General features: G+C 40.6%; 7 protein-coding genes across 13 annotated transcripts; 4 read left to right on the plus strand and 3 right to left on the minus strand.

Moving 5' to 3' along the window:
- Positions 1 to 3,779: 3,779 nt before the first annotated feature.
- On the plus strand, positions 3,780 to 16,061 carry LOC109979904 (neural cell adhesion molecule L1-like). Its single transcript, XM_065961665.1, has 18 exons — positions 3,780 to 3,920; positions 7,633 to 7,803; positions 8,940 to 9,054; positions 9,407 to 9,591; positions 9,779 to 9,910; positions 9,995 to 10,141; positions 10,233 to 10,344; positions 10,696 to 10,856; positions 10,950 to 11,109; positions 11,347 to 11,471; positions 12,089 to 12,286; positions 12,374 to 12,444; positions 12,536 to 12,761; positions 12,875 to 12,990; positions 13,403 to 13,619; positions 13,889 to 14,011; positions 14,294 to 14,470; positions 14,566 to 16,061. The coding sequence occupies exons 3-18, from the start codon at positions 8,972 to 8,974 to the stop codon at positions 14,676 to 14,678; spliced, it is 2,346 nt and encodes a 781-aa protein (XP_065817737.1). The 5' UTR covers positions 3,780 to 3,920; positions 7,633 to 7,803; positions 8,940 to 8,971; the 3' UTR covers positions 14,679 to 16,061.
- Positions 16,062 to 19,420: 3,359 nt separating this feature from the next.
- On the plus strand, positions 19,421 to 25,840 carry zgc:158263 (ceramide kinase family protein). The gene is made up of 13 exons (XM_020648308.3): positions 19,421 to 19,797; positions 21,049 to 21,144; positions 21,380 to 21,517; positions 21,617 to 21,745; positions 21,879 to 21,942; positions 22,054 to 22,199; positions 22,302 to 22,376; positions 22,515 to 22,667; positions 23,370 to 23,475; positions 23,975 to 24,078; positions 24,772 to 24,968; positions 25,058 to 25,362; positions 25,506 to 25,840. The coding sequence occupies exons 1-13, from the start codon at positions 19,674 to 19,676 to the stop codon at positions 25,624 to 25,626; spliced, it is 1,758 nt and encodes a 585-aa protein (XP_020503964.2). The 5' UTR covers positions 19,421 to 19,673; the 3' UTR covers positions 25,627 to 25,840.
- A 126-nt stretch (positions 25,841 to 25,966) lies between these two features.
- Positions 25,967 to 32,429, minus strand: LOC109994787 (glucose-6-phosphate 1-dehydrogenase). Of its 3 annotated transcripts, none has more exons than XM_065961572.1 (13): positions 31,873 to 32,276; positions 31,137 to 31,174; positions 30,939 to 31,047; positions 30,638 to 30,855; positions 30,391 to 30,549; positions 29,538 to 29,663; positions 29,360 to 29,453; positions 29,054 to 29,240; positions 28,703 to 28,938; positions 28,263 to 28,339; positions 28,078 to 28,170; positions 27,913 to 27,978; positions 25,967 to 26,772 (listed from the first exon to the last, which is right to left on the minus strand). In XM_065961572.1, exons 1-13 carry the CDS (start codon positions 31,999 to 32,001, stop codon positions 26,760 to 26,762), a joined length of 1,545 nt encoding a protein of 514 aa, XP_065817644.1. In that variant the 5' UTR covers positions 32,002 to 32,276; the 3' UTR covers positions 25,967 to 26,759. The 3 variants fall into 3 exon arrangements, with proteins under 3 accessions (XP_065817644.1, XP_020503917.1, XP_020503916.1); XM_020648261.3 differs by lacking the exon at positions 25,967 to 26,772 and adding an exon at positions 32,303 to 32,429 and having other exon boundaries at positions 27,796 to 27,978; positions 31,873 to 32,047; XM_020648260.3 differs by lacking the exon at positions 25,967 to 26,772 and having other exon boundaries at positions 27,796 to 27,978; positions 31,873 to 32,274.
- A 1,178-nt stretch (positions 32,430 to 33,607) lies between these two features.
- On the minus strand, positions 33,608 to 40,808 carry galnt6 (UDP-N-acetyl-alpha-D-galactosamine:polypeptide N-acetylgalactosaminyltransferase 6 (GalNAc-T6)). 4 transcript variants are annotated; one of them, XM_020648315.3, is made up of 11 exons: positions 40,595 to 40,808; positions 38,793 to 39,301; positions 38,132 to 38,304; positions 36,617 to 36,766; positions 35,964 to 36,198; positions 35,759 to 35,876; positions 35,449 to 35,649; positions 35,139 to 35,270; positions 34,931 to 35,032; positions 34,663 to 34,821; positions 33,608 to 34,318 (listed from the first exon to the last, which is right to left on the minus strand). In XM_020648315.3, the coding sequence occupies exons 2-11, from the start codon at positions 39,272 to 39,274 to the stop codon at positions 34,205 to 34,207; spliced, it is 1,866 nt and encodes a 621-aa protein (XP_020503971.2). In that variant the 5' UTR covers positions 39,275 to 39,301; positions 40,595 to 40,808; the 3' UTR covers positions 33,608 to 34,204. The 4 variants fall into 4 exon arrangements, with proteins under 4 accessions (XP_020503971.2, XP_020503969.2, XP_020503970.2 ...); XM_020648313.3 differs by having other exon boundaries at positions 38,793 to 39,304; XM_020648314.3 differs by lacking the exon at positions 40,595 to 40,808 and adding an exon at positions 39,417 to 39,561 and having other exon boundaries at positions 38,793 to 39,304.
- An 843-nt stretch (positions 40,809 to 41,651) lies between these two features.
- LOC109994796 (adenylate cyclase type 6-like) lies at positions 41,652 to 76,148 on the minus strand. Its single transcript, XM_020648278.3, has 24 exons — positions 75,807 to 76,148; positions 73,433 to 73,627; positions 72,404 to 73,310; positions 56,874 to 57,023; positions 56,348 to 56,469; positions 53,529 to 53,640; positions 53,135 to 53,262; positions 52,792 to 52,950; positions 52,556 to 52,697; positions 52,253 to 52,381; positions 50,289 to 50,317; positions 49,829 to 49,976; positions 49,626 to 49,723; positions 49,398 to 49,485; positions 49,145 to 49,261; positions 47,175 to 47,321; positions 46,871 to 47,049; positions 46,635 to 46,661; positions 46,517 to 46,546; positions 46,273 to 46,405; positions 45,278 to 45,541; positions 44,910 to 45,114; positions 44,691 to 44,815; positions 41,652 to 43,614 (listed from the first exon to the last, which is right to left on the minus strand). The coding sequence occupies exons 3-24, from the start codon at positions 73,307 to 73,309 to the stop codon at positions 43,486 to 43,488; spliced, it is 3,567 nt and encodes a 1,188-aa protein (XP_020503934.2). The 5' UTR covers position 73,310; positions 73,433 to 73,627; positions 75,807 to 76,148; the 3' UTR covers positions 41,652 to 43,485.
- A 3,852-nt stretch (positions 76,149 to 80,000) lies between these two features.
- Positions 80,001 to 103,613, plus strand: cacnb3b (calcium channel, voltage-dependent, beta 3b). Of its 2 annotated transcripts, none has more exons than XM_020648296.3 (14): positions 80,001 to 80,256; positions 94,040 to 94,159; positions 94,379 to 94,501; positions 94,592 to 94,713; positions 94,935 to 94,987; positions 95,254 to 95,273; positions 95,526 to 95,606; positions 98,688 to 98,746; positions 98,955 to 99,055; positions 99,226 to 99,377; positions 99,734 to 99,829; positions 99,930 to 100,100; positions 100,195 to 100,245; positions 100,332 to 103,613. In XM_020648296.3, the coding sequence occupies exons 1-13, from the start codon at positions 80,218 to 80,220 to the stop codon at positions 100,222 to 100,224; spliced, it is 1,167 nt and encodes a 388-aa protein (XP_020503952.1). In that variant the 5' UTR covers positions 80,001 to 80,217; the 3' UTR covers positions 100,225 to 100,245; positions 100,332 to 103,613. The 2 variants fall into 2 exon arrangements, with proteins under 2 accessions (XP_020503952.1, XP_065817621.1); XM_065961549.1 differs by lacking the exon at positions 80,001 to 80,256 and adding an exon at positions 89,425 to 89,547.
- A 3,612-nt stretch (positions 103,614 to 107,225) lies between these two features.
- rnd1b (Rho family GTPase 1b) lies at positions 107,226 to 118,060 on the plus strand. The gene is made up of 5 exons (XM_020648307.3): positions 107,226 to 107,490; positions 107,985 to 108,072; positions 114,358 to 114,467; positions 114,665 to 114,799; positions 115,094 to 118,060. The coding sequence occupies exons 1-5, from the start codon at positions 107,371 to 107,373 to the stop codon at positions 115,337 to 115,339; spliced, it is 699 nt and encodes a 232-aa protein (XP_020503963.1). The 5' UTR covers positions 107,226 to 107,370; the 3' UTR covers positions 115,340 to 118,060.
- Positions 118,061 to 126,139: the final 8,079 nt, after the last annotated feature.

Below are 126,139 nucleotides of genomic sequence, written 5' to 3' on the forward strand. Positions count from 1 at the left end.
TTTTCCTGGTGCTACAGCAGATGACGTCACTCAAGTGGGCGCTCCATTCATATGGCCCGGGACCAATCCCGTGCAGCCTATCTACTTTTTATTTACAGGATTTTTTTGATTCATTGAAAGATGGTTGACTTTGAGGACACTGGTTACCATTTGTTTAACTCTTAACCTGCCTGTAGTGTTCTCACAAGATTTATTTTTTCTCACAAGATTTATTTATTTTTCACTCAAACTGACACCTATTTAAAACAGAATTACATTGTAAAGCAAATTCAGGACAAGCATTATTAATGTTTAATATTGAACTTTTTTTATTGAATGCACTTAATATTCAAAATGTAGTCATCAGTGGCAGAATGAAGGCAGCATGTCATCTTCTTCCAGGAACCACAGAAAAAGGCTTTCACCTTTTTCTTTATTGTCTTCTTCTTTTTTTCCTGGACAGCACAGTCCTGTTTTTCAGATGTGTCCACCTCCTCTTGCTGCAGAACTTCCAGCTCATCAACAATGTAGACAACAACATGACTTGTTAGGTCGACCAGGGATGTTTCCATAGAAAGATCAGTTTTTTATATTAGCCATGTCTTCATCAACAGACCCAATTGGTGAAGCCTCCCTCTCCGCAGGGTTTTCCTTTTCAAACTCTTCTGTGGCAGTGACTTGTAGAGAAGCCTCCCTCTAATCCAATAGTGGATTATTCAAATACTTTGAGGTCCCTGACCCAGGGATTCATCTTTCTCATGGACAATCAAGTCCTTCTGCTGCATTTCCATAACTTTATCGTCAAAAACCATGGTCTATATGGTATCCTCAGTCACATTACAGTCTGCTTCTCTTGGTCAATATGCTGAATGGCAGAGTCCTGAACCAGGTGCTCATTTTCCTCAGAGTCCTCCTGTTTCGGCAACTCACATGATGGTGTCTGGATCGACCAGTGAGTGTCTGTGTCCCTTCTCACATCTGGCTTTGTGGTCATCTCTTCATTCAAAGAGACTTGTGGAAAACCCTCCCTCCACAAGTTCCTTCTCCAGTGATATTTCCTCACTCATCCAGGATTTTCGTCTGTGTCAGCAGCCAGGTCTTCCATGTGTCTGACACTTTAACAATCAGGGACTTGATCCTGTTGTTTCACATGCATAAACTGCCTCAGCAACATTTTCTGAAACAGAGATTGAGCACAGTGTTTGAACCAGCTCATACAGACCAAATATTAAACAGTATGGCATGAATAAAAGCATTGCATCTTGATTTTTTACATTAATTTATTTCTGCTTGGTATGTATGGGTGGGATATGTATGTATATATGTGTTGTGTGTGTGTTTGTATGTATGCTGGCTGCTGGAACTCCTAAATTTCCCTGCTGGGATGAATAAAGTATATCTTATCTTATCTTATCTTATCTTATGTTGCTCTTCATCGGAGAAGAGGGACGGTTTAAATTATTGGTGTTTCTCAAATGTGAAGTGGGTGTCCATTTTTAAGAAACAAGTCGAGTTTAAACCAACAGGAAATACATGTAATACAAGGACAGGTTTTTGTTTTTTTCCCTCCCTGAGATTACACAGCCTAGAATACTTTGTGGCGATAGGGGGAGCCAGACTCTTGACTGGGGTTCTGACTTCTTCAGGGTGTGCATGATGTATGTTATTATTGTGTGGTCCATGTTATTATGGTCATGGGTTGTATAAATAAATGAAATGAATGAATAACATTGAATACATTATGGGCTTAGGTATCCGATTCAAAAGCTTTAGGTTTAAAACATTGCATTTTATAACTTACAGTTCATAGCTTATGAGTTCCCCAGTTACAAGTCTTGAAGTCTAGCAGAAAGTGAACAGTCAATACTATTTAATACCCCCAGAATCAAAGCAGTCTTGAATCGAACTATAGATTGGTTAGAGTGCATGTCCATGAAAGGTCTTCCTTTCTGTCTCTTTTATTCTGAGTTTGCCTGCATGGTTAAGATTTAAATATATCCAAACTGGCCTCATCAATCATTATTCCCATGTTGTCTGCTCTGGTGGCAGCTTTTGTCTGCATGCCTGGCATCGATGTGAGCACCAATGGCAGATGGGGGTGCTGGCACACTCAAGTTGCAAAAGCACAAAGAAACTACAGCAGCACTGTAGGAATGGACGTTTCTGACTGGACATTGAACAGCCCCAGTTACCTGAATAGTTCTGACTTTAAGGATCAGGTGATGAAGGAATATGTGTCTCCCAGCCTGACCTTTCACTTCCTATGTTTTCTGTTATTTCAGGAACAAATCAAAACCCTACTTAATACCAGTGTTTACATATTTTTGGAGGGGTCAGTATCAACCAATCTAAATCAGTGTCAGTATCTTTTATTCATTTAAATAACCTAAGTTGCAGGACCTACGAGTCTTCCAGTTGTTTGGTAATAAACCAACTGATATAGGTATATAAATCCCAAATATTCCTGTTAATGGCACTAAATATTAAAAAAAGGGAAAAAAGGTCATAATCTGACGATGTGATGCTGCACATGTTGCGATTTTTTTAAAAGTCAGGAATAAAGTTAAGGCTCTTGTATTGATATACTAACAGGCATACATCAGATATGTATTGGTAATCTGTTTTTAGTCGTTCTCTATCGTTGTTTTTGTTTAAATGTTATTATTGTTTTGTTTTTTGTAAATGACATGATCTCCTCAGGTTTCACTGAAAAAGGTAGAAATAAATGTGGGGATGAAAAGACATAATTTCTCCCAAAATAGAGGGGCAACAGACTACACGCAGCATTTGGAAAAGCTCAGAGATTCAAATTTTAACAGGGAGTGTGGATTTAAGAGGAGTAATTGTTTAGAGGATCTAAGGGATTTTAGAGTGGAATAGGGACTTAGGAGTTTAAAAAATGTAAACTGGTGCCAGTCCATGCAGTGCTTTAAAAGCAATTAAAAGAAGAATCAGGTTATTATTACTGGATTGTAGTTGAGCTGGAAGGGAAATGAGGCACATTTACTGACATATGAATCCACAGCACTCAAGATGCAAACAGATCAAAGCAAGTCCAATAAAATCCAGTGATTTCCCTCTACACGTGTGGTGGATCACAATCACCCAGCCAGACTGCATTATTCAGCCCTTAATTACCCTGAAATCAGTGAATCTCTGCATCTCAACACCCCCCCCCACCATGTCTAAGATAAGAGGCGGCAGTTATTCCTGACACATTTTTATTCACCAGCATTACGTAACTTTCATCCCAGTCATGCCTTTGATTAGACCATAATGAACTACAGCCCAGTCAAGTCTTAGTGGCTGAATGAATTAAAAGAGCTTATGAAAGTTGAGCCCAGTGGAGCGCAGAGAATATTAACAAAAGAACTCAAACCGTCATAATTTCACCTTTGTAGTCTGTTTGGTGCAGAATGAGAGAAGAAGAAATGCTTGAGGGCCAAAGGCCATGTGGTCTAATGTAGTCTATAGGATGCATCATTATGCTTAGCACTGCATGGCTGAATACAAGCAGGAAGACCTACTAATCCACACTGTATGCAGTGGGAGGAAGAAGAGGACAGAGAGAATAGGTAGAGGGCAGGAAGGAGGGGCATACAATAAAGGAATGGTCAGAATCCACAGCGGAGTAAGGTGTGAGAGAGAAAGAGAGAGACAGACAGAGAGAGGGGAGGGAGGGAACAGAGGAGGAGAGAAGGAGGCAGGCAGTGAAGAGGGGTGATGTCACCTCTAACAGGCAACCAATGAGAGTCTGGGAGGGAGAGAGAGAGCTCGGCCGAAGGAGGGTGTGTTTTTCTATCACTGCAGCATCAGCAGAGAAGAGAGGTGCACAATCAATTTCAGAGAGAAGAGTAGGAAAAGGCGAAGGTAGATAAGGAAGAGAGAGGAGGGGAAAAGACACCAGGATTTGCCAGAAGAAAAAAAGCATCCCTGTGAAGGTAAGAGGATTTTTTATTTTGGCTCAAAGGAACAGCTTTTCCGTTAAACAGAATTAGAGCTCGTGGGGAGATTAATTAGCCTGTTAGGTGGAGGTGGCTTGTTATGAAATCACACCTTTGCCTCATCTTCCACTGACATTAAAAGATGACTGTCTGGTTTAAGTAAATCTATTGAACCGCTCCTTGATTAACAGTTTCTGGCAATGTATCTGTTTTCCAGCAGATCTTGTGTTTATAAAAACTATAATTTAGCAGCTATTTTAATGGACTTAGTTTGCAAAAAAAATGGTGATTAGACAAATGTTAAAACTCTTATTTTATTTCAACGATTGTGAATGTTGTGTTGAACTCTTCATACTGTAGCACAATCAACTATAAAGCAAGCACATTTTGAGGTATTACAAACAGGTTTCATGGATAACCTGTTGGAATTGATTACTCTTGGATATCTCGACTTCTTCATTTTTCTGTATTCATCTTGCAGATGGAAGAATCCTTGCATTGCATGCAACAGGGTCTCCTATGATATTCATATTAGATGTACAGCAGTGCCGTGCACCACATGCTGATCAATTTATGGGTTAGATCAAAATAATACTCTGACGTTGTTTATTGTTTTATTTGTGCCTTTTAAAAGAGCTATTTTAGATTTTTACATCAAATCATTTATGTCACTCTTATTTTTTTTATATCCTGCTAAATCTAGTGAACTGTAATTTAATCGTTAAACTATCGATTTATGGCAAATTTGTACTGATAGCCCTTCACGATTTCTTTTAAAATGTGATTTTTTTTTAATGCAACTATTCTTCAATCTGGTCCTTCACCGTCCATTTGTATATTTTTCTGCCAACCGAGGCTAATTACCCACACAAAGTATTTGCTTAATATTAAAATGAGTTTCTCTCTGCACTTTCCCCTCCCCCAGCTATTAGCTCTGTGGCTTAATGTTAACAACTGCCCATGATTGCATGGGCATTTGCTGCTGTGATTTTCATTGATGAGGAAGATGAAACTCAGCTGTATGGTGAACAGCACAGCAGAGCAGACTACAATTTTCTAGTCTACCAATCTTATCTCCTGCGGCTGCTGTGCGTCTCTTTAGTGAGGGCAATGATGAAGCTGAGTAACCTGAAACTACAGACCTTGGAGGGTAGAGGTGTAGGAAGGAGGTGTTCATGGGTTACTTTTAATATGACAGCTGTCGTTTTCTATCGGAGAGGTATCCTTGAATGACTTCTTTCCCTGATTACGGACTCTATCCACTATCATATCCCTACAATAAAAGCACAAAAAGCCCCCAAAAAAATCTTTAAAAAAAGGAAAAAAAAGAAAAGTATTTTACTTGACCTACAAGGGGGGCGGGCCGTCCCCCTAATATAATGGTAGGGGAAACACTGATTATGAAATCTCTACTTTTTAGGACAAGAGACAATGGATTTCGCAATACCAGTTTCTTATGTGCACTGATAATATCATCAGGTCTAACGGAAACATTTCTCCGTGTCATAACCTACAGAACAACTCAACAGCAGCAACAAAAACGGCAGCCTTGAAAAAGTTGATTCCACATTTTAAACAAAAGAAATAATGACTTAGGTTCACCTTAACAGAGGATAACTATAGGCCTACTACAGGACTGCATTAGACTGAGGTATTTTTCAACTAACGTCACCACACACAAAATATTTTTTTAACAGCGGCAACACAAACTGCAGCCTTGAAAAAGTTGAGTCCACAATTTGATTTTTTTTTAACATAATAATAATGATTTACTTTTAAATGAACTACTGCATTTGACTGAATCGTTTTAAACTAACCACACACACACACACACACACACACACACACACACACACACACACACACACACACACACACACACACACAAAAAGTGTTTCGTTGAATGATGCTTCTCTTATTTTCAGCGTGTCTTCTTTTCGTTATCGTTGCATGGTCTGGAAAACAAATAATAAAAGTCTACAAGCTTTTATAAATGGCCAAGAATAACATTAATTAAACAATGATGACAATTCCCATAATGGGAATAGCCTGAATAATAATTATATTAATTACCTGGGCAGATTCTTGTTAAGGAATATCTGCATATTCACGTTGTCGGGAAGAAGCAGAGAGCGTTGCTTGGACACCAGTAGCGGAGAAAACTCTCTCTGACGGCACCGAAGTAGCCGGAATGCTCAGAAACTTTTTGGCAAGCCTGGACATTAAGGGATATTGCTGTTCATTGGTTTTCCAGCATGCAAGGGGTCGGTCTGTGTCCAGTTGACATGCAGGGAGGGAGAGATACCTCTCGAACTCTGACTCGGGGTTCTCCTCTTCCTCATATCTCCTCATCCTGCTCTTCTTCTCCTCGACTTGCCCTTTCCTTGTCCTTTTCATCTTCAAAAACCGCCTCCATGTGGGTCTTTGCCGCAGCTCGCATGTCAGGTGACAGAAACCTGAGCTTCTTGTGTCGGGGGGTCGAGGACTGCAGCCACAACAGCAGGCTTTGATGCAGTCATAGTGACCCACGGGAGGAACCTTTTGGCCTGTGATTCTCGCACAGTGTTCACGAAAGTCGCGACTTTTTCATTACCACCTGATGGCTGCAAATGTTCATTCATCAGGCCGCACACCATTGGGTAGACCACTGAAAGTGAGACCGCCTCCTCCCCGCGGGTCGCTGTTGTGGCCATAGCCAGTGCTTTCAGGACAGGATCCATCTCCTCCATGAGTCTCCAGTAGTCATCTTTTAACTCGAGGTTGCGCGCACCCGCAGGTTTGGTGACAGAGCGGTTATTGAATTCCATCGGGTCTTGCAGCACTGTATAAGTGCATGCTCTTTGACGCACATCTGCTTTTGCTTCACAGCGAGTGCTTGCGTAGCAGTTGTGCTGTGATGAAAATGCGCAACCAGCTTGCTGCACGCTCCGATCATGCGCTCCAGGATCTGGACAGCCTTGAACCCATCATTAATAGCCAGTTGGAGCGTGTGCGCAAAAGCAACAGACCTACTCCCAATCACAGGCTTGGTTGGCCTTTACGATATTTGCCGCGTTATCATGGACGCACACGCTCTCCCTGTCCACTGACATTCCACTCCGCCACAACCGTTTCCAACTCCATCTGTAGATTTTCTGCTGTGTGCCTCTCCTGCATATTTTGTGTGGCCAATACATGGGCCTGCATTTGCCACTCCTGGTCTATGGTGGGGGATTGTATTGTTAACTGATCATTGGTGTGTTAACTCCATGCCTCGGTCTGTGAAGAGGTTTGACCACATGGCACAGGGTAATTTTTCTCCCATTCTGACACATGGCCCCGCTCCCTCTCTCTTCTCCTCTTGTCCTCCCCTCACACTCCTTTCTCTTTTATCTTTCAGAGAGAAGACTAGCAGGAAACAGCGGAAAAAAAAGGAAAAGGGGGGAAGGACAGGAGGGTCCAAATATAATATAATTTTAAAAAGTCTTTAGTACTCCTTTGTGCAGTCTTTTCTTGCCCCTGTTCTCTCTGTCTCTTTTTTAGAAATCATTTTTCTTCTCCTCTCATCCTATTGTATCTCTACGCCTCCCTCCAATGTTCCCCTCTCTACTTTATTCTGCTGCTAAGCTGCTCTTCTCTCTCCTTTGTTTCTCTTTTTTTCCACTGCTACTGTCTGTAATCATTGCCTCTCTTCTTCTCCGTCTCATTTCCTCTCTCCCACTCTCAACAGGGCTACACCATATCCAGCTTAGTGAGCGGGTGGTGGTGGGAAAGGATGGCAACTTGTACTTTGCCTATTTGACAACAGAAGACAGCAGGCAGGACTACACCTGCAATGTCCAGTACCTGGCAACGCGCACCATTCTGGCAAAGGAACCCATTACTCTCACTGTCAACCCCTGTAAGTGTAGCTTAATTACTCTCCAAACTGATTTAACTGGGCCTGAAATTAATCTTTAGACTTAGCCCATCACTCTTTATTGTGCTAAAATCTCAATTAAAAGTCCTCTAGGTCAATCCCCCCCCCCCCCCCCTTTACAGCATCAGATGCAAAACAAAACAGAAGATTACAAGCTATTTAATCATTTACCGTATATATATAAACACATATCACATAATAAGTAAAGGTCAAAGAAGAGTATCCTGCTTCTATAAGACTCACTTAGATAACAAAAGATATTTTTAGTTCTATTCCTCTTCAGCATGTAGATATTTTGTGATTTTGCGATAAATGCCCATCAGATTTCTACTGCCAGTTTATCAGTGGTGCTCAGGGCACTGATAAAATAGACTTACTGTTTCAAGCACATTTATTTCTTCATAGAAACACTTGACAGAAGTCGCATAGAACATTTTCAAGGCACAATTTCCTGGTTTGAAATAGTTTGAATTAACAATTGAAGGGTATGTAGCTACAATGACACAACAAGTTTAGCATATCAACACATTCAAAATGACAACCACTTTGGAATCTGTCGTACTTACTTTATGAGTAAAATACAGCATAGTTTTGATGAAATTAGCACACAGAAAATGATAAGTCACCTCCCCTTCATGTGGTGGCATGTTGCTGACCAAAGCAGTGATGTGTCCAGTAGATAGTCCCACAGGCGGCAGGAGGTCCATCACCTCCTCAGCCCAGCAGTAATGAGATGCAGCTCACACTGAGATGTGGCTGCCAGCATCTGTGGCCCAACTAGAGGTCAGAGAGATGAGCACATGTTAACATGGGACCTCTGTGTGTGTGTAGGAAATCTGTAAGTCGATGTGTTGTTAGAAAGGTGAAATCATCTCCACACGAATCCACACCCTGCATCTGCATGTGTGTGCCTGTGTGTGTGTGTGTGTGTGTGTGTGTGTGTGTGTGTGTGTGTGTGTGTGTGTGCGTGTGTGTGTGTGTGCGTGTGTGTGTGTGTGTGTGCGTGTGTGTGTATGTGTGTGTGTCTCTCTAAAGTGGCTGCTGTGTCAGCAGCACATTACCAATGCATATGTATGAATCTTTCTTTTTACTCTTTATGTTTCCGCCTCTTCCTCCAGCCAACTCTGTGCTGCGGAACAGGAGGCCGCACATGATGAGACCTACTGGAAGTCAAAGCGTTTACCATGCTCTCAGGGGCCAGACAGTGGAGCTTGAGTGCATCGTCCAAGGCCTGTGAGTGTGTGTCTGTGTGTGTTTTGGTGTTTTTCTGCCCCAATCAATCACTATGATCGAGCAACTCCTTCTAATCAATCTTACCTGCCTCCTATCCATCACTCTTTCCTCTTCCTACCTCCTTACTCTCTGTTCTTTCCATCATATATCTTTATTTCCCCTTCTCCAAACGCTGCTTTCTTAATTTCATTTATTTGTTCTCTTTTCACCCTTAATGTTTTTTCCTTTCTTGGCTTCTTAATTTTGCATTAAAACAACATTCCCCATTTATTTTTCTCCTCTCTCTTATCCATTCATCCCTACCACTGTTGCATCCCTTTATCCTCATCCTACTATCCCTCCTCCTCTTCAGACCAACTCCAAAAGTGTCATGGCTGAGGAAGGACGGCGAGCTATCTGAATCCCGCACCGTAAAAGACATGCACGATCGCCGCCTTCGCTTCAGTAACATCTCTGAGAGTGATGGGGGCGAGTACCAGTGCATAGCTGAGAACTCCCAAGGGAAAGTCACACACACTTACATTGTGACTGTGGAAGGTACATCACACACACTGATGCATTGATAGATTTCAGATTTATGCAAGCATTTTACATGTAGGGTGTGACCTACCAATCTCAACCATTAAGTCTCAATTAGTCTTGTGCAAAGGTTGGAATTTGTGTCCCTTTAAAATGTGATGCTCCCCTTCCAATGATCGTAATAAATATATTATGTCCCTTGTAGCGGCTCCCTACTGGACTAAGGAGCCTGTCAGTCAGCTGTATGCCCCAGGTGAGACTGTCAGATTAGACTGCCAGGCAGATGGCATCCCCTCTCCTATCATCAGCTGGACCAACAATGGGAACCCTCTCTCAGGTCAGTGTGTAGATCCACCTCAAAATCCATATCTCAACACAAGGCATCAAACACTAAGCATCTGACGGTTGTTTTTTTAAACAGCAACCAACAAGGACTCCCGACTTACCCTGACAAACAGTGGGTCTCTAATCCTAAAGGACGTCAACTTTGGAGACACTGCCATTTACCAGTGCCGGGCCTCCAACAAGCATGGGACCATCATCACTAACACAAACATCTATGTCATTGGTGAGTGTTTATTTTTGTACATGTAACATATTCAACTGATTGGGTTTTTTACTTCTGTGTGTTTCATTTCTCTTTATGTTTGTTGTTTCAGAGCTGCCTCCCCAGATCCTAACTGAGGATGGGAATGCATACACATTTACAGAAGGCCAGAAGGCTTTACTGGAGTGTGACACCTTTGGCTCTCCTAAACCTAAAGTCATTTGGTAAGGCACGAAAACACCTCGCTCTCTTCCATTGTGTTCTGTTGCATTGTATTGCATATTCTAATATGATGTCTGGTGGATTTTCATCTTGACAGATTTCAAAGAGGGGAAACTGCGTAGGTAGTTTTTCATCTGCATAAATTAACAGTCAAGTGCTGTTGCATCTGGGCTGTGATTGTGAATTTGATTAATGTGGACTGTATCCAACTACGCTTTGTTCTGTCTGGCGAAATAGGCAATTTAACTGTTGAATTCATCAGCACCTGCAAAGGCTGAAAAAAGCTTTATTGTTCTCACTCTGCTTTCCAAGTTTTTAATATGTGTCTTTGTGTGCATATGTGTCTTTTCCAGGGAGAGCAGCAGCACCTCCTCCCTTCTGGCAGATCCCAGAGTTAACCCGCTCGCTAATGGCGGGCTTGAGATCATGAATGTCACTCACAACGATGAGGGCATGTACACCTGCTCTGTACAAAACACCAACTTGTCCATCAGTGTCATGCTAGAAGTGCTCAGTAAGTGAAACACTGTGTACCTTAGCAGCTGATGTGTTTGTACTTAATGCACCTTGTACTCAGCATTGTGTGTCTCCTTCCCTTCTTCTCCAGACAGGACAGTGATTATTACACCTCCACAGGATCTGAGATTGCAACCTGGAAAAACCGCAATCTTCACCTGTGTTTCCCTTGTTGATATAAAACTGGACCCTCCACTAATTCAGTGGAGAAATAATGAACAGAAGCTCTTTCAGTCCCACAGTGATGAAAAGTAAGACCTAATTCTGGCCATAAAATGTTGTTGTTGTCATTTTATGCTGAAGCTTCAAACCAAACCAGGAGCAGTATTTACAGATGAGCTTTAGCAAGGTAACCTTTCTGTAACACATCTTTCATATTTGTTTTCCCCTCGTCAAAAAACAACAACAAATAAATAAGTTTTTTATGTTGACAAATAAAAATGAGGATGAGGTAAATGTGTTAATAAAAATGAAAGATATATCCCTAGATACACATTTGATGGACCAGACCTGATAATAGCAAATGTGGGGCCAGATGATGAGGCTGTGTATACATGTCAGGTCATCACTAAACTGGACATGGCTAAAGCCAGCAGCACCCTCACTTTGTGTGGTAAGATTATAGCACTTACATGTGACCACATACCAGCATGTGTCTTAGACTAAACCTACCACCAGCCATAAAGGCAAAATTTGTATTTACATTTTTGAATATACATTAGTTTAACTTGTCACTTAGATACTTGCAGTTAGAATAAAGTACTAATGAATGTATGTTAATGAGTTACATTTAATTCTATGATGTCAAAAAACATCTGGCAAAGGGACTGCCGATAAAAATGAGTCCTTTAGCCAATTTGGGTAAATTTACATCCGTCTGAATAATGATAAATGTTCACTGTCCCTTATAAATAAAATAAATAAATAAAGTAAAAATGAAAATATTGTTTTCTCCTGCTGTGAGCCACATGTGCTGCAAAGTGAAGATGTGTTCTGACACAGACACAAATCATTATGTCTTACTCTAATACTCAGAGCAACAAGCCCATATCGTTAATCTCCCTCTAGTACAGTGAAAGACAGTTCTGTTTCATTACTTGGACAGGATTATTATTATTTAATCTGCAACATCAGACTTTTGAAAAGCTCACAGTGTCTCACTCTGACTTGACTGTTTATTATTTTTCCTCTTGCATCGCTATAATTCTACTCATTCTTCTCTCTCTGCAGAGTATTTGGTTGAGTTTGAGGATCAGGATTTGAAGGACAGGGGCTGGGAAGAGCTCAAGAGAGTAAGTGGTAACAAGGAGCGTGCCAGCCTCCCTCTGTGGCCCTACATGTCCTACCGTTTCCAGGTCATTGCCATCAATGATGTGGGCCAGAGCGACCCAAGCAAGCCTTCAGAAATCCACAACACAGCTGCTGAAGGTTAGAATCAATGTTTCTGAACTACAAGTTTTTGTTCTCAAAGTGAACCCAAAATTACACAACACTAAACTTTTGTTCCAAAATCAGCTCCAGACGATAACCCTGAAGACGTCAGGAGTGAGTCCACAGACCCAGACACTCTGGTCATCTCATGGAAGGTACATCTTCTCCCAAAAAACTGAAGCAGAGTCAAAAGAATATCTTTAAAAAGAGTTTCTTCCTTATTGGATGCTGTCTCTGTCACTGCAGGAAATGGACAAACGTAACTTTAATGGACCTGACTTCAAGTATAGGGTATTGTGGAGGCGAGTGGTAGGCAGCGGGCCAACCTGGAACACCAACTATACAACTGCATCCCCTTTCACGGTCAATGATATTGGCAACTTTTCAGCCTTTGATATCAAAGTGCAGGCTGTAAATGGCAAAGGGGAGGGACCTGAACCTGACCCTGTCATTGGGTACTCAGGAGAGGATGGTAAAATATTTTCTTAATCTGTGTTTTAACGATATCCTTTTTTCTTCATGGGGGACATTTGGACTTGATATTTTTTCTCAGCTACCCCTCACCTGTCTGTCATTGTCCCTCAGTTCCACTGGAGGCTCCAATGGATGTGGGTGTTAAATTGCTGAACAGCACAACCATTACAGTGGCCTGGGCAGCAGTAGACAGAGAGACGGTCAGAGGACACCTTCTGGGATACAAGGTACTGATCCTGTATCTCCTCTGTTGTTTTCCTGACATGTTCAGTGCCTGTGCTCATAAATAATACATACTTTGGGTTTACAGCAAAGGCAGCCAGATCTGAGCTTGGCAGGGCTTCAGAGTTCTCTTTAGTTTCAAGGTTGTGAAGAAAAGAGCCTTTTTTTATTTTAGAGGATCTAACCTTCAAAATGTATCATAATCTTGTCGCAGTGCCTCCTTTCTCTCTTGTGGGTCTTTGTTGCATTCAACAGCCAAGTCCAACTTTTTCCTTTTCAAACTGCTTTAAGAGAGAAAGTATGAATATATCCCACAATATAGTCTTGATTTAAAAAGTGTATGAAATGTTCTATTAATGACTCTGAAAGTAATGAAATCCTTGTTAATAATTTCTCTGACTTCTCTGAAAAATCCAGATCTACTTGAACAGAATCGGTTCAGGGGGGCACCACCGAGGCCGGAGGTCCCATTCGCTAGAGAGCACCATGGTGGTGGAGACCGGAGCCAATGAGGAGAAGAGGGTAATCAGTGATCTCAGACCATACTCCCACTATGCTCTGGTTGTCACTGTATTTAACAGCAAGGGCGAGGGACCCCCCTCTGAGACGCTGCCCTTCAAGACTCCTGAAGGAGGTGAGAATAAAAAAGGAAGAACAGCTAATATGGGGGGAGTTGAGGAGAGGCAAAAATGAAGCAAGATGGGAGGATGGGAGGGATGGAGGTTGGGTTAAAATAGATGAAAGGACAGAGTATGACTGAGTGGAGTGAAGAAAAGATCAAAATGAGGCAAGGACGAATATTGACAAGCAGGCAGCTGCTGTGGGAATAGAGGTGACAGTTGATCTAAGTGGAATAATGCCTTAATAATGATTTTTCATGGTTTGTGTTTGTATTGCTGCTAGTTCCTGGTTCTCCAACAACCTTCATCCTGGACAGTCAATCAGAAACAGAAATTACCCTCCATTGGACGCCTCCTAGCCAGCCGAACGGCGTCCTCATCGGATATCTACTGCAATACCAGCAGGGTGAGCATAGTTTACATCCTTATACCAAAAGAAAAACATTACAAGACCTATCTAAAATTTTCAGTGAACTTGAGTTTTTAGATGTGGAATCTCAGTAAAAAACATCAATACTGAAAATGAACCCACACAATACATTTCCAATTAGATCAAGAACAACAGAGAAATGTCAAAAGCCTCCTAATTAAGCTCATCAGTCAGTCACACGTAACAATGTGTCACCCATGATGATGTATATAGGATCAAGAAGTGATTGAGTGTTTTGTTGTGATTTTCTGCGGTCAGTTGTAGCGAGTGATGACAGCCCCATGCAGGTAGAGACCATAGACGACCCCAAAGTGACCCATCTCACCCTGAGGGGCCTGGATCGCCACAGCCACTACCGCTTCTACCTTAGGGGGCGCACGTCTGCAGGGGACGGGGAGCCCCTAATGAGGGAGGGTGCCACGACGCTGGATGGAGGTACAAACTGCATTCACACCATTCTTTACCAACAGACACCGAGTTCCAGCTGTACTGGTTTAAGAATTAAAATCCTCTTTTTGAATGTCTTGCAGGACCTCCTGCCATCATCAGCCTGTCTGTGGGGGAGAACTCAGTAAACCTCAGCTGGGTGGCCAAGAAAAGGCACAGGAATGTTAAAATGTTAAAAAAAAAAGGGTATAATTAACATATAAGTGCATGTAGGGCTGTGTATCTTCACTGGTCTCATGATTCAATTACGATTATCCTGTCTACTATTGGATTCGATCCGCAGTACACTACTCCTGCACCTCCACAGGCCCATCTCCTCCATAATTGATAAGGCTGAGATATAGCTTGGCATTTGCAAAGAGGAGGCACATGAAATGATACAGCCATTCTTTTTGGTTTTTATGATCACTCTGTGATGCATTTTTCATCACCTCGGCTGTAGCTTCCAAGGTAACCTTCATCATTAACTTGGCATGCTGGGCTCAGGTAGACACTGAGATTTGGTTGTGGTTTCCAGCAAATCCTCATCAGACCTTGAGCAGGATGCAGCTAAATTAGGTGTTAGCTTTTTTTAATTTTATTTACTGGACAATTGATATTTTAGATAAGCCTGTATGTGTTTGCTCTGCATTACTAGTAATACAAAAAGAGCTTGTGTAGAAGTGCTTTTTACATTTTTCATTCTGTGATTGACATCCCGAAAAAGCTTCAGGGCTACAACTGTTCCTTTGAATGTGACTGTGTTAACAAACAAAGGTGTTAACATCGCTGAATAATTTCCTTCCTCTGTCATAAAAATGGTTTACTTTTTGAAAAACAGAGATGGTGCCACTTTTTCTCCACATTTCTACCGCAGAAGGCGCCATGACATCATCAAACATAACATCCTCTTACATCCTTAACATCCTACCATTTCGTAGGGGAAGGATTTCACCACTAGCCCTTGCAGCTCTGTTTGAAGGGGTTCAGTGGAGGGGTAGGGCTAAGTGGTAGGGCTAAGGGGTGAAATGGGACTGAGCCCATGTCTCAGAACTAAGGTAAGTGAGAACACTCACACATCACTTGCATTTTTGCACAAGGGTCCCCGAATTAATTAATCTGGGTTTTTACCATAAGCCACAAATGCATTGCATCTGATGTAGTCAATGATCATTGATCTAGCTTATATTTATCTTTATTTTTGACTACTTTCAAATTTGTACTTTTTGAGAAATACATTGTCAAAGTCCATAATAAAGCACTATAATGAGTCTTTTGTTCTGACTGTCCAATGCAATGTTTTAAATTGCCTTTTGTGCTGTGTTTTTCTTAGTTGAAACCAGTCAGCGTTAGAAATGTAAAAAAAACAAGGATTATCAGGCAACTTGTGAGTAAAATATCCTCTGTCACTTTCAGGGATCCATTTGGACGATGTGATGGAGGCACTTGTCTTCTGCGAACACAGGTTGGAAAAGACGATTAGAAGCTGGATAGCATAACAATGTAATTCATACAAATACATTTGTGGCAGTCATTTAAAATTGTTTCAAAAAATAAAGTTTGTTCGATAATATATAAATAAAGCTAACAATTTAAATTGTCTGATTGTCCAGTCCATCCTTCAGCTACACAGAGCAAAACTGCTTCATACAAGATAAGAGGAAATCATACTTATATTTGCTGTTAAAAAAAAGAGACAAATTTAGAACATTGAGAAGGACTCCACAATGGGTACTCCATACAATACAAATAATTTAAACTTTTTCTAATTCACCTCTGGGCTGTCATCCACTGAGGAGGATTCAGAGCGGTCTGAGGATGACAGGGTCTTGCATCTGCTGGCATCCAGCAGGGACACAATGCTGGCAGAGTCAAAGTCTTGGACGCTTTCCGTATCTTCAGCAGTCGCTTCATTTTTTTGGGAATAGAGGAACTCACAGCTAGATGAGTCTGAGTCTGTGTTATTTATTGTACCTGCTGGGATCACGTCTGGTGAATCCTCAGGCAGAGGAACAGAGCTTTCTGAATCTAAACCCAAGGATTGTTGGGATTCAGCAATCGGTGCATCTGTTCTTATATCCTGGGGGCTCGTTTGGGTGCAAAGACTCTGCAAATAAGCCCCCACCATAAACAACAAAGTTTAATGTGTGATGTAATGTGTGTCATCATTTAAAATCATGTATTTATTCATTCCTTACATTTTGACAGGTTTAAAAAATGAAACATACCAGAGCTGTAACATGCAAATCTTTAACCGGGAAAAAATGTAATACTAAATTATGAACAAACAATGGAAACAAGTCATTTTTGATTACCTGTTTATGTTGAAGATAAACATTTTTAAGTCTTATCCTGTTGTTTGGTGTATTGGGGATCCTTAAATCGTTGCACACATTTCCCCAGAAAGCCTCTTCTCCATATGCGTTTTCTTAGGTGAGCGGGACATTGGCCTCGTCTTTTAGCCCCTGGATACTTGCAAGAATCTCTTCTAAAGTTTTTAAACATTTTCTGGACTATGGAATCAAGAAAAACAAATAGTCATTATTATGTTCTTGTTAGACTTTTTTTTTTAACATATCAAGTATTAAAATAGCACTCACCTTCCCAAATGTTGAGAAAGAAAACAATCTGTGAACAAAGTGAATCAGTAAATCAAAAAGAATGCTTAAAAAATGAAATTCTTCATGTTACATTTTGTGAACGAAATGCTGAAGCCTAGTTCCAGTGAATGCAATATTCTTCAGTTGGCCGAAAATAGTCAAAGTATTAACAACATGGTCCAGAAATGATTAGTGAAATTGTGATACTGATAGGCCAAGAAACCTTCATCCACTTAAACACAGACAAAGCGTCAAAGAGATCAAAGAGTCAGACACGTACCTACACAAAGAATCATAAACCTAGAAGGTATACATTAATAAAGGGCTAATAATAAACAGCTAGGGTGAGGATTGAGACCATCAACTTTGACATGATTCAAATCAAACTCATCCATAGCAGACACTTTAGTGCATGCACTGGCCAAACAGAATTCCCACAAGTCGAGTAAAAGTTCAAACAACAATAGGCTACATAAGATTATTATGGGCTTATCATTGGGTCAGTGAGTTATGTGACAGCTCACTGGACTTGTTGCAGGAATGCACAGCAGTGCATGAGAACTTTGTTGAAAAAGTTCAATGCCATAAAGCCTAAATAAACAACTTGGATTTATTTTTTATTTTTTATTTTTACATCTTTTCTCGACTCGCGCGGGATGCAGGCATATCAGCCGCAGATGACAACTTCAAAATGTCCTGCTGGTTTTACGTGTAGGACAATAAAGACAGACACAGCATGCATTTGATGACCAGGATAGTTTCCCCTGATCATGTGTCTCATTATTTTCCTTTGATGAATGCAATGGCTTCCCTAAATTTCGGAGCAAGCCTATGAGTTAAATTTGGCATTCACTTTAGCACCCGCAATGGAGGCCCTATCTTCACACTTAGCTAAATACATTGTAACATGTCTTTCAAAGATATGTAGTATACTGGAAACATTTCATTAATATGTTATGTTGCCTCTATAGGATACAAAAAGACAAGAAATATGTCAGCATTGGTTTTTGAAAAGTGAAAAAAGGGTAAGCGTCATCTGCTACTCTGTTGAACATTTACATCAACTATTTAGAATAAACATACCCTTGACGATTTGTCATCATTGATTCCACATTGGTCTCTGAAAAAACCCGGTAGCCTATATGCAAATATTCTACAAACTTGTTGAGAAAATAACTCTCGGCTTCGGCGCAAATCAGCTCCTCAACGCGTCAACAAGGAGAGGACGAGGCGGGTTTATGACTTTAACGCTTTCTGATTGTCAAGGTTAAAATAAGTGTAAAAACAAACTCACACACTCAAAAGCTAAACAGAACATATAGGGTAAAACTGATGTCTATTTAGAAGTTTAATTATTGTTAAAATATAAAATCGTTATAATCAATACACATTGTAACGTTGTGGGTTATGATGGCAAATAATAAGTTAAAGGACATGTATTCATGAAGTTAAAGGTAGGCCTATGTAAATGTGTAGAACAATTTTTGATGAATTAACAGTTTTTTGAAAAGGGCCTCAGGGTTTGAGAAAATAACAGGCTATTGTTGGCTATTGTGCTGTATTATCTCAGAAAGTACACAGTACAATTATCTGAATGTACTTATGGAAGATTTTGTTTTTATACAACATCAAAGTCAGAAAAATAAGACTCAACAATATGACATATAATGGACTTTGAAAGTGGATTTCTCAAAAAGTACACAGTAAAAGTATTTCGTAGTACAGGTGCATGTAGTCTAAGAAGTACTAAATCCAACCATATCAGAACCATGGTGTACTTATGTAAGAAAATATATATAATTCAAGAAAACTGTTGTTTTTTTTAAAATTGTGAACACCTTATTTTGAAAAACGGAAGTTACCGCAGACTCGCAGAATTATTCTCACACTAACTTCCCCGACCTCCGAAGCTATTCCCTTGGAGCATTTACCATAAAGATCAGAATACGTGGGCACTTCAAATTTAGGGGCGGCTCACTTCACTTCATGTAAAAGCGAGGAGCGGCTGGCTTGACCGCAGTAAAGTTTGTTGGGTTACAGATAGATCCTAGTTTCCTTTTTAACTGATGCTTCCTTTTACTTTCTTAAAATGTACTTTTGTAACAAACAAGTGAATCTTCGTTATCTGTCATGAGTGTATTATAATACAAGTCTGCGTTTAAAGGGCTGACAAATATCAAATATTCGCAGTGTTTGTAGGCAAATAACAAATGAGTGTGAAATACTTCTTTAAATTGGAAAGGGATTTGTGTTGCTATAGTAATTGACGCACATACGCTTCAGGTAAACTCTTGGTATCCAATCCGCAGAGAAGCATGCAAATGAGGCAGGTGTCAACAGGGAGGGACCGAACAGGAAACATTATTTAGAATAAAAGCCCGTGTGCCAGGCGCTGACTTCAACATGTCACTGGAATAATGCTCTGAAAAACAAATCTGTTCTTCAGGTTCACTCAGGGGAAGATGGAACATTTCACAAGTAAGATAAGGACCCCGGGTTGTTGACTGATGGTGAGATCAGATTGCCAGCCTGCTTCAACTTCTCTGAAGATGTAAAAGTTCTTAGTGTAATATGTGATCCTGTGAGTTTTCTGAGAAACGAGAAGAGATACAATGGAGACAAACCTGAGGCTGGAGTCAAGTCTGTGGGTCGATAATAAAAGATACCGGGCTGTCCTGACAGGCTGGCATTTCAACTGGACCGAGTTAGATAAGAAGAATCACGACAAGAAAACAAGTAAGTGTCTGGTTACTGTCCTACACATTAGCCAAATTGCATAAAATACTCATGGCAGGGATCATTTACATTGCTTTGCGTTCAGTCAGCTTGTTTACGTGTTTAAATATCAGAAAAGACAATCACGCATGAACAGAGGGAAATGTTGTCTTCAATCAACGCCACAGTCTCTTTCCTATATCTCGATGTATAAATAATAGACTTCTATCAACAAGATGATACGTTCTTAACCAGTAGGTCAAAACGCCTTAAACTACAATATTTATGTTGGCTACATGTAGGCTTACTGTAAGTTTGGCCTGATAAAGGGAGAGAGCCTTTTAATTGAGCATACTGCTGGCAGAGAACACGAAGAACAAGTCAAACATGAAACACAACTCTCTGAGACAGTTTACTGAAAACACAGACAGAGATCTCACCCACTGGCACAAAGTTATAATGAAGGTTTTGTCTTTATACACAACAACAACAAAAAAGGGCCTTACAACTGTACTCATTTAGAAACCCTGACAATATCATCGCCAAGAAAATGAAATATGTGTTGTATTACACAGGCTTTGTATCACAAATCTCCTCCAGGTATCACAAATCTCCTCCAGGCAGTATCTGTATCTGTAAATCTGTCATTATTAGACGTTCTTTGACATTTTGAACTATCATTAACAGGTGTAATATGGGTAATATGGGCTATAATTTATTGGTGCCAGTGAGTCAGAATTAAAAACAATAATTCAAAACACCCATTTTGACTTGTCCAAGCGCAGTGTTATAGAGAAATAAGCAGCCAAAAGGTATTCTGCTGTCATGTTATTTAACAAGTGTTTACTGGCGTCACATGTTGAAACCAACTGAGAGCTGAGGCGTTGCAGCTATTTGACTAATTTAATATCTATGAAATTTTAGATACATAAGATACACAAGAGGAAAGTCTATAAATGTTTTTTTTTTCCATTGTATGCAAAGAAGCATGTGCACTGAAGTTAGATAGATAGATGGATGGATGGATGGATAGATAGATACTTTATTGATCCCGAGGGAAATTCAAAGCATCCAGTAGCAGGTTACAAAGACGTACATGACATGAAACATTTGTTACAAATTAACCACAAAACCGACGCCCCCCCCTTCCATACATGTATATTAACCCGAAAAGAAAGATTTAAAGATACCCCTAGATGAATCAAACTTAAACCTGTGTAATTAAAAATAGACTTATAAGTTGGTGTTGTGTGTGTCTGTGTGTGATCAAAGTTTCAGTACCTGTGGCGGAGGTGGTTGGAGTGGAGGAGGGCCGGGTGGAGATCCTGCCCCAGAAGTCAGTTGAGGACACAGACAAAGACTTCACTGGTTGGTTCTCTTGTTAGACTCTCTGGTATCACAAACCCAAAGCCACAGTCAGACTTAAGTAAATGATAGCACAATTTGAGGCAGTGCTTATCTTTGCACTTGAATTCAAAGGAGAGGAGAATATGAATAATTGACATACGAGTGAGCCACACAGTAGCCTTACCTTTTAGGAAAACATGATCCTGTTCACTCCTACATTGTTTATGTTGTGGTTCTATCCATCCTTCAACTGCAGTTTTCTACGTGAAGCGTAGCAGCGGTGGGGGCTCTTATGGGTTGCATTGGAGACTGGGAAAGACCCAGTTCAGCTGCTTGAGTCGAGTCCTCAGAGACCAGTGGACGAAACACCTAAGAGCTGCTCTCAAAACTCACAGTAAGGATGGACGATTAGACAAGGTGTTACGCTAAAAAATATAGATCCCTTATCTTGATGATTGTACAATTAATAATGTATATTATTTTCATCTTTTAGGTCCTTTGCGCCCACACAGGCTGTTGGTGTTTATCAACCCTTTTGGAGGGAAGAAGAAAGGAAGAGAGATCTACCACTCTTTAGTTTCCCCTCTGTTTGAGCTGGCTGGTATCAGCTCTCATGTAATAGGTAAAGAGCAATGAACTTTACACAACTGCATTCATCATTTTTGAGAAAAGCTTTCGAGAAACTGTATGTCTCAAAGATGACCTTTGACTTTATTTAAAAGTCATTTATTTTCTTTATGGTATCATTTGATTAGTGACTGAACGGGCAAATCAAGCTAGAGACCACCTCCTGAAGAAAGACCTGACAGGCTTTGACGGGTGAGAGCTGTTGGCACCATAGTGCAAACACTGTGGTATGAGAGCATTGTCACAGATAAGCCTGCTGGGAGGTGCTCGCCTGACAGAAACTCTTGTGTGTGTTTACAACAGTGTGGTGTGTGTGGGTGGGGATGGTATGTTCAGCGAAATACTCCACGGTTTGATTGGGCGGACACAACAAGAGGCAGGCCTTTGTGAGAATGATCCCACTGTCACTCTGCATCCATGTCCGCTGCATATTGGCATCATTCCTGCAGGTAATGATGATGTTATGATTTTTATAATACAACTGATAGTATTTCTTAGAGAGCAGTGACAGAAACACAAACACTCACATCCTGCTGTACTGTGTTCACTAGGTTCTACAGACTGTGTGTGTTTTGCCACAGTGGGCGTAATCGATCCTGTTACTTCAGCTTTGCACATTATCATTGGTGAGGAACAATTTTCACTCTTTCAATCACCAAGTTTTTAAATCAACATCACAAGTCCCTGGCACAATTTTGTCAATTTAAGCACCAGTTCATTTTGCATGGCTTTTTTTTTTTTTAATTTCCCACCAAACCTTGCAGGTGATTCTCAGCCCCTGGATGTGTCTTCGGTCCATCAAGCTTCTGCACTTGTGCGCTACTCTGTGTCTCTTTTGGGCTATGGCTTCTATGGGGACGTACTGGCTGAGAGTGAAAAACATCGCTGGATGGGACCTCTCCGATACGACTACTCGGGTATGAGTGAGGCTTTGATATAACAGAAACCGAAATGACTGCAGTAGATGCTTTCAGACTAATGCTCAGTTTGAAGTTTGAATGCTTTTTAAAACTGTCACATATCTTATGTTAAAACATGGACGTCGCTAATTGGTTTCAAAAGTGAGGCCAAAGCAGAAGCAACATGCCTCCTCTTAATGGCTAGCAGGGGGCGACTGTAGTTGCAAAGACAAGTTTGATTGTATAAAACCAGTTGAGAATATGAGCCGTCTTATCAGAATGTCTTTTACTATATAGAAAGAAAAACCTTATAAGTTACCCTTTAGTCATTAACTGCAAGTCTTCTTCAATGCAGCATTATGTTCATTGGGTAAAATATTTTTCTGTTCAAAGTAAAACTGACAATAAAGCAGGGGATTCTTTAGGGCGTGGCAACGATATAAACGTGTCAACCATCATAGGGATGTCCCTCTTGTGTCGCTACTGACTCCAAAAACACCTAAGTAGCAATGTTTGAAATACTGAACTCATGGCTTCAAAACAGTTATTCACACAACCAACGTGTGTCCAGTTCTTTTATACAGTTTATGCTCATAGCCCAACGAGGCTCGTTAGTGAAAAAAAAAAACATGTCCCTACATGTATTGTTCTTCTAAACTGCTGTTTAAACCTCTATACTGTTGTGAATCATCAGCTCATGTAACTGTTCTCTTTGTGTAGGTACAGTGGTTTACCTGAGCAACAGAAGCTATGGGGGCATAGTTCAGTATCTACCAGCAGACCCGGTGCTCTCCAGTCCCAGAGACAGAACACGCTGCCTTGCAGGGTAAAACACCAATTATTAACATTGAGATTATAATTTTCCTGCATCACAGATATGAGTTAAGATCTTCATTCATGTCCTCGTCCTTGTCTAAACTACCGAAGTATAACAGAAGTCTAACCTTTTGAACATGAAACCGTTTTGATCACAAAGAGAGAAAGTGTCCTCCGGGTAGCATCATTATTTTTTTAAGCAGTGGTGAAATGGTTCAAATTCGCTGTTTGAGACACTGCAACTGCTACCAAGTGCAGAGGGGACTCAGGTGTTGGGTGCCTCTTAAGGAGGGTATAAACAAGGGCATAAGGACACTTGATCTCGATGAAAGGTGAGGTCCTTTTGGAGTTAAGAAAGCCTTGCTCTTTGTCTGAGACTGAGGCTGCCTCTGGCTGTCAGCTAAAGGGTTTATGATGCTCTTATGAATGCAGACTAACTTGTTATTTTACAGAATTCCAATCAGAGTGAAAATTCTTTGTTTTGCATGTGTGTGTGTTTGTATGTTCAGATGCAGTGTGTGCTCAAGAAGCACAGAACGACTTTTCCCCCACTCTTCAGACTCAAGCTCCCTGCACAGCTCTCACTACAGCCACTTCAATAATGACTCTGAAGGTAACAGCATGAAGTCATCCATTCATGCTTCATATGTATTTTAGCTCATTTAGCCGTATGCCTTAAATAGCCATATTGGCTTGTAACTCTTGTGAATAAAGATACATCTTATTGCAAACTCGTTTTTCGGTTGCACCATATAACTTTTTCTTAATTGGATTGTTTTATTTGCATTCTTGATAGAAGACAAGTAAGTCGACATCATCCAGTATTTGATAAAGAAAAAAGCCAATTGTTGAAAACATGGAGAGATTGGCATCAATTAACATCTCACGACCCTTAAGATATACTATGCATGGTGTAATAACTGCTTTTAGTTCAGCTGTGTCTTTATCTAAAGCACACTGCAGCTCTCTCCAGCTTAAGCCTTTCAATAAGTATGTTTAAAACTCATTCACTTGCAGAGTCTTAAATTTAGATAATAGATCACGATTAGTATACACCATTTTGGTGTATTTAAGTCGAAGCATAAAAATGTATGGCTTAAGGAAGCAATCACAGAATGTAAACACAAACCAATGTTTGAACAATAACCCAAACTAGTTAAGCCAGTTTTGAAATAGGATTTGGCAGTAAAGTTTGCATAAGGGGCTGCTTGATAAACAGCAGCATGGTACTCAAAGAATCATTGATGATTGTAGAAGAAATGAAACATAGAAATGAAACATTCTTTCTCTGTTTCTGTCGCTCCAGGTGACTGGGTAAGTGTGGAGGGAAGGTTCAGGTGTGTGTCTCTCACTTGTATGTCAAGCTCTTGTCCCAAGAGTCCCTTGGGCCTCTCGCCCTCAGCTCACCTTGCAGATGGAACAGGTGACCTCATCCTGGTCTGGGACACCCACCCACTGGGATTCCTCAAGTACCTCTACAGGCACACAAGCTCACAGGACCAGGTAAGGGTAATATTTTGCATCAATTCAATGCTGCTGCTGTAGCACATTGCAACTCTTACTGACTCAATCTCTCTCCTGCTTTGTTTTAGTTTGACCTGCCATTTGTTGAGGTTCACCGAGTTAAGGCAGTCCGTTTCTCTCTTCCCCCTGGCAAAGAGGAGGAGTCATTTGATGAGATTGGAGGACAGAATGATGTGGTTGATGATGAAGAGACAGGCTACATTGAGACTGCAAGCAGGACTGGATCCCAGCAGCACCTGGCAGATGCAGATTTGACAAAGAGGCAAAAAACAGCAAACCCATTTTTGTGCTGTACAGCCTGCAGCAAAGCTCCAGCTGTGTCAGTGTGGAATTGTGACGGAGAAATTCTGCCTTTCACTGAGATCCTCTGCAGGTGAGAGACAGTACAACCATCCATGCTGTGTTTAGGGTAATCTCTGCGGTACTGTTAAAAAGCTTTTTCATGTATCAACAGAAAAAAACTGGTTACTTCTTCACTGAAATGTAATAACATAAAATAAATAAACTTCTTCTCAGGATTCATGGCCAGTTGGTGCGTCTATATGCGAGGGGTATTGAAGACGGAGCAGCCATGCAGGACTACGTTGAAGAAAATGACAAGCATGAAAGGATATCTTACATCAACAGCCTCACATAAATGTTCAAGAAAGTTTGAAAAGAGGCATTTGGAATGTTTGAAAGGAGAGGCTACTTTGTGAAGGAGATTAGCAAGGTTTGTAGTCTCTAATAGCCAAAAAGATCCAAATATTTTTGGAACTTTAACAAGTTTTCTCATCACAGCTAAATCTATTTATTCTTAAAAGAATGTTTGTTTGTTAGAAAAAAAACTGCTCAATAAAAAAGCACAATTAAAAAACTAAATGACAGTGTTGTGCAGTTTGTTTTTCACTTGAGCATCCAGAAATTAAAACGTTGTGTAAAATCATCACAAGTTAAAACTCAAAATGCAACCTGCTAGAAAAAAGGAGACTGGCATATGGCGATGTATGCTTTATTGTTGCAACTTTTTTTTCCAGTGGCATATCCAAACTCAATTTGATGGTGATTTTGCATTTTAGATAAAGATGCACCAATTGTAAAAAAGTAGGGCAGACGTTGAAAATAACAATGTTGCCAACGGCTGACTCTGAAACCGATGTTTATTTCATCACTTCTTTGTAATTGTTTGCCTTTTTTTAATTCAGCTAAGGAATGTTATGTATTCAAATTGACTTTAATGGTCACCTCTTTCAACATGTCACTGTAACATGTCTTACAAACTGTATACTGCTCTTTCACAGGGACAGAGTCATCCTCCCACACTGCAGACATTGTATTTCACATTTAACCATGAAAACAAATCAGAGTTGACAGATAACTTCTTCTGTCCAATAAAAAAAAAACCTCTTTACTGAATCAGCAGTAAGGGAAACTGACTAAGGCCTATGCTTCACAGCTGGTATGGATCACTTACTGATGGGTTCATGCCACATCATTTGCTTATGGGCTGATGTCTGTCATCAGGGCAGATATCAGCAAATACCAATGTTCAAAAAATACATCCTGAATTTAAATATATATCCATTGTTTTTTTGTGGATGCATTGCTTCCTTACTAATAGACTGCATACTGTAAATGTTAATTACGCAACAGATGATAAAACAAACTAAACAGTCCGAGGGAAAAGTCATTTTAACACGCTCTTCTTTGCTGCTCATCACATTGCACTCTTGGCAGGATTGGGATATTGGGTAGAAATATTGTTTGAATTTGTTGACTGGAGGCCGCAACTTAAGAAAAGCACCTGGTGAAGAAAGACATAGGTAACATCAGCAGTTAAAGGAAATCTGACTAAACTAAATCTTTACTAAAAGTAAACATTTTCATGTATTGAGAGAAATGAACCATTCCAAATGATAGCGACATAAATATACAGTTGATAAATGGTAAAACTTTGCAATAAAGTACACACATTTTGCATAGTTAGTGGGAAACGATTGGGAAACAAACCATTAGGTCACCACTAAGTAATCACTAAGTAATGGGTAGATATGGTACACATGTTTTGCATCGTTAGTGGGAAAAGAATGGGGAACAAACTACTAGGTTACCACTAAGTAACCACTAAGTAATGGGTAGATAGTGAGTACTTCTTCATCACATGTTCTAGAGTAGCTAATGATTAGTTAGTGGGAAATGAATGGGGAACTAACTAGGTAACCATTAGTTAACAGGTAGATATGGTACACATATTTTGCATAGTGGGATGTGATGTGATGAGGAAGTACTCACTATCTGCCCATTACCTAGTGGTTAGTTTCCCAATTGTTTCCCACTAACTATGCAAAATATTTGTACCTTACTGTAAAGTGTTACCTGATAAACCAGTATAGCTTAAAACACCTACCTAGCAGCCATTCTTAGCAAATGAGGCACATTCAAACGTTTCTCCTTTGTCACCAACTGTTATTAAGGGAGTCACCTAATCTTACAAACCAGACCAACAAGCCTGTATGGTGTGGAAATGTTTCTTTCAGTGTTGTCATATTTTAGTGATGACGGTAATAACAGAGAACAGGTTTATGTTTGTGACATTCAAACAATCTTGTGTATACAGGTTTTCAGGTGTTAGCAGGTGGTGTTAAAAAGGGGGGGGGGAAGGGAGTGAGAAGAGTGAAAGATTTGTTTTTAAATTTCAAATCTTCAGGTGAACACTTAAATCAAGCAGCGAGTCATTTAATCTCCACTTGTAGGTTTTGATTTGTTTGTTTTTTTAAACAGTGGTGTTTTAACATGCAGACAAAATCATTCAATGACACAGCTGAAAAAAAGTATGCAGTAAACTTTATTTTTTGTAAACTTGCCAACAATAGCGTGTGTTTGTGTGTTCATGTGCACGTTAGTGTGAGATAGAAGGTATCACATTTTGTGGGGATGCACCCACTTGTATGTCCCCTCATAGCGGAATCCCACCCTCTTCACAAGGTCGTCTGCTTCGTTTGGACCCCGACTGTGGACACAACAAAGAGAAGGCAGGAGAGACAATGAAAATGAAGATGTGCATCATGATTTCATGTTTTTTTTTATCTTTTGAAAACAGGTTTTTTACCTTCCATAGGTGTAAGGGATGGGATTCTTCTTCTCTTCCTCTATTTGGTGCAGAAGTGGGGTGAAGATCCTCCAGGCCTCCCGCAGCTCATCACTGGAACAGACAAAGGAGAAGCTGAGGTGAACAAATAAACATTGATACAAAACACCTAGAATACTAAAGTAAGGGTAAACGGGACAACTAACCTGCGCACAAAGTGCATCTGATTTCCACAGAAGACATCCAGAATCAGTCGCTCATAAGCATCTGGGAGCTTCACATTCTAAAGGATGATGTTAAGAAACTGTAAAAACCTGCTCATGTCTGATCCAGAAATCTTTACCCATATTAAAATGGACGGTCTTTATTTTATAATGGATATAATAGGTAGGGTATTCTATTCTATTCTATATTGGACTGTAGAATTTATCGATTAGGTTGCCAACTTTAGATGTTTTTTTACAAACTGCATTTACCCTTTTCATTACATCGCTTTATTTATTCTTTTTGATAACTTTTTATGTCATAGATTTTCAACACTATCAAATGTCAACTTAAAATCAATAGATGACATGTTAAAAGTTAAAAAACACAAACTGCTGCAATTTGCAGAACAGATTCTTTGAGTAACGTGAGCCTGCAGCACCTTGTATCTGCTCTTGTATGTGAGGTCAAGCTCAGTCTCTTCCGGGCTGAAGTAAACCCCCGGCCTCTTGGTCATCATCTTCAGGTAGATTGCTTCGTCTGGCTGCACCCGCACCACCAGCTCGTTTCTCTGGCAGCGCTCGTTAAAGATGTCTCCTGGCACGTCGGTGAACTGCAAACGCACTTCTGCCTTTCGCTCGTTCAGAGCTTTACCACAGCGGAGGATGAAAGGAACCCCTGGAGAAAAAAATGGCAGATGTAGGCAGTGACAATAAATAGTAATGAAAAAAATAATGAAGAATGTCATGATATGTGAAGGAGAAATAAACATAAAAATGTAATTCTGCCCCACCATCCCATCTTTCATTCTGGACATAGAGCACTGCGGTGGCAAATGTTGGTGTGCAGGAGCCTTCCGGTACAGTGGGATCATCAAGGTATCCCAACTTGGAGTGGCCTTCCCCATTTGGGTCCCTCACATACTGACCGAGCACCACATCCGACACAGCAACAGGAGCTATATTCTTCAACACCTTCACCTACAGCACATCAATAATTACAAGATAACAGCAGTTTATTGGCATGGACCCACCTTTAATTCTAGACAAAATAAGTAGGTAGATGTTCACTATTCTAACCCCAAAGTCGAAGATGTTACCTTTTCATCCCTCACATCATCTGGGCTGGTGGAGGCAGGCTTCTCCATGGCAACCAAACAGAGCATCTGCAGGAGATGGTTCTGCATGACATCCCTACATCAATGGAAAAAAACACCATTAAGGCCAAACAAAAGCCTTGTGTAAAAGTGACATTTAATTCAGTGATTTGTCTCTCACCTTATGATGCCAAAGTCATCAAAGTATCCTCCTCGGCCCTGCGTGCCAAAAGGCTCCTTGAAGGTGAGGACCACACATGCAACGCTGTTCCTGTTCCATATGGGTCCAAAGATGCGATTTCCAAACCTGGAAGTGAGAGAATAAAACAAGTTAAACTAAAACCAGGACCACAGAAGCCAGAGATCCAAATTTTTAAGCAATGCTGTTGGAGAAATGCTGCTGTACTGAATATCAGCATGTCTGTGATGATCTACACTTGGCCTGTATCTTCCCTGCTTTAAACAAATCCAAGCTGCAGTGTGGTCCAGTATTCAGGACAATATTGTGTGGTATATTGTGTGATATTGCTTTTATACAACAGTTTTCCAAGCATCGTATAAAAGTCTACAACAAAACGTAACAAAAGAAAATTAGTTTGTTCATTAAATGATTAATCTTCTCCGCCAATCAGTTAGTCTTTCAACTTGACGGGAACTAGACTATTGTCCTATAGCAACAAATAAACAGTTCCCTCTGTTTGTACTAATTTGTGTGTGTCAACAAATGAATGCAGACCAGCTTCTTTATTTTGTATTTTACATTATTTACAGATATACACATTTAACTGTATGTTTTATTTACCATCTCGCTATTGAAACAGGAGTCTATTGACAGCTGCTTTGGCTATCATACCCTTAATTGTTTAATGTAGAACAGTCTGCTACAAAGTGTGTTCAGAACACCGACAGCAGAGGGATTCATATGGTTAAGTCCCAGTGGTGTTGTCCTCTATATCAACATCCATGGCATGCTACCTGTCCAATCAGATTATTTGGTAAGAACTAATTGTTGCCTTTTCTATGGATCTTGTTACCTGAGTACCATGAGGTTCTGGACCATCTCTTTACCCAGGTAGTGGTCTATGCGGTAGATTTGGTCCTCCACAAACAGGGCGGACAGGTGGGCTGACAGCTCCTGTGAGCTCTGGAGGTCCCGGCCAAAGGGTTTCTCAACAATCACCCTGTTCCAGCCTCTGTTTTTGAACATAGCTGATTAGAGTCACATGATCGAACAGCAAGTACAATACTTCTTCTGTGAACTCGAGAGAACAACAAACTGACTTGCGACCCATGCAGTGGGCTCTGATGTTTGTGCTGACATGGTGGTAGACAGTGGGGGGCAGAGCCAGGTAGAAGAGCCTGTTGGCATCCACTCCCCCTGGCAGAGATGACAGATGAACCTCAAGCTGCGCGAAGGAGCTGTTGTCGTCATACCGGCCTCTGAGGTATGAGTTCTTACTAAAGAAGGCTGAGAGGCTCTCGGTCTCTTCATCAGTGACCTGAGGGAAATGTTAGAAAATTATTCCTGAAAACACCTCCCAAACAATAAGTCATCTTATGTCACAGAACCAATTTGTTCTACTTTCAGATGAGGCAGACATGCTGTCTTGATGTCTTCAATGGTCAGGTTAGATCGAGCAAAACCCACAAAGTAGGTGTCATCTGGGAGGAGCCCATCTCTGAATAACCACCTATAGAGGAGACAATTAGTCAGCAGTAATACCAAGTGACTAAACAACTTTAGAGTAATGACTCAGACATAACTTGGTGTTTTACTCACCATAAAGTTGGATAGATCTTCTTTTTAGCAAGATCCCCCTGTGCAAACAATACAAATCAAATAGAGATATGATCAGTAACTTCATCTGATAATTCCTTTCGCTGCCATGAATCAATCAAGAGTCCAAAGAGCACTGGACTTTAAAAACAAGTGGTCACAGCCGAGTAGAGTGAGTAGGTCTGTTGAGTAATGTGAGAACTTTGAACACAGGACTCTGAGACTTAGAGTAATGTTAAAAAGTAACTTGATTTAGCATACAAATAGATTTTGCGACTTGTGCTGGGATTGAGGGAAAGAAGAATAACAGCCTCACACAGTATGTGTATGCTCCAAAATGATCCCCTTCTTTCAATGTGAGGTAAAGGAAAAAGTAGATGCAGCACATTTCAGACAACACGGAATTCCCATTATGTTTAACACACTGCAATATCCCCCAGTGAGTTGTTGCCCTGTGGGTTTTTTTGGGAACTCTGTTGGGATCCTGTCACATTGAAGTCCGTTTTAAACATTCAACTTTGCTGGTAGTACTTTTATGCAGATGGTAATGAGATTGATTGACTTGAACTTAGCAAACAGGATAGTTAATATCTTTACTCTACTAACTTGACATGTAGAACGGATCAAATATTACTACAAATCTTCAATTCTGTTGGAGATAAGTGTTATCACTTATAATTTTAGACATAGGAAACTGTTATTCATGCCATGCTGTGTGCTTTTCATAGGCTGTACTCACAGAGGCTCCGAGGATGATGAATATGTGTGTGCTGGATTGGCTGGACTGCCGCTCTCCATAGAGCTCCCTCCTGAGCTGTCCAAAAACCTCAGAACGACTCAGAGGCTCAGTGCTCATCTTCTGGTCCATTTGGTCTCACTCTGTCCCTCTTGTTGACACTCTCATTTCCCTATTTCTAGTACACACAGTATTGTGAAATGTCAACAGTCATCCTTGCCTTGCAAAAATGCCTAAGCAAGTTTATACTGCCACCTATTGTTCCAAAGAACAAACACATTCAATTCAATGCTTCCTCATGCTTTGTAACAACCTCCAGTCCAGCATGTTAGATTTACAGGGCGACTCCAGGCTTTAAATTAAATCTGCGCATTCCACCTGCAGATTAGGTTTGGCAACTTAGGAGAAATCCTGCTCATTCACTTTTACTCACATTTCAGGTCGGCACAGACAGGGCTGAAAGTAAGTACTTGGCAGGAATGTGTCCTTCTCCTAAACCACTCCTTTAACAAAGGTTGCGCAAACATTTACATAGTTCCTTCAATCTGAGCAAGACGTGTGGCTTTTTGCAGAGTGAGAAAGTGCTTATCAGCACATTAACCCTGGCAGTGCAATTTGCAGAAGTTATAAAAATGTCAGTGTTTCGAATGTTTTAATATCTGTAGCATCAGTAAGCACAGCGTCTACAGTCTAAGTCAGGGGTGCCCAACCTTTTTTGAACCAAGATCTACTTTTAAAGTTACCAGTCTGCCGAGATCTACCAGTCCACATAGTGAGCCATAGCCTTTACCAACAGCCTACAAACGCATTTAATACTCACACAACAAACAGAAAATAATAAGAGTTCTGTAAAAAATAATGCAATATCGACATACTTTTTTTAAACTCTTATTTTAGGGTAGGCTACAATTTAATATCAAGTTTGTATTTATATCACATATGTTTTCCCCTTAATTTAGTTTACAACAAACAACTTTAATCTGTGTGGAGATGTTCACAGACTACAGCAGGCTGCTGTGAGATGATGTTGCTTTTGTTAAATTAGCTGCAGACACGGTGAGAGTGAACGGAGTAAAGTCCAACCGACTGTTTGACCGGGTCACGTGTGTTCCCGCCTCGGTCCGTACGGATCACGGATCAACTGTGTGCTGTAGCACTAAAAGTAAAAAGTAAAAAGGTTCGCGTGGTGGCTGGCGCTCCAGAGCAAGTGTGTGTGTGTGTGTGTGTGTGTGTGTGTGCGTGTGCGTTTGCGTTGTATGTTGGTGTGTCTCAGCGTGCCCCGCGATGCTCACAGTCATGACAGCAGAGAGGAGCAGAGAAAAGTAGCTGCAGCTTCATCAAATGCGCTTAATACTCGTAGCATAGTTTCTATACATGACTTTTTGGTAAAACAAAACCCCCCCGGTTTTACCTGCACGTCATTGCGCATGCCTGCACTCTCTCTTGCGCTCGCTCTCTCATGCACGCAGCAATTTCATGAATAAATGAAAAATTAAATACAAACAGGTCGGAAGTATACTTGGCTCCCCAAACAGGTATCGTGTGTGGGAAAAACTGCAATGAGATGAAATTGAAATCACTTTTCTATTTTACAATTGTATTTTATATTGACTAAACATCTCGCGATCGACTGTTTGGGCACCCCTGGTCTAAGTTAATCATTCTTTCAGGATGTTGTACACTAGGTAAATCAGTACACACCTTTACTTAATTAAATAAGACACACACAGTACACACGTAGACCAGAATGATTTAATCAGGACCAAAAATCTAAGCACATGGTGCAAACTGATATGTATCAGTGTTTAATACAAAAGCCAGTCAATTCTGATTCCCTCTTAATACATACTGTGTTAAGAAATTACTTCAATTTTATAAATTATCATGTCTTCCACAAAGTATTATTAAAATAACTATTTCACATCATGTCACATTTCAGCATGTCAGACAAAAACAGTCACAGTCAAACAGCATTTTATGTAAGCCGGAGTGTCAATTCCCTGAATTAAGATCATTGCAAGCAGAAAGTGATCCACCATCAAGCTGTCCCTCCTGGGTGTTAAATAAACAAGCCGCCTGTTAGTCCCCAAAACACCATTAAATGTCTTCTCCCCAGTTTACTTCATGAAAAAATATAAAACAATTTAAGGCCAACCCAAGCGTCTTCGATAGATGTGACTGTCTTCTCTCTGTCCTTCGTCTTCATCTGTCCACTCAGCATAGACCATCAACCTGAGCTCCACAGTATGACGCCGCCTGGATCAATGCTGTGTCAGCCCTGCAGAGCAGAGTCTGAGGAAGGTGCATTAGGTGCCACAGGTCACCTGATTAGAGGTCAACTTAAGCTCCAGTGCTGGTAGAGGTTAGCCGCGTCACAGTTGTCCATTTGGATCTGGCCTCCTTTAAGTTGTAAACATTTTCCACTACTGGGATTCTTAAGAAGATTTTCCTGCAAAGTAGGATAAGACAAAAAGTCAATTAACACACACACCTGAATATAAACAAACAGAATAACACTTCCTCTAATTATCTAACAGCTCAATACTAAACAAAAACATTTTATGTTTTTGAGCAAAAGCGCTTGCACTGCTGTCCTTACTGCAAAAAGCTGGTTAGCTTAGCTTAGGATATGGACCAGGAGCAGAGACAATAGCTCACCATTTCCTGTCCTATAATATATAGCAAAGATATATAATAATGTTAATTTTCTCGACTCACAACAAAGTAAAGAGAAGCATAATTCCCCCAAAAGTTCTTAATTTTACATTCAGTCCAGCTTGTAGTGCTCCTCACCTCTGTAAACATGAACTCCTGTTCTGGTGACAAACTGGTGCCCTTCCCTTTCCGTTTGCAGAGCTCGATCTTGACCTGCTCAGGATAGGGTGATGCATGAAGACACAACTGCTTGCCAATATTATGACGTAGCTCCTTATGAGACGTGTACTCAAAGTACTAGAAAAAGAAAAAAAAAATCATCCAATCAGAAATTCTGACAATGTCAAAGAACGTGATATAAGCATCATTTTTTAAATTCCATATGTGTAAGTCATGGTTAGTGTACCTGGTTGCCTCCCATGTTGTGACACTGATACATGATCACAGGTTTACCTCCCTGGTTGTCGCCTCCTACATCCAGACATGTATTAGATCCTGCGTTTCTCAGCTTTACCAAAGACAGACACGACACATCATTAAAATACATCCGCAGTCATGTGAGGGGAGTAATATCTTTCTTTTTCTACATTTAGACAAAGGGAAATGTGACTCACTGCTCCATGTTGCACTGGGTTTAAATCTGGTATGTAGGCTTCTGGGTAGATATTCTGCAAGTACCAGGTGAAGTTCTTGCACTTAAGCCTCTCCCTCAGATTCAGACGATCAGAGATGTCGCCATACTTTTGCTAAAAGAATGGATGATCTGTATTTAAAACTATGAACAATACCTCACATGATGATTATATAAACGTGTTGCAGTGAGGGAGGCAAACTGCTGCCAAAGATTCAGTGGGAATGCAGTGATAAAAGTCAATGCATTCAACATCTGATCATGAGCACTCCCCGTCAGCGGGTCACACTGACCATTTGGGCCATGGTTTCAGCATTCTTGTGGCGGCGATAATAAATTTTCTTGTAGTCATCCATCCAGACCTCAGCCAGGCGAACCAGGTTGCGAGTGATGACCTCTACGCCATTGGGGAAGGTATGGGGGCTCTTGGTGCGGAAAACATGTCCGACCACAGAACATGGGAGGATCTCGAGCTGACCCCCACACTGCCACACCTGCAAAACACATTTAAAACATGGAGAAATGAAGGCTCTAACTTCCTAATGACAAGAAGATTTATAAGATAATAGGTGGAGCTTAGGGAGCATAGATAAAGAGACAAACCCTGAAAGACATCTCCAGATTTTCACCACCCCAGATCTCCATCTTGTCATCATAAGTTCCAATGTGCTCAAAGTACTTCTTTGAGATCGAGAAGAGACCGCCAGCAAAAGTAGGTGTTCTGAAATAATCACAGCCAGAAAAAAAAAAAAATCCATGATGTGATTCATGATGTTCTCATAGGCATAATCAAAAAGATCTCTCTTACTTTACAGGGTAAGTTTCATCCTTGCGCAGCTTCCCTGCATCTTCAGGGATTGGCTCCCAGCCGAAGGTGAGGCTCCAGTCAAAGTTGCCACGGTTGTAAGCGCGGCTAGTGGCGACAGGCTTGTGGAAGTTAAAACTGTTGAGGTCAATGGAGGTAATTTCAGGACTAACCACAGCAGTGGGCTCCTCAACAATGCGGACTAACAGAGGTTCAAGCCAACCGTGGAAACACTCACCTACACAGGGACAGAGATCAGATGTTGACACTTAAGTTAACTTAACTTCACACTGCAAGCCTTAATGCTCAATTCTGATTTTATTGCTCAGATCAGATTTTTTTTTTGGGCTGTTCAAATTGCTTATGAAATGCGACATGTTTCACATTCCTGTGGGAATACAAATCTGATTTTAAAATAACAGACTCAATGTGATATGTGCTGTTCAAACAGTCAAAAAAAACAGATCTGAGAACAGATTCAGGTGACACTGGTTTTGGATGCAGTGTTAACACAGCCTTAGTCTGGGGCAACGCATGGCCTCATGAATAAGTTGGTTTTACATCAAAATTAGCTGAAATTATTATTTGGTCCTTTTTGAGACACACAGGTACTTCAAATTGTAATTGTGTATTTGTCGGTGTATTTGTTTTCTTACAGTGTGCATCCAGAAAGGTTAGCACCTCGCCCTGAGCAATACTGGCACCCAGCAATCTGGCAGTGATGAGACCCTTCCTCTGGGGCTGCCTCACTACCTTCACAATCTTCAGCTGACGCACATATTCCTCCAACGGGTCCTTGAGGTGGTCTGAAGAAGTTTAAACAACATAATTCAATTTTGCTCATTCTTAATTTAAAACATGTTTGAATAAAAATGTTGCCTTAGGTGAGCTGTGGTGGTTTGAGGTCTTACAGTGTTGTATCATGTAAGAGTGTAATCAGGATACACCATGACATCTATCAATCTACAACAACGCACACACTCAACGCCTGATATGGTCAGAGATACAAAAGACCAACAATAGTGACCTGTTAAAAACTTGTTTTCTGACTGTCATTTTAAAGCAGAAGCTTGCTTGCCCATTGAAGAAAAAAGAGAAGGATATTCATGTTTATAACTATGACGCTACTAAGATAAGAAACAGCAACGAGGTTGCTCGTAAAACTAGGTCACACTTCCTTTCAACATGCTTTTGACCTCATGCTGTACATTTGTGACAAGTTTCAGTCTTAAAGAATCCACCAACTTTAAATGTTATAAAAGCTTGTTCCTGTGGTTGCAAAAAAAGGAAGTTTGGGTTTAGTGGCCCATGTAAATATAGCGGAGGCAAAAAGCAAGAAATACTTAATTATGTAGCTGCTGTACAGCGATACAGACATTAGAAATGTTACCACACATCAAAGTTGAACTGTTTGCATAGTAAAACAAGTTCCTATGCAAAATATAACGAAGCTGCACATTTACTTCAAAGATAAAATCACTGTAGTTTGCATTTCACCTGAGGACAACCATACCTGCCTATAGTAAGAGACACATTATTACTATTACTGTTATTTTATGTGTCACTGCACACCACACCCAAGTGTCTTTTGCAGTTTCAAAGACCCAACATGCCTTTTACTTCACTTATTTGTGTGCAAGCTACTTTGAATGCAAAAGTATCATCATTCTAAGATATCTTATTAAGGCTCAGGGTTAACAGGGAATGTCGTGCGTGAAATTTAAGTTAATATATCACTTATATTACTTAAGTGCAGACATGATTTGTGATGTACTTCCCTGTAAAAGTCCAACCAGTGCTTTTTGGTGATTATCTAGTTCATGTTGAAAAAGTTATCTTACTCTGCTTTTTTAAAATGTTTTTTTTTTCACAACACTTTACTAGTTTATAACTAGAACATGTGCTCATACTTTTCATTATTTATCTGCTTGTCAGTACAACATGAAGAGATTAGATTTTGTGTTTTTAGCACATCAAAAATCATTTTCAAAAACAAGTACAGAAAAATATGAATTAATTTATCAAATTTGGTTTGCATTTCTGCTATTCCTCACAAATTAATCTCCAATAGTTAGGCATAGGCTACGACAGACATATCTACCTACTTTACTGATCTGTGAAATATTTAATTACATTTATATGTTTTTTTATTAGTGTTTATAATTTCACACCTGCAACACTGGCATCATCGACCATGATGATCTCTTTGAGAAGGAAAGCAGGGGATGTGTGCAGGACGCTGTATACAGTCCTGAGGAGGGTGGACCAAGCCTCATTGTGGAAGACAATAATAACACTGGTGGTCGGCAGTGGAGGACAGCGAGGAAACTTCCTGTTTACACACCTGAAAATGTTAAAAAAGCAAACGTGATGAAACACAGGTGGTCTTGTGGAAACATGTCTAAAAGACCTCTCCTGATACTCATGTTCCGCAAATAAAAATTAACAATAGCAAATTGTGCAAACAGCTCAAAACAAACAGCTTATTTAAAAAAAGCCCCATGAAAACAGATTGGTCAAAGCCTTAAAGCCTGTGACATGGACAACATTAATAGTCAATTAAAGTTTTTACAACAACACAGATAGAGCCTTAGTCTCAAAAATCAAAGATATGGAAATGTGCAAAGTGCTGTGTCCAATAAATATTTGGGGTAATCTTTCAGATTTTGAATCAGTGATTTTCCACGAGTCACTGATTCCATTCCCTTCAATCCATTCAGAGCATGACCCCCGGCTGAGTCGTAGGGTATCAGCTGGCCTGACGTGTACATATCAGCACACTTGTGGTAAAACAGTGATAAGTCTAAGAATAATTTCGGAATGTTTGCTTACTCTGGAGGCCTTGTGTCATCCCCTAGACTGCGGCTGAGCGATATGCGGTCGCTGGCAAACTGGTTGAAACAGTGCCGTGTCATTCCCTCGGCTTTTTCCTTCTCCTCCTCTGGAGACATATGGCTTTTAGGAAATCCCTTCCCATCAGCCCCAGGGGCGTTGGGGTCCTGGGGTGGTCTCTCCAGGTGAGGTCGAAGCTCAGACTGGGTGAAGAATCCAGCAGGGCAGTTGACGTCCTCGGTGGGCTGGGACTCCACTGGTTGAGGCTCAGGAGCTCCGATCTGGAACCCAATGTTGTTCACAGCATCTCGCACCATGACCATCACCTTGTCCCTCTTGACAACAAGCTCCTGAAACCAGGGGTCGCCAGTCGGTGAAGGGCCGACATCCCTCTGGAGAACAACGACGGCCACCATGAAGAGAGTCCCCGCAAGGAGCACCAGCTTCAGAGGGGACATTCGTCGACGTAAAAACCAACGCATGATCCAGAGTAAGTGTTTTTCTCAAAGCTGCTGAAAACAGAAAATAAAACTACTTAATCCACTTTGGCTGTCTGCAAATGTTTGTTCATTTTACATGAGGGTTTCAAGCAATCTCTGAAGAACACTTTTATCAAATCCTTACCCCCAGTCACAAAAATAAAATCCTGTTTGTGTGTCTCTGCAAGTGTCATAGCAGCAGGTACTCAAGCCAACTTAGCTCCTCCCTCCCCGTCTCTTTAGGAAACAGTCCCATAGGGTTGGAGATAACAGGATGAGGTTGTGCAAAAACACACCACACCTTTAAGTAAACACCTGAGTTCACCTGCTCTGGCCAGTCCTCCAGGACCCACGTGGCAACAGGTGCACTGTGACACGACAGGTTCAACCTGCATCTCCCACACAGGTTAATAATTGACACACACGCACCACCCTGTATCCACACCTGCTTTATACACACCTCACACAAATGAGCATCTGTTAATGGAATGGGAGTTTGCATTGTGGAGTCTGACACGTCAACCAGTGTTAGGCATTATTAAGCGGCTGTTTCCTGCTATGTGAAACAGGATATTCTAGTAATGTGGGACATCTGCATGTCCCTAGGTGATCACTGTTCAGTACGAGACTCACTCTTACTTGGTCATAATTAATTCACCCTATTCTCAAGCCAGCCTCCTTCATTATTGATTCAACAGGACACTCTTTTTTGTGTTTCAGAACACAGAACAAGTTTTCTCTAAAGGATAACCAGTTAGTCCAGTTTGTCATTGTAAGCTATGACAGAAAAGGAGGTGGAAAAATATCTAACCAGGCAACTTAAAAACTATGTAAATCTTATTGACTCATAGATTTGAAATTATCTGATATTAGAAAGAGTAGGCTACTGTCAAGATCTGCTCTATTTTAACTAATTTATAAATAAATACTTATAAATAAATGTGACGTCATTGCCAAAATACTTAAGCCTAATGTTCCATATTGCCTTTAGTAAAATATATAGGACAAGCGGCGTTTCATAAACAGACTTGATATTTACAAATGATATTTACAGCTCAAAGTAACTTGACGTAGACACATTCTACCATAAAAAGAAATCATGATATAAACTCGTTCAGCGAGACGATTTACAGCAGAAAAACGAAAGAGGAAGAGCTGACTTTTTGTCATTCAGCGTGTGGTCTCATTCAAAGTCGAAACAACACATGCAAATGTCACTTTTTTCGCGGATGAATAAAACCGGCCAGTCTCTAACACGACAGAGGGAATCTACTAAAACTTAATATTAAAAAGGCCTTTATGACTCCAAAAGCTGCCACTTACCTTTACACTGACGAGAAGTTGACGCTTACACCTGTTCCGGTTGTTGTGATATTCTTTTTATGTGTGAAAAGTTCCCCAGTGAGCACAGTGCGGTTTATCTAGTTGATTGAAGTTGATAGACTGGAGATTGTAACAATACAGAAGACAGCAGTTCCGTTGCCTCCCGGCTTTTTGCTTTGAAACGTACAGGTGTCATTGGTTGAAATGATTAGCTGGAGTCCCCTGCTGGTCGCGCGTGCACCCAGAGTTTTCTCAAGAAGTACGTTAAAACCATAAAACAGAGCACGAGTATTTGATTGTCATACAGTACGGAATAAATGAACAATATATGTTTGAAAACTGATTTTTTTTTTTTTTATAAACTAGCAAGAAAACGAAACAATAATAAAAAAAAAAATCGAATAAAAAATAGATATAAATTCGGGTAATATTATTAGATATTGTAGGCCTGCTAAGATCTCGCTACTGCTAAAGAATGAGCAAAAGTAGTCAATGATAGGCTATATAAACACCTGAGTAGTTGTTTTTTTAAGTTACAGTTTAAGGAAACATTAGGCTTACCCAGTAAGTGCTTTTTCATCAGGGATTAGAAGGAATTTATGTCGCTTAATTAATGTTCAGCATAGAGTGCTGTTAGTGAACATAGCCATTACCTCAACAGAAATTAATTATGAATGAGCAAGCAATTAAATACTCTCGTGTATAAGCGTCTTGTAACTGTATACTGTTTTATTCTGAAAGGGAGAAGGAGGCGTGTCTCAGCTTACTGTCACAGGGAGAAATCTTGGTTGCGGGCTGCTGATTGACATGCATGCTAAATTAAATCCTGACTAAAAATGCACCTTTAAAAGGGCTAGAGGGTTTGTAAAAAAAACCATAGACCATTCCTACAACAGCAATACTCCTTTTTTCCTTTAACATGTATCACTGTCAATACACGTTTATAAGAGCAAATTAAGGAAAGGTGGCGGTCTGTAGCTCCTTGGAAAAATCGTCTACATCAATCATGATATGTGAGAGAATTATGGCAGAGGAATAATAAACCAAATAAACGCAATCAGTGCAAAATGGCCATTTATTAATTTCTGATCAAAAGGGGAATGAATCAACAATTGCGCTTACTACGACATTTTAAAGTAAAATGCAACAGTGTTAAGTTGAACCTTCACTTTAATTAAGGAAGGAAAGGGATAAGTAAAAGTGAGCATTGTTTTTCTACAGCCCAGAGAGGCTGCCTTTTAGCCTCATACAGAAAAGTTAGCAGATCAACACCCGGTGTAAAACCAATCTCGTTATAAAAACACCTTCACTTTTCATCAAATATGATGTCCAATCAATTTGGCCACAAGTAAAACAATAAAACTCTGTATTCAGTACCAAAGGCAATTTATAGAATGGGTTTCTTCAGTAGTAGCTTCATTGTGGACAAAAGTATATATTGTTACATTCATGTGGTTATTGTTTTGAACTCTTACTTTGGGAGTTACAAACCTCCATGTGCCACACACAACCATAAAGGATCAAATACTGTTGTGTAAAGATGTGAATATTGGTCCAGAAAGTATGGGGACCTTAGAACTGCATAATCTCAAGGCAATATGTGTGAGCTGAAGGAGAATCCTACTACCAGAAACCAGTTTACGTCCACACGTTGTAACATAATCCAAAATATTCATTTCAAAGGCTAACGCATCTTTAGGTTGGAATGAATTTTTTTCAAAATTACAGTCCATCAAAGGCGCTGTAGATATAATTCTCTTCATTTTGACACAAGAAATCAGGAATGGTCACACAACTCTGAAGAAATAATATAAAACATGCTTTGCAGCAACCGGTTTGGCAAGAAAGCATTGTCGTACAGTATCATAAAAACCTCACAGTGAAAAGTTACAGTTCACGTAACCAGATGCTAATATTTATCTATGAGGGGGTATCCTTATAGATACAGATCAGCATCTGGCTACATGTGTACACACCCACACACACACACAATCAGAAACACACACCCAAACACCCATACAAACAGTCTACTAGCACACACATTTAGAAAACATGTCATAACAGTTAAACAATCTCTCTTCAGTACCGTGATTCTAATGCAACATACCTTCCTTCATTTCATACTTCTTGTTTATGGCTGGAACCAAAAACAACATTATAGGGAGCAGGTGATCACTCGTACATTTCAGTGAACCACAAACAACCTCACGCCTGGCATGTGTCTAATCACAGGCTGGAAGAAACAAAAAAAAAAGGCCCTGATAAGAAACAAGACACTCCAAGCCAAGGTTATTTGAGGGTTTTCTACCTGCGTATGTGTGCATGTGCCTGTGTTCTCCTTCATAAGTTCACAAAAATAAAAAGTGTTCATAACTATCACCGACAGTGATATTGCCGTGGCCTTTATTGTAAAAGATGAATAAATTACTTAAGGACACTGTACTTTGAACAGAATCACTGGTGTTTGTATCATATCAAACATTTGTTCTTTGGTCATTTTCTCTCATGTTGTCCTTGCATATTTTCTTATAAGTAACGCGTTTTGCTGATATATAGATTTTTTTTGTACAAGGTCATAGCAAAAATCCATCTGCACAAAAATAAATAAAGACTCCAGAGGAAATACTTGTACTATTGCTCATAAACACAAGCATAGCCACTTCTGTTCTAAGGCAACTGGGCTTCATGATCTCTTGAGCAGCTTGGGAAAAAGCCTTCACAACGTTACATGTGACATCATACACATGGGCCCAGCTCGTGTTGGCTGGCCTGTCTCCTCCTCTCCCACTTTACTGTGCTGCGGCGCTCAAAGTCGGGCTGACCACTCAGTGTCTATGCAGTCTCTGTCTTGTCAGTACAATGGGAGTCGCACTGCGGTCGACCTCTGGGTGTTAACTGCCCGGGGGGCCGCTGGTGAGGAAGTAAGTGGTCATCTCCCCCTTCCCCTTCACCTTGACAACACCTCGACAGTCGAGCTGGTATCCATTGTTGACCAGCACGTGGTATAAGTCTGTGGTCACCTAAGACAGAACAAGGACATTTGAAACCAAGGATGTCAGATACTCAACCCTTAACAAGAAACACACTCAGTCCCAGTCTGACGGGTTTCACAATCTCCCTGAATGGAAATTGAAAGATACAAAACATAAAAAGTTTATAATGTAGTCAATTTTGTAAAAACTTGAGCAAAAAAAAAATCATCTTACCTACCAAGTGCTCAAAAATCAACCATAGAAAGAAAGTTAATTTAATTTACTTTAAGTAATTTATCAAGCACTGTTGCTATATTTGAAGCTTAATTTTTATGACAATTTCCTGCCTTCATGTGTTCTCTATTATGATTCTATATTAAACATATGTGGGGTTTGATTAGTTAGTCAAATAACATTCAATTATAAATCGATTGGTGCAGCATTATATACTGTGCATTGTAGTGTAATTTTATTTGCAGTGTTTCTGACTGGCCAACAGATGGCAGCATTGTACTGTGATCTGAAAACAGACAACTTCTGGATTTGATTTAGGGTAAAAAATGTCACAACAACTCTGAGCTCAGTTGGTGTTCTTCTCACAAGTGTTACCATCCATGAGAAGAGATGATGAATAAGACTGTGGAAATCGTGTCCTTAACTGACCAAACTGACTGTGATTAAAATGTTTCCCTTTTAAAGATGAGAACAGCCTGTTCAATCCTGACATGCATTCTTGCCTCAAAGGCACTCCTGCAGAGCAGATGTCGAAAACCCAAAATACCCTAGCTGAAGGACTGTGCAGCCATGATACCTTCTTACATGGCAAAGGAAAAAATGACTCAGCCTCTTTCAGAAAAAAAAAACAAAAAAAAAACAGTCCTTCAAAATGTGCATGCATTAGGGTGATACACATCTCTGAGTTTGATGCAGAGAAGATAGCAAGAATGCACTTGAGCAGATTTAAGTAGTATTACTTATCTCAAACACACTTGACATTTCTAAGTACGTTTCTGTATTTGTTTGTTTTATAAATTGGCTGAATATGTTATCTTAAGCAACTAAATTCGCTCTTGAATAAAGTTACAAACTGCTGAGGATATACTGAGCAGATTTGAGTGCAGTACCTGGATGCAGTCTGGTACTCCTGTGCTGTCCATCCGACTGGCCACATTCACTGTGTTCCCCCAGATATCATACTGGGGTTTCCTGGCTCCAATCACCCCTGCTACAACCGGCCCCATGTTTAACCCTAAGAAAATATCACCAGCAGTTACCATGTAAGTAGATTACACAGTTCCCCTTTGACTGAGTTATAAGATGTTGGAACCAGAACCCAGGCTTACCTATCTTCATCTGGAAGTTGTTGAAGGAGTGTTCATTGATGTATTTCATCTGCTCCCTGAGTCTCATGGCGTAATCGGCCAGAGCTAAGATGTGTGAGCGACCCTCTCTGTCGTAGGTGGAGTCATTGAGGCCAGAGGCTGCCATGTAGGTGGAGCCAATGGTCTTGATTTTCTCCAGCTGACGGAACCGTTCTTCACTGATGATCTAGAAATTAATAATCGAAAGCGTATATGGAAAGGAAGTGCAACAAGAGCAGTACATCAGCTACAGGATATCAGCTTTATGAGTGTCAGAACACACAAAACAGGAAAAAGGTGATTGATTTACTCTGCATTCATCTTTTTCTCTCACATTTTTCTCTTCTCACCTCGTCAAAATCGGCGATGATCTCATTGAGCAGTCTGAGGCACTCCACCCCCTCGTTGTTAGCCTCCAGCTCAACGTAAAACTCTGAAAAGTTGCTGATGGAGGCAAACATGACAGCGACACACTCACATGACTGGTAGTACAACTCGTCATTCCGACGCTCCCGTGCTAGAAAGTGGGCGGCTACATCCTTGGGCAGGATGTTGTGAAGCAGGCGGCGATTGTAGGCCTGCAGCTCTTCCATCTCCTCCTTCTCCTCTGTGGCCTGAAGGTGGATGGGAGGAGGGGGGAGAAGTGGCGCATTATTATTTTTTTTGTCATGTGAGTAGATCATTGAAGTAGTCTGTTGCCTCAGTGACACAAAACTAAATTGGCTGAATTCCATCTTGCTTCTCCGTCAGGGCCACTGTCACACTTTAATGGCTTCCTTTGACACTAGAATACAATAGACTCATCCCCAAAGTTATTACTAACTCCTTTAAAAAACATCCAGTGCCTCTGCCAGATTTGTTATGTTTTTTTCCTCCTGTGATACAGTTTGTCTGTTTTTCAGTCTGCTGGATTACAATACATTAGGATGTGTGACACTTTCTTGACTCCAGAGGTGCACACGTTTAGCTGCCTCTACAGATCTCCTAAATAAAAACAATAAAAACAAACAACAATCAAAGCAATCCAGACGCAAATAGAAGCACATACCAATGACAACCACAATCAACAGATTTGCACATTAACCACATGTTCCAATGTTAACACAGCATTAATAAATCCAGAATTATCTGGATTTATTAAAGAGCTTACTCCATAAATTAGCTCTTGTGTAAAATGTGTTTGTTGTTTGTATGTGCTTGCAAGTTTAGCAGGATTCATAAACCTGTTTGACTGGTGTGGTTTACTCCATTTTTTGATAAGTCATAAAGGTTGCGGTTAAAAGGGTTTGAATAATAGTGGCTTTAGTTTTTGTTTTTTTAAATCACACAAAACAGTTTCCTTTACCTGCAGCTTCCAGAGGAAGTCAAGGCGTGCAGTGGACTCCACCTGCTGGCCGTGCAAATAGAGAGCCAGAACAAACACTGTGAGAATTATCGGGGTCAAGACCTTAAGGGGCACCTTGGTCACGGTCTCCAGGCTGAGGAGGGAAATAGGAGATGATGAGAAAAATCAATGATTGTGTTGCCTAGGAGTGAAATGTTGCAACCATAAGCATTTATATATCATGCTATAATTGAGAGCTTCTCACCACTGTTCAGCAGTTTCATTGGAACGAGGCCTGGAAAAAAAACACAAGAGGAAGTCACATCAATAGATCATATGGGTCATTGAAATAAGGTAGGGAAATACAAAGTAACACAACTTACTGTTGTTGGGAAATATTAGAGACTTGCCTGAGGGGAAAAAAGAGAACATTAAAGTAGGAGTAGCGCCCAACTGGTGAACAAGAAAGTAGGTGTTTTGAATTGTTTACCTTATTGTAAAAAAGTAGGACATGTTTATTGTAAACTACAGTATTGTGACACAGTCGCTGAACTACCCAGGTTGAACATTAGGAAACACTGAGTGTACATGTATGTGTGTGTCCCTGTAGGGCACTCACAGGGTGTTCAGGGCACGAACCAGCAGGTCTGCATTGTCAAACAGGACAACCTGAGGCCACTCCACCAGAAGAAGAAAGGTGAGCTGGATGAACAGCATTAATGCCAGTTTCCCAATGCTGCTGATGTGGAGGAACACAGAGCAGGCCAGCAGGGTCAGCAGTACGCTGTAGCTGAAATACTGCAGCACAGAGGGGACAGCCGGTGTGGAGGAGGAGGCCAAAGTTAAGGAGAGTATTCAAACATACTTTTAATGGATACAGAAACAGACTAAATACAAAAATCCTTAAATGTCATGTGACTGACCTCGGGGAAATGGCAGGTCGTGTCCTCCTGGTTGGGACACACGATCAAACCGTCCTTTGCTGTCTTGGTCAGGTTGTACAGCAAACAGTTATTCATTGGTGTGTTCAGCTCCAAACACGCATTCAGATTCTCTCTGTAGCAGGTAAACTGGAGGACAAATGAAGACAAAGAATGACATTTAGCTATCTCCAAATTAGGGTGACATGGCGAAATACACTGCAGAAAAAGAATTTATACTAAAATCAAATAGCCCCAATATTGAAACATAAACATGCTTTATTTTTGTCATCAAACGGAAGTAGAGCCTTCTTTGATAAAGTTCCCTTGGACACATATCTTTGAATACTTGTGGTAGAGATATGAACCTTGTATTTTTTAATAAAAATAAATAATGTTTTTTAATTTTAATAAACAAATAACTTTTATCAAACCGTAACCACAGCTGTTTTTTGTAAATGACAATTTTTATGTAATTTAAAAAACACATTTGATGGCTTGGTAGAAGGACGTGAGGTTTCACTTGCATGTTTTTAACTGCATCATGACTTTTAACACTGTACTGGCTGTTTAACTAGTTGAAAGTGATTCGGACCTAAGACACGTGTTTTAACTGTGACCTGCCAAGGCACTGCAGATGTAAATTAGATCAAGGCCAACTCTGGTACAGTGCATGGTCCCTTAACAAATAAAATCAATAAAATCAAATAAATTGTTTGTTTTAGCTGTATATATACACACACACACACACACACACACACACACACACACACACACACACACATATATAAAATGCTAACAATGAATACTTAAAGGTCACATATTTTCCTCCTTTTCAACCAATTTTCAGAGGTCCCCAAAACATTAATGGAAATTTCTTGTTAAAAATCCACTCCGATTGTGTATTTTCGCATGCTTATAAACCCCTCTCTTTCAGTCCTGCTCAGAACGGGCTGTTTCTGTGTTTATAGCTTTAAATCTAAATGAGCTGTCCCTCTCTCTCTCTCTTTTTCACACTCCATGACCGACTGTTTACAGAGAAGGCAGACTCAGAGGGCAGAAGAAACACCTCGCTGTGGGAGAGCCACCCACCAGGGGGGAGGGGTTACTGCCCTTTGTGATGTCACAAAGGGGAAAATCTCCAAACGATTTTTTCATTGGATTTTGCATCTTTGCAGAAAATAAGTTCTGTGGCAAACACATATTGTGATGCGTAGGCGTTTTGGATAATCTTCACAAATGAACACCATTTTTATGATGTTTGAAGCGTTACTGCAGCCAACAGAAGTAAAAAGCTAACGTTATGCTCTAGAGAACTACACCAGGGTCGGATGACTTTGAAGTCACTACCGTTATGCTTCGGACGATTTCCGATAAGCTAATCAGCGTAACTTAATAAATTGTTTAATTAACCTATTTGCCTTAACCCAAAGATTAAACATACAGGAGACATCACGGACTCGTGAGAGAGTTCCCGGCGTTTGTATCCGGTGTGATGATTTTAATGACCCCGACAACCACTGTAGTCTCATCTAGCCATTTGTTAGCAACCGCCTTTTTAAGGACGCGTAAAAAATTCAAATTTCACAATGGGGAGTATTACCTAACAGAGTTTATGTTGTCTAACAAAACGGGAACATCTCGTAAGCTTCAGTTAACCACAGACCCATTCAAAATCCCCATTCAGTTTGAGAGGATAGACCCCATGGCGCTAAAATGCTAACTTAATTGCAGGTTTTAGGATTATAGGAATTTTCTTTCTTTCTTTTTTTAAAAACAAAAACAAAAACAGGATGCTGCAACATTTATTGAAAAACTCTCAAAAAGATTGGTGACATCTGAGGTGAAGTTTGTGAATAATTAATCACATTTTCATAGACCCTTGACTTGATTTCATTTTTGGGGAACAGTATAAAACAAAACATTACTACCACAACATGATAAAAAGATGTCAAAAGAGCTGTAGCACCTACCATGTTTGCAAAGGAGGAAATGAAGAGGAGGAGGATGGTGAGGACACCCACCAAAGTGCTGTGTGCACGAGACTGGACAATCTTCTTGGTAAGAGTCTGCAAGGCATTTGGGAAGAGCTAGAACGGAGAAAGAGAGGAGGAGATCAGTTAGCATTAATACCGTCAGTGGTACTGGCTGAAGACATATGATACCAATTCTTATCTGAAGGTATCTGCACAGATATTTTGAGTTGTCAAGGCTTTTGTTTCTTACTTTGATGCAGGAGTAGATGGCACTGATGAAGAGAATATTGGCAAGGATGATGAAGATGGTGATGTAAAGGCCGAGCATAACTTTTGTCCTGTGAAAGACAAGAAAAAAAACAGATTTGTTAAGACGCTCATCTCTCATTTAACTCCTGATGAACTAAAACCAAATTTCCTGTGCACAAATCAGTAGAATAAGGAAAGTAGAGGCGACCTATTGGAGAGAGCTACTCACTTTGGGAAAATGATAATCTGGATGAAACAGATGCAGCAGAAAACAAGGAGTATACAGGCCACGTATCCTCCAAAACGATCATCGATCTTTTTGGAGTACTGCAAAGGGAATATCAATGCAAAAATAAATGTCCTTATAGCTCAAATAAAGTGAAAGAATCATTTCAGAATTACATTTTTCATGAACTCCAGTGAAAAACCAACCTTTTTCTCGAGGTCGGGTGTCTGAAATGTGAGTAGGAATTTCTTGACATGGTCCTTCCTCAGCTGGTTGATGCTACGCGCATCGATGGCCCGTCCAAGAAACTCATCCACCTCATCCTCGGGGTTCAGGGCCTCCTGAGCACAGCGGCTATGAGGGAAAAGATTAATAGGTCAATGCCTGGTGCCTGGTGTGTGTGTGTGTGTGTGTGTGTGTGTGTGTGTGTGTGTGTGTGTGTGTGTGTGTGTGTGTGTATCTGTGAGTGAGTGTGTATGAGAGAGTTGGCCTAAGCTGTGACAGGCAGGATGACTCAGAGTTAATGTGGCATCAGTGCTGTGTTGGATTTGACCATATAAAATCAACAGTGGGCTCTGAAGTCAGACTGCTACAGTGACAGCCTGCCAGTCAACCACTAATAACAAAAGCTGATTTGGTAACAAGGACCGAGGCCAAAACACTCACTTGTCTTTGCTGGATGCTTCATCGATGCCCTGAGAAAAAAAAACAGAATTAGAAAATGACGCCAAAACACAGAAATGAAAGAGAAATAGACAAAAGGAGGTATTATTGAGCAGCCACGGTACATCTGAAAAATAGACAGAGACTCAGACATCTGCACAGCTAATCCCTGAGAGCCAGACTGATGTTTTAATTAATGCTCGGAGGCTTCAAATTACACCCTTGTTGCCCCCAGGGCTCAAACCCTCTGAGATGGAGAAAACTAAAGGCGGAGGAGAGGGAAGAATGTAGGAAAGAGGCGGAAATGAGACATGTAGCATAGAAAGAGGGAGGAAGTAAGAGCGAGTGAGTTAAGAGACATATCTGCAGTTGCAGCCACATCAGATTAGCTTCAGAGGTAAAGGGGGAACAGAGAGTTCAGAGGGGGAACAGGGAGTTCCTTGGAATCCTGTAATAACTCCTGTATGTTTCACCAGAACAGATCAATACGTCTCTCACATCCTCATTGTCTGCTCCAGGCCTTAGCATATTTACAGTTCTGTACAAACTTGTCACTTTGAGACAGTTTATTCATATTTGTAGAGCAACTCACTTATTTAACTTTGAGGAAGTCTGAAAGAAACAAGTTTATACATCCAAGATAGCAAACTATGTGAGCCTGATTTTAGGTGACGTTCCTACCAATCAAAGTGCTTCCATGGTAATAATGTGCATGTTAAAGATATACCATGTTACTCTATTGTGTTAACATGATAATATTGCTATTTTTATGTTAAGAAAGTAAATTTAAAGTAGGTAGCCTTTACAAACATCACATAGGAACATCGTGCAGAGAGAAAAACAGCAGCATGAAAAAATAACAAACCTTATGAGGACCATTAGGGTTTGACTTTTCATCATTTAACTTTTTGTTAGTTAGTGGCCTTGTCTCTTTTTCTTAAGACTGTATATTGGAAATATAATTTCTGAAAAGCTGAGAAATTCAAAGAAAAGAAGAAGGCTTTTAATGAGACAAAGGCATGTGTAGATTCCCTAAAAACTGATCTTTAACTACTCTGGTGATGGGAAATGTATCTTAAAAATAGCTCAGGAATTATTGATTAGCTGCTATAGTTCCTGCTAAGGTCTGCTGACAGCACTAAACACAGAGTGCAGCTACAGATTTTTTACAATGATTTATTTATATTAAGTTTACAATTTAAGTATTTCACAAACTGAAATGATCCCTGTATCGCTGGAGTTATTAGTCCACAATAACTATCATAACAGTCAATGTACTCCATTCAATAATAGTTGAGCCATTTCAAACATTTATGAGAAGAAATGAAATGAGTATCAAATGTGTTGTTGTTAAGTTGGTCATAATTTCACCCTAAAAATAGACTTCTGACCCTGAAAAATAAATGTCAAGAAATATGAATTCAAAGCTTCTTGAAGGTCACATATTCTCCTTTTCAACAAGTTGAAATAAGACTCAGAGCTCCCTATTTTTAGCATGTTTATAAACCCCTCTATTTCAGCCCTGCTCAGAGCAGGCTGTTTCAGCGTATATAGCTTTCTCGCTCCATGCCCAGTTGTTAACAGTGACAAAGCAGACTCAGAGGACAATTCAACTCCTAGCTGTGGGAGTGACACCCACCTGGGGGAGGGGTTACTGCCTTTGTGATGTCACAGAGGGAAAACCTCTACATGGCCTGCTTGAGCACACTTTTTCTGAAAATTGGAGCAGGCAAAAGACGGACAGGATGGACTTTTCTTATAAAAGGGGGGTTTGTAGACAGACTAGGGACACATATTAGTGTTTAAAAACATGGTAAAGTGTATTTTACATAATATGTGACCTTTAAGGGAATCATTTAAAAGAATGATAATAATTTGGCTTCAGTGAATTGAGAGGAAGCCGCAGGATTTCAGATATAGACAAGAAGAACAGTTGCTTGTTTAAGTGCTCCCTGTGTGTATCCCACCATCTGCCTGAAGACTTTGGATTCCTTGGTTCTGGAGAAGGATCTGTCAGGCACCCAGCGTGGCATCAATCCCTCGGCAGAATTTGCACGTGCTCGCTGCATCTTGGCCAACATGGCTTTCTCCTCTTTCTGGAAGTGAAGAAACCCCACAGCGTTAAGTGCTTTGAGAAACAAGGTCTTCAATGCCAGGTGACAAGACATTATATTGTGTGTGTGAAATATGGCACCAGTGTGACATTCATAGGAGGTCAGGCATGTAAATGGGTCGCGTGTGTGTGTTTGTATGTGTGACTTTGCACTAACCCTCTTCTGGCTGCAGCCCAGCACCAAGAAGGTTTCAATGTTGTTCTCCTTAAGGTATGCATTCCTCTCTCCTCCAAACCCCGACTCCACCTCGTAGTCTTCGTTCAGATACTGCAGTGTGGCCTTTGTGATGTGGATACGCCTAGCAGACGAACACGCAAACACTGTGTCAAAAACTGCACAAGACTCTGGAAGCCTACACCAGTTCAGTGGCAGGTTGAGTAGGCGGGACTTACCCAGCCTTCCCTCCGGCCTCCATTTGGTTGGCAAGCGTCACATCATTGGACCACACATCAAACTGCCACTTGCGAAGGCCGAGCACCCCGCAGTGAACTCGCCCACTGTGGATGCCCACCCTCATGTTCACATTCACGCCTGTCACCTCTCTCACCAGCCTAAAAATACACACACACACACTGATGTTAGAAAAAACTCGAGCAAGCTTTAACTTGAGGGTCTCTTCTATACTCTTAAAAAACAAATGAATACACTTTAACTTCACCTTCACTGGGTGTGCATGCTTGTTGTGATTGAGTTGTTCTTTGTGTATTTTTTTGTGCATTAAAGTGTTTGACTCACGAGATGGCCTCAATCATGTCTACTCCCATCTCCACACAGCAGTGGGCGTGATCAGCCCGTGGCTCAGGCAGCCCTGACACACAGTAGTAACAGTCCCCAAGGATTTTTATACGAAGGCAGTGGTTCTCCTGTGCAGCGACCACACACAGAGACACACATGCAAACACTTAGAATATTAGTTATTTTACAGCATGGTACAGCATACAGCTTTTGAAGCACTGATATAGTTTTGGGTTCATTATCAGTGTCAGTAAACTTTTAAAATGTTTAAGTTAAATCATGCTTGCTTTGTTGTAATAACACGGTCTGCTGAAGGTTGGATGGTTACATTATTAAGAGTGGTTTTGTTGTATTTCTGGTGTGAAAATGGAGACGGCAGGTTGTCAGTGCTCACCGAGGCCAGCTTGTCGAAGCGGGCGAACAGCTCGTTCAGCGTCATGACCAGCTCCTGCGCCGTGCACTGAGACGCAAGGCTGGTGAAGCCCTCAATGTCTGCAAAGAGTATGCTACAGGAGAGGAGGTAGTGGAGGAAGAAGACAAAGAAGACATCAAATGAGATCAATCAATGAAGTATAGAGTTCACTGTTTCCCCGCAGCGCTTTAGAGTCAATGCGGTCGCCTTAACAAAACAGGATTTCGCCTTAACTACGCCCATAGTTTGGGCCGATCGTGATATGCGGAAACTTTTTTCTGTTTCATGTCACTGGGTCTGTGTCAGGCATCAGCTGATGGTTAGGGGTGACAACAATCAGAAATGAATTATCAGTAAAGTAACAGCCTGCTGGAGTCTGTAGCTGCAAACTTAGACGAATAAAAACGGTTACAGAGCGCTGCCTTTGGTTACTGGATGTAACTCCAATTCTATAAGTGCGTAGCCCTCTAGATGGCTTCGCTATGGGTCTTGTTACAAACACTGTTAAAATGATGCAGCATTTCATATTACAGTCAGTTGTACTCCGATTTAAAAAAAAAAAAAAACCTTCTAAACAAAAGGGAGTTCAGGTTTATCTATTTGCTTTCATTAATGTTATTATTAATACTTTTATTTATTTATTTTTGTCTATATGTTGTGTAAAAACACACAGTGTATGCTTCGTTTTAGTTCTTGTATTTATTTTGTGTTTAATTTACAACAACCAACAAGCCAGCTACCACATTAACTAGCACAGTTCCTGCGGGAAACACTGGAGTTAGTCAGTGTCGTACAGCGCCTCTCTACTTCCTAACCATCAAGCTGCCGTGTGAGAAGCTAAGGGAGGGAGGCTGACCTTAGTTCAGCTCTGGCTCTCACCATCTAAGCCGATGTAGGTCACCTCCTCCAGACCATCCTTCTGAGAACTCCACCTCCCCTCTCCCCCTGTCTGCATGCCTTGTATTGCTAACTTTTGATAGTATTGAAAGACTAAGATAACAACAACAACACCAGTACCAGTTAAGGGTGACAGATGGCGCTGCTGGTCCTATGCGGTCATCCATTTGGAGAGAACGTTTTTTTAATTACAGCATCCAGAGCCTGTCTGCATTTCTTAGCCTGACCAAGACTGTGAGCCATGATGCAACAGAATGTCGTTAAAGTCTCACTCCACACAAATCACAAACACCAAATGTTTGTCATAATCGATCATGATCATAAATATATCAGGCAGAAAAACTACCACTTGATGTGCCTGCCTCCAAGTCATGTAAAAGAAGAGTTTCATTCACACCTATTGTGATGGTCTTGGACTGAGTGTAATTGTAACCAAAGGCCTGTTTTGCAAACATATGGATGTAAACACCCTCAACAGGATAAAAAAAAAAATCATAACTAAGATTTAGGTGTCTGATGTTGATGTCTTTACAAAATGCATAAACTTGGGACAAAAACTGTGGGCCTGATTCAATAAGAATGTGCCAGGCTGTTTATAGTTCCAAAAATTGTGCATCATTGTTTCCGGCTACCTGCTCTGTCTCAGGGTCTAATTCACAAGGCAGATAATGGTTATGATATTCAGGTGCAAACACGCCCCAAAATTGTCCTACACTATGCAGTTTGTTTCTCTTGTTTAGTGTGTGAACATGTTTTGTCCAGATAAAGATTGATTTCATTTCATTTTTTTATTTTTTATTTCAAACATGTTTTAAAAATAAAATAAAAATATACATTTAAAACAAAGCAAACAGCAATCAAAGCATACTTTCTGTAGTGGCTCGATTTTTTTTTTTTTCCTTAACCTGTCCATGTTCGAAAAGGGTGAAGGATGAAGTTAAATAACTTATCCAGTCCCACCCCTTTTATCTTTTTAGCTTAATAAATTAATCCAAGGCTAAGCTCTACAAAATTAAGTCAATGAATACAGATAACTAAGTAACTAAAGCAACAGATATAATGTATTACACACATTAATTGGTAGACAGTACAGACCTTACAACTGATATCGATTCCAGTTTTCCCAGATGATGAGCAGGAGGGGAGGGGGAAACTTTTAAACTTTTCATTGATGGCAGACTTGAAAAATTTGATACGGGTTAACCTTTCAAAACAAAGTTTCATCTCTGCATGGAGCAAGCAAGGGCATTTTGGGGGGGGGGGGGGGGGAAACTACTTGCACCCTCGTGCGTAACAACTCAAGCCTGTCGCCCAAAGGGGCCAATTTTTCCCTAAATGACTTATTTAAATAAATGCAACAAGCACTGGCACACCAAGACGCTTTTTGCTCTCCAGCGCAGTTAGGGGGTGCATTCAACCTATTGCATGTGTTTTGTGAATTAGATGGTGTCTTTTGGATTCATCTGCACAGGCGTGGCAGACGTGCAAACCGAGCAAGCTTTTGTGAATCATGTCCTGTGTGTTTAAATCTTGTGCTTTAGTTGGATACTGGCTTAATCCTGTAAGTTTACAACTTGTTGTTCAGAGGTAGTCCTACACAGGAGGTGATATCCAGCGATGAGGGCTGACACAGGGGGCCAGCAAACTTGAGGTTTTTCCTCCTGTCATTTGCTACACAGAGAACAGCAGTGGGTCTGAGTCAATATCTTTACCGCCGCTGTCAGTGTCAATAAACAACAACATGCATAATACATGCTGGCAGGGAAATAGCTGTTTGAGTGACTCTGTAACTGACACATCAGTCAACGGCGTGAGGTCAAAGCCGCTAGTGCAAAGAAGACAAGCTCGCGGAAATCGTGTGCGTTAGTGCTTGCAGGAACATGAACGTGTGTTTATCTGTTTACCTAACATTGTCGTGTTTTTGGATGTAGATCTTGTGGAACATCATATCTTCCTTCTTGGCATTGATATCAGCCTTCATTTCCATGGCAACGTGCCTGGGCAGCACTGACAGCAGCAGGCGCTCCTGAGAGAGAGAGAGACAGAGGGAGAAATTAAAGACAGAAAGAGAGAGAAAAGAGCGAGGGGGAGCCCATTCATTTTCATCAGTTTGTACTGTTAAGAATGCTCAATGAGTCACTCTGCCTTGTTGGCATCTGCGTGGGAACGTGTTAGTCAAATAGAGAGGACTAGAGATACGTGTTACACTTCAGAACATATTGTTGGACTTTAAAACTGAGTGAAAAGAATTTGACTAGGAAACGGAGACACCCATTTGTTGCTCTTTTGCATTCGTTTATGGGTTCAGTTTTCCTTTTTTTTTTTTTTACAGGACGCGGGAAAGGCTGCGCCTCTCGCTTGTTTGTTTGAGAAAGCATGTGTCTGTGAGTATGCATGTTTGTCAGAGCATATGCGTTGGCGGGTGTGTACCTGCTGCTGGTTTTCCCTCTGCAGGTGCAGTCTGGCCTGGATATATCCTCTCGTCTCCTGGAAGGCTTGTCTCTGGGAAACCTCAGCAGGGTAGTGCGTACAGATCCCGATCATATTGGTGCACAGGAAAATCAGCACGTTGGCACTGATCTGTAAACATCACAACGACACACACAGATACGTGACAGACAGAAGAAATAGATGAGACAAAAAAAAAAAGAAGAGGTGAGAGTCCCACCAAACATGCATATGTCACATCACAAGTACAAAGTGAACTCTGCCTGACCTGGGAGTTGTCAATAAACAAAATTGATAACACTCTGTGTCATAGGATCTACTGCAAGGGGAAAAATTCCTCAAACGTCTGAGGAGCCATTAGATGTGATCTGGTTAGAAATGATGACCGTGGCCTTGTGGCTGCTCTGCAAGGGGACATTTTTGTCATGTTGCGCTCTGAACAGCAGAAAACAAGCCCAGGGGGTTCAATGTGCATGTGCATGAGTGGGGACACGTGAAGTCAGTGTCCCTCATGTTTTTAATTTTCCAGAGCTGAAAGTTTGAGTAGTTTATGAAATACATTCAAGAGAGAAAAAACAAGGCAGTTTTATTGGGAATGTGACATTATACATTTTTTTTTTTCCCAAGACAAAAAAAGATTACATGAGCCTGCACCTTTTTTTTCTCCACTGGATCCATTTCTATGATTTAAAGCAGTGCAAGAAAAAATTTCAAACAACTGGTGGAAATTTGAATGTATAGCTTTAGAAAACATTTTGCACTCAAAGTACTGATTCAAAGTGTTTACAGGTGTAAAATGAAAGGCTCCTCTAAAAGGTCATATACCTCTACCTTTGTACAGTCACAATGTATTATAACTTTATGATCTCCCACCATGAACAGACAGCACATTGTTGTCTCTATTATCTTCAGCAATGTCTGAGACAATTAAAACTGAGCAGATCATTGACTGAGTAAGAACACAAACATATACCCATAGTGCCTTGATCTAAATGACTCGGAGAGACTTCCTATCTTGTCTGATATGACTAGATCACAACCGATTAATCGACCAGCCGATAATATTGACCAATATTTGCTTATCTAATGACTATCGGCATCAGCTCATTTTATCGTAGATATAACTAGATTTATTTACGTATCAAATAGCATTCCATCTGAGTGTTATTGTATTACACAAGCGGTTCTCTTTCTGGCTGCCACCAGCAGAGTGTGCTATATGAATTAAAACAAGAAAAATCACTCTCCAGTGTCAAGCGGTGATGCACGTACATGCGCAGTTACATTCTAATTGAGTGATCATTTTGTCTTCATTATATATATCAAGTGTTTGATCCACATTTGAGCGATAAAGCAATAAATGTGCATATCTATATCTATCTCTACATATTTCATAGATCTAAGAAAGATATCAACCAATATGTAATTATCAGATTTTTTTCACTCCTCAATATCGATATCGGCCCCAAAAATGTCATATCAGTCGGGGCCTAGATAAGACAAATAATGAATGAAGTTTGCAGTAATGTCGAATGTTCTCGTAACCCCACCATAGCTCCATTGTTTTACAAACTGAGTTTTATTGTTAGTTCTATTATGATTGTATAGTTTGGGTTTAGAAAAGCTGTATTTATGCAGCCATGCTGATAAAGCTAGTTGAAATTGAAATGTAATAGTGGCGAGAAATAGAAGATTCCATTAACATAACTTTCTTGTGTGTACCAAGTGCTGTGAGTGTGCTGTCTGAACAATGCAGAAGCACAAACACTAAAAGAGCATTATCTGTAGCTTAAGTAAATGAAATTCAGATATAGTGTTCTGTACAGTTAGCTCAGGGTCATAGACCTTTAAAGCATTCCTCTGCACTGCTCCAGCAGCATTCAGTGTGTGCCTTTTGTGTTTTTAGATGTGTGTGGTAAGCCAGCATGTAAGTATGTTAGTGATTTCTCTGCTTGCTTTTTCACAGCAGAAACTCAACATTAGAAATGGAGCCTTGAGCTCTGGACTTTCCCTCCACTCATGCACACGCTCACATACACAAACACACATGAACACGCACACATACACATCCTGTACATGCTCAGAAACACACTCCAGCCTGGGAAAGTCACTTGACCCATGACCAGAGCACAGAGTGCTTCCTCTGAAGATGATATCATGAATTATGAGAAAAAAACATGCAAGCACAGTACACACATAAAAACAACATTTCAATAAATCTTATTTGCAGCATTTTCAATAAACTGGATGACATGAAAACTCCAGTACCAGTATTTTTGAACCATGGCTGGTATGTTGCCAAACCACTGTGTCTGTGTGCATGTTTGTAATGCGTGTTTTAAAAAAGAAAAGACAGCAGAAGAGAGATGAAAAACTGTAGATAGAGGATGTTATCAGTAATCAGTAATCATCACTGAAGATTTTCATGTCCTTGTCCTTTTAAAATAAAAACAGTAAAGTACAAACTAAGCATTTGCATCTTGATCAAAAGTAGCTTCAAAAACGCACCCTTAGGATTTCCACGACTGTCCTGAGATCAGGTTTGGACTGTATACACACAAGAACTCTTCTTCTGTTGTCACAACATGAGAGAGACAATCTAACAACCTGTGCTTGAAACAGAACACCATTACCTCAGGACAGAGTCAGGCAAATACCACTGTTTATTCCAAAGAGAGTCGCTGTTAGCTTTGTATTCCATCTGGAAATAAATGGCCAACCTAGATTAAAAGCTCAGCAGTAAGCAAAAACTGAACACACTGATGTTTGTAGGTGCAGAGGCAAGCATGTTTTAATGTATTTGGGTAAATATAAATCTCTGTAACTGGTGCAACCAGAGCGCAACATCTGAGCATCCAAAATTCATTCTCATTTTTTATTTCTGAGGGATATAGACTGATCTCTCACAAAGGTTTTCAGGATGGAACAAGAAGCAGTTTTTCCTGGACTCCTTGAAGCAGTTTGACAGAATATTTTATGTGAGGTTGAAAAGATTCAGATCAAAACCACAAAGAGATAAGAGACACTTCTTCATCCGGCTATGTGTGCAAACCTACCAAGAGTTTCCAACCTTGTTCCATCGCTCAATAGGTGATAAATCCATCGTTTTAATAAAATCACTGATATGCTACGGCTTTCTGATAAGGATCCTGATGCAGTAAACAACCACTGTACACCTCACCCACCAATCTTGAGGGTCCTCTGATATAACCTGATCACATTAATCCCAAACAGATGGCTCTGAACAGAGAGCGCCGGATAACCAAATTAAGTGGCCTGTCTGAGTTACCCTGCCACCTGCAGTTCCCAGGACCACGCCACAATACACTCAATTCGGTTTCCCATGTGGGCACTCTGAGATTGTAATCAGAGAAACGACTGTCTTCTATCAAATTGATTTTAAGAATTTGGCAACAAATTAAGAGTGAGTTTAGACGCAGTTTAGGAGGTACCCCTTTTTTGTAGCGGGGGAGGGTGGGAAAACACGAACTAGTGCAGTGATAGCATTGATACACAGCTGTTAACAAATGTGACACACACGTTAATATCCCCCAAATATCCCTCAAGCAGATAGGCCTGCACAATGAAATAAAAATAACCAAAGTCTAAGAACAATGTTCAGTTTTATAATAATAACTGTATGAAGTGCAAGAAATATACAAATGTTAAAGAATACATATGAGCAATAACTCAGTTTGATGTCTATCTGCTGTTCATGTTTTACAGAATGCCCATGTTGGAAAAAATATCCCTCTTGAAACCAAAATAATCCAAAAGGTTCCACTAATAAATTGGCACCAGTTATTCCTGAAGCATCTGATAGCTACAATCTGACTGCATCAAAAGGGTGTGATGGCATGGCCATTATGCCCAGGTCTCTCAGGAATATGTTAAAATGTATACATGCAGAGTGAGAATGCAGTGCATACGAGTTATTTGAATGAAATGTTTTTCTTATTCATTGTAATCAATTCAGACTGTTGGGATGTGTTTATTGAAAGTTGTCATATCAGGATAACAATGACATTGTGATTGATTGAACAGCCCCGACAGGTACAGCACATTTGAGTTAAGTATGATTAGAGCTGAACCACAATTAACTGACTACATCCCGAACGCTCTATAAATGTAGCTCTGAAAATGTGAGATATCATTGCTAAGCAAAATAAGCTCGCTTTAATTCCGAGTTATGCTTAGTCACCACACGTTTTGGAGATTAGAAGCAGAATCATTTGCAGAGGCTTTTGAATAAATCGTATGTGGTGTGTGAGAGACTCCTTTTCGACTGGCAGCTCTTTGATGCTGAAGCTTGTTCTAAGGCTATAGTATTCATATCAACCACACAAAAATCTCCAAACAGCCTTGTGGTGGAAAGAGCGCAAAGGAAGCTTCTCTTCATTAGCATACTGCACACTCTCTCTTCTCCAAGCTTGACTTAAAGTATCTACCCCTGATCATTCCTGCTGCAGACTTCCAGCTCTCACAGATGATCTTAACTCGTCATTTATTTAAGCAGGAACCTCTTGGCTGCAAAGTCAAAAGGAGGCCAAACATTGGCTTATAAGGTGCAGCTCTCTGCAAGGTGCTTCATAAAGACAAGGTAGGCTGATAACATTTTAGAGAATGATTTCAGGAAAGGGATGAGAAAGGTTTTACTTACTAAACATGGCCTACAGAAAACCCATTATGAATTAAAAGAGGAACTGGTGATTTATAATCTGACAATACAGCAGGAGGAGGTAAACTACATTGTACATTATAATCAATGTTTGGATTTATCCAGCAGTATTAGAAGAGGCCTGCAGTGAAAGATTAAATTCAGATCTCAAACCAACCATGAGCTCTACTAAAGCCGAAGTTTAAACTTTAAAAAGGCCAGAGTTCTACATCCCATAAGTCAACACACAGGCTCTGGGGACACTGAGTGCTGTTGACATGGGGGTTCCTCTCCAGCTCATGACCTACAGGCATCGAGAGATGTCTGACAGAAACAAATGTCAAAGCCTCATCAAACACTGCTGATATTAGCCTGAAAAGATAACATGTGGAACCAGAAAGGTAAAATAGAAAATACTACGAGACCGTGTTGCACTTGTCCTGATCCATTCAAGGTTACTATAATATTAAAAAACTGCAAAACTAAGGAAAGCACTCCTTATAAAGATAAATGTTGCAGAATGCTTGTCTTTGCCACCTTGGGTCGGTGCCATCTGGAAACAGAGTTCTGTTTTCGTCATGGCTTGAGCCAAACCAAAATTGGTCTCAGGCGACCAGAGAGGCCACAAAGTAATCTGTGAAACGCTGAAGGAAATTCCACAAAGCTAAATAGAGCTGGACCCAGGCCACACATCTGTCACAAAACCAGATCCTGAATTAATACTTGTCCATATACGTTCTCCAAAAACAAGGAAAATGTCCCAGCCATCCTGGAAGTACTGACTAAAACATACTGCAACCACTTGATAAAATTACCCACTCCTTTCTACTAATTTGACCAACACATTTTTCCCCAAGAAACAAGATAATAATGATCCATGTATTTCAACAGGCCAGCCTTGTATGGCTTTAATTCAACAGTTCCAATAAGTACAATTTACATCTAGCTCGTACTTATTTTTTCAACTTTCTTCTGGGGAAGAACTTTTTTGCAGTACGAAGACAGAAGAGATTATTTGTGTTGCCATTTCCCAGTCATTCGAGATCCTTAATGAAAGCAGAGGGGTCAAACAAACTACTTAATTGTGGTTTCATTGACTGGACTTCAAGTTTTATCTCAGTTTTTACATCCGCTGCTTGAAGATGTTTAACAAATGTCCTTTATCCTTCTCTTCCCACACACTTCCTGTCTCTCTGAATTAGAGAGACGGACACAAAATAATCTGTCAACTTTAATGACGAGCAACTTGCAAAATGCTATCTCACAGCTGGACAGGAAAAAGTGCCTTTTTTTTCCTGTCACTGTTATATAATTGAACCGATAACTAGAAGATATAGTTGTATATAATGTGCCAGTCATTTGACTGATGATTTATCAGCTGATTTCAGACTATTCTAACTCTATAACTTAATTATTTATTTTCTTTTATGTCAACATTCAGTGTCTGCTTTGCTGTAAGAACCATCAGTTTTAATGATCCTCAGCTGTATATAGGTTTGTTAGTTTTATTATATAGATATTTGCATGTAGCAACAGTACAAGAATCATTTTAATGTACCGTAGGAATAGTAGTAGAGACATTAATAGAAGCATCAACAGGTTTTTTTCTGTTCTACCTCACTTATCGTTAATTACATATAATTACCAAGTACATCATTGAGGTGATCGGGACTCAGATGCAAAGAAAGCAGTGATGAAGATTTGACATTTCCGTGTATCACTGCTATTGGCTGCTCTGTGGGTTAGGGTCAGTGTTTGACTGGACAGACTAAAATGGGGGTGGGGGTGCAGTATGCTGGGCCGGACACAACACTCTCCTCCCAGCTGTGTCCTCGCTAACCCCTCACTTCCTGCCCACTCACACCCTTTCAAGCACAGCTGCAATTACAGCCTGGCTGAACACAAGATCTGGTTAATAAGCCTAACAAACCAACCAGCCCACCAGATCAGCACACTGCTCTGCTGGCTCGTCTCTCTGATCTGAATTGTGTGAGGGAGTCCAGACCTTGAACTGTGTGACTGTGAGCTAAACATCCAGGAATTCCCATTTCTGCTGCTATTTGCTCCAACTCCTTTTAAGCACAATTTACAACATGATCCAACGGCAGTCGTTTGACTTTGTCACAGATGTAACAAGTCTAAAATTGCACAGTGTGTCTTTAGTCGAGCACTTGAGCATGACTTCCTTTGCTTTTATCCAGAATGACTTTAAATACTTAGAATTAAGAGAGGGAGCTTTGAACTGGTTCAATGAGAAAATGTGTGTGAGTCCAATAAAAATACAAGAGTTTAGTTTCATTGTCCAGTTATATACACAATATTGACTTTAACTACAAAGCATACAGATCAATACCAGTACAAGAACAACTGGTTATAGTTTAAACAGCACAGGCACGACAGCAGTATGGTGCCAGCTTTAACTTACGTTTGGACTCCATCATTCAATGATGAGCCGAGACTGAACGCATGTAAAGCACATCTGCCATCAGGGCCGTCACATGCCCACCACGTACCGATCATACCAGTGAACCTCTGAAAGGCTTTACGTTCCAAAACAAAGACTCGTAGAAATTTGATTCAGGAACACTGCTTGTTAAGGAAAATGTAGAGTCAGATCGCTATGGCTCTTCTTTACGACATAAAGGTGCTCATGGCACTTCATCCCCAAAAAAGTAAACATCAACGTCTTTCTGTCTCCTTAAAAGGACACTTTTTTTTTTACATCATGGAAGGGGGAGTTTAACAACACAAAGTAATGCTTCGTTGGAGCTTTCTGCTGTTCATTTAGATCCTGTGAATGCAAAAGACGGAGTCTAACTTCCTTTGGTTTAATCAAGCGTGTGTGGAGTGTGTGAAATTGCTACATGGGACCTGAGTCTTGTTTTTGGTGTTTGACACTATTCAATGAAAAAGTGAAAAAGGTCAACACTGGCCAGATTCAATAATTAGACAGAAGGGCTTGTTCTTTCCATTTCATTAGCAGGTCACTTGAAAGGCAAAGAGGTCAAGCAGGTTAAAGAGGGTCTATATGTCAGTAAAGACATGGGATGTCCACAATGGTGTAGATTTCAATAGCAGGAAGGTGTTTGTGCGGATAGTGAGCATGTTTGCTAATTACAGCTGCACTCTAGTCATGCGTTCTCACGTAGGCCGGACATATGGAGAAGAAGTGTAATTGTAACTACAATAGATGGATAACAATTGGCAATTGACAGTTGGCTTGTCTGACTGTGACCTCCTGACAGAGAGTCGTTCACCTTCCTGTCACTAGTGCTTGGATTGGGTGCTCTACACTTAACTGGATATCCAAAGTAAAACTTCCCTTGAAAGCCTCAGGACTTGCGTGCCGCACAGATCAACATTTAACACCGCTAATGGATTCCTAATATATATATCTCTTGGCCGCCCGCCATGGCAGTTCAGCCTTAAATCCCTGTATTTACTTTTGCGGAGAGCCAAGTTGTTAGTAAACCATGAGATGTTATTAGAAGCCTGCACTTCCTCATCCCTGACTCACATACTATTATTAGGTAGGCTATTATATGCCTTATCACCGGCTGTATTATAAGAGCAATATTTCGCTTATTGCTAATCCTAATTGCTCCCACCCATGGTGGTGGAAGCTATCCGGGTTTGTATCGCTGCCTCTGGTTGTAATACAATAAGGGGGATGAGTCACAAGCACTCTACCTCTCTGAAGGGAAGGGGATGGGAATAACAGGGGGATCTATTATTTGAGCCGGTGCATTGTTTGGCACCCACACTACCTGATGATGGGTGCTTGCCATTTGATAGCAGCCGAGTGAGCTGCTGTGATCCATATAGACAGACACACATCACCACTTCTTGTGTCCTGAGTGTGTGTGTGTGTGTGTGTTCAGCTGTACATAATATGTGAACACACAGGACACTGGATTCACTCATTATAAGCCAGGCTGGGTATCAAACTTCAATGCTGCACAAAATGTGTCTGTAGGATCAAGTGTCAAAGTGAATCACATGTTGATTGTAGGCACTCAATTCAAAATGATTTGGTCTTGTTTACTTTTTTATCAAATTTGACTGGATCAAAATTGGGACAATAAATATATTTTTCTTTCATCAGTTCAGGGGTTACTTTATGAAGGCATTAATAAGCCTTTGCAAACTCTGAACAGCTATGAAAATAGAAATATACTAAGTACATACAATAAAAATAATACATTTTGAAGTCAATCATTTTATAAAGGTTGAGGTAGCCAGTGTGGTTGATGGGGCGGCAGGAGCTCAGTCTGTAGAGTCGCCGGTCCCTGTTGAACCAAAGTAAGTATGGAATTGGGTATAGTTGCTGAGGAGGTGCCAACTCACTTCCGGAGCTCTTCAGGAGGTGCCCTTGAGCAAGGCAATGGACCCCAAAACTGCTCAGGTGCTCCATCTTGTGAAGCCCCTCACTGACATCTCTTCATTAGTGCATGTTCACAGGTTCCTCTTTGTGCATGTGTGTGTACTCCCAGCCTATGTGTAACAGATTTCAAAAACTGAATTTCCCCAGGGGGAATTAATAAAGTATGTCTCCTTCTTCTTTCAGGTTATTTCTTTCATAAAGTCAATGTTCTGGCCTTAATGCATTATCCACACATTGGTCATGCCTGATACATTTCATTGATTGGTATCTTTTTCTCCATTGTTTGGCAAAGGGCTCAGTATGTTTCCACTAAGCCCACATTCGTTGACCCCATAACAATCTGCCAAAGGAACAGGTTTTTCCTCTAGTGCCGGATCAGCCCACAACAACAAAAGCACAGACGTGATGTACCTCTGAGACTTCACTCTTTTATTGACCTGCCTGTCAATAGCTCCTCCTCATAGGACTCCATTTAGGATTTGGTTATCCAAATATATCCTACTGAACACAAAAGGACAACTTCTGTTTGGGTTCCCTGATAATCCCTGTATGACATCTTACACGCCGGCTGCTTCGAAATTCTAAGAACTTAACAATGACTCTGCAAGTCACATAATCCCCTGTAAGACATGAAGGCGTATGGATGCACAGCTGTTTATACTTAAGTGACTTAAATACATATATCAAAGCAGAACTCCTCAGGACAGCGCCAGATGCCAATCATGTCAGAGTTAGTTCTTCCCTCATTCAGCCACAGGAGAGTTTGACAAACCAAAACATGAGGGACAGGTGGTCTCTTACAGGACAGCACTCAAGGACGAATGAATCTGTACCAATAGATGTGTATTTGTGTGTGCATCCTATAGTGTGTGCCTATTTATATGTGAGCCCAATGAGAACTCAAGCCCTGAGTTTAGATCTAATCTCAGGTGACTGAACAAAAGTAGACAGATTCATGACGGCACTGGTTACTGCTGACTCTTAAAAAATGTAGTTTGGGTGCATTTGCAGAGAGGGTGATACAAGGTTAGATACTGATAATGTGAGTATGGTGTGTTAAAGCTTAAGGCCACAAGAAGGACCTTAAAATGCACCTTTGAGTACATGTTAGGATGTTCTTTACTGCCTTAATGCAGATATGTCAGAAAATTCAATATGCAGCCAATATGAAAAGAAAAAGATATTTGGTGGCATCATCTATCAAAAAGCTGCTGGTAATCAGAAAACTGTGCAAACTGGTAAGAGGAGACTGCAGAAATGTTTTAAACCAAATGCAGTTTAAAGGATGAAGGGTGAAAATACATTTTTAGGGCGCACAATTTTAAGCGCGTTTGATAGCTGCAGCATTTCTCCTCTGCTTTCTGCATGTCAAAGGGAAGCAGGAGCACGTTTTTTGGCCTGGAAGACACGTGACTCAAGTCAAACGGTCGGTTCGACTTTTCTCCTTTCACGCTCATTGTGTCTGCATGTATCTACAAACAGTATCTTCATGATAGAAATGTTATCCCATAGCCTGCTGTGGTCTGTAAACTATCCACACAGACTCTTTTAAACAGTGCTGCGTTATATCCAAACACTGAAGATACAGTGAAGGCTAAATGCTCCCCTGTTCATTTATAAGCAGCGGCGGTTCCAGAGGGGTAGCAGGGATGGACTGGGCTCTACTACCTTCAAAAAAAAAAAAAAATAGAATTCAGTCAAATAAAAGAGGAAATAAAAGAATTTGGGAATAAATAAATCAGTTCTAACTGATTTCATTGAGCCCTACAGCTGTGTATTTTAATATTCAGGCAGTTTTGGAGTTTTGCCCAGAGAGGAAGAGAGCGAGAGAGGGAGAGAGGGAGAGAGGCGGAGACGGATGAAGAGGGACAGACAACTGGTGCCTCCATGTTATTACATTTTAACATTATCTATCCTTTATCAATATAAAGAGTATTTTTTTTAATAAAGGTTTATCTTTGGGCTTTTTATGCATTTATTTAGAGATAGGATAGTGGATAGAGTCAGAATTAAGGGAGAGACAGAGAGAGAGAGAGAGAGAGAGAGAGAGAGAGAGAGAGAGAGAGAGAGAGAGAGGAATGACATGCAGGAAAGGACCCACAAGTGGGATTTGATCCCAGGCCGCCTGCTTGGAGGACTATAGCCTCTGAGCCGATGTACAAGGGGCACGCGGACTAACCACTAGGCTACAAGTGCCCCAAACTAAATTTTCTTCCCTATATTGTTTGAAAATATATCGATTTATCTTAAAAACTCATATCACCGAGCCCAAGTAAAATGCCCCACTGCTTTACAGTACTACTCCATTCACAAACATTCTTAAGCTGCCAGCATTGAAGGGGGAGAAAGAATAATTCAACATGTGACTGCAGGGATAAAGGACTACTCCATGCGAGTGGATTTCTGTGATTGTGAAATTGTGACCCAGAGAAAAGTGGGAGGAGAAAAAAAAGAGAGAAGAGACGGGCAGTTCTTTCCCAAATGGGTACGTCAGCTTAGCATAATTTCACTCTCTCCATCCAATGTCATCACTGCTGCTTCCACAAACGCCCCCCCTCCTACCCTGCCCCATTATCAAGGCCCATCAAAGACATCCCTTTGTCATTGCCATCATCGCTCTCACATCTTCTCAGCTCTGAACCTGCATGAACGCCCCACAGGGATGACAAAAAATAAGGGAAAAAGAAGAGAGGGCCAAAGGATGATGAGGTCCCAGAAGAAGAAACCAAGTTTCCCAGAGCAGAGTCTGGCCCTGTGACGCCAGGAGCCACAGTTTGTGTAAGCTCACATGTGTGATAGAGAGGGTGTGACAGACTGAATGAAGTCCTTCTCTATTCAAACAACTGCGAGTAGCTGGTGAGATATCTGTTAAGTCTCAGAGTTCACTAAATGACACATTGTGCTTCTCTGCTCATGAGGGTGAAAACAAAGGCGTCTCCCTCAAATCCTCCTCATTCAGAAGAATACATAATAAGAGGGAATGTAATATGGCTGATTACAGCATGAAACAACTAATCAATCCACTAGCATAGCAGTGCCAGGCAAACATCCCATCATCGATTGCTCAGAGAGCTGTATTGTACAATGTTGGGGGTCTAAACCCTCAGGCAGGGCACCGGTCAATCATCAGAAAGCCTGGAGTCAACAACCCCTCTTGTTTGGGGCATTTGTACTTAACACACAAGCTCACAGCAACAGTAGGGTTATGTCAATATTGCCTCATTCAGAGTGGCTTCATATTCATCTGGTTGCCTAATAGCGATGGTTGGTAGGGAAAACCAATAACAGGTCCAGAGAGAGTTCAACCCATGTGTATATTAGGAGAACAAACATTGCTAATTTGTACAGGAAAGAAATCATGTCTGATTGAAGTTTGTGACACGATTCTTATCTTCTTAAAAAAAAGGTCAGAAGGCTACCTGGAGGCCATAAATCCTCATTTAAAAAAAAAACCTATCAAGGCTTTCTACTGCACTACATGCTCAGCATCATCGATTATATGGCATAAAATAAAAAGTATACATTGATGATTCAACAAACTGTTCTTCTGGCTGTTCTTCATAGCCACACCTCCCTCTATAAAGGGAGGCACATGTAACCAAACAGGAGCACTTTCTCTCTTCTTTTTAAGTGTCCCATTATGCCATGACATAATGTTTGTGACAGAGAACCAGTGTTCACAATACTGTGGACCCTGACACTGAAGAAGCCAAATAGAATTCAGCTATGGTTCATGTTATTGGTAAACACTTGTGCTTTTCCTGACCGGTCATGTCTTTTTGTAAAAAAAAAAAAAAAAAAGGCAGATTATTTCAAAAAACATGGAAAGACAATGTTTGATTTTTTTTTGATTTTTTTTATTGTTTTAGCCTAAATAAAGCCTAAAGAATAGCAGATCATCCAATTACAGATAGAAGTATCAGAGTCCTAGAATTTTAATGAAAATGTCCAAAAATCTGTTTATTTACATTTCTGCAGTACAAGTTTTGATTGATGATTTACTTTTTACTTTATTTTTCACTATGTTTCTTTCATTTTTTTAAATGTATTTACATATTTTGGAATAATTGAATCATCACTTCCAATTTTTTTACAAAATTGAACAGATCATTTTGATAAAATCCCTGAGGATCTGACAGCCATATTCAAAAAATAATTAAAAGACGCAAGTAATGGAGAAATATTTCCGATATGGAGCTGCAGCAGTAATAAATGACTTACTTTGTGTTTTTCCACAGCCTCCAGAAGTAATCATTCTGTTTTCCATCAAATTCATTGCACAATCTTGAGCCTTGCACCCCACCCTGTGTCATTTTACTACAATAGCCTTCTTGTTTTGAGGAATTGCGTCCTGAATGGCACCATGCAACATTATCATGATAGTCCTCCACAATGCAACTAAACAGGCTCATTCAACCCAGATGACCTTCTGCAAACCCCAACAGAGTTGCCAAAGCTGCCCTACATCACAAAATGTAGGCTCATTAAAAATCTCATTTGAAAAACTGCAGAGATCTACAGCATCATCTACTTTTAGTACGGCACCTTTGACACGCTAAAGTGACGGAGGAGTCTGTACAATGTTTGTCCTATATTGATGGGGAGAAAAAGTAGGGCATTTTGACTGGTGAATACAGTAACAACATTGTGCTCAATTGTATGGTGATAATGGCGGGCCTGACAAGCACGAGTCGGACAACTGTGTCTTGTTTTCTCATGAATGTAAATGTCCACTTTGATTTTTAGATTTTGTTGTTATTTAACGGGGACAAGACTCCAAAAAGATGCATCAGGAATAAACATTTACAAAATATAGATTACTTTGAATCAAGTGTGTCACTCGAAGGATGAATTGAATGATTGTTTCTATAACTATCAGAGGATGGATACCGCTTTTCCAACTCTCTCTTTTAACACATATCATACAATGTTTATTGGCTGCTGCTGTTGTTCCTCTTGTCAGCTGTAGCAGGGAGGAAATCCATTCCTAATGTGAGAATGAGAATAGTGATTGGAAACAAACTCCACAGTCCTCGTGCTGTTCAGAAATGTATCATGAAAATCAGGCAAAGTCAATATGAGGCTTCAGCAGTCCAATTAAGAGTGTCTCTTCCAAAGTTATGAACTTTTAGTGTGAGTCTTGTATTAAAAGACTCTCCAGTTGAAATAGTCTCACTTGATTGGTTTGACTGCTGATAGATAAACTGTGTCTGTCCCAACCGTGACAGAAATTCTCCTTTGACAAGGCTCAAACGTTACATTGTATTAAAAAAACACAACACAAAGTACAGACACAGAGGACTGTGAAAAACAACACCTGCTAAAAAAAGTGTCTTTTGTATTTTGTTCAGGGTGGCTATTGCGGAGGGAAGCCTCATATTGACTTTTGACTATTGATATGTTGATCAAAAGCATTACCTGGTCAAACATGAGTCAAGATATTGGGGATTTGATATAACAGGGGCAAAAGGATTCAATACACTACGCTATCAGAGGCATTAATAGGAACCTCTGTCTTATCAGTATTTATCTGAAATAAGTTGTGACTCATCCGATCCTTAATGGCAGTCAGTGGTGCAGATTATTCAATTCATCAGTCTCATAAGTCATAAAAGCCATGTAAAATGTCATGTCATTAGCATAATGGTGGTAAGAATGTCCCTGAAATGTACAGATCACATGGTCAAGAGGAAACATACAGTCAAACAGAAAAGGGTCTAAAACAGATTCTACACCACAGGACAGAGTAGCAGATTGAGACATTTAAGGACCAAGTAACACAGAACTAAACAGCTATCTGAAAGGAAGCTGGAGAACCAGTCAAGGACGCTCCCAGAGTCACCCAACCACTGTCTGAGTCTGTCAATCAGACTAGCGTGATCAACCGTGTGGAATTTACAGCGAAGATCCAAGAGTACCACAACTGAGCATTCACCCACATCAGAGGACCTCATGATGTCATTGGAGTCTCAGTTTGTGTGTTATGTTTCTGATGCAAAACCAGATTGGAATCTGTTTGTAACACTGTGTGCGGTTAAGACAGCTGTTTAGCAATGACTTTCTCTACAATTATGGAAATAAAAGGCAGTAAACGTAGGCTGACAACATGATTTCAAGGACCTGGACCTATTTATAATTGCAAATTGGCAAGGACCTATTGTTGTAAACACATTTTAAGTAAGTATTATTTGCATCATTAAATTATGATTTAAATCCTTGATTAATAGATTATTGTATAGATTTTTCAGAGATGAAGATATAATCTTTCATTCATGTTTTGTACCTAACCGATATAAGAAAAGTTCAAAATATAAATGGATTTCCACACATACTACTTCTAATCACACATCACTTAGATGTTGATAACACAAAACAACATTAAATGTTGAGTAATGGAATGATATCCATGTTACCTTCGCCTACAAAAAACTCTTCCTATTGTAGTGATGTGTAGTTCCTGCTGTCACTCACCTGTTGGAAAACAAACTGGTACTCCTTGTTGAGCTGCCAGGCGGTCACTACGTGTATGATAGACAGCACGGCTCCACAGACCACGGCTGCTCTCATCCTGACCGGCAGCAGCGTGTAGATAATATAGATGAAGAAGACAGTCCACCAGATGCCCTCAGAGGCACTAGGTGGGTACACCATCAGCGCCCCCAGCACCTGCACCACGATCAGCACCACGATTACCAGGTAGCTAACAATCCACATGTAGTCTTGGTGGAAGCCGTTTCGGTTGCACACCACCATCATGGCCAGAAAAAGAGCCATGGCGACAGAGAGTACTGAGATGTAGGCCTTACTGGGGGTAAGGTGTGGGGTTCTGTCGAAGCAGTGAATAGTCAGGATGACTCCACACACCACCACCAGCACCCCCATCAGCATGGTCAGGGAGCTCTGGTTGAGCCTGAAGAAGTAGCGCTGGTACAGACGCTCCAGCTTGGCAGATTGAAATTTCTTGGATTGAAAAATCCAAATAAACCGCTTCCAGCAGTCCACCGCAGACATCCCTTTGCAGCCCCCTTCTGCTAATTCCAATGATTCCTCATCTTTCCTCCCTTTCAGCTCACCATCCTCAAAGCCCAGGTCCACAGCTTTAAGACCCAGATCCCCTCCGCCACCAATCCTCTTCCTATAGTGATCCTCCTGCCAGCCACAGCGCGCACCGAAGTTACCCCCGCTGGTGCCTGCTCTGCAGTTGTAATGTTTAGAGGCTGCATTAGGGGGCTCTAGTTCCTCAGGGTCCCTCAGGCAGCTCATGTAGTGTGGGTTGCACAGTGACGAGCTGTCCTTTCTCTTTTTGCCATTGCGCTCTCCCCATGCAGTCTTTCGCTCATCCGTTTTGCTCCTTAAGAGGTCTCTGGCCCACGACATCCTGAATGAAACAAAGATGGAAAAAAACTTCAAATTTAAGAATTCTGGCTTTTAATCATCAAAGTCCTTGCATTAAATATGTAATTTGAGGAAAAAGTTAGGAAGATCTGGGGACCTTCTCACCTGTGCAGGCTTTTTTGTGTGTAGCAACACTGCGCTCTTTGGCCAGGCCACTAGTGTATCCAGAGAAGCATACACCATGAGCTCGGATTGGCCGGAGGCATCAGAGGTGTGCCTGTTTTTGAGCCGTCGTCTGTAGAAATAGTCTGCATGTCAGCCCTATTTATCACCTAGACCTTCCATACGCCACCTGTTTTCCTGTATACAAAAAAACAATTAAAAGAACAATGCTGAGCTCACACCACACGAGGAAATAAAAGCATTAAAATCATAGTCATTGTGGAAAAATAGAAAATTAAACACATTGTTTGCATCCCTGGTTGCTGTTTTTATTTTTGTGTTTGTTTATTGTATTTTTCTCTGGCAAAAGATTAGGCAATTCAAAATAAATACATAGAAAACAGCTAGTTCAATCCACTTTCCCACAGCAGATCAAAACAACATGTCCATGGAAGTTACTTGCTGTTGCGTTTGCAAAACACTGGATTGTGAGAGTGTAATGTCCTTTTATTATTACGTCATCCAGCTTTAAGTAACAACTGGTTAATTATGTCATCGAGCCATAAAGTTAAACAGGGTCGCGTTTCAACAAACACTCAGATGAAAACTTTTCTGGGCTGGACAGCGCTCTATCACTGCAATCTGCCTTGTACATCTTGAGTGTGCTCTATTTGACAACAAAGGCCTTCAGAGTGGGCACCATCAGAGATCAAGAGCTCTCCAGTCCAGATTAAATTGTCCATGCTTCCCCCATTAGCTTTGATGACTCACTATGGCCGGCTTCTGGCAGCACATGTCAAGGACACTGCTAACCTCTAAACTTAATAAGCATATCTGCAGGGCTGCCTGAGCTGAGGCAAACAGTAAGATGAGAATACATGAGCTGCACACATGGCCATGTTACAAATCAGCAGCTGTTTTTTTTATGCAATTTTCACAGCAATCACCATCACCTCATTAAAACATGTTATTGAAGGAGAGGTTATGTTTGGTTCATGGATTGTGTCTAAAATAGCCTACATGTTCTAATCACACACACACAACAGCTTTTGAAGGATTTACTGCTGTGTACATGTTTTACCTTATGTAAGAAGGAATTCTAGTGATTATCTAGTAACAAAGGAGCATTTATTTATCACGACCCACTCTAGAGTAAAATGGCACTTCACCTGCTCAGAGTTTTCAGGCTGCTTGACCTCAGTCCTCGGCTCACCTTTGATACATTTACGACAGGTCAAACAGCACATGCAGCTCTAATGTACAAACTGTACATCCAAAACATATCCAAATAGAACATTATTGTAACCTATTATACCACAAAAGGGGCCGAGTCGACTTCGCTACACTGCACGCATTGCAAACTAAGATGGTGATGCTTTCACTTACAGTTGAATATTTTAGTATTCTGCGTAAAACTATCATGCCCTCCACCCTTTCACCCCAAAAATACACAAATGAAACGACATTGACAAGTCGCCTACCACCCCCACCCATGTGTTCCTCCCTGTGTCGCTACTGCTAACACGGACCTGATGTCAAAGAACATGTTTGGCTCTTACACGTGTAGGCCCGGGCAGGTTCGGATGCGGGCAGTCGGCCGAAGCATATTACGTAACAGGCCGCTCAGAGTAGCCAACATGGGAAGTTGCCAGCTCTCTCCTGTGCTTAAACGCAGTCTCTTAATAATAATTAAAAAAAAAAACTAAAAAAAAAAAAAAAAAAACCCACTATCTATGGACACCATAACACTGCGCGACTGGATAGCCTGAGCTCGGCCTGAAGAATGTGGGTTGCAAAAAAAAAAAAAACAACAACACTGCCGCTTGGCACACATCACCCGCCTCCAACTTATCAGGAGTAAAACATTCCGTCGGACAACTTCAGCCCTTCTGCAGCGGATCTTCTTAATTCACAGAGGATGTGCAGACGGGCTCACGGCTGAAAGTCTTAAACCGGCCACACACTGGGGCCTGTCTTCTTTCGAGATAAACCTGTACGTCATTATGTTTGGACGCCAAACAGGTCACTGGACCAGAGGATATTGCCGAAAAAAAATGCGCCTTGCAACTGTGCAAACAAATTCAGCCTTCAGTCATCCTCGTGGTTCTTTAAAATAAAAAGTGTAGCCTAATTGAATTGTCCTAGCCTGCGAAAGGACATGTCTGCATAGCGGGGGGAAGAGTCCTGCAGAACAGTTCAGACTTCTCCACGCCGCCGCAATCATCACAGTAAAAACACTCCGAGTTCAAGTCAGCTGTTTGCATTCTGCTGTAACCTCTTTCACTTGAGCTAGCCTGCAACAATTCAACATTACACGTAACAGTTTCCCCAACACTGGCGTGTGGAAGGCTAAATAGAGGGAAGGCACTGTACTTACATTTGGACATCCTCGTTATTACAGTGACTGTAAGACCGCAGCGGAGGTCCAGCTTGGCCCCCGTATTCGGTCTTCACGCAGCCGCCGTCACAAATGCTTCTCATGCGGGTCACTCCGACTGAGCGGGAGGGAGGTGAGGCGCTTCGGTCCCAATGGAAGCGAGGAGAAAATGCGGATTTAGCCGCACAACCTTGGCTCTTCTCAGCCAGAGATGTAGTACAATTCCACCAACTCGACCTACCCGACTCCCCGTGTCCCTCTCTGTCTCTGTCTCACACTCACGCACACACAAACACTCTTCACACGAGCTGCAGTCCCATTCGCAAACACGCGAGTCCCCCTAGAGGTGGTGCGAGCGTCTCTCTCTCTCTCTCTCTCTCTCTCTCTCTCTGCCTAAGTGTGAGTCATTTACTGCAATGTTTTCCATTTTGTTTCGTTTTCTACTCTTTTCTCCATCTAGAGCACCAGTCAGTCCTGTCGCAAAACATGTATGACTACACACACATGGAAACTCGTTCATTTGTGGTTCGAGATGAAGCAAACAACGAGAAACACTGAAAGAAGTATGACACATCCCATTGATTAAGACAGTGTTGCAGCACCACCTAGTGGAGAACATGTAGAGACACTGCAATGTCTCTAAGCGGTCGTAAAGACACTTATCTACATTGTTTCAATCGAGTGCTTACATTCATTAGATGTGACCGTTCTGAATTAAGAGCAATGAAGAAAAAATTGACAGGCTCTAATTGCTGTTGGCTATTTCATGACAGCCATTAGCTTTTCTTAAGGGATGTAGGTAAGTTGCTCGTCACACGATAAAGTTTGAACTGTAAACCAGTAAGGCAACACTGGTGTTGACACAGACGGATCTGTTTACTTATCACCCTTACACGCCCTAGCAGATCCCATAGGGAAAATTAAACATTTGCTTACAGTAAGTTGTTATTTCATTTCATGCATTACAGCCATTAATTAAAAAAAAAAAAGCAGAACTAGTCGCCTATAGCTTAATATGATAAAGTCAATGGTTGGCTTGCAGGTAGACCTCCACTACAACAGTAGAGGCAAGAAGCGGATGAATAGGCGAAATCACTTTTTCGAATTAAAATACACCACAAATAAAGTAATTTTAAAGAGCATTGGATCAAAAATACTGTCAAGTTTAAAGTCAAAGAAATTTGTAGCAGATTTAAAAAAAAATAAATAAATAAAAAGTTTAAATGCACTATCTGCAAAGAGGAGCGTGAGCAGTTTAAAATGCAGTTATTGCTCTTGTAGCAGTAATTGTATTACACACAATTATAGCCGGTTAAGTGTGTCTGGTAAGTTCAACTAAAACACTTACAAACTGTTATTAGTAGGGTTGATGTGAGATGTGGAACTTGTATTAATAAGAAAATATATATATATATATAAATGTCTTCGATATGAATTGAAATAAGCCTACTGTAAATCTGTAGCCTATTGAGTCTTTTTGTTAGTTCATCCAGCAGTGGGCGCCATTGTACAACAACAATTACTGGACGTTAAGAGCCTATTACCAAGAGTTTACATCAGCAGGTTCATAATCTATCACAATTTACCTTGCGTTGAGGGACCGTCCACAACCACTATGCTTATATGCAAAAAATAGAAAATGGTTGATTATCAACAAAAGTGCCCTGATAGGCTTTCTTAAAATGTTTATCACACATTCAGGACGTTCATGCTCTGTTGAAGAACCTTTAACTTCAGAAGTTTTTACTTTATATTTCACCAGGATCTTTGATATTCACTTTTCAAAATAATGTATGAACAGAGTGTAACACTAGTTTAAGACAACCAGTTTAGCAAGTGTATTCATAGGAATTAATGTGTTTTATACAACCAGCCGTTCATTAAGGCTGTATAGGCTACATTTGGTAACATGCTCCCTCAGTGTGAATAGCCTTTGAATGAGGTGTAAACACATCCAGAACGTATTATAGGAATGTACTGAGATCCAATCACTCCAGTCACATTTAGAGGTAATCTGTGCTATACATTTATCCACATTAGTCTAGCAGTATGTATGCAAGTGGCATGGGCGACATTAAAGGACCCTATGTTTGTACCAAGGACAACAAATGTTCACTTCTTGTCATTCTTGTCCAATAGAATGTTTCTTTGCCTTTTCTTGTGAAAATATGTTGGATTTTTTTCTCTTGTGTCATCCCGAGCTTTATGCATATTATAGTGGACTGTGCTCAAAAAGTGGGGAATTTGGGAATGTTAATGCCAGGTGTGAGCTCTGCCTTTGAACTCACACAAGTGGGAATCTTTCAGGGCACATGAACACTGAGAGTGGACTTTTGAGTCAAATAGGAGACATATTTGGTTAGAAGTAAAACATTTGAAATAACAACATTTGTATATCTGATGCAAAATATATGTTTACGTTGCCAAAGTTAAAGTCACAATAAACCCCAAATTAATTAAAATTAAAGAATAACAAAGATTACATATTACAGTAACAGAGCTGTGCAGCTTTACAGTTTCATATGAAGTGACATTATTGTGTTGACATTGTGTTTATCTTTAAAAAATACAAGTTAAAAATGTAACTTACTTTCCACCTCCTGTTGGGTGCAGTGGGAGCAGACTCTGTCTTCTTTGGAGAGCCAGGTCTGTCTGTGGCGCCCTCTCTCGATGGCGAGGCCGAGCTCACTGAGTCTGTACATGGTCAAACATTGCTCAGTTTTGGATCAGTCACAGTGTTTAGGTTTTCTGCCACTGTGTAATCTCTATGTAGGGCCAGATGACATTCAGACTTGCTCTGTTTTTTGGTCGATTCTTTCCTGAACCAGCTGTCTGAGCAGACAGCTCTCTGTAATCTCTCTGGAGGTCAGGGCTTTCTTATGAAGCGTGTCAGGGTCACTTTCTTATAAGTGGTCATAAAATGTAGAAGCTCTCTTGAATTTTGATGAGTAAAGGATAACGTCCTAATTCTGCCCTGCATGCATTATTTGGAGATTTTTTTTCCATTGCACACAGAGGATGGATTTACAGAATTCTTCACGCAGAGTCTCAATTTGACGTTTGTCCCATTTAGGAAAAAAAGCCTATTGGTTTGCAAGAGGACCCCGGACCTCACAACCATACAGACAAATGGGTTCTATAACGGAGTCCAGCATTTTAAGACAGATTTGAATTGGGATTCTGATTTGATGTTCCTTCTGATGTCATAAAAAGCCCTTCTGGCCTCATCTCTCAGGTCGTTCAGGTGCTTTGTTGAAGTGACCTATGGTGCTGATGTTAAGGTCCAGGTAAGTGTAGTTTTGTGTGTTCAATTTCGACTGTGTATCTAAAGAAACTGAATTTGTGGTGTTGGAGGCTGTTCATTTTTTGGAATATCATAATTTTAGTTTTAGTTAGTTATCTCTCTCTCTCTCCTGTCTTTTTTTACATAAGCAGTATAGGCCTAGTACCTTTCTGTAGCGGTCGATGGGCTCTGCTCTCTGTGTAAATGGATGGAGTTTATAGGATGAGAGGGAAGGGCGCCCAAGTGCTGAATCAGTGAAAACCGAGAAGACTTGCATCGAATCTCTGCCTGTCCTGCGTGGACTGATCCATCCAGCCCATATATCTCTGAAAGAGATAGGTCCTTTTGTTTAAAACTGCATCTTTACAGAAAAACAAAAACATCCATAAGTGCAATAAACACCTTACAGGCTTATAGGCTGTAATCACGCACTCTTAGATATTTAATTAAATTATTTTTTCTCCACGTATAATGGCATTAGAGCATGAGAAATAATAATGGATCATCCCATTTTATTCATTTATTGCTAGGCAACAAATCCAGCCGAACATTGAGCTGGATGGGACACATTTGTTTCAGATAGCCTATTTAGAAAAATGTGGGTCGACTACACGCTCTGACAGGAAACACTTGATTTTTCATTGACAGGCAATACGTTACAACTGTTTTTTTGTTTTTTTAGACAATAAAAGACGTAAGGAAATGTGTTTGGGCTCAAATTCAAAAGTGGCTTAAATGTGATAATAGAAAAGTGACAGGATGGACTATAAATCCTGTAGCCTACTGTGTGAAAAGTGCAGGTTTTGCATAATTCATAAGCAAAACTGTAATCTACCCATTAGTGTGTCCGTGCGTGGCTTTGTGTACAGTCATCGATCATGCCGTGGACCCACAAACTGAAGGTTTGTACGGCGCAGATGCCGCCGGTGCTTCACGTCCACTTGAAGCGTTGGGTCTGAGCCCTGCCGCGGTCCCTCGTGTTGTGGAAATGTTTGCACCAAGCGCGGTGCTCTGCCTTTAGCTCATGCTTTCATTGTTAAAACTCAGGCTTTTAGTAGCCTAGTTATTTTTTTATTATTTTTTTTACCGAAGTTGGGCTAATGTGACCGAGGTCTCTTTTAACTGCGGATGTCCCTGACCAATTCCAGCGTCTTTCTGCTGAACGAGGTGGGTTGCTTTCAGTCTTTTTCTCTTCTTTGTGGACCTCTTGTTGCGGTCGAGGAAATCACGACTTTTGTTGTTGTTGTTGTTGTTTTTTTAAAGCGTCGAGCAGCGATTCATCAGTCTATAGTATACCTCCAGACATGAACAAGCTGTAAATGTAAAAGCAGCTCCTCGGTGGGATTGTACAGATGATTTAATTAGGCAGGCTGACCTCATCGGGAATCTCTCACTTCGGAGTAAAAGAGTCTCAGCATGCATCGACTCTGACAGTCTGCCAGCGGATATTAAGAGCAGATTGTTGACTAAGTCCATGATAAAAAAAAAATTGGATCGAAATTAAAATAACAAGTCAGGAGGAGCAACAGATGAAAACAGTCAACTAGTCCGGTGACACCGTTGGTGTTTTTTTTTTCTACTTTTATAATAAAAAAAAACTGCTTCAATATAACAATAATTTAATTGATTCAGAGTATTTGTATTAACAAGAAACACAACTCTCTCCTTCATTTGCTTGCACGCTGATTAGCTGTTATCGCTTTGCTCAGAGTCGTGCTTGCTGTTTTAATATTGTGAGAACAACAGTTTTCTTATTGTAAGCTATATCCTTAACAGACTAACTAACTGAAATGCAAGCAACTCAACTTTGTGAGTAAAAGCACAGGAAAAGGGGAAAAACCAAAGCTGAACGTTCAGGGAGAAAGTTTCCTCTGACAATGTTGATGTAAAAGCTGTAAATGATATTGCTATAGGCCTATTCATGTTTATCATGATATTAATCTAAATTAATCTAAGATGCACATGTATTCTCACTGTTAATGATTCTCTAATGTAATATAATCCACTATAATCTTGTGCATAGACAACAGAGGTTTTAATTATATTGATTGGAAGTGTGATGCAATAGCAATGCAACAATTCAGAGTCTTAAACCTTTCATGTTTGATTCTTGTGGTTGGTTTGTGTCTTTTTTCAGGTTGCTGTTTGGGCTTACTTTTGGCAATCGATGCTGACATTGTCTTTACATCAAACATACAATGAAATCACTTTCCTGGAGGTTTCTTTTATAAAAGATAGATTGATATTGTTCCCATTATTAATTCTAAAGGTTAATAAACTGTTGCCAATCAGTGAGATAATAAACAATTTGGGTGTCTATTAGCCTACTTTGAGTTTATTTCCCCATCAAAAGGGCCTGGATGTGTTAAAGGTGCTTTAAAAGCCAAACATGAGCATGCGTCCAGCCTTTTCTGGCCGGTATAAAGTTCCTCTGGAGGAGCAGGATGATTGCATCATTTGCTTCAGTGTGTGTCTGGCAGGCAAACTACAGGGGGTCCAGTTGGTCTCTCGGCTGTGGATTCATGCTGTGTGCTGAAGTGAAGGTTCTGCCCTTCAAATTAAACTTCTCCTCTAGGAAAGGCAGCTTCAAATAACATGTCATGACATTTGTGCAATAAAACTTTGTGGTATAACATTAAATAAGTATAGACAGGAGCTTTGGAATGTGTTTTTCCTATTCCTTTTGCCCTGTCCTTTAAAAAAAACATCTTTCTATATTTGAAATGAGCAGGCGAGGTTTTTGAAAAGATAAAGCAAGCTATAGAGATCTTGTTGTACTAATTTCTCTGATATTGATCCTATTTAATTAAATGTTTGCTTGTAGCATGTGTCAGAGAACAAGATGTGGTTTATATAAGTCCCTTGGAGTCATTTTGTGTTCTTCATTTCAATTAATTGCACTTTCTTTAATTGCAATTGTTATTTTTGAGTAAAAACTTTAAGACACTGGAAATAAAAATGCATTTAAAGCTGATGTGCATGTCCATGACAAAATATTACTTAAAACCTCAATATACCATAATCAGATCATTCTTCTTTAATGCTTCAAACACGGCCTTCTGTGTCATATTATCAAGAAGTAAGACTTATTTTGATTTTCACTGCACATTCATGTTTTGCATCTTAGATCACTATATTTCTTATTGGTAATACTTAAGCTTTTAGCTTTAAAAAAAATCTATGTTTTGATCAAAGTACAGATTGGTGTTCTAACTAAGAACCCCACCAGACTTTGTAAGATTCTCTGCTTAAATAGGTCATGCAGTGCACTTGTCTGTGTGTAAAGCTGCTTGGTGACACTATCACTCACTTCAGTGTGTCCCTTCAGTCTGTTTACATCCCCCATCCTCTTGAAGTTCAAACTTCCACTCTGTGCTGGAACATAAGGTGTACCTGTATGTCTGAACCCATCAGGTAGCCGTATGAACCTCGCGGAAGGATTTGGCAGCAGCCAGGTGTCATCTTCCTCCACTCAAAAATCAAAACGCAGCATCCCGCTGCCTTAAAATAGCCCCTCATCCATAATGCACCAACAGCAGCAGCAGCAGCAGCAGCAGCAGCAGCAGCAGCAGCTCGGCTTCATACGGGACACACTAACAGACATCTGCACTCAATGCTTGGGTGCAGCCCTGTCTTGCATGTTTCTTCCCGTCTCACGCTCAGTGGAGAGCCCCATGGAGTTTAACTTTCAAAACATTCATCCATTCATGTTTTATTCACTCCTACTGCTCATTCTGAATTTGAATGGATGGTTCCTCCATCTTTCTCTCCTTCCTTTTCTCCCTCTGCCTCACTGTTTCCTATAACCTATCCTATGAATTATGAATCTCAGCTTTGCGGGAGATTTTCACATCAGCCATTGTCGTGGTTTTCCTGTGAAACACTAGTCTGTCTTTCGATGCTTAGTTGATCTCACACTGTGTCTTTTTTGGAGGCGTTCTGCTCCCAAATTAACACTCAAAGCAGGTACGTTCTTCTACTCTAGAGAGGTTTGGTTGGACTGTGTGGTTTTGAAAAGCTGACATCCGTAGATATCCATGACACTCTGAGCAGGTGTCAGAGCACAGCCAGCCATGACATCCTCCAAATACACAGTGAACAATGGGATACACTGGGGACGCCTCCACATGTCGAACAGAGACAAGTTGCACGGCTCCCATAGCTCCCATCACCACAAGACTTTTCCCTGTCTCTAAACTTTTGGTGTCTGACATGTTGAAGTCCAGAGAGGCTTGAATAACAACATGATTGGGCTGAAGAAATGGCAGGTTTTCCACTTTTAAGATTTTGTATTTTTGAGCCATACAACACAGCCGTGTTAATCTTTGTCCTGCTTGTTTGTATTTTTTAGACTTTTTCCAAAGGTCTAGGCTTGATATTTAGTCCCAGTACAGGAAGATATTAACACTACATCATGCATATGTCTTAGGCAGTAGTTCTCCAAATATTGTAGCATCAGTTTGAAGAGGATATTGACCCCAAGCACAACATGTTATGCATAAAGTCATAGTAACCTTTCACAAAACTTTCCATAAAAGTAGAGGCTGCATATCTATCCTTATGATTTTGGTATCTGGATGTTTAACAATCAAAATGGGATTTATTTTCATGTGTCAACCTACTTTTGTAGATTTCATGTGTGCAATAATCCATTAAAATGACAAAAATAAGAATATTTAAAACTACATTTAAACTTGTGGATTTTCTGCCTGAACCAACCTGAAGGTGTGTGCTGGATGTACATTGTAATAGCAGAAAGAATACATTTGAGAGCCTAAATGTTCAATTTTTTTTATAAAGCACATTTAAAACAACCTCAGTTGCCAAAATGCTGAATAGGCTCGAAAAACACATATGAGTAAAAAGAACAAAAAAACACAAGAAAAAAAAATTGCAATGAATATAATTGCGTAATAACGTTTGGATGTCAAGCTTAATTTACAGTATATAAAAGGCCAACACAAAGAGGTCGGGCTTGAGGGTAGATTTAAAACTTGCAAGGTTCTGGGTTGTTCTTATGTTCACATGTAAACTGTGCACAGGTTGGGGGCTGCCACCACAAAGGCTCTGTCACCTCAGGCTCTCAGCCTGGTTCAAGGAACATCTAGAAGCATCTGGTGTGTTGGCCACACGGCTCTGACTAGAGTATGTTGGTGCAACAAATCAGACAAGTGTGATGGTGCTGCCCATGTCGAGTTTTAAAAGAAGTAATTCAGTCTTACACTGGATCCTGAAGCTGACAGGAAGCCAGTGAAGATATGACCAGTACAAGCATGATATAATCAAGTCTGCTATTCTCAGTCAGAAGATGTGCAGCTGCATATAGCTCTAAACGACAAATAGATCATTGATCAACATTTAGAGTTACAATAGTCCAAGGCAGAAGTGACAAACGTGGAAATTTCACTCTATTTCAATGGAGGAAGATGGGCTTTTACCTTTTGTTAGGCTTTATGTGAACTGGAAGCAGCTTGTTTTGAGAACTGAACTATTCCGTTGGTCAAGTTTAAAGGAGCTGTCAAAAATGATTTGCGCCTACATTTTTGACACAAGGGCAACCGTCAGAGGCTAACATGGCAAACACATTAATACTGCCCTCCAGGAGTTCAGGATTTCCAAATACATTATTTGGGATTTCTTTTCATTGATAATCAGGAAGGCCATCCATGTTTTACTGTCTTTTGGACAGTCCAACAAAGCTTGCATAGAGTTACTAAGTTTTTAGATGCACATAGATCTGAAAACGATCTGTAAATCATAAAGATGCTGTTTGATGCAAAAACAGTGATGTTTTATCAAGTCGGAGTCATGAATGAACTTTTCATGCTGTTGCAATCCAGTTGCAGCCCTTTGGTCCCACTGGGCCGACGAGGTGGAGATGAAGGGAAAAGAGGGGAGCAGCAGCAGAGAGGGCGGGAAGGCTGACATGCAGAGCAGAGAGAGCCTCTGTGACGTAGCACAGGGTTGTGTACTGAGAGTGGTGGAGAGTCAGAGAGGAGGATGAGGAGGAGGAGGAGGAGGGGGAGGGGGAGAAAAGAGAGAGGGATCGACTGCTTACAAGCACGCTACAGTATACTTCAGTCTTACCCAGGAGAGAGAGCACACCATGACTGAGTAGCAGAGGGCAAGCGAGACGGGAGTTTGCTCTCCTACCTCCAACTGAGTAAGTACCTCGTTGTAGCTTCTGCTTCTCATCTCTTCTGGAAGATGCACTAATAGCAGATATGAACATTACAATAGATCTTTGCTTGGCTTTGGACTCTTACCATATTGGATGGCGATAAAAGATGGAGGTTTACTTTGTAGAAAGAGGAACATTTCAACATAAACTCTGCCATTGAATTTTTGAATGGAAGTTTTCAAATCGTGGCTTTTTAGTTGGGAATTGCTGAATTTCATCTGAATTTGGGAATTTTTAACAAATTTGCTCTATTTCAGACTCTTCTTTCTCTGCACTGACATTTCTGTGCAAAGTCAGAGTTGCACTTAAGCATAAAATGCCATTTAGTGCTGATGTCTGTGCTGGTGTTGGGAGATGGAGGAGCAGTGGTTGGAAGTTGTGGGCATCCTTGCAGGCGTTCAAGCTCTCTCTGTTGGTGGGGGGAAGGAGTGCATTTGGGACCGCTAGGCTTCCTGTGTGGGGTCAATTAAATACTGCATGAGACAGAGCACTAAAAGCCTGTCCCGTGAGGAGCCAAGTGCTTTGTGTGTGTGTGTGTGTGTGTGTGTGTGTGTGTGTGTGTGTGTGTGTGTGTGTGTGTGTGTGTGTGTGTGTGTGTGTGTGTGTGTGTGTGTGTGTGTGTGTGTGTGTGTGTGTGTGTGTGTGTGTGTGTGTGTGTGTGTGTGTGTGTGTGTGTGTGTGTGTGTGCGTGTGTGTGTGCGCGGGTGTGCGTGTGCGTGTGCGTGTGCGTGTGTGTTAACATGACTGTGTGTTGGAGCATCAGTGTGCAATGTCTTGATTCAATTTGATGAAGCAGTGAAGTTGAGAGGGCCAAGTATTCCAGTTCTAGTTTCTTTGCAAGTGACTTTGTAGAAAAACTGCATTTTTATTGATTTGTTAAAGAGGATGAATATGCTTTTTCCTTTTCTTTGGTTGCTCTTATAGGGCATTTTCTCTCCTTCTCCTTTAAGCATCTCTAACTGATTCTTCAGGGTTTTTTTTTGGCTGATACAAATTACTTTTGTTTCCCTTAACAAACACTATCTTGTCATGTTAACCTCTCAGACTTCAGAGGAAATGAACTATTTTAAATGTAAAGCTGAAATGTGCTAGTATGTAGGGCTCTATTACATATTGATAAGTCTGACATTCCCTCAGTAAGCTCAGCCCACAAGTCAAGATGCACCAATTAGGCCTAGACTCAAACCTCGAGCTTTAATCAGGTCAGCTTCCAACAAACACGTCTGGTTTAATAAAGGATACAGCAGCACTGTGCCATTCTTTGCTGCACTGTAGGTACACAGTTTTATGTGGGTTAGCTTCAGCCTCTCTGCACTTTGAAGCATTTGGTGAAGTCAGGTTGAGGAACCCCTTGGGGGGGAAGAGAGCCTAAGTATGCACAGCCAAGCCAATAAGACTGAGTGTACAGTGTGGATGAAAGATAGAGAATCCTCTCAGTCAGACTGCTCCCCTTCCTTTTCTGTATGTTACGACAATGTCGACCCATACGCCGATGATTCACATCGTTACATCTGAGATGTCCCCCTATTTTTAAACCTCCATACAGCCAGCTGTTACTGTGAGGACTTGATGTCTTTGGTGAGGCAGCAGTAGCGTGCAGCATGCATTGAAAAGACTTGAAGTGCTTATTTATAGGCTGCAAAGGGCTCATTAGAGTCAGGGAGAAAGTATCCTGAGGTAACATTAGAGCAAAAGGAGGGTGGAGCTGCTCGGGACAGGATGGAGTATCAATCTGGGTAGCTCTTTTATTGATCTACTCTGCCCTACTCTGGTTGCACTGTCAGGAGACCTCTCTGTTTCTGCATGATCCACCTCAGCCTGTTAATGCTGCCTCAGCTATCACTGCTCAAAGTATGAAAGGTGCCTATCAAGTCAAAAGGTCAGGGAGATACGCAGGTACGCAGGTTTTGTGCTTAAATGTCAAGATTTGTTGGGGACATCTGGAACTGTTTGAACTCTGAAATGCCCTTTTTTATAAGTCACTGAATTCCCAGTTGGTGCAGAGTTTCTCAGTTGCTTACTGCACAAGAGTGTGGCTCTGTGGTGCTCAGCAGAAATACAACAAAGGAACGAAAGCCTCATATTCATACCTTTATGATTTTTTGGGTCCTACTGAAATGTTTCTGTAACGGTAAAACTGTTAAGTGTTAGGTAAGCAGTGAATGTCAGATATGTAGTCTAGTTATATTATTACATCAAACATGATTTAAGTACACCTTTTGATAAATTTAGATTGTGTTTTTAGGCGCAGTCCTAATGCTTTTGTTCTCTTCAGAGTTGTGGGGAATGTATTGTTTATCAGTACTTAAAGGCAGGTAAAGTGTAAGATTTTGTCTACATCCATATCAAATGTTTGTGTCTTCGTGCAGCTGCTTCTCTCTTTTTGTCTTGATTTTGAAATCCTGTGTGAACTTTGAAGAAAAAGAGCTAAAAAAAGAAACCTTATGAAGTACACCTGCATCATATTACCAGGAGGTTTGAACAACACTGGCTGTAATAATATGCGCCTCAGCGTGTGTGTTTGCTCATGTTGTCCATACAGGCTCTTAGTTCGCATTCAGATGGCCTATCTAGCATCAGAGAATATAGCTGAGCCAGTCTCAAATCTGCTTTGCTCTTTCTTGGGGGAATTCATCAAAACTCAGTGAACTTTGACAATCCTCCACTCTCCTCTCCCCACTGCCGGCCCCAGTCTGTGATGGGGAGAGGGGAAGCTATATTTAGACACAGTGAACAGCAAAAATTAACAAAAAAAAAAGGAAAAGATTCTGCTGTTAATCTCTGGTCCTATTGTTTTATTATACAAACTGTTTTCACCTTTATTGCTTTTTTAAATCACTGATCAAGATTATCGTCTATCCGTCTTGTCCCATTTTTTGAATATGCTTTTCAGGTGTGTTCTCTCTTGGCTTCACTTGCCGCTTTTCCTTTTCTCTTGCCTTTCTCTTTCCTTCCCTCTCCATCTTTGCTTCCTTTCCATCTTTGGTTCCTTTCCATCTTTGGTTCCTCTCCCACTGTTTGAAAGCGCTGCTACTCAATGGCTGCCTCATGCACCACACAACAGAAGAGAAAAGCCCCCCCCCCCCCATCTCCTCTACTTTACTGGCATCTTATGGGAGCTAGTTGTTCCAACAACAATATGTGTGCATTCTTGTGTCCCTTTAGTTTTAGTCCACACAGAAATATAGCCCTGAGACATTTGTTGCTAAAAGCCCCTGCTGGAGTGCACTTAATTCTTCAGTAGCCAAAGTTGAATGAGGGTGAGCGAAAGCATGTTGCCAGTATAATGGTTGTTACTGTTAGGTCCTCTGTGCCCACGGGCTGACTTGGAGAGAAGGCTTGCAGCCCTGGCCTGCCAGGAACAACCAGGCTGTCTGCTACAATAGAGACCATCTCCGCCTGCTTATTAATAAGATGTCTGATGGACCTTTGGATGGCTGCCTGCTGACTCACCTCTGCATCTCTCTTCTGTATCATGCATCACCTTTCTGTCAGGAGGGATCGAGCAAGACAGCCCTGCCCTCTTCTAAACTTCTTTCTTCTAAATCATTGCATTTCTCGGTTGTTGTCCTCCTCTCCTAAATGTGCACTTATTTTGCCCCTTTGGAAGCAGCAACCTGCAAAGAAAGCTGCTATAATTGGCAGCAGGATCAACTCTGTTGTCTCCCAGCATGTATCTCTTCATTATTGTCAGTTAGCATGGCTTACATAACTGCTCAGTCTTTTTTCTGGCTCATATATAGTCCAATCCTGGCTTGGTAGAAAAATAACATCTTTAATGTAAACAACATGTAATGCCACTTCTCAGGATTGTTTAAAACCCAAAATCAGCATTAAAGACATAAAGGCTATAGAAAAGTGTTGTGATGCTGAAAAAGAGTTGTATTTAAGATTTGCGGTGCGGTGGGTGAGCTGAGTAGAAGGGAGAATGCAAAGACTGGAGGAAAAACTCCTTCTTTAGGGCGGCCTGAGAGCTGAAGCAAAATCCAGAGAACTGAACCAGTATGTGGGCATGAACACACCATTGCTGCAGTCAGGGTATCAATGTTGAATAGGAAATGGCTGTTCAGGCAGTGAGGCAACGTCAGCTGTGAAGCACTTAGTCTGAACGCGGCTGCCTCGTTCTCTCTCTCCCCCTCTGTAACCACGGGGCTGAGGGGAGGAGAGGGAGGAGGAGGAGGGCTCTGCCTCTTCTGTGCAATGGGGTAGAAGAGAGTGCTGGCAGCAGCATCATGTCTGCCTCCGACTCGAGCGCTACAGGACTCATCTGTAACAAGGTACGCTGTGGATGCTGCCCGTTTTGTTGAATCACGCTGCATGCAAACTCAGAATCTTCGTCCATGTGTCCCCCCCCGTCTGTCTGCTCTCAGACATCTTCTTCTTCTTCTTTTTTCCCCGTTTTCCTCCCATCCTCACTCTCGTCTAGGCTGAAGTCTCCTCTGATTCACTCACTTCGCCCGCAACTCCTCTCTCTCTTCTCTTTTTCCCTTCTTCTCTGGACATACTGCACCATTCACTCACAGTCTGACCATCTTTTTGCAACTCTGTAGGTAACTTTGAAGCTCTGCTTTGAATTTGTAACAAACGGAGAGTTCCATCTGTTGAATGTCATGGTTGTTACCCCTGTTCTTTGCCCGAGTCTTATCTTCTGTTTTCGTATGAAGGAATTCCAACCTTTCAACATTATAATGCAGTTCAGCCTATACGTGTGCTTAGCGTATCAGTCTCATGATGTTACTTTGGGAAATGAAAGTGGGGGACCATATTCACAGTCATAAGTTTATTATAGAAAAAATCCCACTTTGTGCTACTATCTCTTCACGGGCTCTTTGAAAGGAAAAAAATATCCTTCTAATTCCTCTATTCATCGAAGCAATTCACAATGACATGAAGGAAGAAGAATTTAGGAGCAGATCTTTGCACAGAACAAGTACTTTGGATTGTTTCCACAACATTGGGGTTTGATGCATGCAAGGAGGTCCCTTATTTATTCCCAGTTTGAACTGGAGGAACGATTACAGCAAGCAAAATCTGTTTTGAGTTACATACGGGATTGTGATTATGTCTTAAGGTTTGTGAAAAATAACAGTTTTATTTATTCTTTTTAATATGCATCTCATTGTTGATGTTGATGGCCACAGGGAGTATCTGTTTTTTTGGCTTGTCATTTCAAGATTTTCAACATTCTTCATTCAACCTTTTCAGTTAACACCAAGGTGGATTTATACACTAAGCCAATGTGTTCAAGCTCATGCACACAGAGGGAAACATTGTTGGTCTGTCTGCAGAGAATGGCTTTTTGGCTGCACAACACTCACAGAATGGACAGAGTTACTAATGGAAGATTCTTGTTTAATCCACATATTAACTGATAATATCGAGCACTTAATCTTTATCAAATGCACAACTGATCAGCTTCTTTTCTGCCAGTTTTAAGTTGACAGCTCGGACAGTTAAAACTCCTGTGAGGAACATACAAGATGTCCGCATTTTTGCGACACCTGTGGTCAAAGCAGGGAGAATGATTTCTTTGTTGATCTAGTTCTGTACATGTGTACGTAGTGCTTTCTGACAGAAAATCTCATTCTAAATCATTCAAATCTAAAAGGACTGATATGCAACTCATAATGAATCTTAAAATAAAAGGTTGTCTGGACAGTTTCCTGTTAATCTCCTCATCTTACACCTACCACTAGAAGTGACAGCCATATAAAATAACTTTAAAGAAATATTCAATCTTCCCTTTGATGATCGAGTTTGCTTTTGTATCTAACCAAGAGTCATTATTATTCATTTAAATCTCCTATAATATCAACCAAAAACTCCTCACACAAGCTTTCATTTCAAAAGTGTCTTAGCACCTGAAACTTAATGTCCCAAGTGGGGCAACACACAACTGATGACTAATTATTCTTAATGATAGAGAAAACTCTCTCCACTCCCTTGTAACGTTAAACAACTGGGTGCCGAATCCCAAAAAATGTTCAAACAAGAAAAACAATTAGGACAGCACTCCAAATTTGTATCGTTAATTTCGAGCGGACGCTCTTCTTCAGCGTATAACATGGCTTTTTTATTCTGCTCGAAACGTTAGTGTGGCAATTAAAAATACTAATTTGGAGTGCTGTCCTAATTGTTTTCTTGACTAATTATTCTTAACATATCATGTGATTATGAGAATGCCCTTAATCATAATCATCCCATAACAAAGCAAAGTTGTGAGACCACTTTGAGAAAATTTAAATCTAATTCTCTGCATCTCACTTTGGATTTTTCTGCATGTTTTGCACCAGTCAAAAGCCATGAATGACACAACAAAGATTATTTTACATCTTTATAGCCATTGTGAGTCCGTGCTGCAGTGATATTAGAAAAGAACCCAGACAGTAACAAAGAAAAAGTCTGGCAGTCCTGTGCTTCAACTTGAAGGGAACATGTAGTTTACTCTTACATAACTAAGGGATTTTTTTTGCTGTCATTTCCTTTCATCTTATCAAAACAGAATACAAATGTGCCAGTGTAAGAGAAAGATCAGTAAAGGTGAAGAGAATGTATAGATTTGAATGACTTAAGCGACTCAGTCTCTGTTCATAATATCAGCTCTCTTCATCCATCTGCAGAACTGTGTGTGCTTTAATTAGGTTTTGTTTCTTCTGCTGGTAGACTCTACAGACGCTGGCAGGCTTTGATATTCAAATGACTCCCTCAAACTCTGTTCTGGATTCCAATGAAGCAAGGGAGGGATGGAGGGAAAGTGGTGGGGAGGGAATGAAGAAGAGAAGAGGGAGGAGGGAACAGGTGGGGGAAAAAGAGCAAAAAAAAAAAAATGATGACGCTGTTATGGAGCTATATTTGGCTGTATTTTGTGGGAGCTCCTGTCTGTTTAATGGAGAGTATTCCAGCCCTGCGACCAGCTGGGAGGGAAGCCAGGGGAGTAAGGGAGGAGGAGTGGGGTGCTGATGGAGGGAGAGCACAAATCTGTTAAAATGAGGATTTGTGAAAGTTGATATGATAACTCACAGTTTCAGGTTTGGTCTATACTGTATGTTTGCTTTTGCTTTGTTGGATACAATTCTTGTCTTTTTCATTCAAAGGGTCAGAGGTTAAGCCAGTTGCCAAATAATTGTAATCTAGGTTCAAATGTTTTTGAACTGGATATTTTAGTTGTTTTAAGTTTTGGTTTTATTGTCTGCAATCACGGTTTGACTTGGGGTAGCTGTGGCGATATAAAGCGGGAAAAAAATAACCAATTACATATTTGATAGTCCATTTCTGATCTGTAAATGAAAACAGACCTTATCTATGAGGATTCTGAAATATTATGACTTTACAAAGGTACTCTGTGATCTGTTTTCCAATGCAAATAACATTAAAGAAAAGTAGAAAAAATTACTTTACATTTTACAACCAATGCTAGTGCTTGCTAGCAGCTGCCTAGCTGTGAAGTTCTGCTTCATGCTCTGCAGACAGTCAAAAGAGTGGAATCAAAGTACACTCTGCTAAACACATGATGACATCAGGTTTGAAACTCACCATGCATCACGTTATGGATTAAATGTTTTATCATATAGTGTTTTAATATGTACACAGCGTACTGCATATATGCAAATACTGTGTAATATGCTCATTTTGACCTGATAAAATCAGCCAAGGGATGTTTGGGTCAGGCTCTAGTATAAATATGTATACATCAGGTGAGCTAATTTATGTAAAAACTTATTTTATATGAACTCATTATCATTAAAGTTAGGATATGTTTTACAATCTTTGGATTTATTTATACAAAAGCAAGTTGAGCATGCAAATTTGAAACAAAAAAATATATTTTAAATGACACAGGTCCTACACTACTTCTGTAGACCAACACAGAGTCTCAAAAATGGATTAATTCAGTCTTATTATTTTATATAATCTGTACTCTTTTTGTTCTCTTATTTGACTCTCTGGACATTTGCCAACATCTGTTGAGTCAGGCTGAGTGTATAGACAACAAGTGCGTGTCCTGGATGTTGGTGTTGTTGCAGCTCTCACGCACATGTTGTTCCCCTGAGATGGCTGCTTTGGAAAGCTGCAAGAACTCACAGGTCCTTGCAGGCTGGATCACATGGCTTCAGGAGAGGACAGGCAGGTTCAGGTACAGGTTGAACAAAAAGGAGGGCATACAGAGAGACAGAGGCTGATCTATGGATCCAACTATTGGTTAGTTATTTCTCTAACTAGATCATGGATATGTATGCAGAATTTGCTGGAAGAATTCCAGTTTTTGTGTTGACAGTGTTCGTATACTCACTGTTCAGCAGGCTATATCTTTATGCAAGAAAACAGTCAGTGTGGAGAGCCAAAGGGATACAATGCCATCTTGCCGTGATGCAATCCCAGCTCCTAGTCGGAGGTCCTCTGATGTCAATTAATTTTTCAATAATCTCTAAACACACATCAGCATGACATCTACTTTTGATGTTGTGCCTCAACACAAACTCCATCCTCACTTCCCAAGTTGCTAGTCAGACTGTAAATATGGCAACACTCGGAAAATGAAGTCTTGCCCTGAAGTCCTTTGTTGCATACTTGCTGCTTGTATCAGACGCCCCGAAATGTTAGCTTTACTCCCCAGATACTGTTGTCAGACAATAGCTGATGGATTCAGAGATTGTTCCTGGAGTAATTCTGAACATGAAGCCACAGCTGCTTTAATGTGTCAGGTGGTTCATTTATTTCCTCTCTACCAGGGCTGTAACCGTTGTTTCTCTTATCTCCTCCATATTTTAGGGTTCAGCCGATTCCTACACTAGTCGACCCTCGGATTCCGACCTGTCCCTGGAGGAGGACCAGGAGGCGTCTCGGCGTGAAGCCGAGCGCCAGGCTCAGCTGCAGTTAGAGAGAGCCAAGGTTAGCCTGGGGGTCTAAGGTCAACGTTTGTCTTTAAACTTGCCTTCAGTACCTAAGAATAAGTATGCAAACAGGAGCGTTAGATTTTTTAAATGGTTGTGGATTCATAGGGATCTATTGCCCCAAACTTAATCTTCAGACAAACAATTGTGAGTATGGAATTGATAATGTCAATTGCCATTTTTCATGTGTATATTTTACCTTCTTCTCTGTCATCAGTCCAAACCGGTAGCATTTGCTGTGAAAACCAATGTGAGTTACTGTGGGGCCCTGGATGAAGATTGTCCAGTCCAAGGTGCCGCTATTAACTTTGAAACCAAAGACTTTCTGCACATAAAAGAAGTAAGAGGCTTTTAGCATTAAAATAATCACATAAAAAACAAATGCAAGCATAATTCCTGATTATTAAAGGTGTGTTTCCCTGTCATGTAGAAATACAACAATGATTGGTGGATTGGTCGGCTGGTGAAGGAAGGGGCGGACATCACCTTCATCCCAAGCCCCGTTAAACTTGAGGCCATGAGGATAAAGCAGGAGCAGAAAGCAGCAGCAAGGTCAGCAGTTACACAACTCAGAGAGATCTTTACATGTCTTTCATCACTCTCTGTATCTCTCGCTGTTGACCTAATTCCTCCAGCTTTCTGCGCAGCCTTTGAAAACTTTTTTTAGAACAACTTCTTGCTCATGTGTTGCTCTGTTTTGGAAGTCCTTCTCTCTAAATTGCACCCTGAGAGAATTCACGCATAATGAAGCTTTGCATTATGTTGCTCCACAGGAAAGGAGGAAACGCTTCATCCGGAGGCTGGAGGTCCACCCCTCCATCTGCAGGTAAGTTGTCCTGCTGCTGTGTCTGTCTGCTCTGCCTCTATGTGCTCTCTCGGGGTCCCATTTGCATAGCCTGCCATATCTAGGCCTAAATGCTCTCTAAAATGTGTTTTTAATATGTCCTTTTCCATCTAACTGAGCTTAATTATTACTTGAGATGACCAAAGATTGGCATGGCATGCATGATTTCTTTGTGAACACCCTCTTTCTTATTGCCTTAGCCTTCTTTTTAACTTAATGTTTAATGTGGATTCTTTTTATCCTAAAAGCCAAACAGAAGCAGAAACAGGTAAGTTTGCCAATGTACCACATTGTTGTCATCTAATAAGACACCTAGACTCACCTTCAAATTATTCTGAGTTAAAAAAAAAAGAACATATTTACGAGCACTTTATAGCTAGCTCTGCACATTGGTGGTGACAATGCAAAATGCTTATGATCATGCATATCAGTTTGTAGGCTTAGTGTGTGTAAGTAATAGCATTAAATTAACTTCAACATGTTACATTACATGTCTTGTTGTATTTAATTCCGAATGCAGACTGAGCATGTTCCTCCATATGACGTGGTCCCTTCTATGCGGCCTGTGGTGCTGGTCGGCCCCTCACTAAAAGGTTATGAGGTGAGATAATAATCTGTACAGCTTTCATTAAGTATAGTTCGGTTCTGTTATTCCAGTCTTGCTTTGTGTGTGTGCATTACCTGGACATAGTCAGATATGAAGCATGTGTCAAAGTAACTTAACCGATGTAAGTCAATAAAAAATCAATAAACTATTGAATGAGTTTGACTTCAAAAGTAAATAGAAAGCTAAATGCCCCTAGATTTTGTTTGGTATAAGAAAAGTATTCAAATATTATTTACAATGTGTGCGGCAGTCTTTCATCCCCTTTCTCCTTAGGCTGCATTCACACTTTAAGCCTTAATGCTCAATTCAGATTTTTTATTTTTTTTTGTTGTTGTTGCTTGAATCAAATTTTATTGTTTGGCTGTTCACATTACTTTTTAAATTTGGCCTGTTTCAGACTCCTGTGGGAATCTTAGACATCTTCTTTAAAAAAAGATCAGAGTTCATGTGACATGTGCTGATCACAATGTCCGGATAAACAAATCAGATCTGAGTCACAAATGAGCAAAAAAAAAAAATCACTTTTACCTGCAGTGTGAATGCTGCCTTAGTGTCTCTGGTTTATATCAGCTACATTGTTGGAGGTCATTTCATACTAACAGAATGTATTTTATACTGCCACTGGGTGCATCAAAGTTACAAACCCTAATCTTAAAAGTCTTTTACATGTTTTATCTTGCAAATATCTAGTCTTTACAGCTTTTTCAGAAACGAGTACATTGTCACTGTAGACCACTCAGAAAATGAAACTGAAGACGTTTCAGCCATGCCAGCATTGAAGAATCTCAAAATCTATTGGATAGATTGCTGTGACATTTTACACAGACTTTCTTGATGGCCAGAGGACAAACAGTGCAGGTTTTGTTGAACTTTGACATTTTGTCTTGTGGCGCTGAAGGTCACATTGGTGCTTTTGAGTTACGTGTCTTGGCATCTTTTAGGATTGATTGTAATGCGATTTGGTACATAGATCAATGTCAATGTTTATTTTGGTGATCTTCTGACAGTAAGTAAGAGCTGAATTTCTAAGATACATGCTAAAACAAGTGACATTTCAATTGGTCCCAGGCTAGCTGCACCTTTGTTTAGTACTATTTGCCAAATGATAGAGTGTGAACATGGCAAATATTAAACCAGAGAAATATTTTTGCATTTTTTACTGTGACATTAGCATTAAGCTCAAAGCCCACCTGTGCTTTATAGCATTAAACATCTGCCATCATGCAGTCTGTTTATCACAAACACAGATATCCAAATTTGATGTTTGAATGTAATGCTCCTATCAGATGAGTACATATACTATTTGTCCACCCTTTTATTAGATTCATCAGAGACACACACAAAAATCAGTAAATTAGTCAATAAATAAATAATATATTGTGGGTGTTTGTTAATATACTACCAGCAACACATGTGAAATATCTGAGTGTTTGAGTGTATTCTCTAGTCTCTCCCTCTTTGGGCTGCCATTATTGGATCCAGTTCAATCTAGACCGTATTTTCTGCTCCAGTATGGACTTGGCTGGTTTGATCTAAAGGGAATCGCTCTGGTATCCATTATCCCATTACAGTAACTCTGATACCAAACACCACAGTCACATCCTGATGATATTATAGCACACACAACAGGAGTCTAAGATCCATTTCCAGTCATATAAAACTGTTTGTATGCCCCTTTATATCAGCCGCTGTATTTGATCTCTTCAGTAACACATGTGGGATGAGATGTATGAGAAAGGCATGGCAGTTAAACTGGATTAATCTTGCATGTAAATGTGCTGAAATGTGAGGAATGTAATTGAACAGAATGTATCTGTGCTCCAACATTTTCTCTCTGCCTCTCTCCTTCTCTGTGCAGGCTGTGTGCCAATCCGCTTGTTTAGTGTGTGTGTGTGTGTGTGTGTGTGTGTGTGTGTGTGTGTGTGTGTGTGTGTGTGTGTGTGTGTGTGTGTGTGTGTGTGTGTGTGTGTGTGTGTGTGTGTGTGTGTGTGTGTGTGTGTGTGTGTGTGTGTGTGTGTGTGTGTGTGTGTGTGTGTGTGTGTGTGTGTGTGAAATATTTATGCATTGCTCTGGTGATGTGCACTGGGGATGCTCTGCCAGCCCTCCTCCTCCTCCTCTTCCCCTTTCTCTCTGCCTTTTCTCTCTTCTACATATAATATTAGGTCGCTCTTTATTGTTCTCCGACATCTCCGTCTTGTTTCCCTCTCTTTTGCTCTCTTCCCCTCTTGTTATTTCTCCATCTCTTGCTGAGGAGGAGCAACACCACTGTGCACTTCATCCCCTATTCAAAAGGCCATCCATTTTTCAGGACGTTTTCAAAATAGACTTCTTCCCTTCACCCTCACAGGGTTCATGAAACATTAGCTAACAACACATACTTTCTGTCTCCATTGTTAAATATCCACTTCAACATGTTAAGATGCATACAGACAAATTCTGCCTGAACGAAAAATGTATCGGATTAGATTTCTAAACAAAAAAACAATAACCTGTCTAAGAATTCTTCATGTGACATTGACTCCTTCGCCCTCTTTCAAAACCCAGACTCTATAAACATGCAAACATTGTACATTTCAAAAGTTGAACTTTTTGAAACAGGATGTTTCTTTCTTTGGTTTTTAATCCATTCTCAGTGTTTGTCCACAACCCCTGCAGAAGTAGTAAGAATATAAGTGTTGTTTAATGGAGCTGTTACTCCCTCTGTGGGTTTCTTGCAGTGGTGTCAGAGAAGTAATACCATTTTTTAAAAACATGAACATAAGTTATTTAATACATGTATCCAAGAAGAAGAAATAGTAATGGACAAAAACTTGAGTTTGAAAGACACATAAAAGTGTCACTTTATCTGCAGTAAGCCATATTACAGTGTTTAATTAACTGTTTGATACATTTTATAAAGTGAATATAAAGGTTAAATATGGAGATTTATCTTTAGAGTCAGACCAAAAATAAGTGAAAAATCTGTAATTCCATTGTTTGAATTGAGTGTTTGCAGATGTACCGTACATTTCACGACACTTGTCTCTCTCCTTATCTTCTCTCCCCTTTCTCTTCTTCTTCCTCTCTGTTGCCTAGGTAACAGACATGATGCAGAAAGCCTTGTTTGACTTCCTAAAGCACAGATTCGACGGAAGGTGAGTACAGCTGTGTTTTGGCTGCAGCTCCGTGTACAGTAACTCTGTGACAGAGCTACTGAGCCGGATTCTGCCTATCATGTTTCATGGTCGATGGGACACATGATGATGATGACTTATTTTTAGCTGTCACAGACAACAAGTTCATCTCATCCTTTGAGAGTGAGCAGTTTGTGGATGTGGTGTGATAAGATGCTTCTTTCTGCAGGATCTCTATTACACGGGTGACTGCTGATCTGTCACTGGCAAAGCGCTCTGTGCTCAACAAGAAGGCCATAATGGAGAGATCCAACACACGCTCCAGTCTGGGTGAGTGACAGGAAAGTTGTCTTTGATCTGTTTTTGCTAAATAAAGATTAATACCTGCTAAGAATAGATGCCTTTTCCTTCTTTTGATGTCACGTCTGTACTAATCTTCAGTCGGTGATGTTGCCCTGTGAGGCGTGTTTAACTGCCTGTCTTGTTTGGGTTTGTTGCAGCTGAGGTCCAGAGTGAGATAGAGAGGATCTTTGAGCTGGCCAAGTCTCTCCAGCTGGTCGTCCTTGATGCTGACACCATCAACCACCCGGCGCAGCTCCTCAAAACTTCTCTTGCTCCCATCATCGTCTACGTCAAAGTCTCCTCGCCCAAAGTAGAGCACACACAAAGAATCATTTCTTTAAGGCTTTTGTCTTTGCCTGTATGGTTGTGGATTTCAGTCAAATCAGTTAATAACAGTGAGGAAGTTGATTATTTACCAAAAGAAAATAAATCAGCAAACTTTTTTTTAAGGATTCCTAATTTTTTGTTTTTCATTTACATAAAAAAATTAATTGAAGATTCTAAATAGCAAGGATTTGCTGTTTGTTTTTTTGGGTTTTTTTTTTTTTTGGCTTTTCGACTTTGTCAGTCAAAAAAAGGTCATTTGAAGATGCCTTTGACGGCCATCTTTTCTCAGGTTTTTCTTTATTAAAGTCTTGTTTTCTTTGTCTCTGTCTCATCTTACAGGTTCTTCAGAGGTTGATCAAATCTCGAGGGAAGTCGCAAAGCAAACACCTAAATGTCCAGATGATGGCAGGGGACAAGCTAGCTCAGTGTCCACCTGTAAGGAACTCTGCAGCAAACCCATGATCATGAATCTCACAAAAAGCTACTGAAATGTAACGTTACTGCAATGTTTCTCATGCATTATGTTCCTCATTAGGAGATGTTTGATGTCATCCTGGATGAAAATCAGCTGGAGGATGCGTGTGAACACCTTGCAGAATACCTGGAAATTTACTGGCGTGCTACACATCTCCCATGTTCTGCCCCTGTTAACCCCTTACTGGACCAAAGTGTGATCACCCCACCCTCAGCTAACTCTAGCCAACAAGTAAGAGAAACCCCCGACTGAAGCCCGATGGGGTTTTTACATTTCACATGCATTATACTTAAAATAATATCTGCCTCCTGTGTTCTTTCTTTAGTTTTCCGAGACTCAAGAGTTGATAGAATGATTACCACCGCCACAGAAATTGGTAATAAGAAAGTTGTCTCTTTTTCAACTTTTCTCCTTGTACTATGTTTTTCTGAGACTTTTTTCTCTTGACATTTTCCACTGCAGGAGCCTGTGCTGTCCACTGGGGAGGTTATGGAGCACAGGGACCAGGGTGCCACCAGGGGGCAGCAGCAGCAGCAGCCCTTGTTTCTCCAAAGCCAGCCACCACCTTCTCTGGCAAAAAAAATGAGGAACAAGAGCCGAGTTCCTCAAGAGCAAAAGAGCATGAGGCTGGTGAACTGGAGGTACAGGTAGAGGAGCAAGAGGATGGGGTAGGAGAAGGAGGAAGGTTTGACGAGAGGAGCCTCCGCCTCACTGCTGCCCCCTCAGCAAGAGCTCCCTGCTCCTACCACCACTTAACAACTCAGGGCTGCTTTCTTTTACTGCACGCTTACTGGTAACAAAACCCAATACAGCAGTGCAGTCATGGCACACAACCTTCTTCCCCTCACCTACCCCCTGACCTCTCCCAGACACCCTGCTTTCACACTGAAGGTCAAGCTGAGCCAGCCCAGGTGTTACTGACACCCAGATGAATTACATACTGTAACTGTACAGTCAGAGGATGTTATCATCAAGTTCTGTAACTTAGTAACACAATGTATAAACAAACGTAGCTCTCCATTGTAGGGTTTTCTCTCTGATAAAGATGGCTTCCAAAGAGTGTAGAGATTGACACAAATCAGTTCTTTATGTCTTCCATCTCCACAGCTCCCAGTGAGCTGTGATTCCAGTTGAACCAAATATTTTTCTTTAAAATGCACAATAGTTACTTTACTATTTATTTTGTCTTCTACTTTATCCTGTAGCAGTTTTTTTTATTTATTTTCATCTTATTTACTCCAATTAGATATTCTACTGTTTGTAGTCCTCATCTGGGCCCTCATTACAGCCGATCACATATCTGTATGCAACAGTAATGCAAACCTCACACGTGACAAGTGCATGCTTCCACATCAACAGTCTATATGCATCATCTGCCACAGCTGTGAATGTAAATGCTGCTCAGTCAGCTCAAATGGGATTATTTGCAATAACTCTGGTTTGTTTGCGGGTGGTTGGTGGCAAATCTCATTCCAAATCACTTGAATCATAGACTAAAATTATTTTCTTGCATACAATACACAACTGCAAAACAAATCACAGAGTTACATTTGGCTTTTATAATGATTCTATCTTACCACATGTAATCATTTTAAACTGTGTGTCACAGTAACTACACAGTATTGTACAGATGTTTTGCCAAAGATGTTAAAATTCTTCTTTCTGACTTGATTTAATCCAACATAATTTGTAGCATAACCAGATGTCAAAGATGCGCTGATATGTGATTTAACAGATTGGAAAATTACCCTAAAATATATCCCCAGTGCATTGCCTCGGTCCCAGACTTTGGTTTGGCACTGCTGGTATGAAGTAGCACCCATTCCTCATGATGGTTTCTATAAGTGTGATACTGTTACAATGACCATGTCCACTCTCTTACTACCAGATGCACATTTTATTTTCAAAACATTAACATCTAATCTCATTTTGTAGTATTTCTTTTGTTGTTAGAAAGTAGAGCAAATGATACATCTGTGAGAGATTTGGCACACCCTACATGACTTGACTTGATCTTCAGGACCAGAAACTTGAAAAACAAAAACAGCTTGTTGAGTAGATTTAGTTTATGATTTTTTTTTTTTTTTTAAATAGAATAAATGTATAGCTAAATAACACAGTAACATGTTGACTCAGCTTGTGTGCTGAATGTAATGCTTTGTGATATGTGCACTTAACTTAAAAAAAAAAAAAACAACAGCACACACATCACCATAAACTACACGACATGTCAGGAACATATCTGCCTTTTTATCTTTTCAGTAGTACCTTTTTAAATGTGATATTGAACTGCTAAATGGAGTGATGGAGAGTTCTCATTTTCTCTTTGGATGGCAGGAGGACTTAAGATATCAACACGGATTCAGAGTTAAGTAGAAGTAGCAGTTTTGAAAAACACCTGCACCCATCCGCCACTACACCACTGTGCTACATCTCTGAGAGGATTTCATCACCCCTGAAGAGACACTGAGTCTCCAAGCACATCAAAAGATTTCAAGGCTTACTTCCCAATAAGCCCAGTAAATTATTTAATAATCTTTTTGCGGAATTAAAAGCACTGCAGGCTTATAAGTACACAGAGGGCGCCCTCTTGTGGCAATTCTGTACTCATTGCAACTAAAATGGAAAGACAAACGTGAATCCATATAAATGAATAATACATTCCACTTCCGGTCATTACACTAGTTAGTGTATTTTCTGCAAACACCCAAAACTTCCTTTAAACTTTGTGTCGATTGTTTTCATGTAATCATCTATTAGCTTTCACATCATGTCTTACGGTTAAAGTGAATGCATCTCAAAAAGCACTGATATTCTCATGTTAAGGCATCTGCTTTGTCCTATACAAATATAGCAATCAGCTAACATACCACATGTGTAAATAATCGAATATACATGCATGGCATATTGTATTCCTGTTTCATCAGAAGGGCTTTTTGGGACCATCCTCACATGAGCCATTCACTCTTCAGAGTAAATCATTATGATCTCCATAAGCAGTAATATGTATACATCAGGCTATACTGTACATACTGTATATTCATTATACAGATATTAGAAGTATTATACAATTGCACAGAAGAAAACAATGCTGACAGGAGGGGTTTTAGTCACAGCACATATATTAAACGTCTCAGAGAGCATGAGTTTAAATGTATTTTCCTCTTCTTTTAGAATGATGCACTGCAGTTATTTAAAACCACAGTAAATATTGATTCCACTGACACCCACTTTCATTTCTGAAGGACCAGGTTTAAGAGACATGATTCTACTTGACCACAGTTTATTTTCATTTATGAGATGATGCAGTTATTAACATTAGTTTAATTTACTCATGCAGGAAATTTCTACAGTCAATTGCTTAAAAGTCCAAAGCACAATTTTTATAATTATCATTTCCTGTTGTGTTTCACTTGCCTAAATTCTGTATGCAATACAAAGTCTGTTATGGAAAAGACACTAGCTGAGACTATCAAGATATCTCCTCGGGTGTGATGGGGTATAATTGCACTACTATAATTTGTATGTCTGCTTTATGATGCAATAAATGCACTAATTGTTATGCTGTACCCACTTCCAAAACTAAACAAGATGTCTGGTCTAATGATGATGTTAACAATCTTGTTGCTTCTCACATGTCGGACAACATGAATCTCAAACAGTGTCTGATGATGATGTGTACAGGGTGCATCTTTTGTCAATAGCACATTTGAAAGAGGGGGTGAATAAAACACATTTAAGTAACATGTCTGTCTATTTGTGGTGTTTTATTTTTGTTATTCCTATAACCGCCAGCAGAGGGCAGGAGAAGCATGTCTGTACCTTTAGGTTGTATAATGCTGCATGTTGATCATATTGAGACTAAAGTGAGACTAAAGTTTACCTGACCAGGCTGGACAACATACAAATGTCATTTTAGTCTCTATTTTTACCTCAATGTCTTCCAAATAGGTCTTTGGTTTTACTTAAAGACTGCTCTTTAATGGCCACCATATTACAAGGATTAAAGCACAATTTAGTTATTCAGTTTTTTGTGGATAGTCTTGGATTTAGCCAGTTTTTGAGAAAGGAGTAGAAACATCCAAGTCGTAAAGTGCAGATGCAGAGCCAGAAAAAAATATCTAGCATCAGAATGTCTCTCATTTTAATTCATTATGATGAAAAACATTTGTGTATGGAAATAGAAAGTGGACTGGAAAAATGAATTCAACTCTATCAACATTTCAAAGAATTTTGGTCAAACTCAAATTGTAATTTCTTCTTGTCAGATGCTGTGTTTTCAGTTCCATACATTTTCCTATTTTTAAGTTGTACTAACATGTAGTGCAACTTATATTGCTATATTTAATGGCTTGGTAGCTTAATATCTCTATCTTCCCCGGGATGGATCTATCATGTGTACATAAGTACAGCTTCATGTGTTCGCCTTTGAAGAGATGTGTAAAAGTAATGTACAGTAAGTCATCGTGGGTTACAACACCATCTGCTGATGACTTTGAGGAAGGCTTATCAGGAAGTCTCGTGTTTCTCACCGTCCGAGCATCTCGTGAGAAAGTGACTGACTCAGCTTTTACCTGTTTTCCTGAGGCCATGTGTAGAGTGATGTTTCACTGGTGTAGGTGATAATTATCAGCACTGTCTCCAAATGTATGGAGGTGTGACGGTTTCAGGTGTGAGTGCTTCATCCTGTCAGATAATAGTCATCCAACCCCCCCCCCCCCCCCCCCCCCCCCCCCCCCCCCCCCCTTTGTGTCCTCCACAACCTCATCCTTAAATATCAGCCATATTGGGAGGTGTCACTTTATTCCTGATGATTATTCACAACCACCTGTCTCTGTGTGTCCCACCAGCGGCATCCTGCAGTGGATACAAAGTCATTATTCTATGTTTTGCAGTTCATTTCAAAGGGTTACACAGAGTCCATTGTCGGAAACTTTTCTTACTAAATGTTCATGTTTTCCTGTATTTTACCTTTTTTTTTTTTCTTTTAATCAGCTGTTTGGCCAAAAAAAAAACATGTTTGTACACATAAATCCTTTCTAGGCCCCTCCGTCTGTTGTACATCCAATGTCATGACTTTTCAAGCAATCAGTAATGAAGAGTTTATTCTGTTTAATTGCATTAAGAAAGGTTACACATTCTGAAATCTTAACATAATCGTGTCATGCAGCTTTATTACGTTTTTACTGGTTTTAATCACTAAATCATACTAAATGAATCTTAACCAAAAAAAACTCAAATAACTCTGAAGTGGTAGGTCAGCTAACAGCCTTTAAAATCCTGCCAATAAAAGGAAACTTTAAAACATTGATGTTTAACCTGAAACTGCATTAATTAGTGTTTACTGGTTTAAAAGACAGGGTCCTTTTGTCTTAGGGAGGAGGAGACCTTGACAGATAATTCAGCTTCCTTTAAAATCTGCATGAATGAAGACCACTGAGGGACCCTTAAACTTAAAAAATTAAGGGAGCATCTTTAGCTAATGGCAGCTCGGCCCACAAGACAGCCCCACCTGATGTCATGCTCTTTTTGGGTCTTCCTTGAGGCACAGTCTCCCTTATACCGTAAAACCAAGAAAAAAATATTTTAAATACTATTTTGATGGCTTTTTTTGCCTTTAATATAGGACAGCTATAGAGAGACGGGAAAGGTGGGTTGAGAGAGTGGGGGATGTTTGACATATTAAATAGCATATAGAGCTGAGTCTGCATTCAGTACGAAAAGGACCGAAGTTTCTAAACCTGGGGCGCTTGCCCTACCACCTGAGCTAAACCAGCACCCTAATACTGAGGAAAGGGTTGACCTCCATCTACATGTACTCGCCTCTGTACAGACTAAAAAAATATAAATGGATAACTTTATATATTAAAACATTAAAAAACATAATGACACCATTCATTGGTAAACAAATGGATCACTTTTAGTGCCCTTGTTTTATTTTTCACTAAAGAGAGAAACAGCACTTGTTCAATTAAATGAAATGCCAACAGCATAAAAAACATTCTCTCATCAGCCTGCAGACAACCCCCCAATCAGGGATATGTATGATGATAACAAGACATATTAGGCTGTAAAATAGAGACAGATATCAGCATGGGGGATGAATTATACAGGCTGTTTGTGAACACAGGCAAATTGCTTTGACCTACTGGGGCAAATACTGCATGGGCTCTGATTGGTAACAGTAAGTAAATTAACCAGTTCCCTGCCAGACATGGGGAAGGAGGCAAATTGACACATTTAGGCTAATTCTTAATTTCCTAACAATGAGACTTTGTTTCCGTAATGACCTTAGGAGTGTGAACATCAGCACCTGTGTGTCTCCAGTGGAGAGAGAGGAAAGAGCTTTTGCTTGCCCTGTAGGCAGTCGATTTGGCCACTTATCACCTCAACACCGCAGGTGTCGCCATGGTGGGATTAAACTGGGAGTCACAATGATGCTGGTCAGACTCCAAATTGACTGAAGCCTATTCAACCACTCAATCGATTTAAATAAACAATTATCTCAGGTAACTTTACAAAAAGAGCAGGTCCAGACCATTCTTTACCTAACACAAGTCCACCATAGGACAACACTGGGCCTCATTTGACAACAGTTCACAATGTGACCATTTTCCTGATGTCATGCTCAGGGTGTGACACCTAAATGCTTTATAATGTTGTATTTTTGAAAACAAATCAAATATTTGTATTTTATTTTAAAAGAGGTCACCCAACCATGGTCATTTTCAGATTGTCTACTATAATCGATGAAAAGGTTAATATTTCTCAAGAGACAAAAAGGTACCTTCAGCATAGGCCTACTTCAATTGTTTTTATTCTGGCTCAAGGTGTTTTATCACTTGAAAAAGTACAAAAAAAGGAGAAAAGAAGCTATTTGGCCAACATTGACTAATGAAGTGCAGATCAAAGTTATCTAATTATTCAACTGTGAATTGGTCTATTAGCCCCTTCAGCTGTCAGCCAGTGGTATGCTTTTGATCAAGCCAGTCAAGGCAATCAAATCAATCAATTCACAGCAGGCCAAGTGACAGCACAGTTGGCAAAACACAAGTCTGCAGTGACAGACTGCTTTGAAAGCAGGCCTATATGTTTTAACACAGTAGGCCTATATGAAATAGAACTTGTTAACGATAAAGTATTGTTTATGTCGGCAGGGAAAATAAGTAGGCCTATAAGCCTCTCACATTTTAACAAAAGCTTTGCTTATACCACAGCTGTTCTCTCATCCTTGACAAAACAACGTGTTCCTGCTCTCTGGGAACATCTCGGAGTGCAGTGAGGAGAAGCGCCTGTGGAATGGGGGACTCTGATTGGCTGCTGCTCCCCTGTATAAAGAGCCGCAGTGGCAAATTCAATCAGATCACAGCGAGCTTCCACAGACTGCTACGCATCCGGACAATCCGCACACTCTGGGAGCATTTCTGGGCTGTTCTGCTGCTTCTGTTTTTCATTTTGTTCAAAAACAAAGGGAATTTTCCGAAACATTATTGCCAACATCATGAAGGAAAGGAGGAACACACAGCCGCTGGTGGTGAGATGTAAACTGGTGCTTGTGGGAGACGTTCAATGCGGAAAAACGGCGATGTTACAAGTGCTGGCGAAGGATTGCTATCCAGAGGTAGGCTTTATTTGTGCCCATGTTAGTAAAAAAAATAAAATAAAAATATGAACTACAATTTTAATGCACATTCGTGTGCTTGCGTTTTGACGATGTTAAGTTTTAAACTCTGCATAATGATTCAATGCGGCGGTAAAAAAAATGTCTGCGTCTGTTGCAGTGCCCCGGTTGCATGCGCATTTTCGTCCATTTTTCTTTTCTTGGTTTACATAATATTATTATACCTTTTAAATGCATTTGCTGTTTGTATAAGTTATACTGTATATATTCCCTACTCATCTGTGCATGTTGGCTACCGTGCTGCATATTTCATGCATCATCATTTGATTTAAGTTTTTTTTTTTTTTTTATATTAATCGACCAAATAATTACTCGACACTTCTCAGTGCCTCTTTGCATGTTGCTCCGTTTTTCGGGTGTATTGCATTTCCTGCAGCTGACTGCAGACTGACACCTCCCCACTAATGGCACCATGTTGCTAATTGCTCCCACAGACCTACGTGCCCACGGTGTTTGAAAACTACACAGCCTGTCTAGAGCTCGAGGAGCAGCGCGTGGAGCTCAGTCTGTGGGACACTTCAGGTAAACTGAGTATCACCTACTGTCTGTCTGTTTCATGTCCTGCTTGCAATCTGCAGCACTGGAGGAGGCTATATGATATTAAGCCATGTGCTGTGAATGTAATAAGAGTCTGTATGTGCAGAAAGGAGAGATGCACGGATTTCTGCCTGGATTCTGCTCTTTCAGGGGATGAGAAATGGAACTGACATGACACTAGGTGAAGGGTTGCTTTTTAAGGCAAGTGCAAAGAAAATGATCACTTGTTGCACTGCAGTCAAACACATTTTTTTCCAAGTCTCAGAATTACAACACATTAAATGTAATCTTATATAACAAATGTTCACATGGCAGGTTGAAAAAAAAGAGGCAGGAGTTAATTTCTGTGCCTAATGAGTTTCACTGGAAACTAGGCAGAAAGAGTGATTATTCCACTTCACTTGTTCTTATTGCTGACTTTGTCCATCATATGTTCATTTACACTAAGCGTGAAAAACAGGGTCAATGTGTCACTGTAGATCTCCACGGGGAAATCTGCTGCTTAGTTAGTTGACCTGGATACTGTGTAATGCATCTGCAGCACCTGTTTGATTCCCTTCATGCTCGCTGCACAATGCTTCCCCCTCTCCGTACACAGACGTGCTGGATGTAGCTGTGTCCTCACTGGGTTATACATGTCTGTGGACAACAAATCCTTTATGTAACAGACCCACTTGTTTGAGATGATGCAGTATTCACTGTGTTCACAGATTTTTTTTTTAGCCCTATTTAAACAGGGAAAAAATGTAGTATAATTCCATCAGCAGACCAAATCCTGCTTTCTAATCCCAGACTTTGGACCTTTGGTCTGGCCAGCACAAGCAGGCTTGGTGCTTGGGGATGATGATGAGAGGCATCCTGTTGAGCAGGAAGGTTTTCTGGAGCAGACAGACATGAGGCAGCTCAGAAACACTGGTGACCTGCATTTGCCTCCATATGCTGCTCCGGGTCACCCAAAGGCGGGCATGATGCAGGGGATTAAGAATGTGAATAGGACCAAAGGGCCAGCCCCTCTGACTGACCCACTCAGATTGAGACACTTTCTTTCTTTCTTTCTTTCTTTCCTTCCTTCCACTTTCCAATCAAGGGTTTATGCAGCTTTTAGGTTCCCATCCACCCTTATTTCCTGTTCATCATTCATTGTTGAACTTTTTCCTTCCCTTTGTTAACCTCTCGTTTGTGTTTCTTCCTCATTTATGTAAATATTGCTCCAGTAGCTTCTAGTTAATTTACACCATAAGGAACAATAATCAAACGAAGTGACAAGCACAAACCATGCAATACAATGTTAACAGAATAAACTGGGGGGACATTGTGTTAAAGCAAGTTAGCAATGGATTGAGTGTATTTAGTTCTCATGAAAACTACTTATATAAGCCATTCCTTCACATCTTTTGTGATAGAGGCATTTCATTTCCTGCATCTAATGTCAGCCTCCTGGTGATGAACGACCAGCATAGAGGCTGCACGTATGCTGTAATTTGCTGTAGTTGTGCTGCTGCGGCCCCACCGCTCAGAGAGGTCCTCCTCATTATCCCGACTCCCCGACATCGATTGGTCTGATCTCATCCGAGGCTCCTTCTCCGGGCTCTGTCATGGATTTACAGACGAAAATCAATCCACCAGTTTTTAATCAGCCTGGTCTGATCAGACATGCGTGGGGGGTGTCCGGCCCACTGTATTCTCATGTATAGTGAATAATGAAGCTCGTTATGGTCTAAGTGAGTCATTTATTTTAGGTTAAACAGTCTTGCTGATAAAGCCTTTGTGTTAAAGATGATAATTTATCTCTAATCATTGGAGTATGATTAATGAATGAGAGTGATTTATAATGAAGTCAGTGTGCATGTAAAATAGAGGCTGTCTTATACGCAGTCTGGTCTGGTTGAGAAAGGCCATTGTTAATTAGTTCCTCAGTAAATAATATGTTTGTTTTATCAAAAATGTTAGAGAATGGGGAAACGATTTCTGCAAAGAACTTGTTTTGCATTGAGTATTAGAGTTGTTGTGATATCGACACTAGTCTTGGTGTCGGCCACATTGCTTAAAATGAAAAATCTGTTTTCAGTGAGTATGCCCGTCGATTCACCAAACGCTTTAGCCCCCAAAATCAATTAGTTTCAGCTTAAATATTGTATTGAAGCGAGTGTATTGTTAATCAAAGCTAGCCAATTTGTCAGAAATCCTTTTCCCCACTCATATTGTGCACTAGTATTGCTACGGTACTAATCTAGTTACTACAATAAGGCAGTAAAATGTTTTTATTTTGATATCAGAATCAGTTATCAAGTAATAACTATAATCTCAGGACACATTTTCTTAAAAGGTAACCTTCAGAATACACTTAAATTCTGTGCATGTCGAGGCCTTAAAAAAATTTTAATCTGTTGTTTTCCTTGAAAAAAATGCAGAGTGTGATCAGCTCTGATGGCGATGAGTTACCGAGTAAAGCTTGTTAACAGCTCAGATGTGGTGATGTTCAGGAGCATAGACGCAGCGTCTAGCTCTCTGCAGGGGTCTTTAAAGTGTGATTCTAACCGGCTCTGACATGTGAAACCGCGGAACAACCGTCTGACGTAATGATGTGTTTTTTTGGGGCCTGGATGTGAAATCCGTAGTTATCATCTGCAGCAGCAGCAGCAGCAGCACAGCTCCCAGCCGGCTGAGTGTGGGCGGGGAGGGGCTGAGCCACTCTCATCCCCAAATCTGTGAGTCATACCATCAGTGGATCATTAATCTGTCTGACCCCTGTATTCTCACTTTAGGAGAGGAGTGTGCTAATGATGAGGACAGGCACTGTCCCTCTGTTTATTTAGCACAAAAATATACTTGCAGAAAAAGCAGACTGCCCCCCTCCCCCACTTCTACACTCCAACACAAACCTGTCATCCTGGACTGTTAAGCCTACTTCTGTTCTGGCCCAATTTCAACCCTGACACTTAGCTCTGGGCACAGCACCATTGAGAAGGATGGAGTGGAGCTCAGCCGCAGGAATTCGGTTATGTGTTTTTTCTCTCGCTCTGTGTTTCATGCCTCAGAAACTCCCCATCTGTCATAGATGCATGCTGTTAAGAAAAAGGAAGAAGAAACTTTGGGGGCATGCTTATACTCTGCGTGTGCATTGATCTGTCTATCCAAGGCATTCTTTGGGGTGCTGCAATGAAAAAGAGGAGGGAAAGAGACAGACTGGTGCTCTGTGATATCAGACTGCAGGGGGTGAAGGATTAATGGGACAGGAGGGCTCTTTGTGATCTTCCTCCGTAGGCTACACGCCTGCTTTCCCTTCTCTCTTCTTCCCGGCTTCTTCTGGCCACAATGGAAAAAGCTATTTCTTTCAGGATTAGAAACTGGGTCCTGGAGAGTCTGGAGAGTGTTTCCAAAGCTGCTGCAATACTTAAACATAATGCTGTGGAGCTTATACAAATAATATTTACACACTCATATCAGCTTTGAATTTACTCCCTTTACATAAAGAATAAGTAGGCCGACTGAATCATGCATCATCTGTCCAGATTGGAATAAAAAAAATCGATCACTGGTGGAAAACGATATCCTAGGCTTCCCCTCAATCTCAGGCTCCTGGGTAGCCGGGTAACTCATTTGTCAGCTTTATTTGCAAAGGCTCAGGGACCCCCTGAGATACTCTCCATTGATTTCTGTATTTAAATCAGAGGCCATTTAATGCAGAATCACACCCAGTCTCCAGCCGTGTGATAACCCCAACTAGGAGATTGACAAGATTTATGGATCCCTTTGACTCTTTCCTGTAAGATCCCTCGGTCAACACACACACACACACACACACACACACACACACACACACACACACACACACACACACACACACACACACACACACACACACACCAAGCTTTGCTAATTGTCCTGATTCTAATGTGTGTCAATTTTCACAGTCTGCAAACACAAAGTTGTCTCACAGATGAGCGTGGCTTTTCTACTCCAGCCCTAGAGGTGTCGGGGCAATAATGTGATTTGCATTTTAGTGTGGCGACGTCTTTCCCCTTTGTAAAAAATATAGTGGAGTAAATAATTTTTTATCATAAAATGAGGTATTTTAGAGTAAAACGGAGTAGTTTTCATCCAAAGGCTTGGTTTTAAGACAACAAGAGTATCCCTTTGTTCCTTGCTGCGATGTTTACTTTCTTGGGACATTTAGCTCTGAGGAATTTCATCGCAGCTTGTCATTATACTACTCACAGCGCACCGCAGCTGGCAAATTCAGTTTTACCCTTTGATAATGTGGAAAATCATTAAGAATTCATGAAACTGATCTGTATGCACACATCCATGTTGGTGCTTGCCTGTTTATATGTTTTTCTTCTGATGCATCGTTTTCCTTGCCGTAAATCAATAACTATGCTTGTGTAATATCTAATGAGTGATTATTCTGCTTTTGTTATCTGACGCTATAATAGGAATGCTCAATCCCCTCTGGGACTCACACAGAGCCTAAAGTAAACATTTTAATCCCATTGAGCTGCGCCTCTTCTGTTACATCTCGCACAGATTGGGCTCACCTCTGGCTGCTGCCAAATTTAAATATTGTGTGTGTGTTATAAGGTGTGCTGTTAGCATGTGTGAATGTGTGTAATGGCTGTTTGTCGTTGTAGAGCAGAGGAATGTCCCCAGCAATGGGTGGGCGGCCAGTGTGTGGTGTAAAATGATTGATTGGCAGTTAAGGCCAGCCTTTGTGGAGAGGTGGGAGGAATGCCTGATGTAGATGGTGGATTCCTTGCCTGTTGCTGTGGTAACAGTGGGACTGGAGGTATTGCGTGCCTAGCAGAGGATTTTTGTTGGGGGGTGGGCGGTTTACTTAAGGATTCTGAGCATGAGTGGGAGCGTCTGCCTGCCCCCAGCCCCACCATTTCCACTTGCGTAATCTACTGCAAGAGGAGATCAATGAGGATTTAGAGCTCGATTGTCATCTTCTCTCTATCTGAAATGCCAGCAGAGGATGGAGGAGCAGGAAAGGGGTAGATCAGAAAAGTAAGGCTCGGCACAAGAAAGAGTTGCCGATTTCTCATAAAGCAGATTGCATTCTTTCCACCTCTTCGAATTTCCCCCAGGGGACAAATAAAGTTTTTTTTTTTTTTAATTGAATCTTTTCTGCCGGATTGTCTCGCTCTGTCTCTCTGCTGCTCAGTCACAATTTTTCATCTGACCAACTGCCTGACATTGACTCTCAAACAGTATTTCATTAAAAACGATTTATTTCAAATCATCAAGGTTAAATTTTAGAAAAGAAAGAAAAATGAACCTACATGGAGTAATGCTGACATAATGACAGTCCCTGTACATGTACCTATGATGAGACATTTGCAGGTCTGACTTCAGAGTTTTCAAAACTAGAAAAAGGCCTTCCTCCATTTACAAGTTTTTGGGCCTGTGACCACTAATGCCATCTTCTGCACTGGCAGTGGCCATTTCTGATACAAAACCAGTTCAGCGTTTTCAACGCTCAGCATCTTTACTTCAAAAACGCCCTTGGCGTAAGCGGTTTTTTGTCGCAGCGATCTCATCTCAGATGAAAATGGTTAAACCTTTGGAACACCACCGCACTCTTCAATATCACTTCACCCTCCCTGATAAATCAAAATAAAGAAAGGGGCAGGACTTCAGATATCAGCTTTTTCAACAACATCGGCGAAAGAGAAACTAATCAGTCTCTTTTTTTCGGGCGTAAAATTTCAAGGTCTCGATCTGCTGCTAATGCCAGGAGATGGTTCCTTTATTCCATTATTGTCACGTTTTCTTGGTGATATTACCTTGAATAGAGGAAAATATTAGGCACCCAGCGCTATTTAAAACATCCCAAGGCTCACTTTAGAGAGAAGCAGAAGTACATTTCGTAACCTAGCAACAGTAAATATCGATAAGTGCTCTCTGAGGTTGTGGGTAATGCTAGCACAGGAAAAAGAGAAGAATGATGGACACAATGTGTTATTATTTTTCCATATTTAGGATGTGTGTGTGTGTGTGTGTATATATATATATATATATATATATACACGTGTATATCAAAATGGAGCCTGCCCAAGATCTCTCTGCTCTGAGGATTGCATTTCACTCTCATGTATTTAAGAGCGTTTTATGGAACTGACAGTTAACAGAATCTTGAATATTCACTACTGCACTAATTCGGCTTGAGTTCCTGCGGTTAGATAGTGAAATAACTGATACCTGTGTGCGGTTTAACCTTAATATTGTCTTTCATCTGCATTAATTGTGCTCTTCTTATTGTCCCCTTAGGTTCCCCGTACTACGACAATGTGAGGCCCCTGTGCTACAGCGACTCAGATGCAGTTTTGTTATGTTTTGACATCAGCCGCCCGGACACTGTGGACAGTAGTCTGAAGAAGGTAATGGCTTCAGTATTTCATTCTATAGTCCTCTTTTGCATCTCAATTTCACTCAGCAATTATTTTAAACACAGCTTCACGAGTGGTTTTCATCAGAGTATACTGTAGCTCTATGCAATGTAAAATGAAACTGCATGTTGTATATTTCGGAAAAGATAAATACGCTGAACTGATTGATTGTCCCTTTGTGTTCACAGTGGAAAACTGAGATCCTGGACTTTTGTCCAAGCACTCGTATCCTCCTGATTGGCTGTAAGACTGACCTGCGCACAGATGTCTGCACGCTCATGGAGCTGTCCAATCAGAAACAGACTCCCATCACATATGAGCAGGTGAGACAAAAGAAGTGACATAGTTTGCTTAGGGTATAACAAGCGTAGACTGACAAAAACATGAAACCATCTCTAAATTTCACTTTTTCTTATTATAGCTTTTTAACCCAGGCTAAAGAATTTGAGTCAGATATTGTCAACAGCTCCCTCATTTATAATGTCAAGCCAATTTGCGCTTACGGAGGCATGTCCTCCAGAGCTGCTAATGTAACTACATGGTGACCAATGTACTAATAAAAGACAAAAGATTGAATTCAGCAATGAGCACGGACCTCATGGCTTTATGTATTACAGGGTTCTGCGATGGCCAAGCAGCTGGGAGCAGAGGCTTACCTGGAGTGCTCAGCGTTCACCTCAGAGAAAAGTATCCACAGCGTGTTCCGCACAGCAGCCATGGCCTGCATCAACAAGCTGCAGCCCCTTCCCAAGAACAGCCCCACCCGCCGCCTCTCCAAAAGACTCCTCCACCTGCCAAGCAAGTCAGATTTGCTCTCCTCCACCTTCAAGAAGGAGAAGGCCAAAAGCTGCTCAGTCATGTGAGTGGAGACCATGGGGGTCACAGCCTTCACATGAAACCCCAAGCCCCCTGCCTCTTTGGTCTTGGGGAAGGGGGGGTGGGCATGATGGTTTTATCAGGGCTTCCTGCTGGATCCTTCCCTCATCCCCCCGGAAACCAAACACCCCTCAGAAGAGGTGGGCACCTCGCTGTCCACTTGCTCCTGAACCTTTTAACGCACATCCATCATTTACCACCACTGTATCTTGCTTTAAAACTAAATCAGTTTAGGTTTGACCATGGAGCTGTCATTTTTTCCCCACCTGCAAACAGTATGCAACTACAGCGGTGTAACATCTGTCTGATTTTAATATCTCTAGGCACATGCTGATTTTGTCCAAATTGGAAATGTGCAACATGTGACGTTTAATCTTGTGATGTAAATGCCTCTCAGATGATTCAATGGATATTTTTCTAAGTAAAATATATCTAGCATGAAACTGTCAGGAATACACAAATTCCTGTACATCCCTATTAGTAAGGCGTGAAATAGCTTTTCGTTGGCGTCCCCATTTAGGAGTGTGAGAGCACAGAGGTGCAGAGTGAGTACAGAGGGACAGAGCCCAGTAAAAGCTATTACACAATGAGCTGTTCTCATTGTCCCAGTGCCGATGAGAGCGGGATAAGCGCTGTGAGCGAAGGCTGCCATGCAGACAGACAGCAGTCTAGACTATCTCAACCTGCATGCATTGTTGATGCATGGTTGTGTAGCTCTGCACAGTGCTGCCCCACAGATAGCAGAGGAGGTTGAAGAGGTTCAGTGTGTACGGGATGAGAACAAACTAAACATAAAGGGATGTTCAGTCGGGCTTCCAGTGTCCCTGCTGTCACAGGTAGAGTCTATTTTAAAATGCTATTTTGGTGATGGGACAGACACACCTCAAGAGATGAGAAGAGATGCTGTTGTTGTGTCCAAGAGCAGAGAGACAAACTGCTCAAAGCCAAGCTGTTGAGCGTTTTTTTTATGAAGCTCAAACTGGTTCATCAGTCAGTGTTATTAGGCATATTTAAAAGCATAGGATTACGCCTACCTAAGTCTAGCTGACGGCTTATGGGAAAAAATCTGGCTGGTAGTTTCAAATAATTATAGGAAAAAGGATTTGTAGCATTGTATTGTTGATAGATTCAGCAATTTTCAAATGGTATGCAGTTTTGAAAAATGCCTTTCATGTTGCCAAAAGTCATTGATTTTTGACTTTTGTAATCTGCCTGTGGATTTCTCTCATTTGAAACGATCCGATGTAGCATTCCAAACCTGACTCTATACTTCCAAGACGACTCAAAGTTTTTGCGTCGGACACTCTTGTTGTTCCATCGACCTCCAATAAGAAGCACTTACTGTAGGTTACTATGACTATACCCAGCGAAATTGGACCGTTTTCTGACCTTAAATCTTTGGCTTGATGGTTGAGTGTGTGTGCAGCAGTGATCTCTGTGCTTCGAACCATAAAGCAATAATGATTTAACCGCTTGTGATGCAAAGGAAACCTGTGCGGCAATAAAGATGCAGCTTTGTGAAAACCGTCATGCTAAAGTGGTCCATTGACATCAAACCATCTCTGCTGTACAAAGAGGCCGCTAATTTGTGTTTGCCCCTGTTCCTCCTTGTATAAGTAGCAACTGGAATATAGAGAAACCAATGAAGTCATGCAAAGGAGTAGTTTGGGAATAAGAGGAAACAGTGCTCTTTGAGTTGGAAATGCTAGACTTTGCTGTCAATATTACGCAATCGTAACAAAAAGAGTTGGACAGTAGGACTTAAATTAGCTGCTTGTGTGAGCTGACAGCAGAATATTCTTTACAAATTGGGAATCTACTAGGAAGCCTGCAAAAGTCTAACAATCATGTTGTAAAAAGGGCTAGTTTGTGAGAAAAAAATCAAATAATATGGGAGAAAAGAGAAAAAAAAGACTCAAATGCACAGGCTGGCCCTGTCCAAAGTAAGCTATTTTTCCATTAAGTGTGTTTTTTATTTAATTTTTTGTAAATGTGTACTGTAAGTTTGATTTTATTTTGCCTGTTTGTTGGTATTTAAAAGCATGATGTGAGTCCCGGTGTTGTCTTGGAAATCTCTCTCTGAGATGGTTGTAGCGCCTTTATGCAGCTGTGGACTGACCTGTGAGTCGGAGGAAAGTAAAGATGTGATTTGCACAAAAGCTTCCAGTTCATGGTCACACACCAACATTCCTCGGCATCGCCTAGCAACATTTCAGCATAGGAAACAGACCAGGCTCTCTGGTTGGTTGTTTGGACAGAGAGGGTTGGCTCATGAGCAGACATCCCCACATCCATTATTACACCGTCAGTTATGCATTTATTGGCAGGCTTGTTTCTATTTTGACTTAGTGTCAGGAAGCTGATGCCTTCTGAAGACAGTTAGGCTCACAGACCAAGTCAGTTAATATGCAGACTTTGTGTTGTAGTCAGTGTGTGGTACAATGGTGCAGTCAAACTCCTAAGCATGTCCTATTGAAGTTGTATGATTGTACATACCGTCTCCTGTTTTATAATCAATGTAAGACATCCTCAATGATGTCAAATGGAAAAATTGTTGTTGTGTACATTTATTTTGTAGCTATATTTGCCTTTCTTTTGATTGACATGTTATTTGTTGAAAATCTATTTTTGAAAATAGAACTTTTTTTCCACTTTATTTCGTTTGTTTCTGCTGTGATGAATAAAGCTTGCCATGTCCGGCACCCTTGGATTTTTGTTTTGTTTGAATCTATAATCAATTCATAATTAATTACCCAAAAATCCTCCAGACTCCAAGACAGACATTTTCTCCTGGGAGGGAGATGAAAGAAAAGCCAGTGCCAGTATTCGTTGAACATCTGCCCAGTTTTGAAAGCATGTGTGTTACTTAGGTCGAAGTTATATCCCCAAAAACTTTGGACACAACCAATACATTTAAAGTTCATATAACTTGAATTTTAGTAATGAATGCACTGATGTATTGGTTGAACATCCGTCAGTATAATATTGGCCCTGTTGATGATCATTAGCAAATAATGTGGGATGTACCAATGTCAGCAGGCAATGATCAGGCAGAAGAATTATTGTTGTACAAACTCTGATTTGTTTTCATGGTCAACAGTATAAAATTGTCTACAGTGTGGTCTTACACCGTCCCTGGGAAAGATCAGCAACATGAAGTTTGTAAGACTGCTCCAGTGACTCTTCATAGGGAAGGACTACTACCAGTAATTTAAATGCATCCAATCACATAGCTCATTTGAAAAACAGACAAAGAATTACAAAGAAGTAATGAAAAACATCTGTGTCAGAATCAATTGTTGTTTGAAACATTGGTATTGGTAACATTTTGAGAATTAAAGGATTTAGAATTAAGATATTGTAAGGCCTCCAAACATAGCAGCTCATATTGCATATTTCTCATAAAGCATCTCAAGCATTTATTTCTGACCCACCTTCTACTTTTCTGATACACACTAGTGAGAGTGCATAATGTAAGAGAACTGTTACTGCAGAGATGTTTCACTTCAATCATCCCTTCAGAAATTAACGTACTAATCTTTTCCACTACTAATAATTAACATGACAGGCTCTGTGTCGCTGAATACATGCAGAGCATGTCTCGTTAATGATAGAACAAATGATAATCTCCATGGATTGAGGATTACTGTCATTAGCCATTACTTCAGCCCTGAACTACAATCACAGTCTCTGATGATAAGGGAGTCATTATCACAGACTGAGAAATAAAAAAGTGTCATTTAGATGTGTAGTTGACAAATGATAAACAGCATTATGAGAAAAAAGGGGGTGATAGACAGGAAGTTAAGCTACACCGTTTAGCAAGTAAATGATCTGCTTTGCTGATGGTTTAATTGTGTCGTAAACTGTTTTGAAAAGCATACTTTAAGTGACATTTTCATAGCTAGACAGACAGACAGACACACATTCATACTTACAGATGGTTGGAAATCTTCCCACTGTCTCCGTCTCCTCTGAAGATACACACGGCTGCTTCTCTCATCTGTCTTCAAACACAACCACATCTGGATGCTGACATCTGCAGAGGTGTGTTACTCTGGCTTACTGCCACAGAGTGTGGCTGAGGTGCCATCAGTCCAACAAGACCATGTGTTTCTTGGCTCTTCTGTAAGTGTTGCAGACTCCACATAGTGCTAGGTAGCACCAAACACACAGTTCAGTAAGTGAATCTGCAACAGTACTGAATGATAGTGATATGCTGAAAATGTTAGCTAGAGCAGGATACAATTTGATAAATTATTTCTGGCCTTATCATCACCCTTTAAGACAAACTTGTAAGCGTTGTAAAGCGTTGTTGACTTTAAAACCAAAACAGATCATAACAACCCATAGCTTATAAACCCCGAAACACGCTGCAGGCAACACCAGAGTAGGTAGATAATCATTTGTTGGTGCATCACTCTTAGGAACTACTGTCAGATACAATAGTCCATTGTAGAACCAAGGTTATAATCAACATCATAAATAAAGGGGAAATTGATAGTTAATTCAACTCTAGTTCATAGTTATTTTACTGTTAAGAAACAATGAAATGATAGTTTATAATGTTTGCTTATTATTTGTAATGCTATAATTTATGTTGTTAACAGTTTATTGTTGCACACGTTATAAAATGTTATAAACTATATAAAGTGTTTGTTAATGATTACCAAATGATTTGTAAACCTTTAAGAGATGGTTTATAACACATCTATAAACATTATGGACCAGATATTTGGAACACGTTGTTCATGGTTAATACATATTTTGTAAATCATCTGTTAGTACGTCAACCATCTAGGAGTAATTCTTCTTTTAGGTTTGTGTAAGAGACCTCATAGGAGCAGAGTTACATTTGGATTGGAGCCAAGTTTCTGTTGTGAGCAGAAAAGGAAATGCGACTCTGAGACTGAAGAAATGTATATGTCTGATATTTACGAGTCAAGCTGATGTCTTCTTTCTAGCCTTTTAGAGATGAACCGAAGCAGCCAGGAATTTGTGGGCTGTACCTTCTAGCAGAATATAAGCAACACTGAAGAAGAAGACCGCGCCACTTTGCCCATGATGGCCACTTGTGTTGTGTTTCTATATTGTCTGACCATGGCTGAATAAATCTAAGATGATCCACAGTCTGTTTCACGATTTCATCATTGTTCATCTATAGAAACAACCCCCACCTAACATCATCTATTAACATTATTTGGATGGCAATTATAAAGTTGCAACTGTCAATCCAATGCATACAACCAAACAAATGTTTTTGAACATGTTTTCAGTCTCATCATTTCTCATCCAAATGCCTTTAACCATTAATAAACTGGAGTATGGCTGTTTAACCTGAGCTTCCTCACACAGTAAATCTCTTGCTGCCAAAGGAATTCTGGGATGTCAATGGGTTGGATGTTTGAGCACCTGAGGTAGAGGCTGTCTTGTGCACATGCAGGCACACACACTGGGTGTGAGGACATGTAAATGGGCCACATACGTTGCTAGTCTTAGTAAATTAGGCCAACATCTGGACAGGCACAGAGAGTTCAATTGCCCACTCAGCTGTGGCTTGTACCTCCGGGGCTCTGTTAAAGAGAAGTAGTGGCATCGTGGCACAGTCCCGTGAGCTCTTATGGATCCACGCTGCCATTTAGTGCCGTACGCAGCCACCTTAAAAAGGCTCTTTGTCTGTGATGGATGGGTTACTTTGACCGAGGATTAATGTGGTACTGTGGACAAAGGCTGGAGGGAGGGCCTTTTACCCAAACAAAGCCAATTTATCAGACATAAAAACAGAGTTTTTTAATTCTGATTCACACAAAAAAATATTTTTAATATAGTACCATCTCAGAATTGTATACATAATAATCTAGCTGGTGAGATAAAAAAAAAACAACAACTAAAAAACAAATCTAAATTGATTGATGATGAAAAATGCACTGGGAGGATGTGATTTTCTTTCTACTTCAGAGTAGATTTATCATCCAAAAATAGGGAGAACAATGACAGTTTTGCTCAGTGAGTCAGGGCTCAGGCTGAACTGAACAGATTTGGACACTGCTATGCAAAGGGTGATATGAGGGGAGTTACGCAGCACTGAGTGGACTACCCTCAGTGCTGTTGAGTAACATTAAAATCATGTTTGGGTCCTCAGATAACTCTCGCACAAACAAGTAACAACCTATCACATTTTGTTTCCTGTCTGTGTCTTGGTGTGTATCAAATTTTCTTCATGGGAGGGGGGACGGGGGAGGGGGGAGGGGGGAGGGTGTGACTCATTAATGATGCAACCTAAATTGCATGCATCCATCTACATGGTAGACGCTACTGTGCAGATGTGTGCTAATCTTTGATCACTGATGATCTCTGATGAGGTCTGGAGTCCTGCAGTGCTCTCTCTCTCTCTCTCTCTCTCACACACACACACACACACACACACACACAGACAGGAGATTCTCTTATCTGCCGCAGTGCAGGGCAGGGCCATAATATCCAAACACATCAATTCCCAGTTCTGCCAGTTTTACAACCAGAAAGAGGTGGTATAATAGGATTTAACGGAGCATGTTCACAGTATCCATGAACACCTCCTATCCTGACAATCTCTATACAAAGCATGCAGTAAAATTATAATATTTTGATAATATTCTTCTCATATGAACATCTCAGAGGAAGTATTTGACTGAGGTTTTAGAGATTAGAAACTACAAATGTTTATTTTACTTAAATGATACTTTTACTTGTTGATGCTTTCAAGAAAATCCTCACCCAACTCCCAAAAAAACATGCTCTGTGTCCTCCAAATCTGTCCATCGCACGGCTTATTCTCTGTGTCTTCACTCTCAGTTGCAGTTTCTCGCCCCAACCTCTTTGTCTGTGACCTCTGACCCCCAACTCACGCTTGTGGCTAATCCTACGGCTCGCCAGGAGCTCTGTCTTGACCTTGTGTTTCCCAGGCAGCACCACCAATAAGCTCAGTCAATTGTTTAATGCTCCCTCTGGCCTCAGTAGTAAGTAAGTTCTCTGAAAGTGAACGTTGTTTTTCTAAAGGAAGGGGGAGGTCTCGGTTTGTGTTTAGAATAAATCCTGGAAAAGTAACAAGCGCATTGGTTAAAATCCATATATGCTGCTTAAGTGTGAGAGCATTTCCTCTGGTATATTTTTATATTCTTCTTATTTCTTGTTCTTGCTTACACTTAATGGGAGGTTTTTGTTGGTAGGAAAGAAAATTGTTATTTTATGTGTTCTAATATTTTAGGACAGCTACCCCTGAAATGTTCCTAAGTGGCTTATTTACAGTATCAGTATCAGTATCTTATGTCCATTGCGATGTGAAGATTTTATTTTCAGATGGGAGGGGGTTGGGTCTCAGGAAGCAAGAGATGAGGTTAAAAAAAAAAGAAAAAGAAAAAAGACACAGCAGACCCCCACCAATGCAGAAATATAACAAGGGAGCTGGCAGAAAAAAGCCAGGGTGAAGTCAGGCTGAAGAATTGGGCCGTTTGCATTCACACATGCAGCTCACCCTGAAAATTTTGATGAGGATTCGTCCATGTGTGAAAACACCATAAGTGTCCAAGTTTGAGTGCTTAATGTAAGTATATTTAGAACCAAACTTAAAAAGCATTTAGATGAAAGGTCTGCTGCAATTAATCAAATTAAACGTTTTAAATCTCCGGTTTGCACAAAGTTCATGAACCATGTTTTTTTTTTTTTTTTATCAGTGTCGCTATATATCTTCTATGGTTAAGGAGATTCCCCTTAGTGAGTCCATCAATCCAAACCTTACTTCTATAACATAAACACTGCAGACGAACACTCACACAATGTGCACATTTCTCTGTGCTCTTCCTTGTGATCACTGGGCAACCTCGAACAAAGGCTGATGTGCGCTCTGTCGTCCTCAGTGTGACACTCAGAGCATGAGAGGGTGAGGAGGAGCACTGGGCTGTACCCTTATCCCCCCCCCCCCCCCCTCACACACACACACACACACACACACACACACACAGGACTTGGCTAGGGGCCACATCCTGCATGTTTCAGCACAAGCCAAAACAACATGGAGACATCCAGCACTGCACCAATGAGCACTTTCGCCTCAGCTGCACCAGTAGAGGAATGAGCAGGGATGCTTTGTACTTCATGCTGATTCAAATGCTGGATTAGGTCAGCTGCAGCAGACTGAGTGCACAGCAGTGATAATTACTCCATAATTACACCTAAATACTTATCGCCTTTGCTGTGTGTCACCGCCAGCATTTTCACCCAGTAGTCATGTGCAAAAACACTACAACCATTCTATGACCTAGAAGGAAATACATTATCAACCATTAAAAGGACTGCTGCAATCCTCCAAAGAGAGCACATCCATCAGTGATCAGCGTGCATGCATGTGTGCAACTGTTATCCCAGAGATCCCTGCAGCTATGAGGGAAGTATAAGCAGTGGGGGGAGAGACAGACAAAAGGGAGGCCAAGGCTACTAAAGACTGCTCTCAGTGCATTTTCCTATCTGCCATTCCTCTTTGAGTGACCATGGCTACAGGCAGGAGCATGTGCCTCCAGTGGTAACAGCAAGTGTGAGGTGTGTTCGGCTTAGTCCAGGATGCATATGGGACCAGAGGGCCCTCCAACTAAGCCATAACTCTTGCCTAAGGGGGGGTTGGGTGTACAAGAATAAGGAGATAGGGAGCAAGCTAAAGTTGAGGGGGGGGGAGTATTTGTGCAGGAATGAGGATATCTTTAATAGTGTTACGTCTTTGAGTCCGAACCTCAGATCAAATAAAGAGAAAGGGTGCATGTTTCCCCTGCTGCAACAGATGCAGAGAATGGAGTGTTAAAGAAGGAGAGATGATCTAAGAGAAACTCTGAGGCAAACAATGACATTTATCCTCAGTGACAAGGGAGCTGTGAGAGCACAGAGCATACACACACTAGAGGGATGTTCCTGCATGTACATACGCAGAGGGGGGAACTGATGGTGGATTACATAAGCACTGCATTGGGGAGAGGTCACATCCACAAGAAACAGGCATCACATCTGTGGTAAAAGCATGCTTAATGATTATTATTAGTATTAGTATTATTAAAGGCGAATAAAAGAGGTGGTTGTGAAATGCATGAGATTTTCAACATGGTTTGGTTGTGCAAATGCCTTTTCAGTTTGAACCTACTCAATCACAAAGAATACTAGGGGTGTCAAGAACATGCTGCAGATATACAACACAAGGCTCAATCACTGACTGATTTGGGAAGCACATGTAGTAAGGCTATAAACAATGGCGCAACACAGTGAGACAAGAGAAGTAGAGAAGTTTTAGTAAACATTCTCAGTCCTGCAGGCCAAAGTCTGGCTGGAAATGGCTTTAAACTCAGTGCCAGTCTGAGTGTCCATGCAGCCTCTGCCAACTCTACTGTGCATGGTTTCATTGTTAAGATCAAACGCCAAATGTTTTTAACTGTTCTATATTTAACTAACTGCTGTCACCTGCTACCAAGTACACAAGTTCAATCCAGTATAACAGTGGTTCTAAACTCGGAACCCAAAGTTGGGTTGCCATGTTTTCAGTAGGTCACGAATGTGTGCCTGGAATGTTTTTTTTAAGCCTATGAATGACAAATCACTTTTTTTAAAGCATGTTTTTCCCAATTTCTTTGTTCTGTCATATTTTGCACCGTCTCGGGTCCAAACTGCAAAAGAACATTGCTAAAGGAATCTGAATATCAGAAATTTTGGTCTTAATTTCTCATGGAGGAGTTGGTAGTGCGTCCAAAGGCAAGAGTTGAAAAACACAGCGCCCAAAATGAGTCTGTGGCTCTAGAGTTGGTATAAGCTACTGCATACGGTGTATTGATGGTACAGACGGGGATTAAAAATGCTCTGCACATCAGTGATCCTGTTTATCAAGCGAGGAAGAATATTTGCTCTTCCCTACATTTCCTGTATTCTTTGTCCTCATTCTACAATCAAGCCCTACGAGCTATACTACATGAAAATCAGCTATGTACTTGTTCAGGTATGTACGAACTCCTTTAGAAAAAAGTGGGAAAAGAATGAACTTTGAGATAAAAGTGAAGTTTTAATGAATGCATGGTCTACATACTGGAATGCATAGTCTGTTACCATGCAACACATCAGCTCCAGAGCTATTCCTGTGGAGGATTTTCATCTCCCCTCATGTCTGTATCCTCCCTCCCCTAGCTGTTTCTTCTTCTTCCTGTTTCTCTTCTCTCCTACTCACATATTCCTGGGTTTCTGATTCACAGATGCTTGGGGAGTGCCTTTGATAAGTAAATATACATTTTTTTTCCACAGTTGCTCTGCTGCCTGTCTGCTTCCTGACTGTGGAAGGCTTAGAGGCACTTTTTTTATGACAGGAATCAGTGTGCCACACTGCTACTATTTCAAGGTTTAGTGTCTCCCTCACTCTCTTATTGTTGACATGGCCTTTGATGTTCAAAGAGCTCTCGAGGGGAGACAAAATATTCATGGATCCACACTGTCTTAACTAAAGTCTTGAATCATTTATATCATTCCTTCATTTCACAGTAATTGTCGTTATGGTTTTAAAAACACTATTTTCAATCAAGCAAATAAAAGAGTTAGGAGGGTAGACGAGGAATTTCATTCTGGTGCTGGTGGTTTAGGCATGTACAGTATTTGTCTTACAGAATGCAAGAAAAGTATCCAGATGTGTTCATATTTTTTCATTATCCCAGTGTATCATATCATATATTGCATTGTATCATTTACATTTTGAATCTGATAATAATTACCCTCGAATTTATTACTAAAAT

This window comes from Labrus bergylta, chromosome 12 (assembly GCF_963930695.1).
Source record: "Labrus bergylta chromosome 12, fLabBer1.1, whole genome shotgun sequence".
Taxonomy (NCBI): domain Eukaryota; kingdom Metazoa; phylum Chordata; class Actinopteri; order Labriformes; family Labridae; genus Labrus; species Labrus bergylta.

Coding starts and splice junctions, on each gene's coding strand:
- LOC109994796 (XM_020648278.3), bottom strand. CDS start 73,309: ATGTCGTGGGCCAGAGACCTCTTAAGGAGCAAAACGGATGAGCGAAAG. Junction 52,951..53,134: donor GACATGATTGAGGCCATCTC/GTGAGTCAAACA, acceptor GTGTATTTTTAG/GCTGGTGAGAGAGGTGACAG. Junction 45,115..45,277: donor TCATCGCCGATTTTGACGAG/GTGAGAAGAGAA, acceptor ATTAATTTCTAG/ATCATCAGTGAAGAACGGTT.
- LOC109979904 (XM_065961665.1), top strand. CDS start 8,972: ATGATGAGACCTACTGGAAGTCAAAGCGTTTACCATGCTCTCAGGGGC. Junction 12,991..13,402: donor GACACCTTCTGGGATACAAG/GTACTGATCCTG, acceptor TGAAAAATCCAG/ATCTACTTGAACAGAATCGG. Junction 14,471..14,565: donor TGCCACGACGCTGGATGGAG/GTACAAACTGCA, acceptor AATGTCTTGCAG/GACCTCCTGCCATCATCAGC.
- cacnb3b (XM_065961549.1), top strand. CDS start 89,503: ATGTCTGCCTCCGACTCGAGCGCTACAGGACTCATCTGTAACAAG. Junction 98,747..98,954: donor AAGCACAGATTCGACGGAAG/GTGAGTACAGCT, acceptor TTCTTTCTGCAG/GATCTCTATTACACGGGTGA. Junction 100,101..100,194: donor CAGCTAACTCTAGCCAACAA/GTAAGAGAAACC, acceptor TTCTTTCTTTAG/TTTTCCGAGACTCAAGAGTT.
- LOC109994787 (XM_020648261.3), bottom strand. CDS start 32,001: ATGGACCAGAAGATGAGCACTGAGCCTCTGAGTCGTTCTGAGGTTTTT. Junction 30,550..30,637: donor GCCCACTGCATGGGTCGCAA/GTCAGTTTGTTG, acceptor GTTCAAAAACAG/AGGCTGGAACAGGGTGATTG. Junction 28,939..29,053: donor CCAGAATGAAAGATGGGATG/GTGGGGCAGAAT, acceptor TTTTTTCTCCAG/GGGTTCCTTTCATCCTCCGC.
- rnd1b (XM_020648307.3), top strand. CDS start 107,371: ATGAAGGAAAGGAGGAACACACAGCCGCTGGTGGTGAGATGTAAACTG. Junction 108,073..114,357: donor CAGTCTGTGGGACACTTCAG/GTAAACTGAGTA, acceptor TTGTCCCCTTAG/GTTCCCCGTACTACGACAAT. Junction 114,468..114,664: donor TGGACAGTAGTCTGAAGAAG/GTAATGGCTTCA, acceptor TTGTGTTCACAG/TGGAAAACTGAGATCCTGGA.
- galnt6 (XM_020648315.3), bottom strand. CDS start 39,274: ATGCGTTGGTTTTTACGTCGACGAATGTCCCCTCTGAAGCTGGTGCTC. Junction 36,767..38,131: donor CGATGATGCCAGTGTTGCAG/GTGTGAAATTAT, acceptor AAACTTCTTCAG/ACCACCTCAAGGACCCGTTG. Junction 34,319..34,662: donor AGGAGTTCATGTTTACAGAG/GTGAGGAGCACT, acceptor CCTACTTTGCAG/GAAAATCTTCTTAAGAATCC.
- zgc:158263 (XM_020648308.3), top strand. CDS start 19,674: ATGGAGACAAACCTGAGGCTGGAGTCAAGTCTGTGGGTCGATAATAAA. Junction 21,145..21,379: donor CACAGACAAAGACTTCACTG/GTTGGTTCTCTT, acceptor CTTCAACTGCAG/TTTTCTACGTGAAGCGTAGC. Junction 23,476..23,974: donor AGAACACGCTGCCTTGCAGG/GTAAAACACCAA, acceptor TTGTATGTTCAG/ATGCAGTGTGTGCTCAAGAA.